The 144,179-nt window shown below is 37.9% G+C and overlaps 4 protein-coding genes across 4 annotated transcripts; 3 read left to right on the forward strand and 1 right to left on the reverse strand.

Annotated features, from left to right (window-relative positions):
* Positions 1 to 24,079: 24,079 nt before the first annotated feature.
* Spta1 (spectrin alpha, erythrocytic 1) lies at positions 24,080 to 96,601 on the forward strand. Its single transcript, XM_005339400.5, has 51 exons — positions 24,080 to 24,319; positions 25,633 to 25,758; positions 27,501 to 27,641; positions 28,419 to 28,565; positions 30,542 to 30,675; positions 31,228 to 31,372; positions 34,678 to 34,832; positions 35,849 to 35,984; positions 36,123 to 36,224; positions 37,617 to 37,754; positions 38,385 to 38,495; positions 40,526 to 40,603; positions 40,744 to 40,899; positions 42,378 to 42,582; positions 44,014 to 44,195; positions 47,430 to 47,673; positions 48,865 to 48,987; positions 52,145 to 52,362; positions 53,241 to 53,333; positions 55,781 to 55,918; positions 58,268 to 58,419; positions 58,949 to 59,135; positions 60,539 to 60,640; positions 61,986 to 62,077; positions 63,875 to 64,019; positions 64,826 to 65,007; positions 67,042 to 67,141; positions 67,252 to 67,449; positions 68,213 to 68,356; positions 68,900 to 69,003; positions 69,704 to 69,866; positions 70,082 to 70,213; positions 70,713 to 70,850; positions 71,034 to 71,138; positions 72,433 to 72,641; positions 73,723 to 73,843; positions 74,477 to 74,598; positions 75,271 to 75,403; positions 80,975 to 81,073; positions 81,736 to 81,898; positions 82,519 to 82,595; positions 85,194 to 85,403; positions 87,792 to 88,088; positions 88,901 to 89,013; positions 90,127 to 90,144; positions 90,979 to 91,030; positions 92,273 to 92,460; positions 93,350 to 93,403; positions 93,789 to 93,935; positions 94,795 to 94,939; positions 95,452 to 96,601. Exons 1-51 carry the CDS (start codon positions 24,080 to 24,082, stop codon positions 95,575 to 95,577), a joined length of 7,230 nt encoding a protein of 2,409 aa, XP_005339457.2. The 3' UTR covers positions 95,578 to 96,601.
* A 5,307-nt stretch (positions 96,602 to 101,908) lies between these two features.
* Or10z1 (olfactory receptor family 10 subfamily Z member 1) lies at positions 101,909 to 102,850 on the reverse strand. Its single transcript, XM_005339401.2, has one exon. The coding sequence runs from the start codon at positions 102,848 to 102,850 to the stop codon at positions 101,909 to 101,911; it is 942 nt and encodes a 313-aa protein (XP_005339458.1).
* A 16,759-nt stretch (positions 102,851 to 119,609) lies between these two features.
* Or10x1 (olfactory receptor family 10 subfamily X member 1) lies at positions 119,610 to 120,548 on the forward strand. Its single transcript, XM_005339425.3, has one exon. It carries the CDS (start codon positions 119,610 to 119,612, stop codon positions 120,546 to 120,548), a length of 939 nt encoding a protein of 312 aa, XP_005339482.2.
* A 12,912-nt stretch (positions 120,549 to 133,460) lies between these two features.
* Positions 133,461 to 134,414, forward strand: Or6p1 (olfactory receptor family 6 subfamily P member 1). The gene has a single exon (XM_005339402.2). The coding sequence runs from the start codon at positions 133,461 to 133,463 to the stop codon at positions 134,412 to 134,414; it is 954 nt and encodes a 317-aa protein (XP_005339459.2).
* Positions 134,415 to 144,179: the final 9,765 nt, after the last annotated feature.

Here is a 144,179-nt window from a genome sequence, read left to right on the forward strand (position 1 = left end):
AAAGGATTACTAAGGCTTATTATGAACAAGTTTATGCTAACAAATTGGAAAATCTAGAAAAGAAGGATAAATTTCTGAACACATGTAAACTACCAAAGTTAGACTGTCAGGACAGAAAAAAACCTGAATAAGTCAACAAGTGATGAGATTGGATTGTGACAGTGGAACACTTCATGCTTTGACTATATCCCTCATTGCTCTAAAACTGTTGTATTTTTCTTTTTTCAGAACTTCCCTTCCCAGACTTTCTCCTCCCTGACCTTTTTCCTCCCTGACCTTCTTCCTCCCTGACCTTCTTCCTCCTGACCCTCTCTGCCCTGATCTTCTCCTCCCTAGTCAGTCCTCCCTAATCTCAGTGTACAGGATTCCTTTGAATCACCACTTTAACCCCACCCCCACCCCCGTTCCCATGATGAAGAGAATCACAGACTCTGGAACAAGAGTCCCAGTGTTGCTCTTTTGCTAACAAAGTAATACAATTTCCTTTTCATTTTTCTCAAAACCTTGTCTTTGTTATTGGATTGATGGGGTGAGGATCAACCTTTCAGGTAGAATTAGTAATGAAAAGTCTTCCAACAAAGAAAAGCTCGAGACTGGATAGCTTCTCTATTAGTTGGGCACGAAATCCCAGGTGGCTCTGGGGAGAATTTGGTGACTGGGTTGATCTTCTCTCTGTCCCCCAGGGAAGACAGTATTTTTTCTTCCTTTATTTTTCATCTATGCCTTGATTGTGATTGAAACCTGATGAACTCCTTTGCTGTTCCTCTGGTTGGACATTTCACAGTTCCATGTCTGTATGTTCTATTTTTTTTCTCTCTCTTTCACTGGCCACCTCTTGCAGATTTGTACTTCTCCTTTCACTTGGAAACAGTAAACACAGCTGGTGAACTGTCATGGCTCTTGACAGGTCTGTTGCCAACTGCAACCCACTCTGACCATCAAGACCCCTCACTGTGTGCTCAGCTCTCAGCAGGCTCTTGTACCTTTGACCTCATAGTCCTTCTATCTCAGACTGTGTGGGTTTCTACCCTATCTTTCTATGACCCTAACCCCATCATCAGATCTACCATTTCCTTCCTTTATTGGCTTCAGACTGTTAGAGATGCCTCTGAGATCCTATTGCAAGGTGGGATCTGTGCTCTCAAGCAATCCAATAACTGCCCACATTGCTGTCTCCCTGCTGATGTTCAGCACTGCAGTCCTCAGGTGTCTCAGGTTCTCTGCTACTTATGTGTCATTCTGGGACACCGCTATTGCTCATTCTCTGTCTCTGATCCCTTTCTCAATCCCATTATTTGGAACCTGAGAAATAAGGGCATAAAAGATGGAATTAACAAGCTCTTTTGCTCTTTAATGTATCAGGCAGATAATTTAGGCCAAAGTTCTCTTGACCCTAATGAAAACCCTTCCCAACATATTGATCTTAAAAAAGAGTAGGAGTTAAAATACAATTAATCCAACTCTCTTCCCCAATGAGCTGAGAAATGGCCTCAGAAAGTCCTCTGAGGGTTTATATAGATCACAAAAATAACAATTCCATGCCTTACACTCTAGGATCAGTGAAATATTTTCTGTCCCCCTAATTTTGTTTGTTTTTATTGTATTATTTATTTATTTATTTATTTATTTATTTATTTATTTATTTATTTTTGGTACTGGAGATTGAACCCAGAGGCACTTAACCACTGAGCCACATCCCCAACCCTTTTTAATAATTTATTTAGAGACAGGGTTTCATTAAGTTGTTTAGAGCCTTGCTAAATTGGCTTTGAACTCTCAGTCTTTCTCCCTCAGCCTCCCAAGCTGCTGACATTGCAGGCATGTGCCACTGTGCTTTATTTTATTCTTAATACTAGAGAGAAGTATGGTATATAACCCAGGCACTGAGATGATAGGCTATATTTGGTGTTGGGTTAACTACTGTACAAACAACAATAGAGTAGGTCATATCTTTACCTTTGAAAATTTACTATTCTGTATAGAATCTATGCAAAAGATGTGTAAGACATAATAAACATAAGAGTAACATATACAATCAAATTCATTAACTATTTAATCCATCAATCTAAAATTGTTCTGTTCCTTTTCCCTTCTATTGCAGAGCTCATCTGAATGATTTTACATTAGTTTTAATATGATAAATACATGATTTTCTTCTTCTTTTTTGTTTTTGAGACAGTCTCACTAAGTTTCACAGGATGGCCTTGAACTTGAATCCTCCTTCCTTAGCCTTCCCAGTAATTAGCATGATAGTCCTGTGCCACCATGCCTGGCAATTTTATAACCCATATTTCTGTATACTCAAAAATATATTCTGACTCTCTTACAAGCCACACAGTATTTATAACCACTAGTTTAATCATAGTGTCATGTCTCATTGATTGGATATACAAATTACCTCTCTACTTTGAACCTTTATGTTGTTTTCTGCTTACCATCATTCTTATAAATATTGCAAGAATCATGTTCTTACATAAAGATCTTTGGATGAGAATTGTTTCAAGATAAATTTCAGGAAATCGATTTGTTCAATTTATTAATATGTTTATAGCTCTTGATAAAAATATTTTTTTCATAAATACTCATACAAATAATACATTAATTTAACACTTCCAACACAATTTCAATAGTATGACAACTGGCATAGAGATTAAATGAAGAACTGTAGTTGTGGTGTGAAGCACATCAATTCTTTTCACAGGCACCTTAAAGTTGTAGCATTTCTATAACAAGAAATTGTGATAAATTGAGTTAGAGGTCTTAGTTCTTCATATCCCTGTGACAGATTTATAGATCCACAAGCTTGCAATGAAAAGACTCATGGTAGGTCTTGTGTATTTTCAGGACTCACTATATGGGACGGCCTTTTGTCTCCTTACTTGGCTATTGGGATGTCAATGGACATTTGAAAAATTGAATATGTCCTTTTGTATTTGGGTTTGTCCCCTGATAGTTGGTTCCTTTTCAGCCTTGAACCTGTGAAGTCAGTGCCCCAGACAGTCATTCCATGGTTCACAGAGTGAAAGACACAAGGAACTGATGTGAATTCCACCTGCTGAAAGGACAGTGCCTGGGGACAGAACCCAGAGTGCAGAGCCTGCAGTTCAGCTGAGCTCCTTCCAATGCAGCTGACCTACAGGAGCACAAAGCTCAATGATTGTCATTTCTGTGCCCGTGTCCTTGTGTAACACACTTGATGAATTATGACATTCTGCTGTATATGGGCTCCACTGACCTTATAGCATCCTAAGATTATAGACATTTTAGTTAGCTCTTACTACCTGATTCTTCAGGTAAGGGTAAAAAAAAATCTCTGAAAACAATGTGTATATATCAAACATGCATACATATTGAAAAGACTATAGAATTCTCTACTTTTCTTATCCCTGATGCTTGCCATATGCACATAAACAAAATGCTCAGTTCAGCATAGCACAACATTCAGATTATTCTATGTAATATTGTTGTGTTAGGTAAATTGGTGAGTTGTCTTTACCAAAAATCATAATTTTTTTATTGCATATACATTTAGATTTCAGCAGGGGGTAGGTAGTGGTGAAAAAATCATTAGACTTAAAAATATTTGTTTAAAGACATAAGAAAATATAGAAAATTTGAAAGTAGATTATCAAGCAATATTGCTACACAATTTTAAAAATGATAAATTGAAAAGACTAAGAACTGCATAGAGAGATGCTAAGCTCTTTATTAAGACCAATTGCAAGACAGAGTATGAAATCAAATTAGTATACCTGAGCGCTGACTGGAAGATACACTGTGTCATGGTCTGGATATGAGGCGTCTTCCCAAAGCTCATGTGTGAGACAATGGAAGAAGGTTTAGAGGAGAAATGATGAGGTTGTAAAGTGGTTACCCAATCCGTGTTTTAACCCCCTGATAGGGATTAACTGAGTGGTAACTGAAGTAGTAGGGTGTGGCTGGAGGAGGCGGGAATTGGGGCTTGGCTTGGGTAAGTATTTGTATCTGGCAAGTAGAGTCCCTCTCCCTGCATCTTGATCACCTTGCTGTGAGCTGCTTCCCTTTGCCACACTCTTCCTCCGTGTTCAGCCACATCTCCAGCCCTGAGAAATGGAACTGGCCTTCTATGAATTTAAAACTCTGAAACCATGAGCCCTCAAATAAACTCTTCCTCCTCCATAATTGTGCTGGGTGGGTCTTTAAGTCACAGCAGTGAAAAAGCTGGGTAAAACACCCTGGTAGAGTCATTCTCAAGGAAAATCTGCAGAAACTAAAGTGAACTCAGGAGTATCCTCTTTCCCAGTAATCCTGTTCCAAGAAATGTTTAAAAGACATTTTTGTTTGTAAGTTGACATGCGTTAAGATACTATTTGAGGTTGGAGCAATCAAGGGCCTATTGTAGGGAAAGTATGTAGTCAAATGCCGGGTGAAACTTTCAGAGCATCATAAAAGTGTTTGATCCTGTGACACTAATGAATGCAAAGAAATAAATAATTCCAGATGGATGCAGGGATATCCTGTGGTTTCTGGGATAATTTGATGATTGCCTTTATTCCATGTTTGAGCCCCAATGAAAATTCCAAAAGAATCATTCATCAGTTAGTGGTCAAGTGAGCTAAGACCATTCCTACCTCACATGAATGTAAAACATGATTTAAAGTAATTAATAACTCTTTTCTGTTCCAACACATTGTGAACATTAAGTTGAAGTTGCCAACATGAACAAGTGAGTTTTTTTAAAAAAAAATTTCTATCAGTTACTATATGAAATGATACTCAAGAAAAAAAATGTGATAGTTTTTTAAAATTGACATTTGGGCTATTTTCTATAAAGGAACTAGAATTTCTGAGGAAGAGTGTATTCCATATTAGAGGGCAAAAGATATTCAAGGAGAAAATGGAAAGACTATCATGTAGCCTTAAAACAAGATTAATTTCAAAATTTCTGGAGTAAAATATAAAAGCGTAAATAGGAACTTTAAAAGAATTGTCAATTAGGGATGGGGCTGGGGCTCATTGGTAGAACTCTTGCCTCGCCTGTGTGAAGCACCAGGTTCAATTCTCAACACCATGTATAAATAAGTAAATAAAGTAGATGTTCATCAACAACTAATGAAAATATTTTTTAAAAATTGTCAATTAAGTATAACCTTATAAAACCCAGGTAGTTATAAAGAAACAAAAAAAGCAATTCAGTTACTTTTTCTCTTTAAATAATTAATTTATGTGTTTTCAACTTATTCAGAAAAAATTGATTCTTGGAAGTCAGCTATGTGAAAACTGATAGCAGAATGGAATTGATCTTGATAGGATTGGCATACAACACTGTTAATTTGCTTCAGTCTTTGGGAGACCTCTCTGCCTATCATTTGTTTTTTCCCCTGGAAAATTCTCTGACCTTTAAGCACATGGAAGCAAAACAGGAGAAAATCAACATTATCATCTAAAATATCAGCCTTAGACTTCAATATGAAATCAGTAGGCAGAACTTGCAATTGTGTTTCCTAAATTAAAAAAAGTCAAGTGGGACCAAGTAGTACGCCTGGCTCCCTTCCTCCACTGCTGCATCTATGTGGAACTCCTCACTCTACAGTATCAAGATTGCCAAAATCTGTATCTTGTGTTTTCAGGATTTTGATGCATTGAAAAGTCAGTCCAACTAGAAGTACCCGGAAAGGGAAGAAAAAAAAAAAACAGAAAAGAGAAAAGTAATTTTATTCCAATGCATAGAGTTCCCAAGCTATCTCATTTGGGATTGGTTTGGAGTTCCATGGGATTGGGGCTCTCCTAATTACCAGCCTGAGCTGTTTTCCTAATTGGAGCCATTACCAAGAGAGCCTATATACCCATTCTAGCATTCTACATATGTTCAGAAACAGATATACATATACAGAGAGAGGGAGAGACAGACAGACAGACAGATAGACAGACAGACTATACAGGGTGAGTCTGATCTATGAAGAAAATTCAGTTTCTTTCAGGGTATAAACACATCAGGCTAGGGAAAGAGAGAGACTTCACACTATATTTATTCTAACCCTGAGCCCAAGAGCAGCAAGGTTAGTGAATTAATTAAATTTGGGGAATGGGAGATATCCAGAGAGAGAACAACTTACCTACTTAACAAGGGAGAGCTTCACTGAGCCTGTAGATATGGTAGGTAGCCTTTGAGAAGGTTTTGAGAAGTGGGGAAAGAGTGTTACAAGGGAAGTTAGGACACGGTGAGGCTTTGATTATTAAATTTCTCCAGCAGTGGGTGAGATGCAAGTAAGACCAAGCTGTTAGGATTGCTTTGAGATCTCAGGTGAGCATTCTGATTGTTCCTGAAAAGTTTCAGGAATGAATGGTCCAAGAATCAGATGAGATTTTCAGTTGCCTGTTGGGCAGTTAGTGTCCCTGGTATCTGCACTAGAGTTATCTTTATTGAATTTTTGGATACATATAGAGAAGGTTTCAGTAGGCAGTGTTTAATACTTTTTCTTTTAAATTACAATTTTCATTGTCCTTTTTTTGCCCTAGTGGTATTTATTAATATTATTATTGACTATGGGGATTGAACCCAGGGGAGCTTTGCCACTGAGCCACGTCCCCATCCCTGTTTTGTATTTTATTTAGACACAGGGTCTCAGTGGTTTGCTTAGTGCCTTCCTTTTGCTGATGTTGGCTTTGACATCATGGTCTCCTGCCTCAGTCTCCTGAGCCACGTGGAAGACAGGTGTGTGCCACCGCACCCAGCTGTATTGCATATATTAAATTAAAAAGTCTGTTGAATGAATAAATAAGCATCACCATGCTACATTTTGATTGTTCCAGCAATTGATCTATTGCATTGGACAACAGTTCTTTTTTTCAAGCTCCTTCCTCCCTTGGCTTTGAGGATTCTCCTTTATGTTAATCTGTTTCCTTCCTTCCTTCCTTCTTTCCTTCCTTCCTTCCTTCCTTCCTTCCTTCCTTCCTTCCTTCCTTCCTTCCTTCCTTCCTTTCTTTTTTTAAAATTATACGTGTTTCATAAAGACCAATGCCTCAGTTTGGATGGGTAAAACTTACAATAGTGCAAATGCTGGGATTTTTAGCTGTCCACAGCCCACCAACACAAACTCTCTAGTTGTTGGCCTCATTTCCTTGCTTCTGTGGCACAGTCCTTCCCTGAGCCTCACCACTGAATCGTGGATACCTGAAAGCTGGATGGAAAGACAGAAGTAAAGGAGAAGGTCATAGTTTTAAAAAGATCAGTGCTATCTACTAATGAGCTGGAATGGAGCAGAGACAGAAAATCAGAGAGCAGCTGTAGGTCTTGTGTGAAAGAGAGATACACAGAAGGAAGGCTTCAGAGAACACTTAGTTTAAAAAAAATGAGGGAAATCAAGAAACACTGCTGAGTTCATATGGCACATTTTAATGTTCTGCAAAAGACACCAGAGGGCTGGGGTTGTGGCTCAGTGGTAGAGCACTTCCCTGGCACTTGTGAGGTCCTGGGTTCGATTCTCAGCACCACATATAAATAAATAAAATAAAAGCCCATTGACAACTAAAAAATGTTTCAAAAAAGACATGAGAAATGATATTACTTTACAGAGTGGGTAACTGTTCTAAATTTACTAGTATCCTTACAGAGTTACTACGCATGACTCCCGTCCACATCCCACCTGGGCTGTGGAAATGGGGTTCCCTTCAGTGGAATGGGTTGGCTGCAGAATAAAAGCTAAGAAAAGTAGACCAACAAACCAAGCACAGGACACAGAAAATATTTTCAGGAAGTGGGGGCAGGATGGGCTAGCAGGTCACACAGATTGAGCTTCCACAATACAATGGGCGAAAAGGAGCCATGCTTGCTTTATTTATATCAGAGAACATCAAAGTTTTTCCATAGAATATTTTTCACCAAAAAAGGTAGTAGGTGGGCTGTTCAGTGGATTACGCCCATCTCCAGAGCTACTGTGAGGGATCTACCTGGAAGAGCAGAGATAAAGGTCATGTGCACGGGGCAATCTATTGCATGGGGGAGCCACGGATAGTTCTCAATGCAAACCTAAAATCTCCCTGGCTGCCATTTCCAGTGAAGACCCTCAAGTAATTCATGGTGGTTCCCTGCACATGACCATCCATTGTGTGAAAGGACAATTCTCCTCTCTGTTCTGTTTTTTTTTTTTTGTATATATAATCCCTCCTAGATGTGACCATACCCCTAAATAAATATGCTAAATTATGAAGTTTGTGGTAGGTTGACAATAATGTTACCTTGAAATTATGTCCTCAGTCAGTGCATAGGATTAAGAAAACACATGTCCTGACTTGTAAAGAGCAAATGATGCTAACACATTCTTTGTTGACTTCACATATATTTATTTTCCCCTAATGTATATTGCTTTTATTAACCAAATTTTACTTGTAATAATAAAATAACCGTATGAATTCACATAATTACAATTGTATTTATTAATAGTAATGCACATGTCCATGTTTTGGGAAATCTTCATATTGAAGGCATTGTATTTGTAACAATATTTTGTAATAGATATCATTATCATTTCTGCTGTTACTTATTTATTTATTTTTAGTGATTCTGGGGATTGAACTTGGGGCCTGAAGCACGCTAGGCAAATGTTCTATTGCAGAGCTGCATGCCCAGTCCCTCACTTCTGTTTTGAAAGGGAAGAAACTGTGGCTTATCAGGGTTAAATGATACATCTAAGGGTTACCCAAACCTTCATTCCTGAAGGGTCAGGGCCATTAGTAGTTCTGCCTGAATTGGACTGTAGTTTTCCATACACTGTAATCATAGGGTGTGGTGACACTAGGAGACACTCCTAAAGACCTCCTGTGTTGCACACATGCTCCTTCCTTACTCTATAAAATAACAGAGCAAACCACCCTAGGTCGTCTGAATCAGCCACCAGGCCAGCCCTGTAACTTCCTTCTTTGTGCATTAACACAGGCATGAGGAGTCCCAAGGTGCCCAGGTGGCACTTCACTCCCAGTTAGTGAAATCCGTGCTGAGTCTCCCGGAGGAAGCATTATTCCCATTGGAACCAAAGCTCTTGTACAGCAGAGCATAAAGTACTAGGAGTAGAAAGCAAAACTTTCATGAGTGGCTTGGACGTACCCTAGCAATATCTGATGATCAGCAAAGAGGATTTACAGGAGAGGACAGTGCTGTCCTGCTGTGCCTTCTTATTATATCAGTCCTTTGAATTCACATTATTAAGGATTTTGCAATCTGTTCTCTCGTTGTGCTTCTCATAACATCAAACAATTATGCTTATTATAAGTTATTATATTTTTGAGACATATGCAGAATTCCCATGACTATATACATCTCCAAATGTATAGTCACTTTTTCTAGAAAATCACTATAAGCTTTATGTATGCATTTTATCACCACTTTTAATTCCATTTCTTAAAGCCTGAAGAATAAAGAAATTAAGAAGGAAATAAGAATGTTATGTACTATACATAGTGGAATATTACTCAGCCTTAAAAAAGAATAAAATGATGGCATTTGCAGGTAAATGGATGGACCTGGAAAGTATCCTGCTAAGTGAAATAAGTCAAACCCCCCCAAACCAAAAAAAAAAAATGTTTTCTCTGGTAAGCAGAGCTGATCATAATGGGGGTGGGCAGAATGAAGGGACTTTGAATTGTGCAGAGGAGAGTAAGGAGAGGTTATTGAGTGAGGGGATGATAAGGACAGGAGAATGAGATGGACATCATTACCCTGTATACATGTATGATTACACTACTGGTATAACTCTGCACCATGTTCAGCCAGAGGAAGGAGAAGTTGTCCTCCATTTGTATGAAATATGTCAAAATGCATTCTACTGTCATGCCTAACTAATTAGAATAAATTTAAAAAAATTAAAAATTAAAAAAGAATGCTATGTACACAAAATATTTTCATGTCTAAAATTTGGATGACCTACTTTACTCTCTCTCTCTCTCTCTCTCTCTCTCTCTCTCTTTCTGTTTTTTGGTATGGGGGATTGCACCCAGGGGCACACTTTACCACTGAGATACATCCCCAGGTGGCTTTATTTTTTATTGTGAGACAGATTTCCCTAAGTTGTTGATGGTCTTACTAAGTTGCTGAGCCTGGCCTCAAACTTATGATTCTCTGGCCTCAGCCTCCTGATTTGTTCAGATGAGAGGTGTGTGCCACTGTGCTTGGCATTGTATAGATGACTCATATGTGAACTTGAGGATCATATGTGGAAAGTCCCTCATAACCGATAAAACGGTAATCCTGAAGGTTACTTTTTATGTTCCCTGTTAACTCTCTGCTATCAGTCTTGGAATATCAGAAATCTTATGAATCTAGGAAACCATTAATCATTGAGCAGTTTTTATTTTTCAGGCAATATGGTTAAGTTTTAAGTAAAAACATAAACTTGGTCCTTTGTCCTGTAAAATCTTCCATTGAAAAACTGTAGAGAGGCTCATGAAAGTACCATGTAAAAAAGAATCACAACAAAATCCGTAATAGAGGAAGTAGTAATTGTGCTTGGTGAATCAAGAAAATCTTCAAAGAGAAATAATGTTTGCATTGAGTCTTCAAAAGTATTTAGTATATGTTGATCTTTAGATATCTATCTCCATGTAATTTAGGAAGAGTTCTTGGCACAAACCAACGGCAGACAATGAGCCACTTGTAAGGAATGCTTCGCTTTCACTCATTCCCAATAATAGAAAGAGAGAACCTTTCTGGGAGGGATAAAAGACTCTTCCTATTTAGTGTTTTCTCTTGTTCCTAATGTAACCAGAAGCTGAAGTGTTGTCTTATGTGGGACATGGCTTTAGCTCTGGAGAACTGAAAAAAAAAGTTTTAGAGATTGTTAAGTCTCTTGCATTTAAATGTTTTAATTAAATTTTTAATTTCAGTAACCAATTTCAGCTCTTAATGAGTTGGGCAATAATTCAGAGTATTGTGACCAGGTCATAACTAACATCTTTTGGCAATGCAAATAAGATGTGGTATTTACCTATTATTATTATCCATTATTCATGCACAGAACAATATAATGATAAAATATTACAAACAGAATATCTTATAGATAAGGAAAATATGCTTTGGGGCAGGTAAGGTGTAAATATTGCTTACAATAAAACTTTTCATATTTGCAATACATAAAGTTTATTTTTTTATTCACTTATTACCTTAGGAATGATTTTCCAATATCTTTATTGACAATTAAAAAAGGATGGTTTTGGCTGAGGATGGGGCTTGGTGACAGAGCATAGCTAAGCCCTGGATTCAATCCCCAGCACTGAAAAATAAATGGAGGTATTATTACATATATTATCATATTATCATGATGTCTTGATATTGATGGTATGAAAATGGTTAAAGAAATCAGAAAATCTTTTTGTTTGGTTTGTTTTTGAAGAATTGTTACCATCATTTCCTGTATTTTAATATCCTTGATTCCTTGTGTTCCTACCTAAGTGGATCTTGTAACAAAAGAGCACATCTCTGGGTCAATTGCTTAAAAAGGTATAAAACAGCACAAATTCTCTCCAAAGTTCCTTAAAAATGTCCCTTAGTGTCCTAAAATTCTGAAAATAACTGATCAAAGTGTCTTCTCGGTTTAGGAAGAGCTCTTTATCCCTCTCTCTCTATTACTGGCCATGAAAGACAGAGAAGCATTTCTTAAAAGTGGCCCATTGTCTGTCCTTTGAGCCCCAAACTCTCTCATTCAGAATTCAGGTAGAAGTTGCCATAGTTACAACTACAGACTACTCACCATGTGTTATCTGTCTTAAAAATCATTTATAACCACATTTACTGTTTACTAGTAAAACATCAAGTTTACAAAAGTATAAACATTAACTGTGGAAGAAGACAAGCTATTGTAATATTAATCATAATATTTAAAGTAAAAACTTAATCTTCATGGGAATACTTAGGAGAGAAAAACTTAATCCAGGAGAATCACTTACAGGCATGTATTAGCGTGCTCAGTCTGCCATAATAAAATGCCACCGTTTATGGGGGTTTAAACAACTGAAATTTGTTTTCTTTCAGTTGTGCAGGTGGGTGATTCTAAGATCAAGGTGCAGATCAAGGTGCCAAGCTGATTGAGTTCCTGGTGGGGCTCTGTTTCTGGCTTGCAGATGGCCACCTTCTCAGTATTACCTGGTGGGAGGGAGCTTCTGTCTTCCTCTCATAAGAGTACGTACCTTTGGGATTCCAACCCACTTTTATGAACACATTTAATTAAGTTTAATTATGAGCAACACCTACTCCCCAGCTCAATCTCCTGTACAGAGACACTGATTAAGGTTTCAGCTTGTGAATTTTGTGGGGCCAGGGCACACATTTTAAGTCTGTCATTGTATGTGTATGTGCAGGGTGGTGGTTGTAATATTTGAGCTGGATCTTGATTTCTTCTTTTTCTGAGCCGAAGAAACACTGTTATAGAGGAACAGAGGTGAAGTATATAAATTCTTCTTTTTATTGGCTCTTTATAGTTTTACATGACAGAATCCATTTTGACATAATTATACAAGCATGGGCTGTCTCTTGTTCTAATTCAGACCCCACAACTTCTCCTTTCCCTTCCCTCTCCCTACCTTGTATTTCCTTCTCTCTCTGGATCTTTCTGCTATCTACCCATGGTTATTTTTAAAATTAATTTCTAGTGGATTACACAATGGAGAGATTCACTGTGTTTAACCATATGTATACATAGGCAAGACATAGCAGATTCATAAATTTTCTTAAAACAGAAGAGAAATGTTAGGGGAACATTTTCTGCTTATTATGAAAGTGTGTCTGTGGTTAGCAGAGGCAATTGACCCTTAAGGTGAACCTCATGGTGTGCTGGCTAGGGAAAATAGAGCCATTATGTACTGGAAATGCTGGCTCTATTCTAGTGATTCATTTCATCTTAGGATGCTGCATGGGACACGGAATATAGCAAGCATGCCACAGATAATAATTCATAAAATCATAAAATATATAATAAATGAATGTATTGGGTATCTAATTAACTTCCAAATGTAGATGTCCAGGAGGCCCAATTCTTCTTTTTTTATCTGAGAAGATGACAATTAAAAATCAAACAGCACTGACTGAATGTTATTCACTGGCTAAATGTTATTCATTTTCAGAAATGTTAACTTATAACTTTCTTGCTTTTTGTCCTCTTGTTCCTCATTTAGGTGGTCATCATCATTAGCAAACTTATTATACTCTTAGTCATCAAACTAGATGGCTTCCTGCTTGCACACCCGCATGTATTTCTTCTTCATTATCCTCTCCTTCCTAGATATCTGGATACCAAGACCATCTTCTCCAAGCTGCTCTCCAATCTAGCTAATGAGCAAGAAACCAACTCCCTCGCTGGTTGCTTCTTGCATGTGTATTTGTTTCCTGTAAGGAAAATAAAAAGAGAAACAGAGACAAGATGCAGAAGCAGGAGAGGCCATACTGCCAAGTTTCATTTATATCAATAGATTACTTTAAGTCATCAGTGCCATAACTACTCTATTGTTTGGTGTTCCCTTATTCTCAGGAGTTGAGTGTCTCGGATCAAGGTCCAGTCTGATAAGAGTCTAGCACAGGGCCTCTTCACAAAGGACATTACCATAACAACTGGATATGGCATCTGTATTAGTTATAATACTTGCTCCTAGGAGACACTGCGGGGCATTCTAAGGGTGGGAAACCGAGTGCCTGTTAGCTCCCAGGAGTTTGCTTACGGGAGGAACGCTTCCCTCTATATTTCCACAGTTAGAATCCCTATAGTTTCCTCTTTGGGTCTCACTGAGGTTTGTTTGTTCACTGTACATGACTATCAAGGGCTCACGACATCTATAACCCCATCTGCTTCCTCTCAATTTTGAGCCAGAGCTCTCTGTTCTCCACTGACTCTAGGTTGTTGTTTTGGGGGCTTATGCACACCACCCCCCGATATCTTTTGGATATCCGTACTGCCACTTTGTGAGCCAAATCAAATTCAGAATATCTCCCGTGACTTTGATCCCATTGCAAATTTGACACGTATGGACACCGGCACAGCATTGTCCATCAAGGCTGTGGAGATGATAGTGGTCATGCCATGGCTTTGGCTTGCATGTGGGTCACTGCGGTAATTTTTTTTCTTTCTTTTGAAAAAATTTTTTTCTTACGTACATGACAATAGTGGAGTGCATTACATTCATAATTATCCACAGCACTGCTGGTGGGACTGCAAATTAGTGCAGCCAATTTGGAAAACAGTATGGAGATTCCTTGGAAAGATGGGAATGGAACCCCATCTGACCCAGCTATTCCTCTCCTTAGTCTATACCCAAAGGATCTAAAAACAGCATACTAGAGGGACACAGCCACATCAATGTTTATAGCAGCACAATTCACAATAGCTAAACTGTGGAGCCAACCTAGATGTCCTTCAGTAGATGAAGGGATAAAAAAAATGTGGCATTTATTTACTGCAGTAATTCTAACCATTCTACTTACGCTTTCACCTTGCTATTTATTTATTTTTTTTTTTTTGAGAGAGAGAATTTTTTTAATATTTATTTTTTAGTTTTCGGCGGACATAACATCTTTGTTTGTATGTGGTGCTGAGGATTGAACCTGGGCCGCACGCATGCCAGGCGAGCACGCTACCACTTGAGCCACATCCCCAGCCCCTCACCTTGCTATTTTAGAAATATTGTCTATGGAAATATTTTTAAAATAGCAACCGCCAACTACTCCTGTTTTTGGGACACAGCCTTGCATTTGCATTTGTTGTCACCATTCTTCAACTCAGTTATCTACAATCTAAGGAATAAAGAGAGAAAGGAAGCCATAAAGAGCATGTGCCAATCGTATGAATTCTACTGAAGAAAGCAAAATCCACACCGAGTGATTAATCAAGTCCATCGATGCAACTATCTTTATTAATGTTCTCAGCTATGCTTATGTGTTCTGTGCAGACAGAGTAAATTGAATATTTAGCCATTCCTTTTTAAATATATTTTGCTTATGTTTTTTTACATACCTTTATTTATTTATTTTTATGTGGTGCTTAGGATTGAACCCAGGGCCTCGCACATGCTGGGCAAGCGTTCTACCACTGAGCCTCAACCCCAAATATTTAGCCATTCTTTCTGTCTCTAGGAGCTTAATGAATGTTCTCAGATGTTGATTAACCATAGAATTCAAAGACAGTGAGATCAGGTACTTCATTCATTATTTTTCAAACACAGAGGGAGTCACATAAAATTCTCTCTGCTCTGGCATCGTCTCTAACCTATTAAAACAGAAATATACTCACTGTTCTCTGTTTCTGTAATACATTGCTTGCCCCTATACTTAGCATGATTTAATCCTCTTATGTTACAATTTACATGGCCCATGTGTCCCTCTAACTTATAAGCTACTTTAAAATAGATATCGTGTTTTATCTGTGTGTATTCCCAATGTTTCATAGAACATTAAATACAGAAATACTTGAAAATTGTTTGCTGAAAGAATAGATGAAAAAAAAAAAAATATATATATATATATATATATATATATATATATATATATATATTTGGTCCTGGGGATTTTACCACTGAGTCATATCCCCAAACCTTTTTATGTTTTATTTTGAGATAGGCTCTGACTAATTTGTTTAGGATCTCACTGAGTTGCTGAGGCTGGCCTCCAGCTTGGAATCCACCTGCCTCAGCCTCCAGAGTTGCTGGAATAGAGGCATGGGACACTGAACCTGGCTAGTCTTTATTTCTTGAAGCTATAGAAAAGAAAAAGAGCTCAGACTATTATCACATGCAACAGAGAATGGCAGGGGACTGGAAAGAATGAGTGAAGACAAGTGTATTTGCATATAAATATAGTTTTTGATAGTAAGATGAATCTACAGAAAAGATAATCCACTCAAACTTCCATGGCTGACATATGTAAGTAGGATATTTCTTAGTATCCTTGGAACTTGGTCTCTTAAAAATAGTAATTAAATGTCATAGTTCAGTCCTGGCTTGGAAAGGAATATTTGTTTAGTTCCAGCACTGGATTCTATTTCCTTCCTGCTCACCTCTGCTCTAAAGAGAAACTATTTGAGTTCTTATTTTCCTGAATGGGACCATGTCACTGAATATGCTGGATTTATAAGCTTTGGAAGATTTAGGCTTAAATGATTTTCTTTAGTGTCTCTATATTCAGAGACAACTGTTAGTGGATAAGAACATCAAGCAATTTTTCTTAATATTTGGTACTGATAGATTATAAATCATTCTTCAATTGGAAAAATACTTGGCTTTTTGGAAGTTATCCCATACCAGATCTCTGCCATTTACATTCAGATTTTAAAATTTGATCATGAAATATAAAACTTGATGTAGTTAAAATGTATGCCATTGACATTATTTATTTCAGTTAGCAATAATATTTCTTTTACTATGTGGACTTAAATGTAAAGTGCTTTTTCATCTGCTACCCAAATTGAGTCACATATCAATTACCTGCCATAGGTAGATTAGTCATTACTCTGTTCACTAATGGCTTAATAAAATGTAAGTAAAATTTTCAATAGCCATTTGATTATAAAATGGTGAAACTGAGCATAAAAATTAGGTGGTTCAGCTTCAAGCCCACATACTTTCCATAATCCTAAACTGTCTTCCAGTTTTGACTGTATAGTTCATTGTATAAGAAAAAATATACCCTAGTGTTTGGGATTTTCTTAATCCAATCCAGTTCTACTGAGCATTTAATGATCAGTTGGTTATTGTAAATTTAAATTTTATCAAGAATATAATGGGCTTAGTAATGATTAATCTGCCTATTATAGAGAATTGAAACTTTCCATTTTTTAGATAATATTTGTACTGTCCTGAATCATTTAGCAATCAAAAACTGGATAAATTTTAAAATAACAACTATTTCTGGAGAAAGAAAGAAAGATTAATAATGACTTCTATTAGATGGTGGAAAATTAGTTTAACATTAAAGGTAACACAAAAGTCTTTGTTGGTACAAGAATCAAGGAAGTTAGACTCCAAAAATTTCACAGTAAATGAAGGCATAAATTTAGGAGTGTCTGAGCCCAGGAGAAGATCAAACACATCACTTTGTTGTATTGCCTGAGCAGGGGCTGATACAAGCTGGTCAGGGCAGATTATGATACAGTGAGAAGTACAGATCTGCTCAGAGCTGATAACCATGGCCAAGTACAACGACCCTACAGACCAGCCCCACCCTTTTAAAATTGTACACAGGACTCCCATTTTAAAAACTAGTTTTCTCTTAAAACTTTCTGCATTTTCTGACTTCTAAATAAGTTGAACAGAAAATAATTTCATTTGATAGTCAAAAGATCTTTTTGCAGCTGTCTTCTCTTAATATTTTATAACTCCAATTCCTCTAAATTTATTTGTTCTTCAATTTTATTTGTAAATGTATGTGGCCTTGCAAATTTGTAAAGCAATAATAATAATAATAATAATAATAATAATAATAATAATAATAATAATAAATAGTAATAACAACAACAACAACAAAAGAATTGCCTCCTCTTACTGTCTCTTTAAATTAAGCTGTCTGGGACCAACTCCAATGTCTCCTCTAACCTCTCAAAAGTTTTTTGTCCATTGTATTGCACACAATTTTATAGATTTTTTGTACTTTTGTGTCTCCCTGAAATCTGCCATATATTCTTTACCTGAGTTGAGTCTCATCAGGATTTCTATGTGATCAGAGCTGATGAGCATTCTCCTTCTCTTTTCATATCTTTTATTAGTGCATTAGAGTTGCACATGATGATGGGTTTGTGGTTACATATTTGTACATGCACACAACAGAACAATATAGTTTGATATCACTCCCCAGCACTCCTCTCTTTCTTCTCTATCCCCTACACCCCCCCCCCCCGCCCCTTTCCCCTACTGATCTCCCTTGGATTTTTATGAGATCTGACCCCATCTTTCTTTTCCTTTTTCCTATCTAACTTCCACTTGTGGAAGAAAACATGTGTCTCTTGACCTTCCAAGTTTGACTTATTTTGCTTCACACAATGATCTCTAGTTTTATCCTGACAATAACATAACTTCTTTTTTTTTATGGCTGAATTAAACTCCATGGTGTATGCATACCATGTTTTCTTTTCCCATTCATCCATTGATGGATACCTGATCTGTTCCATGGTTTGGCTCTTGTGAACTGTGGTGTTCTAAATATGGGTATGCAAGTATCGTTGAAGTACGATGATTTTAGATACTGGGAAGTGGTAAAGCTGGGTCTTAGGGTGGTTCAGGGTCTAGTCTTTTGAGGAAACTCCATGTTGATCTCCACAGTCGTTGTACTAATTACAGTGCCACAAACAATGTAAAAATGTTCCTTTTTCTCCACACCCTCTCCAGCACTCATTATTATCTGTATTCTCGAAGACTGCCACTTTGACTAAGGTGAGGTGAAATCTCAGTGTAGTTGTGATTTGCACTTCCCTAATTGCTTAGTGAAATTAAACACTTTTTTTCATATAAATATAGTTTTTGATAGTAAGATGTGGCCATCTGTATTTCTTGTTTTGAGAAGTGTCTATTTCCTCACTTATTAATTGGGTTATTTGGTTTTTTAACGTAAAGTGTTTTGAGTTCTTTACATTTTCTAGATACCAATCCTCTGTCAGAAATGTAGCTAGCAAAGATTTTCTCCTACTCTATAGGCTCATTCTTGATATTCTTGATAGTATCAGATGATTGCAGATGTGTGGATTTGTCTCTGAGTCTTCTCTTCTGTATCAGTGGTCTATATATCTGTTTTTATGCCAGTACCATGCCATTATTTGGGTTATATGGACTTATGAGCATTCTTGGAAAGTGATATAAGTACAAGGAGAAGGTCAGTGGTCTAAGTGTTAAACCACTAAGACATAAGATTTTCTCATCCTGTCCCCCATCCATCCCAAGGACATGTCTTGATACTGTATTAATAATAATAGTCAACAATGTTTAGAGACTGGAGAATCTATATCATATTCAAGAGAATAGAAATACAGGGTAGATTGAATTTAAAGTCAACAGGAGCCAGAGTAACAGCCAAAGAGCCATCAGCAACTTTTACAATGAATCTCTCCGGGCTATAATGACGGAAGCCTGAAGAACTCATCTGCTTTCATAAATCAAACTTATTCCCTGAATGTTTTGTGTGGACTTCAACATTGCGACTTTTTTCTAAGGACTGTGGTTCTTATCCACATTTAAAAATTTTTAGCCCAAACAATGTGAAATCTGCCCATTTAAAAAAAAATTAAGTGTACCATACTGTACTCTAAATGTACAAAACCTTGTAAGGGCTTTTATTCAATAATTATTAACATGATATTGCATAAAGGCCCTTACAAGGTTGGACAGCAGATCTTCAGCTAGTTTGCATATATGAAACTTTATATCCATTGACTAGCAACATCTCATCTTCTCTTCCACTAACCCCTGACAATAACCATTCTACTCTCTGCTTCTATTACTTAAACTATTTTATATACTTTCATAACTTGTATCATTTGTCCTTCTGTGATTAGTGTAAGTTCCTCATGTTTCATCCATATTGTCCTATATGACAGAATTTCCTTCTTTTTTTAAAGAAAATATTCCACTGTATGTCTATATGTATGTACTTACGTTTTGCAATGCTGGGGGAATAAACACAGTCCTCAGGCATGCTAACACTGAGATCTTTATTTTTTTATTGTTTCTTTCTAGTTTTAAATGACAGTAGAATTAATTTTGACATAATTATAAAAGCATGGAATATAATTTGTTATAATTCAGTTCCCAGTACTTCCCCTTTTCCTCCCTTCCTCCCTCTACTCTATTAATATTTCTGCATTTAGTTTTTTTTTTTTAATTAGTGTCTTGTGGATGTTTGAGACAGAATCTCACTAAGTTGTGGAGGCTGTCCTCAAACATGCAATCCTCCTTCCTTAGCCTCCTGAGTCACTGATATTATAGGCATGTACATCATGCTTGGCTTGCCATGTCTTTATAGACCACACTTTTTTATCTATTAATCTATCATGGACATTTTGGTTATTTTCATATTGTATCTGTGGTACATAGTGTTGCAATATATACTGGAGTGCAAATATCTCTTAAAGATTTCTATTATTTTGGATATATACCCAGAAATGGAATTGCTGTATCATAAGGTAGTTTGATTTTTATTTTTAGCAACTTTAATACTGGCTGCACCGATTTATATTTCCACCAACAGTGTAAAAAGATTCCAATTTCTCCACATCTTTGGCAAAACTTCTCTTTTTTTCTCTCTCTCTCTCTGACAATAGCCATACCCACAAGTATGAGGTGATCTTCATTGTGGTTTTCATTTATATTCCTCAATAGTTAGTGATATTGAACACCTTTCATGTATCTCTTGGCCATTTGTATCTCTTTGGAGAAATGTCTATTCAAGTCCCTGGCTCAGTGCTGTAGATTAAACCCAGGGCCGAGCGCTACCTAGACAAGCATTCTACCTCTGAGCTCCATCCCCAGACCTGTTTTTATGTTTGTTTGTTTTGTTTCTTTTTATTATTGTTGTTTGCCTTTGAGCTGAAGGACTCCTTATATGTTTTGGATAGTTAAACTTTTTATCTAATAGATAAGATCATTTTCCTCGTTATCTTGCAGGTTGCCCTTTAATTTGCTGGTGGATTCCTTTGTAGAAGTTTTCAGTTAGATCTAGTCCCACTTGTCTTCCTTTGCCTTGGTTTCTTATGCTGGTATCCCTATATCCATGATATTATCGCCAAGGCCAATTTCATGGATTCTTCCTCCATGTTTTCTTCTTGAGGATAATATGATTTATTCCATTCAAATCATATTTGACACTAAAGGTGGAAACAAAAGTTTAGCAAATGTGTTGGATCACATGTTTTAGGGAACCTCAGTCTGGAGTTGGCGTGAGGAGAGGAAATTACATTTATGTTTATTATATTATAAATTAAATTAAATTATATTAATCCAAGAGATAAGAACAAACATCCATTGCATATCTACTATGTATATTGGTGTGATTCATTTACATTAGTTTCTAATTTTTAGAAGATCCTGTAAAGCAGGTATTATCATTCCCACTTTTATATGATAAAGTAGTCTCTGTGTCAAGTCTCATTCTGTTGTTATTTGGCTTATGAATACTCACATAAGAAATCAAATTCATGACTACTTTCTGCTTTCCTTTATTTTCAGTTAAACTTCTCTTAGTATATCAGCATTTCTGGTTTCTTTCCCCTGTTTCTTTCATCTCACTAAAAGTGCCAAACATATAATAATAACCTTTTGGCCAAAGATACAGGATGGCCCAGTTAATAGGACTGACCACCATGAAATAAAAATAAAATTGTGTCTTCAACATATGTTTTTGTGAAAAATCACATGTTCTCATACAATAGAGTACTTATCTTGCACGATAGCCCCCAAATCAGCTCAAATTGGACTATAGATCTAAACATAAGCTCTTAAACAAAACTGCTAGAAGAAAACACGTGGAAAAACTTCATGCCATTGGTCTTGGCAGTGATTTTGGGGATGTGAGAACAAAAGCTTAAGCAACAAAAGCAAAGGGAATGAGGTTTGACTTAGAAGGTTCCACTACTTTGTAAGGAGATTTAAAGCCACCTTGCATTTTTTTTTTAATTGCTTATTTGCTCCACTTTAGTAAGTTAGACTAAAAGAACTATGCCTTTGAAAAGAGCTTCTTCCTCCATGGAGAATATCGGGCATGCTAAGTGAAGTAAGCCAATCCCAAAGAACAGAAGGCTGAATGTTTTATCTGATAAGTGGATGCTTATCCATAATGGGGGAGGGGTGGGAAAAAAAGGAGGAACTGTGATTAAGCAAAAGGAAGGGAGGGGAAGGAAGGAGCCAAGGGGGCAGGAAAGATGGTGGAATGAGATGGACATCATCACCCTAGGTGCAGGTATGATGGCACATATGGTGCGATGCTACATTGTGTACAATCAGAGAAATGAAAGGTTGTGCTGCAACTGTGTATAATGAATCAGAATGCATTCTGCTGTCATATATGCCTACTTAGAATAAATAAATTAATTAATTCCCCCTTTAATAAATAATAAATAAATTTCCCCTTTACTTTTCATTAAAAGCAGTATGTAAAATAATTTTGGCTTTTATCTCATATATTAGAAGTCAGTCCTGTTTTCAAGTGTTCTGTGAGGCACAGTTTGTCAAATGTAGGATCCTAATTGTTGTTTCACAAAATGCAAAATGAACACATTCATATACTCACCTGTTTTTCCTTCTATTTAAATGATCAATTTCAAAAACCCAGTCTATGTGGTCACAGAGAAAACCGTCTCCCTATTTTCAAAAATGAACTTCCAGGAAAAAGTCAAAATAATCTGTTGACTTAAAGGCTGCTAAATGCCTGATGAAGTTGTTGAGTTGTAGAAATACATCAGAACAAGAATCTATGTGTATGACTCCGGCTCTTAGCTCTGCCCTACAGAGTCAAGAATGAGCAATCCCGAATCCCTTCCCGAGCCATGATTCTCAGACATTATCAAACTTAAAACTAGTCAATGAAACAAAACACAATCCCAGCACAGCCTTTGTCTTATGTCTATGACTGTCTTCCTACTTTTTCATCTGGAAATTTTGCTTGAACTTTTCCCCTTTAAGTCCTATTGAGACACTGAGTACCATAGACTCCCAAAACTGATGAGTCACAACATTGTATCTGTGAAAGTTAGCAGCTGCCTCAGCTGGTTATGTCTCCTGAAGATAATGTTGATTGTCTCTGCAGGCCACATTTTTTTTTTTTTTTGCCACATTTGTAACGTTTCTGACATCCCTGTTTGAATGAGAGTAGACAGTTCCATGTGAATTCTGTCTCTCTCTCTCTTTCAAACATTTTATCTTGCCAAGTTCTGGATCTTCAGGAAAAATGGAACACTCTCCAATGGAAACCGTGAGTACAGAATTCAATTCTCAGCACAATTTGTCACTAATATTATTAAGAAATCTGTCTGCTTTGAATTTTCTATACTATCTTTAACAGGGTCATTAAGAATTGTTCTTACTCTCTCTCCTTTCTTTGAATGTTTCACTTTAAATAATAACCTAGGACTTATGCCCATAGAGCAACAACTTATTATGTCAATTCACATAGAGAAAAAACAGGTAACATGAAAAAAATAATAAAGATTTGAGTCTCCATGCAATTTTATAGCTGCAATAGTAATTGTGATCTGCAAAGAAGCAATTATATTTAGAAAGACTAATGAGAGAATGAAATTTAAAGCCTAAGTTGAATGTTCTGATTAAGGTAAGCTAGGGAACAGTATTTATGTCAACATGAGTGAAAGTGGTCCCTATGGAAATTTTGCTGAATATTGTCACATAGGTTGGATCCCTTTAAAGGAGAGGGTTATTTTATGTTGTTTGTACAAGATTTTACATCCCAAAAAACAATTACTGAAATACTAATAATTAGAAATGATAAGTGGGTAAAAGACAGGTTGAAGTTAAACTTTGAATGTTTTTGAATAAAGCAAAGAAAAAGAATAAGTAACACTTGACCTACATTTTCAAGTATGAAGAAACAAAAAAAATTCCAATATTGTATATAATTCATTAAGTTAATTGCAAATAATTTCTAAAGATTTAATCAATTAAGTTTAGAATGCTTAGCACTTGCCAGTGAGTGACTTTTTTTTTGCTCTTAGAGGCCATAAAATTTCATTGCTTTTCTATCCATCTGAAATTCCATGATTTTGCTCATTGGACTTGCTCCCTAGCTCACTTTCATTCTATCTACAGAAAAAGAAATCTTGGTACACATTTATGGGAAAAATTGAGAGAGTGTTTTGGATGAAAAGGATTCTGTGGTTTAAAATTATATAAATAAACTGCAGTGCTTCAAACAATAAGGATTTATAAGCTTAAAGATATCTAAACATAGATCCAGCATGAGTAAATAAAAGCCTTGGATATATAAGAAGGACAGCATGCTAAAGAAATAAAAACTAGCAACAGATAAAAGCATTTTTATTTATTTATTTTTAATTTTAATTGATGCATAATAATTTTCCAAGTTCACTGCATGCATTGCAATAGTCTAATCATGTAGGGGCTTTTTAACTTACAGATGTTGGAGAGCAGTGGGCCAAAGGTTTTGGAGACAGCAGAAGAAATCCAGCAGCGGCGTCAGGAGGTGCTGAATCGGTATGAGAGGTTCAAGGAACGGGTTGCTGAGAGGGGCCAGAAACTCGAAGAGTCCTACTACTACCAGGTTTTCAGGCGAGATGCAGATGACCTGGAGAAGTGGATCAAGGAGAAACTCAAGATTGCAGGGGAAAAAAGTTATGAAGATCCCACAAACATACAGGTACTTCAGCTCCACAGATTTCCCCACAGCAGACCCTAGGCTCCCGATGGAGGGAAATAGGTCTTTCATTCCATGATTGTTGAGGTGCAGGTGGGAGTGCAATCTGGTTCCATTTAGAGACAAAACCAGAGTAAGTAAGACCATGGAGTGGGAAGTTCAAAAATTGAATTAAAGGAAAATCTAAAGATGCATTTCCCATTATAAATTTGGAGAGATGAGGCTGAGAAAAGAAAAATCAAACACAAAAAAATGGCAGTCTGTCAGTTGTTTAAAGTAGAAATGTTTCTATGCTCAGAACTCACATTCTTGTGATTTAAGTGTCTAGCTGGTTAATAGTAGTGGATTGATGTAATAGAAAGATTAGATTACCTGTTAAGGACCGTAATTAAGTCTCTAAAGGACATACGTTTTTAACTTCTTAACCTTCAGGATCTTATTTACAAAGGGAACTCATTCAAGATAGAATTTGAAATTAAACCATGGACAAAAGAGCTCAAGGAATCTCTGACGTACCATGGGATTTCAATATTTTGTGACATTAAGGACAGAATCGTGATAAGAAATCATGAATGCTTCTAAAGCATTTGCTTTCCATTCTCTTCAGAATCACGATTTTTCTTAGTATTCCTCCAAACTGCTACTTATGGCTCTTGTTAAATTCAAGTCAAAAGTCCCAGGAGAAGAAGTTAGGTGGAGACTTCCACACCTATCTATTGATGTGGTATTATATTACAATACGTGCCATCATCTTGATCAGAAGAGGGTAATTCTCATGTTGACAGGACGCGGAGTACCTGTAAAAAAATCAAAACATGTATAGCTAAATGGATCAGTTCACACATGACAGCAAGAACAGTCCAGGATGCATGTTTAAAAATCCATTATTATGACTGGCCTCTTCTTCATTCTGCTTTCCTCTCAGTGGAACTTAGCTATTCCTAGCTTTCTTTGAAGGAGATGTGTCATGTCTTTTAATTCTCATAGGACTCTATGAAGCCTTTAAAATAATAGGAATTTGCTAAAGATTCCCCAAAGTCAGTGAGGACAGAAAAGGACCGACCCTCTCCATGGAGAGATCGTAGAGAGATGTGGACCCTGGGACCCTTTGAAAACCTATGTTTAGGGGCATTACCCAAAGTGACTATTTCTTCTAGAATAGGACAATTGCAACTATGGCCATGGCTTGTCATCGAATCCAGGATAAGGAGCAAGTAATTCTGTCTGAAAGTAAGAGGAGAAGAATGAAGTTCACTTTATGGCCAGGGAGACCATGCTTCATTATCTAGAAACTAACTCTGATTTCCAAACTTCAGGGGAAATATGAGAAGCACCAATCTGTTGTCACAGAAGTGCAAGCAAAATCCAGAGTCCTTCCTGAACTGGAAGAAATCAGAAAACTCCGATTTACTGAAGATCACTTTGCCCATGAGGACACCAAGGTAGATGTATGGTAGGGGTCTCACGGAGAAGTTTCTCATGGTTAAATTTGTTATTAGGGTTTTAACTGATTATACCAGATATAAACCTTGATGTAGCTGGCTAAGAATAAGGGCGTCTGCCTCTGGTGTTCTATTGAGATTGAGGGAGAAGAAGTAATGGGGGTGTCCTTGTGTTCCTTGGAGTAGGAAGAGAACTGTGATTGGTAGATGTCATCAGATGGTACTACATTCCTCTTTATGCCACTGTAGGATTATTGGTTCAAGATCAAGACCATTTCAACCTGTTCCACGTTTTTCAGATAACTCATAGCTTTTCCCAATGACTTTTCTATTTCTTCCTCAACTTCAGTCTCCTTGGCTCCTAAACTCTTTGAACAAGTGATGGTCTCCCCTTTGAATCTACTTTGAAATCTTTCCTCTTTGTCTGTGAAAGTTCTTTCTTTTCCCACCCCATGCCTCACGACTAATATTATACATTTTCAAACTCTCCTTCACTTTTATACAAAACCTCTAAAGTTCCATCTTCAGAAAATATTCCTAGAACTAAAGATAACACTTTCTAACTTAACCTGTGCACTCTAGATATTTGCATTAATATAGCCATTTATGATCTTTAATTTTATTAGCGAACATTTTACTGTTTACATACTTTTAAATTGTCAAAAACTTATATTACATGTTTTCAAATTGGGGATTGTCTTTTGGATGTGGCATAAAATTCTATGCCTGGAATCCCAGTAATTTGAAAGACCGAGGCAATAGGATCACAAGTTTGAGGCCAGCCTCAGCAACTTAGGGAGATCCTGTCTCAATAGAAAGGACCAGGGATGTGGTTCAAGGGTAAAGCACTGCACTGGTTTAGTCCCAATACAAAAAGAAAAAAAAATCTAGTCTATTTTACTATCAATAAAATATGATAAGGGAATATAGTCTTTAACCAGAAAAGAGTCTTATTAGAAAGAACTCACAATGAAAATTTCAAAATTTATGTAAAATAGAAACAATTTTGTATCATTCGGTAACTAATATTCTACATTGATTTGAGAAATGATAAAAACATCTACTACCTGTCAAAATCATTAGGGCTATTAGAGAAATGCAGTCCACATGCTACCTTGAGCAACATAGGAGCTGAAAAAATATAATTCTTGAAGGTATGACAAAGATGGCAACTTCAGTTGTATAAGAAATGTGTTACATGATGTTCTGAGCTAAAGTGCCAATCAAAACACTCTATATGGTCTCAAATTATATAGCCGCCAAATACTCTTACTGTTTTGGTGCTACTGATTTCCAGTAACTCAGCAAAATTGTAGCTTTTCTACTTTCTGTCAAACACTCCGTGCTGTTTCTTCTCTAGCATTACCACAATTATTTGCTATTCTTAGAACATTTTCTACCTATCATCTACCTGTCAAAAATCTTTCTGATGCCTAAGGTTCAGTTCAAATAAGCACTGTACCATGCATCTGTCTTCCTGTTCATTTTTCTGTCATCATTCCACCTTAAAACCCCAAGGCGTGTTTGCAAAAATTTCTCCCATGCAAGATTACATTTGGTTTAGTGTAAGAGCTGTTTTCATATGCATCCTATTTCTTTCTTTAGATATTTGTTGACCAATTAATGCATGAATGAATGGGAAGAGGAATCATTAATCCAGCTCTTTTTTCTGCACAAGTCTCTGAGTCAGTACCTGCTCCAAATCCTCTGTGCCTAAATGATTCTGCCTCTGTCCCACAAAGGCCCATCTGGAAGAACTCTCCAACCTGTGGGAACTGCTGATGGAGTTGATGCAGGAGAAAGGCAACCGGCTGTTGCAGATCCTCAAGTTCCAACAATACTTACAGGAGTGTGAAGATATCTTGGAATGGATTGGAGACAAGGTAAAGGACAGAATGCATACAGGGCCTCCCTTCCTTCTGTCCCAGGAACTTCATAGCAGCTCCCTGCAGACTGCTCACAAAGAACTCAGAGTGTTTGCTCTTGGCATTCATTCCACGGGAGGATGGGGGATTCTGGCAAAGATTGAGAGATATTTTGGAGATTGCCATTGTAGGGCATAAGCTTAAACCTATGGATCCAGATATGGAGAAGACAAGACTTACATGAAGAATACCACTTGAAATATGATCTGGGCTTATCCCTGTTCTACCTCCTGGGATCTTTAACTTCTGTTCATACTCTGGGGCTTGACTGAGAGTATTTCCAGCTCTTTCTCTAATCTCCTCTCAGTTCTTATATCCAGGGGTTTTATTTTTCTAAATGCTTAGGGAATGTTCTCATATTTAAGATTGAATATGTACACAAACGTGTACCTAGTGCAATGTGTTGTAAGATATTTAGTATTTACAAAAGGGTGTTGGAGTAGAATCAGAATGAATTGACTCCTCACCTTCCAAAAACATAACAGGGTACTTCCAGAGGCTTGGGCCAACAGTGCACCTGATCTTACTGAAGATTTCTTTCAGAGATCCCTGTCCCCTTGGCCAAGGTGCCCATTCAAGAAGCACACTCTGGTTTCTGGCTTTTCCTGGGGTTGAGGGCTGTTTTCCCAGGTACCCCCAGGATCTGCATCTCAGAATGCAGAGGTTTTATTCTTTTGACCTGCAGAAACTCCTAAATGTTTATTAGTGGGTCAGTAAACTTTTCTGTATCTACAGGAGGCTATAGTGACATCCGCAGAGCTGGGTGAGGACTGGGAGAGAACAGAAATTTTGCATAAGAAGTTTGAAGAGTTCCAGAAAGAACTGGAAGCTCGACAGGAGAGAGTGGACAGAGTGAACCAGTATGCCGACGAGTGTGCTGCGGTAAGATGGGAGTGAGAGTCCTTTCAGGGAAAGGATTCTGGCCTCCAAGAATTTCTGGCCACAAATAGGTGGCTAGGAGGGCAATCAAACATGGTGAGAAAACAGAGGGTAGCATATTCCTGTAGTAACATGACCTGCACACTTTCCTCTCCCATTTGAATCCATCTACCCCTGGCCAGTTTATGGAAATGTATCTGTGTGAATATGTGTGTATGTGTGTCTCTGTGTGTAAAGGAGTTAAGTCTATAAGGAGCAATGAATTTACTGCTGTATTATGCAGTACATTAATTACACATATTTATAGAGCAGTCTTTGTTCATGAAAAGAAGCAAGAATAAATCAGCAGGGAATACAAAATTTATGTGTGCTTATACACCCACACACACACATACACACACACAAACACACGTGATTAGACACAACATGCTATATTATACAATGATATTGTACATGAGTTTTAGGGGGTGGAAAGGAGAACAGAGTTAGTTTTACTATCATTTATAAAGAAATGCCTGAAATAAATTTTTAGTCTCTGAGTAAGCAAAGTGTCAGTGTGGGAATAAGTGATCTTAGTATATACAAAGACACTGTGTGTGTGTGTCTGCATAGAATCAGCCTTCCCAGTTTTCTTCTTTCTCTTTCCAGAAGAATAGAGAGAGGAAAGCCAGGATTTCATCTAATACACACACACACACACACACACACACACGCGCGCGCGCGCACATAATCTCTTAACAGTTGGCTATATTGTGCTTATCCACTTCCAGTTTCATGACGATCACAACCCATAGTAGGAATGTTCATAGCTCTTTATTAACAAGAATTCAGAAGAATGGATTCTGAAGAAGGAAAACCAGCTAATGTTTCCTAATTTTTTTTCCAGGCCACGTGGCCAATACTCTGCGTTTTCCCTCTCTATCATTTTTTTTTCCTCTTGTCATACAAGTTTCCCATTTGTCTATTACTTCTTAAAAAACCAACACGAAATCTAAAACAACAAACGTGTCTTTTGTTCATGAGTCCATTGGCCGGATAGTTGAGCTGCTGGACTGGGCCATTCTCCTGATCTCTCCTGGTCCTTTCGTGTGATTGAAGTTATTTGGTGGCCCCACTCAGTGGTGAAGGGCCCAAGATGGTTTCCACCCTGTTTTTAGGCTCTGGCCAGGAAGATTTTCTCAATGTGGTCTCTCATTCTTCAGGAGAATGCCAGTGTCCCAAGAGAACAAATGGTTTCTAGAGACCTAGCTGCTGGAACTCATAGAAAATTACTTGTACCATATTCTCTTGGTAAGCAGGTTAAAGGTTGACCCTAAGCCAAGGTGTGAGGAAACAAACTCCGTCTTAGAAGGAGAAGTGACAAAACAGCATGATCCCCATTTTTTTTTCCAGTCTACCACCGAAAAGATGACTCCAATACAATTAGAGTGGATCTTCTGCTCCTTGGCATGGGTCTATACGATATAGCAGATGGGACCATACATTTTAGAAGGAGGATGTAGAAACTATGTATGAAGAAACTTGGGAATGGGAATGGAATGGGAAAGAAATGGGGCAGGAGGAGTTGGGGACTTGGGCATATAAGAACTCATCAAAATTGAATCATGACCACAAAACAGTTAAGAACCAAAGTCCTAGGATTTTGGAAAATTGTCATACCACACAAAGGGGATTTTCTTCTCCTTGGTTTCTAGTTTACAGGGGATTTGGCAGGCATCAAAATTGTGGAGCTCTGAAAATAACATCACGACTGGGCAGTCTAGTCCAGCATTGTAGGCAAAGGATATAAAGTCTGGCAGGTTGGTTTTGTGGATCAGGTTAGAGTCAGGGAGCAGGGCTCTGGTGAAGTTCAGTGTCTACTTGTGGTGGTCATTCTCTACTTCTGACAAAGTACAAACGGTATGAAAAAAAAATGTGTTTAAATGACATTTGATGTGACTTCATCTTTGCATAACTCCAGTGCTGATTTCCTTCCACAGGAGAGCCATCCTCAGCTGCCTTTGATAAAGACAAAGCAGGATGAAGTGAACGCGGCCTGGCAGCGTCTCTGTGATCTGGCTCTCCGGCGACGTGAAAACCTGTATAGTGCTGCGGATCTCCAGAGATTCAAAAGGTATGGATCTGGTCACTTCCTTCTAGAAGACTATTAAATAGCGGCATGCCATTTGGCCTCTGTCTACTCCTCTTAGCAATTAGTGATCAATAACTCAAACCAAAGTGCATCATGTGCTTGCCTTTCGGACAGCAAAGGAATTGAGACTGTGATCCAGTCTACAGCCAATGCTGTGGTGGGGGGAGACCAAAACAATAACCTCAGAAATAAGAGTACTTGCATATTAGTGATGGAAGCTCTGCAGAAAAGTGATTAAGAATTAGATGGGGGTGGAAGGTGGATTTGGGAAGAAAGAAAGTTCTCATGAATAGCTGATTCAGATATGGGAAGCATCTCTGGATGCTCAACCATCAGGAGGCATAGTTTCTTAACATCTCAATGGAAACAAATAACAAGAAAAAATATTTTAAATTACTTTCTGCTAGTATGCAGGACAGTAGGTAATTGCTACCTGGGAGAATGAGGCTGGTGCATGCTCCATGCTCTGTTGCTCTCTTTGTCTTGCAATGCCTGCCATCTTGTTTTGTTGGAGCTCATGTTAATGTCTCCTAGGGATATGACTGAAGCCATGCAGTGGATCAAGGAGAAGGAGCCTCTAGTCACCTCTGAGGACTATGGCAAAGATCTTGTTAGTTCTGAGGCCCTGTTTCACAATCATAAGGGACTTGAGAGAAACCTTGCTGTCATGGACGACAAGGTAAGACACTGTTGAAGGAATGGCTGACCCCTGCAATTAGAAACTGTATTTGATAGACCTCTTGCCTAACTCCATGCCTTCAAAGGACACCCTACATCCACTATTTTCGACAAAGGAGAAATTATGTGACATTTGAATATTTTTCTTTATTCTAATTCTTGTTTATCCAAGTTCATGGGATACTGAATAGTCTTTAATTTTATTCAAATTATTTTTACTTAAATATACTTATATATGATTTATATTCTGTTGTCTTCTGTTATATATTTCAGAATATAAAAATAAAATGGTATCTTTGAGGATATTTCTCTAGTCTCTCTCAGTAAACTACCCTATGGCGAGAATCATCTGTCCACATTTTCTTCTGTTTCAGTTGAATCCTGCTTCTTTCTGTTCTTCACTCAGTATATCAGGGAAGCATTTTCTTCTTTTCATTCTATGATGAACACTGAGACTCTTGAGGTAAATCTACCTTTAGATTTCCTCCTGTGAGCTGAAAAGCCCCAGTTCCTATATCTAGAAGACTAGACACATGCATACTAGAACTTGGAGGAAGCCTACCTCCTTGAATGTTTCTTGTCCTTTATTTCCTCCCTTTATCATGTTAGCCACAACTTAAGCCAATTACTACTGAGTGTCCACAGAGCAATCAACCCACAGAAAGATCCACACTGCTGTTCTTTCATTGTAACTCTGTCCCTGTGACCAGTTTTTACAAATATCCACCATGCATCTTCTTTCATTCTCTCTCATTTGTTTTCTTGTTTTTGTTCTTTTTTAAAATAATAGTAAATAATTAAATCCTAGGATTTGATGAATAGTGATAAAAAAAATGCCAGACCGTGCAAAATACCTGATTATATTTGAGTATGATGAAAGAATTAATGGTAACATGTGGAAAGTCACCTGCATCTACATTTTGACATAGTAATCTGTTCTTCAGGAATTGTGATTAAAGTGGTATAGTATTACTGGGATTTCCTTTGCCTTGTTGGCAGAAGTGTTTTTGTGACTCCCACAGTAAAATTTAGGGAGACAATATAAAGGAATAAATGCAGAAAACTTGCTGCCTCAATTTCATTGATTGACATTGTTCTGTTCGGTTTTCTATATCTACATGGTTCAATTTGGGTGGATCATATGTGTCTTAGAAATTTGTCAATATTATCTAGATTTTTTAGTGTATTAGAATATAAAATTTCAAAATAGTTTCTAAAGATAGTCTGGAATTCAGAAGTGCCTCTCTCTCTCTCTCTCTCTCTCTCTCTCTCTCTCTCTCTCTCTCTCTCTCTCTCTTTTTAAATCAATCTTGCTTATCATTTCAAAGAACTGATTATTTGTTGCATCAATCATTTTACTGTGTTTCATTCTCAATTTCATTAATTTCAGCTCTGATCCTCATCATTTCCTGTCTTTGATGGATTTTTGGCACTTTTTAGGTCTTTTTATAGGGTCTTGAGGCATAACATTATCAATTATTTATTTGGGATCTTTCTTTTTTTCTAAGTAGGGACTTAATGCCCTAAACTTTCTTCTTACAATTACCTTCCTATTGTCCCAGAGATTTTAATTGTTGTATCACTATTCTCATTTTAAGAACTTTTAAATTTCTTTCCTGATTTACTCCTCATTTAAAGGTGCCTTGTTTTATTTCCAGGTGTTAAAATAATTTCTGTTTTTTATCTTGCTGATTTCTAATTTCCATGATGATCTGATAGGATGCAAGGAATTATTTCCATTTTTGTAATTTCTAAGTAGTGTGTTTTGCTCTAAAACAAGATCTATTTAGAGAAAGTTTCATGTGCTGCCAAGAACAAAATGAATTCAACTGCCAATGGATGAAACATTAATTTGGGCTTGTAGTCTGCTTTGATCTGGGAGTAGCCTTTCTGCTTGCTTTTGGTCTTCATTTGCATGGTATATCTATTTCCATTCTCTCATCTTCAACCTATGGATGTCTTTGCCTATTAGGTGAGTCTCTTATAAGGAAAATGTGGCTGAGTCTTGCTTTAAAAAACAATTCTGTATTTTGATGGAACAGTTTAGACCATTTACATTCAGTATTATTAAGAGATACGATTTATTTCTTGCCATTTTGATTTTTTTCTAATGCTTAATTCACACTTGATTTTTCTTTAATTCATTATTATTACTAGTAATATTCATCTGTATGTTGGCTTTGATTTTTATTTGTCATTTCTTCTGCATGAAATGTTGAGTATGTGCTGTAGTGTAGGCTTAGTGGTTATGAATTCTTCTAGTTTCTGCTTATCATGGAAGGTTTTTATTTCAACTTCAATTCTGAAGAATGGTTTCAGTGGCTATATTAATTTTGGTTGGCAACTGCTTTTAGTCAGAGCTTATTATATATTATTCCATATCTTCTTGGATTTTAGGATCCAGGTTGAGAAAATTCTTTTTGGCTTACCTCTAAATGTGACCTGCTGTTCTTTTCTTATGACTTTTAAGATCCTCTCCCTATTTTGCTTGTTAGACATTTTAATTATAATCTGTCATGGAGAGGATCTTTTTTGATCTTGCCTACTCGGGGTTCTAAATGCCTCTTTTATTAAATTTCCCTCATTCCTGAGGCTTGGAAAATTTCTGGAAATTAGTTTATTTCAAAGGTTATCCATTCCTTTAGTTTTCATTTTGATGTCTTCATTTATGCCAGCCTTCTTTAAAATAGCATAGAAAATTGTGAGTATCTGCAAGTGTGGGTCCTATAACCAAGGCTGTCTGTGGGTGGAGTGTGGTACAGAAGTCCCCACCATGGCCGATGCAGATCGCCAGAGCACTGTTCTTGTGACTGGGATAGAAAGTCAGTTGGCCTGCCTATATCTGAGCTCCTACTGTCTGCAGTTGTGAATTGTGGGTGCCCACTTCTTTTCACTAGAACTTCTTTGGAAGGATGCTACCTAAGCACTTGGAGGTTGTCTGCAAGTGTGGGGCCTGCAGGTGCAGGTTCTCTGGGGGTCAACTGGGACACAGACCCCTTCACCACAGTTGGTTCAGTTTACAGTGGTTTTGCCCATCACAGGGGTGGGAGTAGGAAGTCATGGACCTGACTTTGCTGGAGGCTCTCTGCTCAGCTGCTTCCTTTCTAGGCTGTGGAGGGCTTGAGTGTTGCAGCCTAGATCCACTCCACCCTCTTCTATAATCTCTTAATACCCCAATTCACATATATCAACATAAATATACTTGTAAATTATCATTACTCATATGATCAGTTACACTTGTGCCATGACACTTCGCCAGGAGTCAGAATGCTTGATCTCCTACGAGGTTTCATTCTCATTCCAAAGGTAAAGGAGTTATGTGCCAAAGCAGACAAGCTGATGGTTTCCCATCCTTCGGATGAACCTGAGATCCAGCAGATGAAGAAGGATCTGGTCTCCAACTGGCAGCACATCCGTGACTTGGCTACTGCCAGATATGCAAAACTGCAGGCTTCTTATGGGTGAGATATTCCCTCTTTCCTATTGCTCTGTTTATCTCCGCAGGTGTCAAGTGTAATGTCCAAAGAAGAAAATAGTGAGGGTCTCAGCTCTCCTGTCTATTTAGAGGGGGCAAATAAAGTTTTAATTTGTGATGTAATACTCAGCATAACACCTCCACCAACCTGCACCCTGGACTTCACCTGCGTGTATTATCGCAAGGTATTGTAAAGTGGCCCATAGAGCTGGAAAGGCAGATGATATGACTTTCCAAAATTCTGGCTCCTGCTGCAGAACTGGAATAAATTTCCAAGCTAAAGAGCATAGAAATAACTCCCAAATCATTTCCTGAACTACAGGTTAAAAGCTAACAAAAAACAGGGTCACCAGGCACTGTTTTAGTAATTTTGTTGATTTTTATGGTTAGTAGTTAAATTACCAGAAGATAGTACTTATCTTATTGATATGGCTGCAAATCAAAAATTTTTGAATGGGTAACCATTGTTTCAGTTTTTTGAATTATTTTTATTGCTACAGTATAATCACACACAACAGTGGGATTCTCGTTGTTAACGTGTTCACATGTGCACACAATATAACAATAGAATTCATTCCCTACTACCTACCCTGAAGTTTTTTTTTTGTTGTTTTTTATTAATAGTATTAAATGTGAGCTAAGATAAACGGAATCCCATCTCAATCCTGGCCCCTCTCCCACATGGTGCTTTCTGTTATTTAGATGATATCTATTTATATATTGGTTGCATTGCATTTTATTCAAGTACTGCTGGGGTTCTGTGACCTCATGGTGGTAGAGATTTAATGACTGTGCATTGCAATCCCCATGATACCTAGGAATAGTGAGCCTGCTGTGAAGGACTTTACAGCACGAAAGGATTGCTGACTGCAAACCACAGGAAGTCCATGAGGGAGAGGGAAGGGAAGGATGAGGTTGAGGAACATCTCACCCATCTGAACTCAGTCAAAGTCCTCTCACTTTCATTTTTCTCCTTCCTCTCTTACCTCACCTTTTCCACAGGTACCAGCGGTTCTTATCTGACTACGATGAGCTCTCAGGCTGGATGAAGGAGAAGACTGCTCTGATCAACGCCGATGAGCTGCCCGCAGACGTGGCTGCTGGGGAAGCCCTGCTGGACAGGCATCTGCAGCATAAGGTAGACAGGAAAGGTCTACCCAGTCAAAGGAGGAAGGAAGAGTTTGCATCATCACCAAGAATGCCGGGAGGTTTTCGGCTGTGTTTGAGACATTTTTGTTTGTTTGTTTGTTTGTTTGTTTGTTTTGTGTGGCCACAGCACGAGATTGATTCTTATGATGACCGATTTGAAAATGCTGAAATGACGGGTTGGGAGCTCTTGGATGGCAACCATGAAGCCTCTGATGAAATTCAGGAAAAGGTAACCCAGTTGAACAGGCTTTGTGAGACCTTCTTGCATATGCTTTCCCTAAACTGTGTCACCTGACAGCATGATGAGTGGTTGCTTGCCTTTGAGTCTATTTCATTCACTCTCTGACTTCTCCCTAACTTAAAACCTCATACTATTTAGACTCTTCTATACGCTGCTTCACTTTATCACATCCTCCTCCTCATATCTAGATTGTAAATTCAATGAGGTCTGTACCTTCTTAAAATTCAGGTCCCCTGTCGTGCCTAGCTTGGTGTCTGCCATATGGCTGCTATCTGTACCTTTTCCTCTTTTCTTTTTATAATCTCAAATCATGTTGATTTTCCTACATCCTGTATACCTGGAAATTTTCAACACAGAAGTCCGAGGAAAGCAGATTTGCCATCATTTTAACATTCCAGAACACAGGGAATTGTCTTAACCCCCTCACCCAGAGATTTTGATCCAGTCACAGAATCCAAACAGTCCTCGAGGTGACAGTCACAATAAGATTTGCATGCCTCTTTTTATCCTACTAGACTCCAGCCTCCAGCTCTGTGTGATGGGTAAGGTTGAAATAAAGATATTTTCAATTTCCCCAGAACTCTGTGGTAAAATTATAATATGGATTTTATTCTTTGGCACAACCCTAAATCCATGAAAACCTAGCCATTATCCTGAGATTCTGAAAATGTGTGCTGCTTTTTTGATGAAATTTATAGCAGCAACTATAATAAACTAGAATTTCTTGGGCAGATGGTTGGTCAGAAACAAAGACTATTTTTTCTGTGTTTGAAAATGTGTTCTTTTCTTTTTTCTTGGATTGTTCTTATTTCTTTTTCAGTGTAAAAGGCCAACTCCTCAGTCTGACATTTTAAGTGCTTTGTGAAATTCAACTTCATGAACTATCTAGCGATTAATCTACCTATTACATTGTCTTCTACAGCACATTCTATAACCTAATTGTTAGTATCTTAATAATATCCACCTATTCCCAGTGTTATGTCCTCCTACTACTACCCCTCCTACTACTATCCTAATAATATCCACTTATTCCCAGTGTTATGTCCTCCTGATACTACCCCTCTGTTCTGTTATTTAAATCTCCATTTTGTACAATACTTCTCATACTTTTTTCCTACATTTACTCCCTAATTAATCCAATCTGAATTAATCTTTTCTTCCTTCTTTACATATACAGTACATTTAATCTCTCTTGTGGCATTTATCCCAGTTTCTCTAGACCACAACTATTTGCTTAGATGTTGGATTGTAATCTAATCCCATTTTCTATTCATTTTTGTAACATTCAAAAGGGTTTGCATTGATAAGCTTCGTAGTAGATATAAGATAAAATAAATTAATTAAATGTTCTTCTGATACATTATCTTCTCCTTTCCAAAGATGACAACACTTAAAAACAACTGGATTGCCCTGAGGGAGCTGTGGTTCAAGCGTCAACAACAATACCAGCAATGCCTGGACTTTCATCTCTTCTGCCGGGACCGTGAGCAAGTGGACAGTTGGATGAACAGACAAGAGGTAACTGGAAGGTTCCAGTCAATCTTAAACCACTTCTTGCACCCTTCATTTACCACCATGGCTGTGATTAACATCTCACAGCCACTGCTTTGGGCCACTGCTTTGGGCTCGAACTTGTACTGGGGAACTGAAGGGTGACCCATGACAAAAAGTAAATAGAAGCCCCCTACAATCCTCTCATGGGCAAATGCATAGAAAAATATTTAAAGACAGCACACAGGCTTGAGCACAACTGAATATAAGGTTTAAGGAATGTCAAATCGTTAAGGGGTCTGGTAGAAAAAATTGTAATGAGTCAAGCAATGTTAATCAGATAAGATTTCTTGGAAAAGGTAAGTGGTGCTTTGGAGACAGTTTTCTTCAATTGAGATGATGCCTAGATTGGTGGAGTGAATTCCATGTGGATAGACCCAGTGAGAGAGGGTCTGTCTATCCTCTGTTGAAAATTGAAATCATTAGGAAGGATGTGGACAGCTCCTGCTATGTGAGGTTAATTCCTACATACCTTCCTGATTTGCACTAAATCCCACCTTGCGCTCCAACTCCCTTTGCTTTCTTCCTTAGATAGGCTAAGAGGAGTATTTTTCACCAGTGAGGATATGTTGGGATGTTTCTTTCTGTCTTCTACAGGAATTCCTGAAAAATGAAGAGCTGGGAAACTCTGTGGGCAGTGTAAACGCCCTTCTGCAGAAGCACGACGACTTTGAGGAAGCCTTTACTGCCCAAGAAGAGAAGATCACAGTAAGAAATGGGCCCTGACTGAGGCATTGGCTTCCTGATGGAATACAACACTTTATCCAACAGGTGTCCCTAGGTGGAATCACTCCTGTAATGCTCAGGCACAGCATGAGGATGACTCTTCATAAATTTCCATCCTAAGTTGAGAGCATCATGTGAAGCGATATAAGCCAAACGTAGAAAGTCAAAGGTCCTTTGATGTCTCTCATCTGGAAGCTGGGGAGGAAAAGGGGGAAAAGAGTTGAGGGGAGGGACTCTCATGAAAATAGAAGGGAGATCAGTAGAACTGAGGAAAGATAAGAGGAGAAGCAGGGAGAGAAAGGGAAGGTATTGAGGAAAAAAACCTGATCGTATCATACATATTGTTATTTTTGTGCAAGTATAAATTCCACTGTTATGTACAATTAGCAAAAAGTAAAGAAAAAAAAAGTTGCCACCCCTTGTTTTGTTTTAGCAATATTTACTCATGTCTTTAAAACTCCTTAATTAAATTTTATAAACGTGATTTTTTTTATGTAGTTTGAAAACTAAAACTTATTCAGGGTTTTTCTTTAGATAAAAGGAAAAAACATCCAGGAAAAATAATCATAAATTTTTTTTTCTAACACATTTCTTCCCTGAAAAACATATTTAGAAAGATTTTTAAGATGGTAGGCAATTATTTCTTCTGATGAAGTGGATGATGGCTCTTATTTTTTTCTGCAGCATAAATAAAAACTATTGGATCCATATTTAATATAAGATTATCACTTAAACATTTGAATTTTTTTTGTTTCTCCCTTCTAGTAATATCTTACTATAATTTTCTTTTGTAATATCTAGATATCTAAGTAATATCTGTTCTTTTCCTTTATGGTATATTTATGCTTTCTACTGTGTTTTCGTCTTTGTGTTTCTCATCTAATACTATGATTGAGATATTTGGTGAACCATTGGTAATAACATTTCAGAAAACTGATCAATATATAAGGAATATATAATCTCTCTTTCTCTCGGTCTCTCTCTCTCTCTCTCTCTCTCTCTCTCTCTCTCTCTCTCTCTGTCTCTCTCTCTCACACACACACACACACACACACACACACCATTGCCACCACCAGCATCAAAAATGACAGTCAAATTCTAAGTCTTCCCTTTTTTAAATGAATGGATTACTTTTTATTTATTTTATTTAAATTTTTGTTTTCAATTAAAAATATTAGTGCATTATAGTTATACATAATGTTGGAGTTCATTTTGACATAGTTACATAAGCCTGGACTATAATGTGCTCTGATCATCCCCAGTACTTCCCCTTTCCCTATTTTCCTCCCTCTCCCTATTTCCTTGCCTAATCAATTTGATGATTAATACGGCCCCTTCTTAATCCATATGCTTATCTGTTGATTCTCAAAAGCCAATAGTATATAATAATTTTTATAGTGTTACCATTTGCTTTATGTTATTTTTCCAATTCTAATCAATTAATCCATTTAAAATACAGCAATTTGGGGAGTATGTATGAATAAGGGTAAAAATTCACTCTTACAATTTCTGACTCCCCTCCCCTATATAGCTGGAGATATATATTATAGGTTAATGAATGGAGTTGGGGGTATGAAGACTCAGAAAGAGAGAGATTATATAGATACTGGCCACTGGGTGTGGTTTTATATAAATAGCCATTTTTTTTCTATTTGAATAGATCAAATATTTACCTTTTAGTGACATCTGCATTCATTCATTTGCTGTAGCCTGGATTGAAAAAAAATATTGTGGTGCACGTGTATGAATATGTAACAACAAATGCCACTATTCTGTGTAATAAAATTCTGTATAATTATAATAAAAAATGTGGCACAGAGAAGCTAATTGACCTGATTAAGTGTATTTTGAAATACAATTTATAACAGAAATAAGAACTAGGACCTAGATCTTCTGACTCTCAAACTGGTTGTCCTCCCACATTGCTGTTTCATTTTCATACAGTGACTCAAACTGACTGCTGGCTCAGTGGTCTCTGAAGAGAAAAAAATCACTCTATATTTTTTTTCCAGACCTTAGACAATACTGCAAACAAATTGATTGACAATGACCATTATGATTCGGAGAACATTGCTGCTATCCGTGATGGAGTAAGTCCAACGGCACAAAACTTCTAACTGCCTGTGCACTGGGATGGGGACAGTTGGGTCCTGGTGGCCAGGGTGGGCGGTGAATCTCAGGCATCCATATTTGGCTTTGCTGACAGTAAGTTTACTCACGGTTTCTGCAGTTGTTGAGCCGGCGGGACGCCCTACGAGACAAGGCTGCCGCTCGTCGTAAAATGCTGCAGGATTCATATGATCTGCAGCAACTCTATCAGGACTCAGATGACCTGAAAAACTGGATTAACAAGAAGAAAAAGTTGGCAGATGATGAAGATTACAAGGTAGGCAGGGTTTCCAGGTCCTGGATATCCTCACGAGCAGTTGTCTTCATGGAATTACAGTCTTGGGGCTGAACAGATGGATGATGATCTCCATTTATCGATGAGGTAACAAGATTTGGGGAAAAAGGTATTGACTCTCCCCTAAGGAGAGTCTGTGTAACCTCCTTATAGTAGAAAAATATTATGAATGAATCCCAGTGATACATTTCAAATTAAAAGAAAAATACCATCAACCCAAAAGGAACCCAAGAGTTTGACCTAATGTAGACTTATTCCGTTTTGCCAGTGAGAAGGAACAAGCACTTCTTCTATACAAGAGACCTAGGATCCCATTGGAAAAGGCCCCAAGTTACCTAATTACTTAGAAGGTGACTTAACATGAAGTGTTGAATCACGAACTCTAGAGAAAGTGAACCTGGGCTTGAATTCTTGCCCTTTACTGTTGAAGTTTGTGTGACTATAGAGATTTGCTAAATGATCTGTGGCCATGGATTTTTCTTCCTTGGGGTTGTAGCAAACACATATTTTATGCTCACAGAAGTTATATAATATAAACTATTATGCACACACATGTCTTTGCATACTATTTGTAAACCTTCACATTTACAGTCACGGCTAGAATTAGCATCTCAATTTCTAGTCCGGTATCTACTGACAATAGTTATTTTTCCAGATATCATTTGATCTTAAGTAGTTACCTGTGATCTTATGATCCTATCTATCTATTATCTATCTATCTATCTATCTATCTATCTATCTATCTATCTATCTATCTATCTATCTATCTATCTATATCAGTGGTTCAACCACTGAGCCACATCCCCAGCTCATTGTTAAATTTTTTATTTTGAGATTCACTAAGTTGCTTAAGGCCTCACTAAGTTGTGGAGGCTGGTTTTGAACTTGCTATCTTCCTGCCTCAGCCTCCTGATATCTAATATGACCCTTCAAAATGTTATATATGGGTTCTAATATTCTATTGGTTCTTGTATCTTGGTGGAACTATAAATCTTGCTTATATCTATCATTCTGTGAAACCAGGAAGGAAGTAAGTAAGTGTTTGCATTCCAAATGACTCCCATGTGTTCAGAATAAACAGATCTTTATATATATATATATATCAAGTAAATGGAGGGCTTAAGGGCTTATGTACTATGAGAGGAATGGAAAGTAATTTTATCTTTCATGATAGCTCTGATTGATTGTTACTGCTTGCATGGGGTGTCACATTCAAAGTGATCTTCAGGCCCTCTGCAAAGCTAGTAGAACTAAATGCTGTATTGGTTAGCCATTCTTCCATGTGTGTAGAAGGAGGGATTGATTGCATGAGTCCAAGCACTGGGCAAGGACTCTTCTCCCTTGTGGTGTCTTCTTAGTACAGTTAGATTTACATGGAGAGCAACTCCTTGTCCTCAAAATTTCTGCCCCTCATTCTCCAGACCATGATTTTTGTCATTTGTTTTGACATCTTCTCTCAGGATACACAGAACTTGAAGAGCAGGGTTCAAAAGCAGCAGGATTTTGAAAAGGAATTGGCCAATAATGAAATCATACTCAAAGACCTGGAGAAAAAAGGCCAAAAAATGATTGAAGAGGATCACTACGCCTCTGATAACGTGGCTGCTCGTCTGAAGGAAGTCACCAGTCTCTGGAAGGAGCTGATGGAGATGACCACTCAGAAAGGTGAGAAGCAGAGGCTTTGGTGGGAGGCTGCTTCCTACACTCTGAACCCTACCACGTTCACCTTCATGAGCATGAATTCACCGGGCAACCTCTATGAGTAGGGACGCTACCCATTTCCTTCTCTACGTCTTCCTTTTGTTAGTCAATGGTTTAAAATACAAGCTAAATTTTTCCCTCTGTGCACCAACAATATTTTGTTTTCTTCACACATGTGGGTTTTTTTAAAGCCAAAATACTTGTGTTTTCTTCATTTTCCCCCCTGTGTTTTCTCTTTTCTTGAGTAAATATTCATGAACCATGAGTTCAGTATTGGCTTTGTATCTGAATCTAGTGTACTTAAATTAGGTTGTATGCTTTGGTTCTATAAACTAGACAGAATGTTAGAACCCATTTGTAACATTTTGAGTGGTTCATATTAGACATTAACATTGACATTAAGAGATTATACATGAACAGATTATTGATATCACATGTGATTTTCCTATAGTATTTTATTTTTTTTAGGGTCTGGTCACTTATTGCTTTTTTCTCCTGTCTAAAATTGATCAGGCTATTCTCTAAGCAATTTTAAAAAAAATTCTCACATGTATTCCTGAATAGTCTTACTGATATTTTACCTTACTCTTACTTTGGAGAATTAATCAGTTACCAATAATTAACATGAATAGTAAGTTTTCTCTATCACTGCCTCCATTGTTATGAACATCATCTGTAGATATTACTCCATCCTGGTTACACAAGAGATATGTTACATGATTTGTTTCTTTGGCTGTCATCTCATTTTTGGTTAGGACAAAGAATCCAACCTGGTTATACCAATAAGACATCATTGCCAGCCTCATTTAGCAGTTGTTTACTAAGATGACATTTAGTAATTGCTTCACAGAAATAATGCAAATAATTGATATACAAGCATAGATAAAAATTTAATCTAAGAATACTGTGAATAATCAAGACATTTTTGGGAGAAAAAAATATGGGGCATGGTTTGTGATGAAGGACAGGCATTAAGAGAGGGCGTAGCAAAGTTCAAAGAAACTTCAAAATTTCAAACTGAACCAACCCCACATTTTATGTTTGTCACAGAAAGTATGACATTTGGGTTTGAATCTCTAAAAGAAAATTCTTAATAGACTAGTAAATGACAAATGAAAATATCTAGGAAGGTTAAAATCTGACACAGAATAATGATATTTCACCAGGGGTTATTACTTATTGTTTATCTTTGTTTTGAGAATATTACAATATGTAAAACCAAACACCATCAGAATTCTCCAAATTTAAGGTGACTTTTTATATAACGACATGTAAAAGGGTTATCCTGTTTTTCTCTTTGGAATATCAAAATTGTCCTTTAAGTTGAGGGAAGGTGTATCATAGTGTATAAAGGAACAAAGTTCTTAGTAGCTCAAGCCTAACGTCTTCTCCCAGGGACCCAGTTGCATGAAGCTAACCAGCAGCTACAATTTGAAAATAATGCAGAAGACTTGAAGCACTGGCTGGAGGAGGTGGAGGGGCAAGTTGCCTCTGAGGATTATGGGAAAGGCCTCGCTGATGTTCAGAATCTACTCAGGAAACATGGCCTCCTGGAGTCCGCTGTGGTCGCTCGTCAGGTTTGTTGTTAGCTCTTTGGCCAACTGCAGGCAATTGGTGTCTATCCTCTGACTGCATTCATTATTATTATTGTTAAGTAATAAATAACTATTTATTAAGTGATTATTATTAACAATTATTATTACTACTAAGAAAACAAGGAACCAAAGGTAAATTGAAATTGTAGTTATTCAGCTGCCTTTTCCCATTATGCCTCCAATCCAGTCATTCTCCTGAGTCATTCGTCTTTCTTTATTAACTTTTCTAAACATAACACAGTTCACTTAATCAGGAAGCCTAAATATCTTAGACAACCTGTCACTTACTAGTTGTATGATCTTTGGTAGGTCATTTCATCTTCTCTTGCTTCTGTATCCACACTTATAAAATAAGGGTTCGGGATAAAATTTGGCTCAAATTTCTCATTTCTGATATTCTATTCTTCAAATTTGAAAGTATAGTCAATCTTATCAATCTTTTGTAGTTAATAAAATTAAAATCCATACTTGTAAACTGACTTTCCCAGCATCACTGAGAAAATGAACAAGGATAGGACTATTCTACAGATATCTAAGTTCCTAATTTCAGGGTTATTGGCCCTAACATCCCACTAGACTGATATTTAAAAGAAATTTATCTAGTTAGTTTCCATAACATTTATATTGTGAGTTTTGGAAGAAGTCAGTAAAAATTCACTTACAACTAATTCAATTTCTTATCCTAGGAATCTTAGCTTTCATTTGAAAATGATTCCGCTATTCCCTAAGTCACATAAATCTGTACTCCTATAATACACTTCTTAAAATTCTGCTCTTTGTGACTTAAATAGGGAAACACAGAAAAACCTAAAGAAAACAGGAAAAAAAACTCAGTCATTTATATAGCTCTAGGGATGGCTCAATAGGCTTTCAATAAGGTAAAAGGGTAGAGAGAGGAAAACCACACAAAGATGATATTTTAGTCAGCTTTTCTTTATTGGTTCCAGAAGACCTGACAAGAACAAGATAGAGGAGGAAAAGTTTATTTTGACTTACAGTTTCAAGTGTTCAGTCCATGGTTGGCAACTCCATAGCTCTGGGCCCAAGGTGAGACAGAGCATCATGGTGGAAGGGCATGGCAGAGGAAAGCATCCCAGGACAGACAAAAGGAAGCAAAGAGAGCTTTGCTCACCAGAGGAAAAATGTAAACTTCAAAGATATGCCCCCAGTGACTTAGCTCCTCCAGCTGTACCCTACCTGCTCAGAGTTACCTCTAGTTAATCCATACTAGAGAATCAAACCATTATTAAGGCCAAAGGTTTCATAATCTAATCATTTCACCTCTAAAAATCCCTACATTGTCTTGAACATGAGCTTTTGGGGATACTTCAGACCTAAACTATATCAGATGAATTTGAAATTTGCATAGTCGGAGAGAGTTTGAAACAGATTTTTTTCATGGAGGGAAGAAAAGATTTGTTTAAAAATTTATTTGTTTAAATTACATGAAAAAGAACAACTTGAAAATGATAAATATCATGTGTAAACACTTGAGAAATAGGTATCTGTCACACTATTTGGGAAAAATAAGAGTAGCCAATCACTAGGAATTGGTTCTCCTAGTAGAGGCTAAATACATTTTATTTATTCACTTATTTGTACAGTACTGATGATTGAATCCAGGGCTTCACACATTCTAGGCAAGTGCTCAACCACTGAACTATATTCCCAGCTCTGCAAAGTTGATTTTAGATATAGATTGTTATGGATGGAAAATGTCTTCAGTGTTTCCTATAGGAGAGTAAGTTCAGATCAAGACAGGTGAACAAACTTTCCCAGGATCAAATTTCAATTAACTGTCATCCAGGAATAGAAACTAGGCCTTCTGTCTCCCTGAGGGTATTCTACAATACATTAGAGATTTTTCAGAGTGTAATGGATCCCTAGTCGTAATGATGATGATGTTCGAAATCCACTGTATTATACTATTATGTTGTCCAAAGTATCCCAAGAAAATGTGGAAAATTAGCTAGTGAGAGATTTTAATTTTAAATCTTTATGGATCCTTTAATTTTTTACAGAATAGTGAGTTTGGATTTTAAGAAACAATTGATAGTCAATGTTTTGTTCCAAATTAAAGAGAGATATCAGTCCTTGGATAGGCTGATCATTGGATGATAAAACAGAATGTTTAAAAAAAATGCCTCATCTTCCTCTTTTCTCAAAGAACTTGTATGCAAAAAGCTTCCCTCCCCCTCAACAACAACAAAAATAAACAAAAGAAGTAAATAAGCAACTGTACCATTTGTATACAAGGCCAGCTATAGCTCATCTCAGTAACAAACATGAAATTAATCTCTCATGTCTGTTTTAACCCACATGCATATAGCTAGAATTTTATGTTCAGGAGGATCAGTCCCAGTTCTGTTTCTGTATCCATCCTTTCTCAGAAATGGCCCAAATGGGGACAACTAGGTTGCTGTCAAGGCCAGTGCAGATGCATTAGTTTTGGTGGGGTTCTGATCTTTGCTTTGGAACACTATATTCCATTTTATAGACTTTGTTCTTCTTATGTAACAAACTGAAGCCTCGGAAGTTCTCATTTTTAATTGGAAGATGTAGCTCATTTCAAAGGGAGAGAAAGCGTGGAAGGGAAACACAGAAAAAAAAATCTTCCTACTTCTTTCCTTGGGTCTCCAATTCATCAATACTCAGAATTAAAACATTACAATTTCAATTTGTAGGATTTCTTTGGAGCATTTTGTCCTTCTGAATGTGGTGTGACAACTATTGTCCTTCTTTTTCTCTCATTTTTTATTAGTGCATTATAGTTATATATAATATTGTGGTTTATTTGGACATGAAATATAATTTGATCCAATTTTATCTCCAGTACATCTCCTTTCTCTTCCCTCTGTCTTCCCCCTCCCCCATTCAATTTCCTCTACTCTACTTGTCTTCCTTCCACTTATTTATAGTTTTTTTTAATTACTACATTATGGTTATGCATAACGGTGAAATTCATTGTAGTATATTCATAGATGTACGTAGGATGATTTTGTCAATTTCAGTCCACCAGTCCCCCCTTTTCCCATCTCTCTCATGAAAGAGGTCTTAGCTTCATGAGGTGATGCTCTGTTTTGCTTGGATTTAATTGGACGTCTTAACCTGCCACATTTGGAGAACTGTCCCGCGGCCCCCTCTTATCACATCGAAATTCAGTTCCTTCTTCCTAAAGGCTGGTACGTCCTGATGCACTCTCTGTTTCTCCCTCAGGATCAGGTGGACACCCTCACAGATTTGGCTACACATTTTGAAGAAATAGGCCATCCTGATTCGGGGGACATGCGGGCCAGGCAGGAGTCCTTGGTGTCCCGATTTGAAGCTCTGAAAGAGCCACTGGCCACCCGGAAGAAGAAGCTGCTTGACCTACTCCGTCTGCAGCAGATTTGCAGAGACACAGAGGATGAGGAGGCCTGGATCCAAGAGACTGAGCCTTCAGCAGCATCCACCCAGCTCGGTTCGTACAGCCTGAGCAGTCTGAGCCTGGGGAAGAGGACCAAGGGCTGCAGATGGAGAGATCCGGGAGGGAGCAGGGTTGGAGTGGAAAGTTTACCCTCGGCTCCAGTCACCTCCAGATCCATGATCATTTGTCCAGACCTCCATCTAGATAATGCCAAAACATTCACCCCCTGAAACTGGACATGAACAATGCTGTGAATTCAGCAGTTCCGGGAAGATCTAGAGCACTCAGCTTTTCACAGGTTGTGAATGTTCTTGACGGACAAGTCATGGCTAATGTTTCGAGGTATCAAGTTAGGTTTTGTCTAGGTTATGCGTAGCATAAAAATTTTGAAACTACAAGAACCCACTATGATGATGTAAAAGGTCAAGTTAGCAGACAGAGTGCAATTGTCTTGTCTTTTGTAAGGTATGAGTTCACAAGTAACTACACCAGGATTCTTTTTTCTTTCTTTTTTTTATTATTGTTGGTTGTTCAAAACATTACATAGTTCTTGACATATCATATTTCACACTTTGATTCAAGTGGGTTATGAACTCCCATTTTTACCCCGTATACAGATTGCAGAATCACATCAGTTACACTTCCATTGATTTACATATTGCCATACTAGTGTCTGTTGTATTCTGCTGCCTTTCCTATCCTCTACTATCCTCCCTCCCCTCCCCTCCCCTCATCTCCCCTCTTCTCTCTCTACCCCCTCTACTGTAATTCATTTCTCCCCCTTGTATTATTTTTCCCTTTCCCCTCACTTCCTCTTGTATGTAATTTTGTATAACCCACCAGGATTCTTAAAGTACAGAAAAAACAGTATACAAATAAAGGGTGACTTTGTACATACATGTTGGAAAGATCTGTGAGGGGCTAGACAATAGAAAGATTAGTCTAGGAAAACTTCGTAGAACAGAAGAGCTTGAGGCTAATTATAAAAGCACAGAGTTCCTGGAGAGGTATTTTGAATAGGAAGCATGGGAAAGAAAGTTTGGAGGGGAGAGAAGTAAAGAATGTTTAGGAAACAAGGGAAAGTGAAACAGGCAGGAGGGACTGGGGATCTCAAAAGATGGAGGAAATTCACAGTAATTGTATTTGTTGTGAAATGTTAATGTCAGGAAACAGGTGAGTCACTTTTTATAAATTCCTTTCATATGCTAGGATAATCCCCAATTTTAATTTTGTTTTTCCCTATAGGCAAGGACTTAGTTGCAGCCAAAAATCTTCTGAACAGGCACCAAGTCATCTTGGCAGACATTGCCATCCATGAGCCACGCATCCAAGTGATAACAGAGCGGGGAAACAAAATGGTACAGGAAGGTATGCATGATTCATATGGAGTTGGCTAAAATATCACTGGACCAGACCCGTGGAAAGAGGCTTATACAGTCTTAGAGCTTCAATGAAATTTTAAAATAACTGATTCATTTTCCCACTCGATGCAGAAATTCCTTTTAGAAATTTCTGACAGATGATATACAGCTTTGTTTGCATATTTCCAGTATTAGAAATCTCCCAACCTCATCCTCTGATCCCCATTCTTTTTGTAAAGCCAAAATTATTAAAATAGCCCTAATCCTCAATATGCTTCTCTGTAAAAGTTACAGAACTCAAGAACCTAAGTTACAAAATCTGTTATGTTAAGACCTTTTCCCAAGTACTAGCTTCCAGTCCTGTGAAGATTTAGGTTCCCAATGTCTTATTATCTTAATGGTAAACAGTGACATTTCTTTGAACTTTTCACTTTATATAGTTTTTAATGACTCTCCTCATTCTGTTTTTTTCATATTCAGAAACATCTGCTATTGAAATATGATGTTCATACTTGAACATCATAGGCCAGGTAGAGTATAAGTAATGCAGATTAAACTAAGATTTTCCCTTTGCTGCTTGAAGAATCCATTTCTGCCACCCAGTGTCTGGTTTTCAAAAGTATAGGTTAAAAGAAACTTTGCTAAGACAAATTCAGATCCCAAATGAGTGATTAAAATTGACAAATTTTGGGTTTGGGGTTTGTATGTTACTATAGAAACTCACCTTTTATTTCTCTAAATATCTGATTGTAATTGGAAACTAATTTTTTTCTTCTGTCAGTTTGTTTTATGTATGCATGTATTTTGAAGCTCTGTTATCATATATATTTAGGATCATTCTGCCTTTTGATTAATTTAAATCTTTACATTATGAAATGTTCATCTTTATTCCTGGTGATGTTCCTGATTCTGAAATTGACTTAATGTGTTTTTAATAAAGACACTTGAGATGCCTTTTGATTAGTTTAGGATGGTATCTGTTTCTTGATCTCTTTGCTTAGTTAGGCCTGGCGTATTCTGTATAATCTGTCATTCTCTCCATTTTAATCCAAGTGTTTACAACATATACACTTCACAGTTAGCATAATGGCTGTGTTTAAATCTAGCATCTTGCCATCATTTTCCTCTTTGCCCATCAGTTTCTGTCCTCCTGGAATTATTTCTGTATTTATTATGAATTCACTTTAATCCCCATTTTGGAGTAGGTACAGTTCTGTTTTATGTGAGGATGTGTTTATTGTAGTAGTGCAGATATTTTCTAGTTGTGGTTTGTGGTGCTGGGGATACTTTCAGAGAGTGCACGTTGTCAGGATACTTTGGAATAATGCTGTTATTTTTTTCTTACATGTCTTCTTTTATTGGCATATATGAAGTTTCCAGAGCATATGCAAGATATGCATGGATATCATTGCCCAAATATCTACTAGAATACATGTTTGTATATTTTTGAGTCTCAACATTTTCTATTTTGATTTCTCATATGGTAACTTTCAATAAGTAGGAGTGTGATCAAAAGTGGTTTAGTGTCCTCAATAATTTTTAAAGTTGTTCATTCTAAGAGAAAATATTTGAGAGTCATTGCTCTAGGATTTAAAATATAGATCTTTAAATTATGATAGCCTCATTTCAAATCGTATCACATTATTTCATGTGTAATACAAGACCCTTCAATGGATACTCCTTTTCCCCATTTATCCTTGGTGCTCCTGGTATCACACATTTTAAATTTATTTATGTTATAAATACCACATTGCTTTTCATTATTTTGCTTGGATATGCCACTAGCTTTGTATAAGATTCAAAAGTGAAAAAAAAATTACTAATGTATTTGTCGTTTCCAGTGTACCTCAGTCTTTGTATAGGTAAATATTTCATGTGTATCATTTTCTTTTGCTTTATGAGCTTGTAGTGCAGGTCTGCTAACTATGAAATCTCTTGGCTTTTGTTCATCTGCACATATTTATTTTGCTGTCCTTTTGGAACATATTTTCACCACATGACATTCTTGGCTAACAGTTTCTTTCTTTCAGAGCCTCTTTAAAGAAGCTGCCACACTGTCTTCTGACTTGTGGTTTCTGATGAGATAAATCTGCTGTCATCATTATCTCTGTTTCTCTGTATGTGATGGCCCCCTTTCCCCCCGACTCTTTTAAGTTTTTCTCTTTCTCACTGGTTTTCATCAGTTGGGTTATTTTGTAAATTCATTTGGTTTTCTTTGTTTCCTTGGCTTGGAAGGGAACATTGAGCTTCTCAGGTCTGCTTTGTTGGGGTTCTTGCAGGACAGACTTTATCTTACGACTAATGCACAGATTAGTCTAATACTAAGATAGTACCCTTCTAAAGATTCAACTCGTGTGTTACAATATCTTTTCACTTTGCTGTCTTATAGTTTAATTACTTCCTGCATTATGTGAGCTCTAGGAGTTGTTTGGTTTTTAAGTCATTCTTTCCCTACCCTTTAGGAAAGTCCTTTCCCATGTGTGCAAAAAAGTAATCAGTCAGACACTTGAGGGACTTTTCTTCATGATTCCAAAGCTCCATCTCTGTGCAGCACCCTTCTCTTTAGTGCTATGCCTCACAAATTCTAATTGTCTTGTCTTTTACACACTCCTATTTCTGCCTCCTCAATTCAGTATGACTATGAGTTTCCATTTTAGCTCTCCTACCACTCCAGCCCCCAAACTGCTGAGGGCATAACCTACAGCAATGGTAAGATCTATCTTCGTTCTTTCATTTCTTTACACCTTACATGAAAATCATTGTATATAATACATTTTTCCTGTTTTCTGATTGTTTAAGGTGGAAGTGCAATTCCTATAATAAATTCCTATGGACAGAAATAGAAGTCTGTTGATTTTTCTGTGCAGACTAGAGAAGACACACTTTTGATACTCTGAGTAAAAACTACACATGGGTGTTTTCTTTTCAGATCTGCATTAGTCAGCCTATACCAACCCATTTACTACCACGTATACACACTTGTTAGACTTAGCTGTTCATCTCACTGTGGACTTTCCATTTTCCAGAGAACTTATGAAAAGTGTGACATTGACTAAATTCAGCACCCTTCTCAGTCCTCCCTTTATTTCCCCATTATGGAAAAGACTAGAGTATGGAAGACATTCATGAGGGTATTCCTCACCTTTTCTATAAATACTCCACAGGACACTTTGCTGCAGAAGATGTCAGCTCTAGGGTTGACAGTTTGAACAAGAATATGGAATCTCTCAATGCTCGAGCTAAGAGAAGGCAGAATGATCTTGAGGCCAATGTCCAGTTCCAACAGTATCTGGCTGACCTGCATGAAGCAGAAGCATGGATCAGAGAGAAGGAGCCTATTGTGGACAACACTAACTATGGAGCTGATGAAGAAGCTGCTGGGGTGAGGCAGGGGTGGGGTGAACGCTGTCTAGTGAATACTCACCAAATGCTACCAAATGACTAATGTAGGGTTTTTTCATATTATGGGTCAAACAAAGGTTCTGCTTGATTATTTGGGCTTTCCAGAATGATCACCTTTGGCTTTCATCTGCTGAGATACTCTCAGAGTTATCAGGGATCCCAAAAGACGTACCACAATTTTCTAATGCTCTAGAGATTTATAGATTTTTTTGGAGAATATCTAAACCCAAAAGGTGTGACCAAAGATCTATACTTATCTTGGTCCTATTCTGAAACCGCTCATAACTAAAATTGAACTTTCATAAAGCAACCATGGTTTTCTGATATAGGCATCTTTATTTCTTTATTTAAATATAAAAGTCATACGGGCATATGGGGCAAAAAGAACCTCAAAGATCATAATAACTCTTTATATCCATTTTGTTTATTGTCCTACAGGAAGTCAATATAGTGTTTTACAAACCTAAGCCCTAGAACTAATTGAAATGCGAGTTTAAAGTTATGCTGATGCTTATCCTACAAGGTAACATAATTATTGTCACTGTCTTTCAGCTGTGATGTGTAGGTTAATACATGTGCAAATTTAGAAGGCCAGAAATTTAAATAACTAAGTGCACATAGTGCAGATGGAACACACGAAAATATATGTAGCAAATATATTGAAATTATTATTTATTAATTCCCGTTTTCTTGAGTCTTGCAAATTTAGGATTAAAAAGAATCCACAATAGAAAGTGGCTCTTCCCAAGATTTAAGGCTGTCAGTGTAATTCAAAACAACAGAAGTAAAGGCATCTTCCTGATGTGGTTAGTGTTCCTGCTACCTTTGTTCTGATGATCTTCTCATCAATAAATACAGGCTCTCCTCAAGAAGCATGAAGCCTTCTTGGTGGATCTCAATGCATTTGACAATAGTATGCAAGCGCTACGGGATCAGGCAGAAGCCTGCCAGGTAAGAAGGACTTCGTGACGGCAAGAAGCATGTTCCTCACCACAGAAGCAAAGGGATTTTCTTATCACTGATCTTACTTCCTACAACCCTCTTGGGGTTGCAAACAAAATAAAAAAAATTCTATAATCCCGTTAGGCAGGAAATGTAACATCTACAGAGGTTTAGTCCAAAAGAAGCTTTCCATAAACTTTATTTATTATGTGTTCATTGATATCTGGTTTTGACTTTCCTCATTCCTCCTTTTAATATTATTCCTTTCCTTCCTCCCTCCCTCTCTCTCTTCCTTTCTTCTTTGTTTGCCTCTGCTCCTTTTTATCTTCCTCCTTAACTCTTTTCTTTCCTTTATTAGTTTTTTTGTAACGATGCTTATTAGATGTCTATCATCTGCAAGTATGAACAAAAAGTAATACTGCCTTGCAAGAAATTTACACTTCATTAGGAGGCCAGAAATTTAAATAATTAAGTGCACATAGTGCAAATGGAACACACACACACACACACACACACACACACACAGTCCCAAAGAAAGGAATCTTCTGTTTTCCGAAACAGGAGTGCTGGAAGATAGAAATTTTTTTGTAGCTGAGATGAGCCATTTTATCTGATATTTTTGTTTGTTTGTTTGTTTTATGAAATGGGAGGTTTTCTATGCAGACAAGAAGGAAAAGAACTTTTCCTTTATGGCGATATAGTCTTAAAGTTATTTAAGTTATTTATTAGTGCATTATAGTTATACATAATTGGGTTCGTTTTGACACATTCATTAATACATAGAACATAATTTGCTCCATTTCAATCCCCAGTACTAACTTTTCTCCTCCCCTCTGCCCTTCCTGATCCCTTTCCTCTACTCTATTATCCTTCCTTTCATTAATTATTTTTAAATTGGTGCCTTATAGTTATAAGGTGGAATTCCCTGTGATATACTCATACATGGCACATAACATAATTTGGTCAATTTCATTTTGAAGTTCCTCTTCTTTCCAATCCCTCCTCCCTCCCGCTTAACCCCCTTCCCTCTATTTCACTATTCTTCTTTCTATTTTCACGCGATCCCTTTAAAAAAAAATCCTTATTTTACTCTCACTTCTCCTTATGAGAGAAAATATTTGACCTTTGGCTTTCTGGGTCTGGCTTATTTCATTGAGCATGATGTTCTCCCGTTCTATCCATTGACCAGCAAATGTCATAATTCGATTCTTTTCATAGCTAAGTCCAACTCCAATGTGTGTATATACCATATTTCTGAGTCTTTCTTTAGTGAATTTTTTAAACTGGTGAATTATGACTACACATACTAGTGGAATTCATCGCAACATATTTGCATATGCATATGACACAATCTGGTGAGTTTTGTTTCTCAGTACCTCACCTTTCCTTTCCTTCTTCCTTCCCTGGTTCCCTTTCTCCTCTACTCATCTCCTGTCTGATTTCATAAGATCCTTCCCCCACTTTTTTCCCCTTTTTTATCTTTAGCTTTCACATAGGAGAAAAAAACATATAGCCCTCAGATTCCATCCATTTTCCTGCTAATGACATTGAGTTCATAACCCATGAGAGTGGATGCACTGAGGAGTGAAATAATTATATAAGTGTATTTGGGAAACGGAGATTGGCTGAGGATGTGTGAACAGGGAGGGTGGAGGTGAAAGGGAGTGTTGTGAAGGGTGATGAATTCCAATCAAGTCAATGATAGAATCAGTGTCTCCTCTGGGTACTGGAGAAAAACAAGGAGACACACTTCTTACATTCAAAGAATCTCTTCTAATGAGAGGCTTGGGATTCACACACTGGGACCAGATACAAGACAGATTCAGCACACCAGGTCAACAGACAGATGACAGGAAGTGGGACTTTAACTTTGTCACACAATTTTCTAAAATGTCAATGTGTATAATCCGTTGGGGCCTTCTTGTCTCTCTACTGTTTAAATTGGTGCCTGATAAAATGGAGTAAATTATGTCCTATGCATTAATGAACCCCATTATGTATAACTATAATGCACTAATAACCAGATAATCATGTTTTTGCCACTCAAGTTAGATATAAAATAGTGGAATGCATTGTGATACACTGGCATAGGCAGGTAACATAATTTGGTCCGTTTTGTCGCCCAGTACCTCCTCTTTCCTTCCCATCCCCCTTCCTGATCCTCTACTGGTCTACTCAAGGAGCACATTAGGAACCGTGGCTTAAAACATATTCCTGAGACTAAATGTTTTTCTTGTTCACTCTGAGTTCGTATTCCCCAACCTGCTGGTCTCCTGGTAAGTGTGACAGTATTTCTGGGGACCACGTATTTTAACCTCTGGCAGCCACCTAAGAGGTTCCAGACTTTCCCCTCCTGTGAGGCCCCAGGGAGTGCCCATCACTGGGAGGTTCCACAGGGAGATGCTTCCAAGGCACGACTGACATCTGTCCCCCGCCCCCCACCCTTTTATCCTCAGCAACAACAGGCTGCACCCGTGGAGGATGCTGCTCAAGAATCAAGGGTTCTGGCTTTATTCGACTTCCAGGCCCGCAGCCATCGAGAGGTCTCCATGAAGAAGAACGATGTGCTAACTCTGCTCAGTTCCATCAACAAGGTGACTCGTCCTAACCTTATTTCCATCAGTGAAGTGGCTTTTTCATAGCCGTTCTCCTCACCTTGCCAGATAACCAGGCAATCGTATTTTTACCACTCCATTTTTTTTTTTTTTTCAGTCCTGGGGATTAAACCCAGTGCCTTGCGCCTGCTAAGCAGAAGCTCTACCACTGTGCTACACTCTCATTCCTTTTTCTTTTTAATATTGAGCCCAGGTTCACCTTGAACTTGTGATCCTTCTGCCTTAGCCTCCTGAGTCATTCGGATTACAGGTTTACACCAACATGTCCAGCCTCAACATTTATATATATATATATATATGTATATATATATATATATATATTAGTTGTTGATAGTCCTTTATTTTATTCATTTATTTATATGTGGTGCTGAGACTCAAACCCAGTGCTAGGCAAGCACTCTGTCACTTAGCCCCAGCCCCAGCTTCAACATTTTTAATCACTTTGTTTTTTAACTGATTTATAACTTACCAAGAAGCATACTTTCTTCCGATATCGTAAATCATCCTCTAAAGCCTTGTGGGATTTTAATCCTCATCTTATCATCATGAAAGAAATGAAGAATCAAAGAAGTTAATAATTAACATACAGATATTTAAGGCGGCAATTCCTAAATGGATGATATTATAGGACTAACTTCTCCCTTCCTTCCCACCTCTTTGCTTGTTCCCCCTCTGTGCCAGCGTTCCTAGTGATGGACAGCAACATGTAGGGTCAGGAGAGGCCTGATAACAGAGAGGTCTTTGCCGCAGTCTGGCTGGGCACAATTCAGGAGCCACTTGTCAAAAGAAACTAACTTTATTTTTAGAACTACAAATGCCAAACAAAACAGCTCCTCAGGATAAAACCCTCAGAGCCCAACTGCCACCACCGGCTTCCCACAAGCCTCTCCCCCCCACACCAGCCTCACCACCTCCCAATATCCTCCTGCTCTTGAGGCCCATTGGCTGGGTCACGTGGGCAGAGCCAAAGAAGTCCCCAAATGAGCAGCTCCATTGTCTGAAAGGGCAGGGAAACAGGCCAATGAACATCACCGCAGAGGAGCCAATCAGCTAGATGTTGCTGGGGCCGCTGTGAGCCAATCATCAGCCTGCAGCTAGAAGTTTGCTGGCAGCTGGAAGTTTGCTGGGGCCCCTTTGGCTGTGGCTCTCAAAAGGTCTTTTGCCAGGTGTGGTTGCATGCGCCTGTGATTCCCAGTTTGAGGCCAGAGTGAGCAACACAGGAAAACCTGTAAGAAAAAAAGAAGGAAAGAAGGAAGGAAGGAAAGAGATTTTAAGATATTAGTTCATGTACTGGCAGTTCAAAATTTTCAGGGTAGGTTGGCAGAAAAGAATAAAGTAAAAAAGGGAAGGAAGGAAGAAAAAGGGGGAAAGGAAGGAAGGAAGGAAATGATTTTTTTTATTAACTTGTTTTCTTTAGACTTTATGACCATAAAGACAACAGTAAAATATTGGGCTGGGATCTTAAATGTATTTCTCATCAGCAGTCAAGTAATTCTTATATTCTAATATCTGACTAAGTTTCAAAAGGTCTCGATAAGAAGAGAATTTGGCATATTGTTATTCTGAATGTTTTTGGCGATACAAAACACTGCTTTATCTAAAACACTGCGTGCTTAGGCCAGGGCTGTGGCTCAGTGGCAGAGTGCTTGCCTAGCATGCGTGAGGAGCTGGGTTGGATCCTTAGCCCCACATAAAAGTAAACAAATAAAATAAAGATATGTTGTCCATCTACAACTACAAAAAAAAATTAAAAACAAAAAACCACTGAGTGCCAGCCCACCCACCCCCTTTTCTGTTTGCCTAGACCTCTTTATTTCACCATGTTTTTCTCGGAGAAAACTAACTTCAGAGAAGTTAGTATGATACCACTAACAAAAAAATAAAAGAAAAAAAAATTTACATTAATGAATCTCAGGGCAATTGACAATTATTAGAACCTCTGGAAGTGGGATAGGGAAAAGAAATTTTGATGCAATATTATCTACACATGATCCACCCCCAAGAAACTTTGTTGGATTCCTGGTGAACAAAAATGCACCATCATTTGAAGAGCTAGGTTTGATTTTTGAAACTCTTCCTATAGTTTAGGGTCTGACATAAAATACCATATTATTTTATTTCAGGGGCTTACCTCTGCAATTCCTGAAATTCCACAGTAACTTTCTTTGTGGTCTGTGGAAATCACATGTCCACTTATAAGTGATGGTTAGCCTCTCTTGGCCACCAGCTTGTGCCTGTACCTAAAGACTTGGTTATGAGAGTCCAATCTCTCTTGTCTGTGGGTTTCCCAAGAACTGAAAAAGGAGTGGGAATCTGTTCTCCCTTCAGGACTGGTGGAAGGTTGAAGCTGATGATCACCAGGGCTTTGTCCCAGCAAACCATGTCAGAAAACTGGCCTCTGATGAGCTCCCCATGGTCCCAAAGCGGCGGCGAGAAGAGCCAGGCAGCATTGCCCAGCGGCAGGAGCAGATCGAGGAACTGTGAGTTCTGGATGCTGGAGAAATGGACCATGTTTGGCAAAATAGTGCCTATTGAATGAAGGCACTCCTCTCATGATTTTGCATCTGTTAGATTAGAGATACAAATTAAAAGATTTCAAGAACAGGAAAGAAACTTAGGATCCTTCAAACACTTAAGTTTTTATATGAAGAAAGGGATCCCCCAAACCATTCATTCCTTTAAGGTTGGTAAAATGTCTTCTGACATCCAATGTGGACTTTTTTTTAATAGTTTAATATCTAGGCAGCACGTAAGAATTTCACTTTGATAGAAGAGGAAGGGATGTTGCCAGCCATACTTTCAGGTCCCTAACATTTTCATTGTTATTAAATGAAAATGTTTATCTCTCTGCTCCTAATGCTTTATTTTGTGCCATCTTTATTTCACCCACTCCTTTACTGATCTTTTGATTTTATTCTTCCTTTCCTTTTTGTCTCTTTCACTCTCTACTCCTCTGTATCTTTTCCACCTTTTATTCCATTCTCTCATCTCCATAACTTCTCCACCCAGGTACCGCTCTCTCTGTGATCGGGCAGAAGAACGCAGACGTCGCCTACTACAACGTTATAATGAATTTCTTCTGGCCTATGAGGCAGGGGACATGCTGGAGTGGATTCAAGAGAAAAAAGCAGAAAACACTGGAGTGGAACTTGATGACGTTTGGGAGCTGCAGAAAAAGTTTGATGAATTCCAAAGGGTAAGAAAGAGGAGCTATCACTGGGTGTGGTGGTACACACCTATAATCCCAGTGGCTCAGGAGGCTGAGGCAGGAGGATCCTGAGTTCAAAACCAGCCTCAGCAACAGTGAGGTGCTAAGCAACTAAGTGAGATCCTGTGTCTAAATAAAATACAAAATATGGCTGGGGATGTGGCTCAGTGGTTGGTGACCCTGAGTTCAATCTCTGGTATCTTATTACTTGACTGCTAATGAGAAATATATTTAAAATCCCAGCCCAATATTTTACCAATGTCTTTATGGTCATAAAGTCTAAAGAAAACCAAGTTGATAAAAATAAAAACATTATTTCCTTCCTTCCTCCCTTCCCACCTTCTTCCCCCATCCCTCAAAAAAAGGAAAGAAAGAAGAGTGTCTTTCTCTAGACACCTTTTGAGACTTATCATCATTTCTTTTTATTCTATGTCTCCTCCTACATGACTCTTTAATTGATTTAATATTTATTAAATGCTCTCTGCAGTGCTACTGAGAACTCCACAATTTAGATCTTCCCCAGTTTATTGTAGTTGTTAGTCACTGGTTAGGAAATAAAGAAGAAGAAACTAGCTACTCTAACTTTCAAGCCCGCAGTCTCTGCCACTCCCAAATCCTCTTGGGTGTGCCAATCTCCCAGAATTCCTCAAAACTTGCCTTATATCATAGTGCATTCTTCATGCCCAGGGTGAAATGGGGTGTTAAGATGGGACTGTGTGTAGAGTCTAATCATGGGACAGAGATTGGGGTGGGAAGAGAAGAACAACCTGAGTTTACAGTGAGAACATTTCTGAGTATTTACCTAGCTAAAATCTTGTGATCACCTTTTTTCCTCTTATTTTTATTCCATTATCTTACCTAGCACTGAATATAAATTTCTTCCTTCCTTCCTTTTTCTTATGATATTTCTCATTGTGTGCATGTGTGTGTGTATATGTGTGTGTGCATGCATATAGATAGTACGTGTGCTCCTTTGTGATGATTTTTATAATATCCTTTAATATAGAAAAATCATAACTCAGTCAATGAAATTCTATAAAGACGGAGGTATTTATAAGGATAGAAAATAATATTACACAACTCAGGTACAGATACCTCTGACAGCAAAATTCAATATAGGGGAAGATTTTGAGAAATCTAAGAAGATGGATATGCTTCATACTTCCGATGAATAATAGTTCTCTTGGCAAGGTTTGATAGTTACGGGGTGTCAGGGAGTTTAAGAGTATTTTCTCAGTGGCAGCTGAGAAGAAAGCAGCTTGTGTGATGTAAGTGAGGTTGCCTATATGTTTTAATAATACTTAGCCAAATGGATATGAAGATGGACAGACAGATATGGAATATTTTTGAGAAGAGGATTGACACTGTTTTGGACAAATTTTTTCATCCAGGATTTAAAGACCAATGAGCCTCGGCGAAGGGACATCAACAAGGTGGCTGATGATCTGCTGTGGGAGAAACTTCTGACACCAGAAGGAGCTCACATTCGGCAGGTAACTGAGACTTGGCCTCGGTGTCATCATTTTATTCTAATAGTAAAATGGTCAACGGATCAGTTAGGATATGCAGGAGTGGACAGCAGTGTGAAACTGACTAAAGTAATAGTCCAAGGAGTTCAGCCACTTTTGTTGTCTAAATGAACTTAACTAGAGAATGTTTGTTTACTATCATTTACTGAGTGTCCTCTGTTTTCTCACATCGGTACTGTCTTGGTGAGGGGAGGAAGACAAAAGTATTGGGACCAGAAATTGAGATTTAGTTTCAAGAAGCAGTTTTAGGAAGTTTAGAGACTATTGCATTGGGCATCAGGAAAACTGAGCTTAAAGGCTGGCCCTATCCCTGTCTGACTACATGTTCTTGGGCAACTCATTTCATTTCTGAGATCTTCAGTGTCCACATCTGAAAAGCAAGAGTGTCAGATAGCAAAATCTCTAAACTTTCTTTTAATTTTCTGTGCTATGTTTCATAAAGTTGAACATAAAGTTTTGCCTTCCATCGCTATCTCAAAAAAACTTTTAAATTAAAATTTTGAAATACATACACTTGAACTGATAGGAAATCCTTCAATGATAACAATCGCTTCCCTTTTATTACCACCCACATAAGAGATCCATTGCTCAAATACATGAATGCAAAGAAAGTGCAGATAAAGAAGCTGTGACATAGGGAAGAGAATAATCAAGAAAGTTTCCTGGAAGAGTTGGGTTCTCATAAACATAATGAAGAAGGAGAAGAGAAGGAATAGAGATGAGAGAGAGAAAATTCTTCATCTGGTCTGTGTCTTGACCTATGACTGCATAAAAGACTAATGAAATTTAATAGAAAGTCCAGTCTGTGAGTTGTTATAAACTAGTAAAGAACTCCCTTCTTCATCCCATGGTGATTGTCATGGATAAGAGGAAAAAGTAATATGCATGAAAATAATATGTGTACCCTCTACAGAAAGTAAGGCTCTTTGACCACTAGGTCTATTCAATTCAGAATGCAGAAAGGTATTATGCTTGCCCCAGAGAACTGTAGCAGATTCTAAATACCAAGGCAACACATTTTACTCATTTTTCAGAGATTATATATAATATGGTCTAGTGATAGCAAGCATCAATTATGGCTCTAGGGTTGATGAGTCCAACTGGGAATCATCAGTTTGGAAGAAAAGAAATCCCTTTCTCTGCTGCACCAGCATAAGACCAAGCTCAGCCTGTCTGAGAAAAAAGCAAAGCAAGGCGATTTCTGAAGGAGATAACATGAAAGCAATGATTTAAATCCAGCTAGTCATAGACACCATTGAGCTATCCGAACCAACTCCTTGTCCAAAGTCTGATGTGGTTCTTCTTTTAGGAATTGAACACACGCTGGGATTCCTTGCAGAGGCTTGCAGATGAACAGCAGCAGCTGCTAGGCAGTGCACATGCTGTGGAGATGTTTCACAGGTAAGAATTAATTCTAAAATGCAGTGCTACTCTAGAAAACACTCACATAACTCACAAGTCCAGTAACGATGTGTGCTAGTCAGCTTTTCATTGCTGTGGCAAAAATATCTGGCAAGAACAACTAGAAGAGGAGAAGTTTGTTTGACTTCACAGAGGATTCTGCTTATGGTTGGCCATCTCCATTTCTCTGGGTCTGAGGGGAGGCAGAACATCAGCGGGCTGGGAGGAGGAAAGTACTTAGCTCACAGCAGCAAGGAAGCAGGAAAAAAGAGAGGAAGGGACCAGTCTAGTCGCCCAGCCCATGCCCCTAGTGATCCTTTCCTGTAAGCCATGCCCTACCTACTTACAGTTACCAACCAGTAGTCCATTCAGATGATTAGTCCATCACGTGGATCAATGCACAGATGAAGTCAAAACTATAGTATTTATCTTTTCCCTTCTGAACACTAATGCATTGACTAATATATGAGTTTTTTTGGGGGGGACATTTCAGATCTAAACCATAACACGATGGTAATGATACCTATTCGTGTAACCCTTTTTTTCTGAGCTAGAGACAGTTTGCAAATAGGAATCTGGCTTTTTTAGAAATAGATTCCTCACTTGGCACATTAAATACTCCAAGACAACCTACTTCAATTTATTTTTTTGTGTATTGAATGTATTATTATTTTAATTTTCGTGGTACTAAGTATTGAATCCAGGGGTGTTTTTACATTAAGCTACTCCCCTAGACCCAAAGATTTTTGTTAACTTTTTTTTAATATTTATTTTTTAGGTGTAGATTTACACAACACAATGCCTTTATTCTTATATGGTGCTGAGGATCGAACCTGGGTCCTGCTGGTGCTAGGCGAGTCTACTTCTGAGCCATAATCCCAGTCTTTTTTTTTTTTTTTTAACTTTTGAGACAGGATCTTCCTAAATTCTCAGACTGGCCTGGGACTTGCAAACCTCCTGCCTCAGCCTCCAGAGTAACTGGGATTATAGGCATGTACCACCATGCCTAGCTCCAACTTTAGTATTGGGCCCTGGCACATAATATTTTATGAATGCTTTCATGATAGTGCATGGATTTGAAGTATAAACAAATGGTATAAATAATTATGGTCCTAGACTAGAAGCAGACAGTAAAGGACAACAGACCATCACATTGACTTTGTTCATTGAATACATTCTTGCCTTTGGTTACAAATCCATACTTGTACTAAGAAATATAACCACACATACAAGAAGTAAACAAATGAACAAAACATAAACCAAATACCTTCCTATGTGTGTTAAAGATGCAAGGAAGGGGAAAGCAGAGATTCAGGTGGGTAGGGTTGTTTAGAATAGCTGAAAAGAGAAAGCATGAGTATAATTGTTAAATACTTGGCTCTGAGTTAGACCTCTTGGTTCAAATGTAGACTTCACCATCTGGCATTGGTATTATTCTGGTAAACAGAGGTGGTGGTGGTGGTGATGGTAATGGCAGTGGGAGAGGTGATGTGATGTTGGTAGTAAAGGTGGTGGTGGAAGTAGTAGTTATGGTGGTGTTAGTGGAGGAGGTAGAGGTGGTGAGGGTGGTGGTGGTATTGATAGTGATAGTGATTGTGACGGTGGTAAAGGTAGCAGTTGCGATGATAGTGGAAATGGTGGAGGTGGTGATGGAGGTGTTGGTGCTGGTGGTACTGGTGATGGAGGTGGAGGTGTTAGATTTGGTAACATGGCAGTAGTGACTTCCTTCTGAGCCTGGTCAGTTTCTCTTTGGTACACGTCATTATTCCTAAAGTCTCTTATTCTCTTGTGGACCAGAGATATAGATGACACAAAGGAACAGATTGAGAAGAAGTGCCAGGCCCTCAGGGCTGCTGACCCTGGCTCCGACCTGATCAGTGTTCAGGCGCTTCAGCGACAACACGAGAGCTTTGAGAGAGACCTCATCCCTCTGGGGGAAAAGGTGAGCTGTGTGCTTCTGAGCTTTCTCAGCACCTTCCTCTTTGCTTTTATAACCATATCAATGCCCCCTATTTTGCTTTCTTTTCCAGTCTTAGGCTTTAGTTTCTTTATCTTGCACGATACTTGTTCTTGCACTCTGTCCCCAAAGCAAGACCACTAAAAAGACATACCTCCAAGACCATGAACATCAAGAAAAATGCATTGAACTGCCACCATCTGAGTATTTAATGTCCTCTTGCCTGTTTAGTGGGTATCAAGTCATCAGAAGTTGAGGCAATTAGTTACAGGACAGTGGCCTAAGAGAAATAGCAACTATGCATACCCAGGATGGATAGGGCTATGCCTGAGCTTTGTGCGTGTTTTCTCAGTCAGGAGTTGAATAAGGTTACTCCTACTCCAAAACACAAAAGAAGAGTAGAGCTTTCCAGATACACTGGAGGCAACACGAAGCTTGGCCTTATTATACAGAGCAAAAAGAAGAAGAGAAAATATCTATATTGGAAATATCCTCATTTAAAGAATAAGGACCCTTTGGTACCCTGGTTTTGCTACTAGCCAGAAGAGTCATTTAACCATCTTTCTCCAAAACTTGTTACTTTTAAAAGAAAAAATGGTAAGGTCAATTTTGAGTACTTCAGAAAGTTATCATGTAAACTAAGAGGTTGATATTATCTTATGAAGTAGTAAGATGTGATGCTACATTGCTGGCATCTACTTGGGGAGATTAAGACCAGGACTCAGGACTCTTATTTGCTAAGAATCAGGTTCTACAACAGTGTGATTGCCAGAGCTCTTGCACCTCTCCAGGTGACCATACTGGGAGAGACAGCAGAGCGGCTCAGTGAATCCCACCCAGATGCCATTGAGGACCTGCAGAGACGGCGAGCAGAGCTGAACGAGGCCTGGAATGTCCTACAGGTGCTTACAGAAGATCGTAAAGAGAACCTGAATGAGGCCCAGAAATTCTACCTGTTCCTCAGCAAGGCCAGGTAAAGTTCAGAAGGTGGATTTTCACCCTGTGGGTGAGCAATGTTCATATCTGGTCCTAAGTAGAGCATGGAGGAACACTCTGGGTAGAGGTGCCATCCACCCATGGGTTTGGAAGGTACCACGCTGTCCAAATGTTGCCTCTGGTGAGGCACAAAAATGTTAAATTCAGTACTTCAGGCCATAAAAGATTGATGTTTGAAGAAATGTGAGGTCATATAGGCCAACTAATGAGCTTCTGCAAAGTATATGGCACAAACGAGGAGCTATATATCATGAGATGAAGATCAAGGGGGCTTTCTTACCACTGGAGAGACAGAGAAGAATGTGGAAGAATGTGTAATGGTGAAACATTACAAACCACACATCCTAGCAAATAGTTCAGAGACAGAGGGAACAGATGAGATTCCCTGCACTCTAGAGGAGGTAGCGTTTGATTACATATCAGTCAGGATTTTGGTAAAAGAGAATGCTATCCCATACAGATGGGAATGGACAAAACTGTGAGGGTAAGAAAGGCTGGGGAAACTGGAGAATACGGTTTTTTTTTTTATTATTGGGGGTGTTAAGCACAAGTAGCAAAAGAAAAATTTAGAAACATTGGAATCAAATTCTAGAGAATTTTCATTGTTGTGCTACAGTCAGAATATTTTCACAATATGAAATTCCCCTTGCAAATGTACACTATGTGGGATGACTCTGCCCCATTGTTTCAACCTGCTTGGAGGAGTCTTTGGAATTGAAGGTCCAGACAGCAGCTACTCACAAGGTAGTGCTTTTGAAGAAGAAAAGGAAACAAATGAGCAAGATGATTATAGTTGCTTTTGGTAACTCCTCCCCCACTTTAGCACCTCTGGAAAACTGTAATTTTTCACCCAGTGTAATTAAATAACATCTATACTCATTATTTAAGATCATTTATTGCCGTATATATTACTAAGATTCCAGAATAAGTGATGGCCCCTTCTTACAAATTTTTATTCCTTGATATTGCACAATCATAGGCATGTTCTCAGCTTCTGAGAAACACTAACACCTCATTTTATCCCTTTATAATAATTTATATTTCATTTTTAATAGCTATAAGTGTGTATGATCCATTTGCTTACCCTACCCCCAATAGAAATAAAGTATGATCTCCTAGAAGGTAAATATATATCTTTTTCAAAATATTTGGTACTTAGTAAGCAATAAATAAAACTTAGATGTTTGGATACATGAAAAAAAATATTGTATAAAGAAACAAAAGACCTCTCTTTCCTAGATTTAAGGATTAATATTTAGCAAATAAGACTAATATATTCTTTATGGGATTATTATTTTGATATCATGATAACTTTTAAATCAATGAATGGTTGACATTTTCTCTCTGGAAGAATAAATCCTAGCTTGCTTTGTCTAAATTCTTGACTACTAAAACAATAAGAAATAAATCTTGATTTAATCAGTAATGTAGGAAATGTATGACATGTATATATGCTTATGTGTGTATATATATGTGTGCTGAGCAGAAGCATGTATTAGATTTTTTTGGGAAAAAGAAAACATGCACCTCCCCCAAGACTCCATAAGCTGTATCTTTAAAGCCCAGAAAACTGTTGAAGGAACAGGAATCAACAGCAGTGATGGAATACATTCTGTCCAGAACTCCAGAGGTCTGAGCTCTGGTCCAGATGATAGGTAGAAAATGTTCTAAGAACATAGTCCACATGTCTGGTTTTAATTGCACCACATTAGCAAATTGCTTACCTTCTCCATGCTGACTTCCTTATCTCCAATATGGAAATAAAAGAGTTCTCATAATTCTCTACAGGATGATTTCAGGAACTAAAAGAAATAATATGTAAGACAAGATTTTCAAGTGCAAGGAAATGCTATCATTAACACAATGAGAACACCAAACATGATACGACATGGAAGCATAGAAAGACGTAGAAAATGTTATTCTGGAAATATTTTCTAAAAAGTTATTGGACAGATAGCCCTGTAGAATGTGGCAAGGTCTTTTGTCCATCCCAATATACCTGTTTCTCTAGGGACCTTGAAAATTGGATGAGTGCCATTGGCGGCATGGTGTCATCACTGGAGCTAGCGGAGGACTTAACGGGCACAGAGATCTTGATAGAGCGACACCAGGTATGGCTAAAAACCCACAACCACTGATCACTTGACCTGATGACCTTGCTTCATTTAAAACAATTTCAAAAGGATTAGCTTCACCGGTCTACTTCCCCATTTTCCAACAGGAGCATCATGGCGAGATGGAGGCTGAGGCCTCCACTTTCCAGGACTTAGAAAATTTTGGCACAGAACTTATAGACAGTGTGCACCGTAATAGAGCTGAGATTGAAAATAAACTTCAAGACATTCAACTAAAGAGAGAAGATTTGGAGAAGTCTTGGGAAAAACGCAAGAAGATGCTAGACCAATGCCTGAAATTGCAGGTACAGCAGGTTTCCAGTAGTGAAGCCCTGCTCTGTTCCTTGTAAGCAGTTATATCTGGATATCACAGTCACTCAGTACACAGACTTCCCATGTTGTAGACACAAGGGCCTCTCTTGATTAGGTAACATTATGTTCCATAGTCTGATTATTGTTTTATTCTCTGCTCTTATCCCTGTTAGAAGAGATAAAGAAGAAAGTGATCAGTCCTGGACATGACAGGAAATGATTGTCATTTATTGATTAATGAAGGGGTTGATGGATTTTCATTGAGAATCTACTGTGTGCAGGCCCCAGTGTCACAAAGATTAGTAAATTAATGTTTCTGTTTTTAAGTAGTAAAATTAGACATGCAGTACAGATTATTCTAATATAGGACATCATTTCGTAAAACAAAATTCTTGAAGGCTTTGAGGGTAGGGAGGAAGGAATGATTACAGCTTTGGAGGGAAGAGTATGGGAATGTCACAGGCCAACTCTATGGGTAATGTTCAGCAGAGTCTTAAAGAAAATAACCAGTCAGTATCTTCCAGTTGTACGATATGGGTGTTATAGCTTGTATGAACACATAAAGGAAAGAGTAGAAAATTCAAGAAAGAGTAGAAAATTCAATATAGCTAAGATTCATTGTATGAATGTTTCCTAAAAGAACATAAATACTCCCTGCAGGATCCTTGCTGTTTATGTCATAGGAGAGGGGTAAGACCATTTCCTCTGTCCACCCAGAATAAACATTTAATACACCTCTAATTTCATCCTCCGTAGTTGTTCCGAGGTAAATGTGAGCAGGTTGAGAGCTGGATGACGGTGCGTGAGAATTCCCTGAGGTCGGATGACAGAGATTCCTTACAAAGCCTACAGGCCTTGATGAAGAAACGTGATGATTTGGAGAAAGCAATCACTGCTCAGGTAAAAACAGGGAATGTAAATATTCCAATGATAATGGTTGTAGGCATAACAGAAATCTTATACATTTGTCTGGTATCATGACTCACGAGCATTTTGACTCACGTTTACTTCTTACAGACAAGTTGGAGGCAGGCAAGGTGGATCGACGCGAGGCACTGTCTTATCTGAGTCCTATGTGTAATTGAACTTTAAGTCTGCCATCCTGACACCCAAATTTGAGGATTCAAATTGACTTTGCGTTCTTAGTACCTATTTCAACATCCTGCCCCATGAAGGACTCACCCTAGACAACAGTCATGAGGAATGACTGTTCTTTAGGGAGATCCTTACCACACAGCCAGCTCACCTCAGTAGGATTGTGAGATGTTTTTCCTCCTGTTGAGTTAAAATACACCTTCCTATAGACCTTCTTATAAGACATTTAGCTTTGGAGCTGTCTCCTGAAGGCAAAAAGGTTATTACTGTTCTTCCTTAGGAGGGAGTCTGAGATTATACCCAAAGTCTAATCTTCAGGCACCTGGTCTCTTATTTTCCTTTATTCAGGAAGAGAAAATTAATGACCTAAAAGATTTTGCTGATCAGCTCATAGATGATGACCACTATGCGAAGGAAGAGATTAACACTCGGCTCCAACAAGTGCTAAGCAGGTCAGTCCCGAGGCTACTGGAAGATGTAGCAAAGTGACCTCTTTGCTAGCATTGTGACGGGGAAGACACTCTGAGATTTTGTCCTTTCTAGATGCCTTAAACTATCTTGACATCTTGGAAGCTGTCTGTGTTACCTTTTCATCACTGTGACTAAAATACCTGACAAGAATAACTTAGACAAAGAAAAACGTTTATTTGGGGGTTCATGGTTTCAGAGATTCTCAGTGCATGGTTGGCTGACTGTACCGCTCTAGGCCTGAGGTGAGGCAGAACATCATAGCAGAACAGTGTGGTGAAGGAAAGCTACTTAGAGAACTATAAAGCAAAGAGAGGGAGAGGAGCTAGGGACAAGATATAGTCCCAGGTCACATTCTCAGGCACCTATTTCCTTCAGCCACACCCCACCTGCCTACACTTACCACCCAGGAGTCCATTCAGATTATAAATCCATTAAATGGAAACTGGTCATTTCACTTCTGAACGTTGCTGCATTGCCTAACACATGGGCTTTTCAGAGGGCATTAAAGATGCAAGTGATAACATTGTCTGATCTAGACTCATGGGATGAAAGACATGGAAATTTACACTAGAAATTACCTGATTTAACCACTGCATTTTGTATCTGAAAAGAGTCAAACAGTAGGAAAGGAAAAAGAACAGGTTGCCAAATGGAAAAAAATCATCTGACCCCCTCCCACAGATGGGATGCTCTCAAAGCCCTACTGATGGCTGAACGGACAAAACTTGGAGACTATGCTGATCTGAAAAAATTCCACCATGACCTTGAGGAGCTGGAGGAATGGATCAGTGAGATGATGCCCATAGCCTGTGATGAATCCTACAAAGACCCCACCAACATTCAGGCAAGTTCAAAATAGGAATCTTGGAAAATTTTATCCGTCTCACTCACATTGTTGGCTGAATGAGCACCCCCACATACTGAGTCTAACAGGAAGCAAGTCCTTTAAAATCACCAATATCTTGGATGTGATAGAAATATTAACTCTTCCTTTTATACCTGATTTTTAAAAAATCTCACTTACCGACATGAAAGGATAAGTTTTTGCTTTGCCTTCAGAGGAAATACCTGAAGCACCAGACCTTTGAAAATGAGGTCCGGGGTCGAACTGAGCAGGTGGAAGGAGTCATCGACCTGGGCAACTCCCTGGTTGAGCGGAAGGCATGTGATGGCAACGAAGAGACCGTGGAGGTAAAGGTTCTGCTTGGGATGAACTTTGGGCTGCAAAGGCACATGCATAAAAATCTTTTACTCTTTATTGTTCTATGGGTAGGGATCCAGCATGTGCTCTGTGGTCACTCCTCCTCCCTCTAGACAAGAAAGGAAGAAAGCAGTAATGCTCAGACCACCTCTCCCATCATACTGAGCTCCTGGAACTCCAAGAGAGCTTTCAACTGAATTCCCAAGTCTTCTCATGCTTGCTTTGCATTCTCTATCCCTCTGCTGAGAATTTTTTTTTTTTTTTTTTTTTTTGCATTTGGATGCCAGTCATTGCAATCAGTACAGGATCTTTGTTTCAAATGTTTCCTGTCATCCAAAACGTCTTGTTTTTCCACATTGAGCATAACTACTTTGAAATGTATGACATTCAATTGTCAGCCAATTTTGGCTAATCCCGACATAAAGAAACTCCCTACATAATCCTCTCGAGTTGTCACAGTGCTCAGAATCCTCCCTTTCTTTGAGTTAGGAGCAACTGAAATTGCTAAAGGAACATTGGGACAGCCTCCTTGAGAGAACCATTGACAAAGGAGAGAAACTCAATGAGGCTAGTCGCCAGCAGAGGTTCAACACAAGTGTCCGGGATTTCGAATTCTGGCTCTCAGAGGTAATTGCACCTGGAGGTGGTGGGAGCATGGTAGTTTCAAGAACACTTGTTAAATAAAAGAATTTATATGTGAATGGTTTTCTTGAGCCTTCTTGGGAAAAGACTGTAGACTAGATGCTAAATTTTATTCTCCTTAAACACGGTTTCATCTATCAGCTTTATTACTTATTATTTTGTCTCCAGGCAGAGACACTTCTGGCCATGAAAGATCAGGCCAAGGACTTGGCTTCTGCAGAAAACCTGCTCAAGAAGCATCAGCTGTTGGAAAAAGAGATGTCGGCTCGAGAGGTGAGTAGTACTGAAACCCTTTGGATAGGATGAAACATTTCTTATTTTCCTCCCTTATTTTCTAAGAGACCATTTGAGAATGTAGCCTTGCAAAACTGAGCAGGATGGCTCAGCCATCATTCATTTTTACCAGGTCAGATCTATGGGCTACAGAGCCACTGTGACAGTCACTGTCAATTATCACTGAACTGCAGACTCTAAAACTCCAGCAAGTGGATCTTAAAAGCTGCCTTGTTTATCTTTTCACTAGTTTATATACATGCATCAGTAAAAAGACAAGCAAGACAGCTTTTAAGATCCACTTCCTGGAGTTTTTCCATGGCTATACATTTGATCTGGCCTTTGAAAGAAAATGCAACTTTATTTTACGGAATTAGAGAGGAGAGAGAAGAACAAAAATCATTTGGAACATGTACAATGAATTTGAAATACATATACACTCTAGAAAACCTGTGAAGAATTCCATTTGCCACCTAATATCAACCAAAAATTTGCCCTGTGAACAGTGACCAGGTGCACATTTCAGACAGACATTTATGGTGTCATTTTTATTTAGTAGTAAAGGATATGAAGAAAGGACAAGAAGTCAAAGGCTTTCTAGATTAAAGTCTTCAGTCCTTGGTGGTACCTCCTGTTGTATAACTAGGAGGCTGTGTTAGGATGGGAAGGGTCTGGGTGTATTCTGTGGGCAAACTAAGATTTCTACCAATACAGTTGTTCCCGTACAGTATTTTGAACAATGAATCAGTGCTCTAAAGGAAGATAGTCCTGTATGGTGAGATTGTTCCCCAAGGTCTTATTTTCTAGCTATGGATACAGGTGAAAAGCAGAAGGAAGAACCAGGAGACACAGAATAAATGTACAGTTTGAGTAATAGAGTCATGCTGTCTGTATCGCTCTGTGATCTAGCTCTTATTCAATCTGAACATAGACAAATATGTGTAAAACAGATAATAGTATAGAACATCAGTTTCACTACCTTTTTTTTTATGTGTGTATGGCATTGGGGATTGAGCACAGGGGGTGCTCTGTCTACGACTGAGCTCTATCCCAAGTCCCTTTTGATTTTTATTATAAGACAGGGTCCCACTAAGTTGCTGAGCCTGGCCTCAAACTTGCAGTCCTTCTGCTTTAACCCCCTGAATTGCTGGGATTACAGGCATAAGTTACCTGCCCAACTTGATTCAAACTACTTTTTAAAAGCAATCTATTTGACCTGGTCTTTGAGCCAGGACCAGGGATGGTTAAAGTCTGGGGTCTATACAATACCATTCACTGAGCTGGGGTTTTCTAGGAGGCACTCAAGGACCTGAACAACTTGGCTGAGGATCTGCTCTCCAGCGGAACATTCAACATCGAGCAGATTGTGGAGAAAAGGGACAGTATCAACTCGCGCTTTGAAAATGTCCAGAACTTGGCAAGTGCCCATCATGAGAAACTGAAAGAGGCCTATGCCTTGTTCCTGTTCTTCCAAGAACTAGATGATGAGGAGTCCTGGATCGAGTACGTTTCCCCAGTCCAACTCACAATGTGTGGATGATCCAAGAGATGGGACTAGAGAACCACCCAATGAAATTTCAGTGTAACATTTGTATGGCATGTTAATCATGTTTGTCTCTGCTTAAAGTCAATATTGGTCTTATTTTTTTCCCCAAATTCCCTTACTGGATTTAGACAGGAGAAGTGTGGAGGGAGTGGTGAGCAATTCACATACATGTAGGGAACCAAATTTTGAAGCCATATATGTTTGCTCTGTATAGTTCATAGAACGTGTAATACTCACTGAGCTGAGTATTTATAGATTATTCAGCTAAGATCATTGACTCTATTCAGTCTATATCCAGTGTTACCTAGTAACACTGAACTGGACATAAAACAGAGAATGCGATACACTATCTACCATGGTTTCATTACTAATTCTACTTTTCTTGTAAAAAAATATGACTGGGGAACTCTTAGAAAATTAAAAGATTCTGCCCACATTACGGTTGCATCTTGCTTCTATTCTGCAGATCTGCTTATTCTTATGAGTAATGAATGAATTAGATGGAAACAGTACATAGGGCAGCAAAGAGGATACCTTAAAATAGCATCGTCTTATTTATTAATATCTTGTATTTCATGATGATGTTCTAATATTTTATACTTGGAGCCATTTAAATTTCATGACCCCTATAATACCAACTCTTCAAAAACTATTCTAGCTAAGTTTTTTATTGAAATTGATAGATGAAAATAATAAAAGCCATAGAGGTCATACACATTTTCACTCCCCGACCCCCACAAGAGTAGCATTAGTGTATGTTCTTAAGCAAAGAAAATATACAAAGGTAGACAGGCAAAATGATTCACGGGTAGACTTTTTACAGGTGCGTCCACGGTGGGCATCAGTATTTTAGTTTGTACTAGAACCATCAATTGTTTATGCTGAAAACATCAGCCACTGCTTACCTTTTGGCTATTAGCATTAGAATATTCCAGAATTCACCACCTCCCTGCCCATATACACTTAGAAAACTATTGCTCTTGAGTGACCTTGGATGTCTAAACTTCAATTTTTTTTTTCTTTCTTCCTTGGTTTCAGGGAGAAACTGGCACGAGTCAGCTCCCAGGACTATGGGAGGGATCTGCAGGGCGTTCAGAACTTACTGAAGAAGCACAAACGTCTGGAGGGGGAGCTGGTGGCACATGAACCTGCCATCCAGGTGGGCACAGAATGATCAGACCTGAAGAGAGAAGATGATCTAATAGCTAGCTGTCTCTCATGGTGAAGTCAAATATGTGGGTGCTGCAAAATAGGAATGCAGAATTTGTTCCAAGGTCACAGAGAGTTGGTAATACAGTTCACAGGTGTTCTTTTTTTGACCACATCTTCTCTGAATAGAAGGATTCTAGACAGGAGGTTGTGCTGTCCCCTGGAAGGAGCATTTTCAGCAGTGTTGGGAAGTCAGTGACAATCGGGATGCAGGTTGGGACATCTGGTAAAGCTGTATGATGGCCTTATGGGAAGAAGGATACTCTGGGTCTGACCTGGCAGCAGAGTCCACGTGTGACTATAAAGCTCATGTGCTGTATAAGCATAATGCAAGCACCAAGGTATTTGCCAAAATACTGGGAAACGTTTAGCAGGGCAGACCTTGCTGCAGTTCCCTTCACGCTCCCAGGGTTTCTAGGACTACCCCAACTGTCCAAAGTCATGGAGCCAGTCAGGCATGAAGACAGTTCTAGGAGGTTACAAATGATCCAAAGGGTAGGAAGGCCTGGGTACTTTTCCAGGGACTGTGGCTGAATGGGGAGAGATTGTGGAGTGATGGGAAGTGGATGGGTGTGTCCTTCAGAATGTGCTGGATATGGCTGAGAAGCTGGGAGACAAGGATGCTGTGGGCCAAGAGGAAATCCAGGAGCGGCTGGCTCAGTTTGTGCAACACTGGGAGAAACTCAAAGAGTTGGCCAAGGACCGGTGAGTGGGAGGCCCAGTTATCTTCCTGTGGGCTTCATTTGTCAGGCAGCTGTTGGGAGGAGGCTTTGACCACCCTGCCTGACGGCCTAGCTTACAAGTCCCTGCTCAAAACCCAACTCTGCCGTGAAGCTGTGCACCATTTACCCTAGACAGAAATGATCACTACCTCTGTTCTGAAAACACCTTTCTTCCTGCCCTGACATGCAGCTGTCTTTTATCACTCATTTCTTACAAGTGTCGTCCTTCACAGCAGGTTATCAGCACAGCTTCCAACTATAATCCCATCCTGTTGGTCAGAGGTAAACATTTCTTCCTGTGGAAAAAGGGAGCGTCTAGCTTTGTAGTTCCTGAATCATAGACTGTGGATAGTCTTTGACGGTGAAGTCTTAGCATTTTAGTTCTGGGGGCCATAAGGTTTCCTTTCTTTAGCAGATTTCCTAGAAAGTAGGTGATGACTCAGAATGGACATTTAGGGCAAGAGTCTCCTCTGTTTCACAGGAGATCTGCCCCACTGATCAGCAGGCCCCCAGCAGACTGTGACCTGGTCCAGGTTGACCATGGCTAACTTGTGGAGTGGGAGCAGGTCTGCTTGGATGAGACTGGGCCCCCAGGCTGTCATCCCACTGCTAACCATTCCTTCTTCTCCTTGTCTGGCTAACTGCCCCGTCACAGAGGGCTTCGGTTGGAAGAGTCCCTACAATTCCTGCAGTTCATGGAGAACGCGGAGGAAGAGGAAACCTGGATGAGCGAGAAGGCGGCCCTGGTGGCCCGAGGGGATTCTGGAGACACACTGGCTGCTACTAAGGTCGGGAACAAGCAGAATGGATGGGTTTTCTCTCTCTAAATGGGGTCTTTAAATAGCCAATGTCTTCACCTATAACATTAGAAACTTTTCCTGGTGAGAGAAGGAGAAGAGGGGATTATGGATAATTCTGCCAATTTTAAAGTATAAAGATGTGAATATCTGAAGGTATCAGTGAATTGTCCAAAGTTATGGAACCAATCAGGCATGAAAACAGTACTCAAATCTTAATCTGTAATCTCTGGTCTAGAAATCAAAAAGACTTTATGGCTAAATGCTGCTTCTGATAGTTTGGATTCTTTACAGGGCATAAATTTTCTAAAGATTTCCTAAAACCATAATGTTACACTAATTTGAAAAAAAAGTTTTCCCTTATGCCTGGAAATTTGGTCATAAATTTCAGAATATATCATTTTTAGGAGACAAAGAATTTTAATGTATCTTCTAGAAATAAACAGTTCTAGTTAAGAGATGCCACTTTATTTCATTTATTTTTATTATTTTTTAAATTTGTTCTAATTAGTTATACATGATAGCAGAATGCATTTTGATGCATTGTACACAAATGGAGCACAACTTTTCATTTCTCTGGTTGTATATGATACAGAGTTGCACCACATGTTCAGTCACACAGGTACCTAGGATAATGATGTTAATCTCATTCCACCATCTTCCCTACCTCCCATGCCTCCTCCTCTTCCTCCTTCCTCTATACCCAATCAAAGTTCCTCCATTCTCTCCATGCCCCACCTGATGAGACGCCATTTTAAATACAGGGCTGGCTTTCCCAATTAAGAAATAAAGTTTACAGTGTGATCTTGAGTTAATGTAGATTTGACAGCTTTTGAGAGAGTGATTATAAAACAATAATGTTCTAGGAACCTTGAGAACTGTACTTTCTAAAAATTGGGAATTTACCCAAAACTCTATGTGGAGATTAATTTATTTCTCTATAATGACATAAGGAAAACTTAGGTTTGCCAAAGAAAGCTTAAAATCCAAACAGCATATAGTTCAAATTATCAATTCCTGTGGTTTGAAAATGTTTTAGAAAGTGTTCATGCACATCCCTAGACTTGTTGAAGCACTTTAAGGTTTCACATCAAATACTCCAAAGTATTTTCTTTTCAAAAAATTAAGCCCTTTGATTTTGAGAATTATACATTCACGTACATTTTTAAAAAAATAATGCAGAGCTGGGAGCAGTAGCACAATGCCTGTTATCCCAGCAGCTCAGGAGGCTGAGACAGGAGGACCACAGGTTCAAAGTCAGCCTCAGCAACTGGCGAGGCACTAAGCAACTCAGTGAGACCCTGTCTCTAAATAAAATACAAAATTGGGCTGGGGATGTGGCTCAGTGGTTGAGTGACCTTGAGTTCAATCCCTAGTACAAATAATAATAATAATGATGATGATGATCTAGAGAGATCCTATGTATCCTTTACCAAGTTTCCTCCAATGATAATGTCAAGAAAAAGTATAACCAGAATATTGCCACTGCCAAGATTCAGAACATTACTATCACCACAAATATCTCTCTGGTTGCTCTTCTATGGCCACACCCACTTCCTTCCTAACCCTGTCCCATTCCTACCAACTGGAAACCATTAATCTGTTCTATAGTTCTAAAAATTTTTTGTCATTTCAAGGCTGTTATGTGAATGAAATAAGACTATATGTCACTTTTGAAGATTGGCTTTTTCACTCTGCATAAAATGCAGGTGATTAATTCAGCTTTTTATATTACAACAATAGCTCATTCCTTTTTAGTGCTGTATAGTGTCATGGTATGAGCATACACAGTTCAATCACTCACCTGTTGAAGGACATTTGGGTCATTTCTACTTTCTAGCTACTTTGGGGAAAAAACTATTATAAATATTCATATACAGATTTCCAAGCAAATATGATGCTGCATTTTTTGGGGACAAATGCTTAGGAGTCTAATTGCTGTATTATAATCATCTATTAATTTATTTTTTAAAGCCAAACTGTTTTCCAAAGCAGTGTACTGTTTTACAGCCTCATCACCAATTGCACTAGTGATGAAGTTTCTTCATATCTTTGCTAACATTTTGTGTTTTTGCTATTTTATTTTATTTTCACCTATCGGAGAAAACATTCAGCCTTTGACTTTCTGAGCCTGCCTTGTTTCACTCTTTTTATTCTATTTGTTTACCTCACATAAGTACAATCAAGCTATATTTCTGTTTGAAACTGACTTATTTTACTTGACATAATGTCACGTTTTATTTCTGTTGTCACACATTGCATAACGTCCTTCTTTTATAAAGCTGAGCAGTAATCCCATTGTATGTATAGACCACACTTGATTTATCCATTCATCTGTGAATGGACTCTGGCTGTTTTGACATCTCAGCCATTTTGAATAGTGCTGCATTGAACATAGGAATGCTCATATTTTGTCAAGCTCCTGATTTCAATTCCTTTAGATAAATGCCCAGAATCAGGATTTCTAGATCATGTGGTAGTTCTGTTTTCAATTTATTGAGGACCGTTCACACTGTATTTTTCATAGCAACTGCACCATTATAAATGGGGATTATAATGGGTACCAGGGGCCCAATTTCTCCAATCCATCACTAACACTTGCCATCTTTTGATTTTGTTTTTGCTAATAAACAGCCTGACAGGTATGAGATGATTTCGCATTGGGATTTAACTTATATTTTTTTTAGTGATTAGTAACAGTGACTATTTTTTCATGTACCAGTGGGCCATTCATGTCTTCTTTAGCAAAAATTTTACTCAAGTTCTTAGCTCATTTTTGATCAAGTTATTATTTGTTCATTTATTTATTTACTTTTTATTTATTTACTTATTTATAGTAATGAGTTTGAACAGTTCTTTTTATTTTAATTAGGTGAGCAGTTCTTTATACATTCTGAATGTATACAAAGGGTGTGCATGAATTAGCTCTTATTCTGTAGGTTACCATTTCACTCTGTTGATTGTTTGCTCTGCTGTGCACAGAATTTTAGTTTGATGAAGCTCCACTTATTTACTTTGGTTTTTGTTGCCTGTGAGTTTAGTGTCATATCTAGGCAATCATTGCCAAAACCAATGCTCTGAAACTTTTTGCTCTTTTTCTTCCAGGAGTTTTATAGTTTCAGGTCTTAGCTGAAGTCTTTAGTCCACTTTGAGTTTATTTTGAGGTATTATGTAAAATAAGGGCCTATAAGCCCTTTAATAAACTTTAATAAATGGTTTTTCTATAACCATTTATTAAAGAGAAAGTCTTTTCTCCATTGTGCATTTTTGACACTTTTCAGTTGATGGTATGTGCATGGATTCATTTAGGTGATATCGCTTCTGTTCTGTTCTGGTCTGTGTCTTTCTTTATGCCATGCCATACTGTTATTTATAGCTTCATAATATGTTTTGAAATCATGAAGAGTATTCCCTCCAGCTTTTTATTCTTTGTTATCACTGGTTTGGGTATCTATGATTTTTTCTGGTTCCATTATGAGTTTTTAGAATTGATTTGTTCTATTTCTATATAAAAGTGCGGTTAGAATTGTGGTAAGAATTATATTGAATTAGTGGATTGTTTTGGGTAGTATGGACATTTTAACAACATTAAGTCCTTCTAATCTATGAACATGAGATACATCTCCATTTGTTCATATTTTTCTTAATTTCTTACATCAATGTTATGTAATTTTTAGCATTTAAGTTTTTCACCTCCTTGGTTAAACTTATTTTCAAGTAAGATTGTCACCTTTCTTTTGTTTTCAGATAATTCATTGTTAGTATTTAGAAATATAACTGAATTTTGTATATTGATTATTATCCTGTAACTTTCCTGGTTGGTTTATTAATTCTAACAGTTTTATATGGAATTTCTCTCTCTCTCTCTCTCTCTCTCTCTCTCTCTCTATATATATATATATATATATATATATATATATATATATAATCACATTATTTGCAAATAGAGACAATGTACACCTTATTTTCTCATTTAGATGCCTTTTCTTTTTCTTTTCTTTTCTTTTCTTTTCTTTTCTTTTCTTTTCTTTTCTTCTTTTCTTTCCTAATTGCTCTGGCTAGAACTCCCAATACTGGGTTGAATGGACTTAGGAAAATTGCATCTTTACCTCGTTCCTGATCTTAGAGAAAAAGCTTTCAGTTTTTCACCATTGAGTATGATATTAGCTGTGGGATTTTTGTATGTGAAATTTATCATTTTGAGGTACTCTTTCTGTTTCTAGTTTGTTGAGAACTTTTATTGTAAAAGGGTACTGTTGTTCTGCCAATGGGTGTATCACAGATATTTATTTGCCTGTTGAACCATCCTTGCCTGCTAGGAATAAATCCCACTTACTTATGGTATATAATCCTTTTAATGTATTGTTCGATTTAGTTTCCTATTGTTTTTTTGAGGATTTTTGTATTATATTCATCAAGAACATTAGCTTATATTTTTCATCTCCTGTGAGTTCTCTGACTATGATATCAAGGTAATGCTAGTTTCATAAAGACATTTGGAAATGTTCCCAGTCTTCAATTTTCTTAAGTTTGATAAGGATTAGCATTAGTTCTTTAAGTGCTTGGCTGAATTCATCAGTGAAGCCATCTGGTCCAGGGATTTACTCTGAGGTTTCTGATTTCTGATTCAATCTCTGTACTATTTATCAGAGTTTTCTGACTTTCTGTTTCTTCATGACTTAGTCTTGGTAGGTTGTATGTTTCTAAGAATCCATCCCTCCAGACTCCATTTACAGCTTCTGGGGGAAAAAAGGAACATAAAATATAATGCAGCCCATCTTGTTTTAAAAGGAGTGACCATCTGATAGCAATGCTTAAGATCATTGTGCATTGAAAAGGTTTTGTTTTCAAATGGTGATTTTGAAAAAGTATATCTGTCATAGAAATTCTGTTCTTCCTTTAGCCTGGTTTACTATGGTGTTTAAGATAAAATATGAACGAGATGCTATATGACAAGAGGAATGCAAAAAGGCAGCAGTGGTGGTGGTAACGAGGACTGGAATAGATATTTCTTAGGAACATACAGCAAAAGATGGAAAAGCAGTGCTTTTCATGCCTTATTCTCTTCTCTTTCCACTCTGCCAGCTGAACAGATGCCATGTTTCCACTGGGCAGTTGGACACACAGAAGGTTTGCAGTGACATGCAAAGACCGTTTCCTTAACCCTCTTTGCACCACTTTTTGGATAAGTTCTTAGTTTAGGTATCCTAAACTTATTATTATTCTGATAGATGCAACATTTCATAGAATTGTATAAATCTCAGTACAGAGACATCTTTATATATTATCCTCATTTTAAAAATCAGAAAAAGGTAAAGGTCACATGATAAGTTAGAAACGGTGTCAGTTACATTCCAAGTTCTATTTTCCAAGAAGACTACCTTCAACAGAAGACTCTTGAGAGGAATTTTGTACAGTTTTTCCAGAGAGTATAGACACTCATCCAGTCTGTCCATTAACCTGAATCAATCCTGGTGAATAATATTACAATGAGCCTGAATGTGGGTCGAGACAGGTTTTTCAGCCTGGATATTCTGATTTTCACTGATTTCATTTATGCAGAACATTCTAAAGAAGCATGAAGCTTTGACTAATGACTTTACTATCCATGAGACCCGAGTACAAAATGTGTGTGCACAAGGAGAAGATATCCTGAGTAAGGTGAGCTCACCCAGGGACTCCATGTCTAATTTTTATTTTGAGAAAGAAAGTACCCCAAACATAGTCATGAGTAATGCTGAAATCATACACAGAACTTTAGCAACCTCTTCTATGCTTTTGTTGTTTTTTTGTTCCCAAACAACTAATTAGCTACTCAGTGGCTGTTTTCTGGAATTTTGTTCTTCAAGTTCTTATATGTATACCTTTGACCTTTCCTTAAATCCTTTGTTGACACTTTTGCTGTGCTACTAAGATCTTGTCACTGGCTTTGGCCCTAGAGTATTTTAAGAATACAGAGGAACAGAAACATACATATACTTCTTTGTAAGTAGAGAATTATTCTTTTGCTTACATATTACTTTTATAAAACCTCATTGATCTGAGTGCTATGTGACTCTATACCTTCTAGAAGCTCACGTCAACTAAGAAAATGACACTTATGTATACAAACACGACAAGTTCCTCAAATACTAGAGTGGAAATAACCTTCTTGGGAATGGGTGAATAATGGGATGATTACACTAGACTTAGAAGACAGTAGTTATATACTTGGAATAAAAGGGATGAGAATTTTTAATAGTGCTCATGAATTCACATTTCTAGCCTGGGCACTCATTAGTATATGTGTCTGTTTCCCTCTCCCCTCCACCTTGGTGTTGCAGGAAGAAATTCAGAATAAGGAGAAAATTTCTGCCAAGATCCAAGTCCTGAGCGAAAAGGTACCTTCTCTGGCGAATGCAATAGAAGCTTGGAAGTTGCAACTGGAAGATAATCATGCCTTCCAGCAATTTAACTGGAAGGCTGACGTGGTGGAGTCCTGGATAGGTATGTGTCAAGGCTGGGATCCCTTAGATTTAAGAAATCCTGATACATTTCATTTTAGTGTAGTCTCTGGGTATTTTTCTTTCATCACTAAAAAAACAAAAGGTACTCCCTTTATTACCCACACTTATCCATTCTGGACACAGTTATACTCATGCGTATACACACACACACACACACACACACACACACACACACACACACACATACACACACAGCTAGAGGAACTGATAATTCCAGAGAACCCTTTTTTTTTTTTTTGAGGGGGATGTATGATTTCAAAAAGGTAGAATCATCACAAAATATTCTAGGAAATAATCTATAATGTATGATTGATACACTTATAATTTATATCCAGTTTTCAATTTTCCTTTTGTTCTATGAAACACTCAAAAGTTTTCTTAACCCTAGATCTGTTTGTCATTTTTATCCTTCATCAGTTTAGAAACACCAACCATTTTACCCCCCAGTCCCCGCCCATCGCATGAACCACATCCTTGGAGAATCAGGAGTTTTTCATGTTATCTGTGGATAAAAAAAAAAAAAAAAAATCATTCTTTCAAAAAAGGATTCGTTGACGACCAACATATGTTCTCTTTTTATTCATTTTCTTTCCTTTTTAGCTGAGAAGGAAATGAGCCTGAAGACCAAGATCAACGGGGAGGACCTCACTGCCTTCCTCACTCTCCTGGCAAAGCAGGTGAGACCAGGCTGCCATGTTGACAGGTGCCAGGGAGCCTTAAACCCACATCTCACAGAAACTCAGTCCTCTGCAGTGACTTCATTTCCAGGATCTGTGGCTGCATTGTCTGTAGCATCTGTAGTGTGTCCCCTTTTTCCTTCTCAGTATTGGTAACTTGCCACCTCTCTCTGTTTCCCCCGACCTCTCTCACATACTAGCTTTGTGGCCTTGGTATTCATCATCTTGCAGAGAATCAACTTTTGGCTTTTTAATTTTTTTTTTCTCTGTTTACTGGTGCATTCTATTGCACGAATGACTGTACTAGTCCATTTTTGGTTATAATGCAGGTTAATTTCATCAAGAGGGGAAGTTTATTTAATTCAAAGTTTGAGGATGGAAGTCCAAACAGCATAATGAGGGCCCTCGTAGAAACATGTGCAAAAAGAAGTCACGTCTTCATGCATGTGTTTTGTATAATGATGAGGGTCTCCTTCCACCATCCTTGCTATTCCCCTTCTCTCTCCCTTTCTCTCCCACCCCTCTTCCCTATCTAGAGGTAATCTTCCTCTCCTGCTCTCCCTCCCTACCCCACTTTGAGTCACCCCCCCCTTATATCAGAGAAAACATATGGCATTTGTTTTTTGCCGTGAACAGACTTTATATACAGAGTTATGAAAAACTGTGCTGTGAATGGATAATTATGAATTAATACACTCCACTATTGTCATGTATGAAATAAATAAATAAATAAAGAAGTCACAGCTAGAGACAAGAAGCCAGAGAGAGTCAGGGGTTCCACAGTACCTGCTGAGGGTGCACTTCCAATTGACCTACATACCTGCGTAACTCACCCCACCCGCTAAAGGTCCTACACTCATCACATTGAGGACTAAGCTTCCAACACATAAGACTTTGGGGGAAGTATATGTGTTTAAGCCATATCCAATCTAGGGCAATATCTTTTTATCTCTTTTTCATTTTCTTGTAGATCAACTTGATGCTCTTGTTGTTGTTTTTCTTTTTCTAAAATTTCTTGAGATGGTAAAAAAATTAACCATTCTTCTTTTCTCATGGAGGCACATGAATGTAAGTATATAAATTTCCCCTAAGCAAGGATTTAGCTGTATTCCACAAATTTTGTCATTTTCATTATCTTTCAGTTAAACTTTTCTGCTACATCTAATTAAGTTTCTTTTTTAACCTATTCATTATTTAATTTGTAAACACTGGGAAGTTTTAAAAATACGTTGTTATTTTTATATATTTTTGTCTAGGTTAAAAGTTTAGGTGGAATCATGAAATCATCTTATGTGCTGATACTTTTGAAATACTTATGAAATGCTCCTCTTTCTAGTCCATAACAGTTCTTGACTTAAACACTTCTATTCAGATAGTAATATATTACACTAATTTTCTTTTTTTAATGTTTGCAGTGTATATCTATTTCTATCCTTTGGATATTTTTAAAGTTTTATATAATAATATATTAGATGTGTCTCTTGTAAATATCATGCTTTTGGGTATTACTTTACTTTTTCTAACGTGATAATTTTTATTGAAAAAATGAGTTTATTTATAGTTTATTTACATTTGTGAATTAAAGAAATTATTTCACAAGTTTTGGTTTAAAGAGGTAATTTAACGACCCTTCTCCATCCAGTCTCCTCAATTTTTGATCAGGTATTAAAGTGATTCCAAACATAGTTTCAGCATTTATTTCATTTTTATTTGTTGAGGGTTTGAACACATTGCTCTTACTCCTCAGGCCTTTTAGAAGTTTTAACTAAAGTCCTATAATCAGGGCTTCTCTGTCTTGATGGATCCTGAAGTCAGCCTTGTAACACTACCAAAAATTCTACTTGGCGTTTTAGACCCTTAGCTATTTCTGTTTGGCTTCTAGGACGTGTTTCCTAAGCAGTTTAGGAATTTAAAATGCCTTGAGAGGGAAGGGAGGCCAATATTGAACCAACTTTTCTACAGTTTTATTTTTATGTCCCCTCCAATCTTTTGTTCCCCAGATTTTTTTTTTTATTTTTATTTTTTTTACTTTTATCCAGGTGTTAAAATTGTTCTCAAAGGGAGATTTGGTCTAACACAAGCCAACATGTAAAGCTAGAAATTAAATTCCTGAATTTTTTGATGTTGGTATCAACAGCTCCACAAAATAATAAATTTGTGTAACTGCCACCTGTATGAGGTCTTTTTTTAGTTTGTGCACTTCCAAGGTCTTTAGTAGGACACTGCTACTAATTAGAACAGAGTGTATAGTAAGAGATGTAAGAGAGCCTGGGAAAGTGTGCATGCTATAGAAAGGTTTAATTTCGATGGGGAAAATTTGGAATATAATATTATGATCCAATATTCCCTTAATATTAGTTTTTATAACTAGTCTAACATCGGATTATGAAGTCTACATACAGTGGGACATAGCCAAAATTCCAAATCCAAGTGTTCCCTGAAGCCTTTAAGTCATGTTTGCTGTTTCTTGGCCAGCACCCTAATTCTTGCCTTGTCTTCATCTTTTAAGTGATAAAAGTCTGAGGAAGCCAGATGTGAATGACCTCCTGGAACCCATATGTTTTTCCTGCTGATTGCCTCTCTATTGATCTTTCTCAGGACACACTGGATGCCAGTCTTCAGAGCTTCCAACAAGAGCAACTTGCTGAGATCACTGAGCTGAAGGACCAACTGGTAGCTGCTCAGCACAGCCAGAGCAAAGCCATTGAGGAGCGCCATGATGCCTTGCAAAGGCGCTGGGAGCAGTTGCTGGAAGCCTCTGCAGCCCACAGAGAGAAATTGCTGGAAAAGCAGCTGCCTCTGCAGAAAGTAAGGAAAAGGATGAGGCATGGTTAGGTCTCAGCCATATGGACATTAACCATGGAATTTAGAAATAGACACTGGAAACCCTGTTTGGAAAATCTAAAGACAAATTAGGGCATTGAAAGAGATCAAGAAGATATTCTGGTTGAATGAAAATGAGTCCTTTTTTTCCTTAGATCAAAAGGTGGGCTTTTAAAAATGGATTGATGGGTTATACAACCAACTTGAGACGGAAGTCAGAAACACGTAGTTAATAGAAGAGGTGGTTGGAACAGAAGGGTAGAAGGTCTTCGCCGCATACTTAGAACTAAAACTGGCAGGGAGGAGTGAAGGCTGACCTTGTAGTTTTATCTAACTCAAATAAAGGGAGTACAGGATAGTAGCCATAAAACATGTTCTCAACTCATATTGACATTTCCTAGGTCAGGTGACATTTCTTTTGAAACTTGCTTCCCCGTTTAAGAAAAAGGACAATATTGCCAACCTCTCCTGACTTCCTCTGTCATTACTACTAAAATAGATGATGGATCTGAAAATGAAATAGAAACCACTAACTTCTATATGGATATAAGTGATTAATTTTTTTTCCAGTGGTGGCTACTAAGGCATTGTGTATATATTATAAAGTATATCAATAATAAAAGAGGGTCAAGGAAATTTTTGAGCATCCCCAGACTCGAAGAAGCATTGTACTTGGCAATAAGTTAAGGCAGGGAGTTCGAGAAATTGAGAAACAAACACACACATGAAAGTCAGTCTGGACCCTTAGTTAATTTCTACTCTGCTTAAGTGTTAGGTAGCAGTTAGACATAATCAGTCAGTCAGGGGTTGAAAAAACATAGTACAGAGCAAACCAGTCAATCAACAGCTCTGCCTTAGTGGAGTTGTACAGGCTGACAAAGATAGCTCTTTCAGGACCCTTGCCTAACCCCAGCTTTATAAACTATTCCTCCTTCTACAGGAGAAAGTATAGATAAATTCAGGAGGTAAGAATCAAGGGTGAGTGTATGCATTAAAAGGGCCTGATGGCTACAACATCCTAAGCAAGATCACTCTCAATACAGACCTTAGATTTGCAAACTTGGAAAACAGGACAATTGAGACCAACCTATACTGACAATAAATTCTGTAAACCCAAGTTCTAACTAGAATCTGTCAGCTGGGCCAAGATAACCAAGACTTGCCATTAGGCTGCTAATCAATATAGTATTAATCCAGAGCTTGAAGGTGATACTTGAGTGGATATTTCTAACAACTCTGTCCTCATACCTCAATAAAACTGAGCTCACAAAAAAAGGTGTTGTCACTCAGGATGGCCCTTCTTCTCCCTTTGGGGGTACCTTTATTTTTAACAGACTTTGCTGATTTTACTATATTTTATGCCTTTCTTGAAATTCTCTGCTGCAAGAATACAAGAACCCAGAACACAATGCAAATCTCTGTTAATAAAAGAACATAGGACCTACAGAAACAAATCTTAAATGAAAAAATAAATAAATCAATTAACAATATATATTGTTGAAGTAAGTTCACAAGATAAGAAGTAATGGTTATAATACCTTTATCCCTTTCAACTCCATTTAGGTGAATTTTCTTTAAGTCTTGTGGTGGGTAGGAGAGGAAACCCAATTTCATATTTTCTCAAGATAGATCTCCTTAGAAATACAATCTGCTGACCCAAAATCTAGGTTGCATTTTAAGTCTAAAACTATTTTTGATCACCTGCCGTTTGTAAAAATCTGTGCTTCTTTGGAAAGACTCTTTTAGTAATTCAGTCTTTCAAGAGCTTGGGCAACTTGAGACAATACGTAGATCCATGCTAAGGATGTAGGTCAAGTGTAGGAAATGTTTTAAAGCCGTGGTTTGAGAAGCTTCCCAAGTGAGATTAGATTTGAACAAGGGTTACTGGGAAGCTAGGAAAATGACTTAGTATGCTTAGAACTGTCAGCAGGATGTGGTCTGCAGAAACTTGGAGGGAAAAAAGAGGAGGTGGATAAAGAATAAAAGAGTTGCCTGATTTGTAGTAATTTTTCCCTGTATTTGTTCATCATCCATTTCTGCGTGTCTTGTGTGCACCAGATAAAACCTGAGCTCATGCTACCATAAGGAATGCAGTTGTAAACTACCTTGCCACTCTCTTAAGAGGTGAAATAACTTTCAGAGTCATTCAGGTTTTCATTTGTAAATGATGAAAGACTTGACTAGTTTCACACAGTAAGAAAATTCTAAGCTGTTCCTCTCCTGTCCGTTCATCTGATCACATGGTCCCTCCTGTAGTTCATCCCTTTGAGAGTGCCGGCTCTCAGAAGACAGTCATTATTTTTATCCACCATCTCCTCTTCTGCTGAGAAGCTTTATCAGGAGGGATGAGTCTGTCTGGTTCTTCCTCTGCAGGCTGAGGAGCTCTTCATGGAATTCGCACACAAGGCTTCAGCTTTCAACAACTGGTGTGAGAACGTGGAAGAGGACCTGTCGCAGCCTGTGCACTGCGTGTCGCTGCAGGAGGTCCGGCAGCTGCAGAAGGAGCACGAAGCCTTCCTGGCCTCGCTGGCTGGGGCTCAGGAAGACTTCAACTGTTTGGTGGCACTAGACAAGCAGATTAAGGCCTTAAATGTGCCTTCTAGCCCTTACACCTGGCTGACGGTGGAGGTGCTGGAAAGGATCTGGAAGCAACTACCTGACATGATCAAGGTAACTTGAGGCAAAAGAGTGATTTTGCCTGCAGTGAGCATGACCACTAAATTTGTCATCCACTTTGGTGTCTTACAAGACAAAAAGAAACATTGTTAGTACTTAAACTGAGAAAGGAGTCACAAACTAACACTAAGAAACATTGGGCAATAGTTTAGTGTTAGTTTGTGACAAAGGAGTCACAAACTAACACTAAGAAACATTGGGCATATGTGTGTGCATATGTATGTATTCATAAGTCCTATCTCTCCCCCATCCAAGGCATCCTCTACTTTATACATACCACCCAAACTGATTTTTATGAGTTTGTTTTTAATTTTTGTTATCTATGATGATGGGCATTATTGAAACTATGAAAAGTGAAAAAAATAAAAGGCTAACCAATAAGAACTCACCCCATCACCATTTTTAATGGCAACTCTTATTATTATCTTCCCATTTAAAGATGATTATCTGGTCTTTTAAATTTAATTTTACCCCCCTCCACACACACACACACACACACACACACACACACACACACACACATATCAAAAAAAGAAAAAAGATTGAGAAGAGGGGAAGTTTGCTGTTATGAATCATTTACTTGTTACTAGATATTCCTGTAAGTACTTACGTGGAGCGGCACAAGCCTTTTCTACATTTTGGAGATGGGAGGAGGTGGGGTAAGAAGAAATAGGAACATATAGACATGTGCCTGTGGAAGATAGGTTAGATTTTGGAGAGGGATGTCCAACTAAGCTGACAAACTGGTTCTCTAACGGCAAAGGCAGGTTTTTCATGTGAGTCTTACTGTCTGGTTTGGGTTTTAGGAGCGAGAGCAGGAGCTACAAAAAGAAGAGGCAAGACAAGTCAAGAACTTTGAGATGTGCCAAGAGTTTGAGCAGAATGCTAGTGCCTTCCTTCAGTGGATCCAGGAGACCAGGTGTGCTGGGCTCCCTCCAACCCCACACCCCGAAGCCACACACATTATTTGATGACATGCATTCTGAAGGGGAGTGGAGAGATTTCCATGGCATGTACTATGTCCCCAAATCACATACTGACTGTGCTATAATTTTGGATTTGATTGCTTTAATCCTTATAGCTTCAAAAAATAAGAATTTCATCCTGCCACCATATTCACCCTTCTTTATTCTCTCCTTAATATTCAAAGTTTCCTCCTGTTGCCTATAATTGCAGTCCAAAATAATAACAATCCTTATGTTTACATGACACATTGCACTTTACAAATTGCTTCCTATCTCTGATCTTAACTTTCAGAGCAACATTGAAAAACGCAAGGAACAAATATTGTTACTTCTAAGTGTGTGAAGATATTCACCTAATAAATTCACTTGCTTAAGGTCACATATGTACTTATCGGCACAACAAGAAGCTCATATGTACTTATTGGCACCTACCATGAAGCTCTTATTTTGCCTGCCCCCTAGAGTTTTAATGAAAATCAAATGAGCTAATAAGCCTAAAGTGTTCTATACATGAAGATAATATTTATCACATCTCCTCTGGAAATGACCTGGAAAAGTGAAAATCTAAAGGATACAGTTGTTAGAACAAATGGTCCAAGTTGGTAGAATGTATGTATTGGGTAGGTCAGAATTGTGGAGTTTTGATGTTTAAATGAGTGGCTGGAGAAGCCATAACATATGCTGCTTCTATATACTCATTGGTAAGGAAAATGAGATGAACAAAAAGAATTCTTGCATCATGTCTAAAAATACATAGGAAATAGCACATTCTCCTCTGTCTCTGGTTCGGTTCCCTTATCAGGCCCTGGCAGTGTGTGCTCAGCACTAAACATCTGCTCTTTACATCTGTGCTCTCTATCCTAAAGCAAGGAGCTTCAACGAAAAGCTTAGAGTTTCTCAGGGTCGGGGAGACTTTGGAAACAGAGTGGAAAGCTTCATATTTTATGGCAACAAATGACCTAGAATGTTTCGTAGATCTGAAGGAACAAGATGATTGAAATGATCCATGTTAACATATGATCTCTCTTTTCTCTCTTCCAATTCATGTTCCGGTCCTTCGAATCCAGGGCTTATTTTCTGGATGGGTCAGTATTTCATGCTATCATGTTTGTTTTCTTATATTATTCTGGAAGAATTAAGAATAAGAATTATTTTCTTATATTATTCTGGAAAATAAGGAGATCTTAGAACTGAGGCATCATGATCCCATTACATTATGATAATGCATAAATAAAAATGTGGGATGAGAAAGAAGCTAATTTATTTTATTCTACCCCTATATTCCAGTAGATGGAGCCTTGTTGACATTGTTTAAGTGTGCAGAGTCAGCCCAATATTTACCGGATCTGCATCTGTGGTTTCAACCAAATGTAGATTGAAAATATTCGTGAAAACTATTGTCTGTACTGAACATTTACAATATTTTTCTTATTATCACCTAAACAGTATGATATATCAACTATTTGCTTAATAATTACATCATAATTAGGAATTACGGGTAATCTAGAGATGATTTAAAGTTCATGGGAGGTGAGGGGGGGTTATATGAAAATATGTGCCATTTTATAAAAGGGACTTGAATAGCCACAATTTGGGTATTCATAGGGATCCTGGAACCAATCCCCATGGGTACCAAGGGATGACTGTATGTAATAATAGAACTAGAAATACACATGCAAGTCTTTCCTACGCAGAGAAGAAATAACTAGGCAGTCCTGTGTCCTTCTCATCAATCTGAACGATTGCCACAAACAGAAGGTTTGGTTTGAAAATTTAGTTTTGTGAAACTTCATTTTATAGAAGCCTTATAACTTGGGAGAAGTAGAGGCAGAGATGTGTAGGCGCTTCAAGTTGTTACATCTGCGTGAAATATTGTCCTCTGATATTATGACTAATGTATTCCTTTGATTCTTAATTAGATCATTACTCAAAGAAACAGGAACTCTAGAAGCCCAATTGGATGCAAATAAAGTAAGTAATGATTGTTTATTCGCTGAAGACATTGCCAGAATTTAAAAAAGAACTCAAGAGAAATCACTTAACAGCAACATGGTGATGTTTTTAGGTAAATATCACCATAAATCCCAAAGCTAAGGATGCAGTCCCACCTCTTGCCATCAAGTGGCACTCTAACCACAGGCCACCACACTGTAGATATGGACCTCAGTTTTGCATTTATACAATGAGCTAATATCTCTATTACAGAGTTGCTGTAACAATTAAGTAAGGGAGCAGATAGAAAGGTTCCTAGCTTACAGCCTGGAACATCAGTGAATCTGTGCTCTTACTTAATGTGGTAAAATGTTATAACTGAATCTAGATCATCTCCCAACAATTGAGTGAAACAATGGGCATAGAATAGTGTTTCTCCATCTTATTTTCAATTGCCTTTTCCCAAGAGGAAAATAAAATAAATACATTTAATTAAATTTAATTTCTTCATAACAACAGAAGAGTAAGGTGTCAACTAGAGTTGATATTTGGAGGACCCCCAAGCCTTATAACATCTAACTTTTCTCTCACAACCCTCACCATCATCATATCCAATTCATTCCTCCTCTCCTTGGGGGACAATATTCCCTCAATGAGAAATCATAGGCAATTTGCAGAAATTTGCCGTATAATGTGCTTGGGTATCAGCAGCAACCCATGCACATCTGCAGGATGATGAAAGGGTCCAGGATTGAACACTTAGAGCTCAGCCACAATCAATAATGCAGATAATTCACATGCAATCACTGGGAGTTGATGATGCATGAGTCCCAGAAATTCTGCTCTTCTTTATTTCCAAGATATGGCTATTAACCCTAAACTTCATATTTTAAAGAATAGAAGGGGGACTGGTAAGGTAGGAGAAGGGTATTAGGGGAAGGCAGGAGGAGGGGACAAGGGAACGAATGGGGAATTAAATTGATCAAATCTAAGTGCATGTATGAATATGCCCCAGTGAAAACAACTAGACTAGTATAATTATTATGCACCAATAAAAACATTTAAAAGAGAATACCAGAATGATAGGCATCATCTCACCTAAACATCCCACTACTCCAGAAACGAGGACTACATTGTGAAGTGATTTTCATAAAAGAGAAGCAGGTTCCTGAAAATAATTCCTGAGCAATTCAGTGAAACTCAAGTTCCTCAGTCTCTTCACTTCTGTCTCCAGCTGTGGAGCTGGAAGTCTGACTGACTACCTCTCTTCTCTTTATCCAGAGGAAGCAGAAGGAGATCCAGGCCATGAAGCGTCAGTTGACCAAGATCGAGGACCTGGGAGACAACATGGAAGAGGCTCTGATCCTCGACATCAAATACAGCACCATTGGTCTGGCCCAGCAGTGGGACCAGCTCCACGAGCTGGGGATGCGAATGCAGCACAATCTGGAGCAACAGATCCAAGCCAAGTATGGAGGGTCGACAGCCAGGGCAGGGACGGTGCAGGAACTGAACCAAGGGCTGGGGATGGGGTACTAGATTGAAGAGCTGCTTCAGGAGTACTGCACTCACCTCCACAGCCAGTGCTCTTTCTCATTTCCACAGAGGGACTATTTCACTTTACACTGGGATCTATAACGAAATAAGACACATGCCTTTTCCCGAGTCTGCCCATTATCTACCTTGACAAGTGACTCCATTCAATTTTTGGAGTCCCTTCACCATCTTGTGTGATCTATTCAGAAAACATTCTCTTTAGCAAAATGTCATTCAAAATATAATATCTAGAATGGGAGAAATATTCAGGTATGGCCTAATAGAGCAGAACAGTAAAAATGTTTTTTAAAGATAAATTATCTCAAAGCAGCTTTTTTAGGCCTCCATAAATTTTTGGCAGTTTTTTTTTTTTAATCTATATCAGGAATTGGCAAGGAATCCTGTAAAGGCCTTGTTATAAATGCTTTCGTCTTTGTGAGTCCAGTGGTTTCAGTTGTAGCATTTCAGCTTGGCTGATGTAGTTGCAAGGTAGCCATATATCATTCATACAGGAATGAACATGTTCCAGCAAAATTTTATTTATGGGCACTAAAGTTTGAATTCTATATAAATTTCAGGTTTCATCAAATGCTCTCTTTTTTGGATTATTTTCAACTGTATGAAATATGGAAACCCCATTCTTGACACATGGACTGTAAAAACAGAGGGCAGGCTGGATTTGGCCCCTGGAGCACAGTTTGTCAAACTCTGAGCTAGATGACTCAAATAGTGAATGTTTCTTAAAACTCCTCTCTCTTCCATGTGGGATGTCTTTTGCTGCTCTTGTTTTATTTAATGGATTAATTTCTGCTTTCCTTTCAGGGATACCATAGGTGTGAGTGAGGAGACTCTAAAGGAGTTTAGCACCACCTATAAGTGAGTAGAACTTCCTAGTTGACTGGTGCTTTGTTTCCCAGTCCATTCAGAATTAGTTGAAAACTAACTAATCCTTTTTTTTCCCCTCTGACTTGATGAGATCTTAAATGAAGATCTAAATATGTTAATTTGCTTCAGCTACAGCTTTTAAAATGAAATGCCTATAAGATTCTTGGACTAAATACATTTCATTTATGCTCAATTCTTTATGATTTTCCTTCTATTCATTAGGTTAAAAAAATACAGAGATACAGATAGGCTCTCTATTCTCTCAAGACCTATGACATGTCTAAAAACTTGTAGCTAATGCAACAAGAAAGACCTGTTCCTTTTTGTTTTAGTCCTGGTTCTCTCTTGAGCTTGATAACATGTTTTTATTCTTTAGACACTTTGATGAGAATTTGACAGGGCGCTTGACTCACAAAGAATTCAGGTCCTGCCTGCGAGGACTCAATTATTACTTGCCCATGGTGGAGGAGGATGAACCAGAGCCTAAGTTTGAGAAGTTCCTGGATGCTGTGGATCCAGGAAGGTAAGAGGAGGACCAAGAGTCAGATCCAGGCAGGGATTGGGGCTTGGACGGTGTTTTAATCAGGCTTTTCACTGTTGCAACTAAAAGGTCTGATCAGAACAACTGTAAAGGAGGAAAAGTTTATTTGAGGGCTCTTGGTTTCAGAGGTCTTAGTTCATAGAAGGCTGGCTCCATTCCTTGGGACCTGAGATAGGGCAGAGGAGGAAGAGTGTGGCAGAGGGATGTGGTTCATATGATGATCAGGAAGCAGAGAGAGAGAGAGAGAGAGAACCAACCATAAATGAATTGGGCACCTCTTGATTTTCTTTCATGAATAACTGAGAAGTAAATGGCATTAATTCCAACTCAGTCCCTCATTCTGCAATTTTCCCAATTCATGTTGTATGTTTGATTTATGAATTTCAGCTATTTCAAAGGATGGAACTTGAGAGAAGATTCCTTTCACATATATGAGATATTAAGGAATGTTAGATGATTCAAGAGCTAACACTTGAGGGTAGAGGTGTGTGTATTATGAGAGTGGTGTAGTCAAAGACAGAATAAGTTACTGTTTGGGACCAATGCTTTCTAATACAGAAGACCAAAGAAGACAAGCCATTCTTTAAATATGTGGGACTGGTGCTGATGGGAAATTCCAAAACTGTGTAAAGAGACCAACCCATGCAGAACAGAGTCTAGAGCTTATCAATATTTATTTGTCTGTAATGTGGGTAGATTATCAAGACGAAGAGAGCTTATTTAAGGAGGAACTTGGAGAACAGAGATGCTCTCTGTCTTCTGAACACTGAATAGCATGGAAGAGAGCCTGCCTTCTTCTCTGACTTGGGAAGGTCCCTCTTCTCCTCCATTTCTCCTACAGGAAAGGCTATGTCTCACTGGAGGAGTATACATCATTCCTGATTGACAAGGAGTCGGAGAACATCAAGACCAGTGATGAGATAGAGAATGCTTTCCAATCCCTGGCAGAGGGCAAGGCCTATATTACCAAAGAGGACTTGAAGCAGGTCAGATTCCAGTTCTTTCATGATCTGGATTATGGTCATCTCAGTCTTGGTAGACTTACTTTGAAAACCCCACCCACCTACCTTCCACATTTTCTTTTCCCTCAGACTTCCTTTTTCACAATATGTCATTTGTTTGGTTACTTCATTTGGTCTTAATGAAGCTCAAAAACCTACAGTGCTTCTCTGATGACTAACAGAGTCAATCCAAAACCTACAGCTCAGCTTTTAATGCTAATTCATTTCCCTTGTGTTTAACAAGTCAAATTTAGGCAATGAGAGTGAACAGTGATAATGAGTTAGCTCTTTCCTTGAAGAAAGAGCCACGCTGGAAATCTGAGGTGGTCTTTTTCATTACAAATCATGAATTTATGAATAAAAGTTGTGATAAGAGCGGAGCTTGTTCCTCCCTCCAAAAGCTCTCCACCTCCTACACTTAGAGCATACAAAATGCCTCAGGGAACCAGCCATTTCAAGTCTCTGTAACGCTGTTTTTCTATTTTTATGTTTTTTAGGCCTTAACCCCAGAACAGGTGTCATTCTGTACCATACATATGCAGCAGTATATGGACCCACGGGGTCGAAGTCAGCCTGCTGGCTATGATTATGTTGGCTTCACCAATTCCTACTTTGGCAATTGATGAGCAGATTGTTGAGGATCATGGAAAACCTCGGTTTGGGGGAAAGTATTGGGAAATGAAGGAAACAGGGAGGGTGGAGGGTGAAAAGATGTGTGTGTGTGTGTGTGTGTGTGTGTGTGTGTGTGTGTGTGTGTGTGCGCGCGCGCGCTACATTTATTGCAGGATTTAAAAAATATATCAAGCTTGTGGGCATGGGTGAGAAGTTAACAGAGTTGGAGGAGAGGAAGCTATGGGCTTATTTTGGAGGCAACTAGTCACTGCTGAGGAGTGCCAGGCTTTATTTTTTGCTTGTTAGGTTTCTGTATACCTTTATCATTTTCTTGTGTTTAAATTAGAAAATAAAGTATGTTTTTAAAGGGAGAAATGAAATAAAATGTTTCTGGCCCAATTGAGCTTGTGCATTACTTAGCTAATTGTACTGTAAAGAATGGCTATAGTAATTTGCCAAGGTCTTTTGCCAAATGGCAAGGTAATTTGCCATTTCTTTTTAGCTTTAGAAGTTCTTTAAATTCTTACATTTGAAAATGAAGATATTTGATTTTCTGGGGAACTGCAATATTTTTGTCTGTAAAATGGAACCATATGGAGATCAGCATGGAGAACTTTTTTTCTTTTAACTTGTTCCTTTTTCATACTTTATCATTATAGTAGATGTTATCATTATGAGAAGGACAAAATTCCAGCATAGCAGGGCTCCCCTCCTTGTTTTCCAATTGCCTGAATTTCTTCGTAAGTTTTAATGTAGTAAAAAGAACATTTGTGTTATTTTTTTTAAATAATCTTCAATTAAAAAGTCAATGGAGTTTTAATAAAATTACAAATTATAGAAAAAAAAAGAGGCAGTGTTCTCACCAGGAATTTTCAAGACAGATTTGTTCTGAAGAAGTTCAAATGCTTATATTCTGGCCTGATTTGTAAAAAGGTGATGGTGTCATTTGGTTATGAGAATTCTTAGGTCTTTTTTTTGCTTCGAATAAAAGTCCTAATATCCCACATAAATAGCCCTCACTTCTCAATACATGCACACTGCCACTTGATTACCATCTTGTCTCAATCCGTTTCTCTGCATGGGAATTAATCCTTTCTTCAACCAGGGAAAAATTCTGGTTAACACTAAAAAGTTATCTTTTCTGCTACTAAGTAAATAAGTATTAAATAATTATTTCACTGACTTTTGTATGAACAATCAAATAATATGTCATGGAGTATAACAATAAGAAAGCATTTTGCATATGAATGCCTACAAATATCTAAATTAATTATAAGTAGCTAAAAATTTTATAGTTGAAAAGAGTATAGTCCAGTAAGCCACCCAAAATCAGTTTTGTGTAGTATCACACAAGTATGGAAAGTCTAAGACCATGCATTAAAATAATTAAAGAAAAAGGTAATCATGGTTTTACCCCCTGCCCCAAGACAGGAAAACAAGGCTACAGTCTTATGCATGCTAGGCAAGCACCTGAACAGCGAGGTCTCTCCCCAGCCCTCCTGCCAAGAATTTTTAAGACCTAAATCAGATTTTAGGCATGTGATGGATGAAAAAGTGTTCTTTACAGCCAAAGACAACTTGTGCCATCTTATAAAAGAGATTGAGTAATATGTATATGAAATATTTATCTGATACAATATTTGTCTGAAGAAGCAATGAAAATGCTTTAAAATAAAAGGGTCAGACCTACATACAGTTTCTTCTGAAATCAGATCTGTGCAAAAAAGTGTAATAGAAATCCATATAATGAAATTAAACCCCTATCTCTCACCATGCACAAAACTCAACTCAAAGTGGATCAAGGACCTAGGAATTAAACCAGAGGCACTGTACCTATTAGAAGAAAAAGTAGGCCCAAATCTCCATCATGTGGGATTAGGCCCTGACTTCCTTAATAAGACTCCTACAGCACAAGAATTAAAATCAAGAATTAATAAATGGGATGGATTCAAACTAAAAAGCTGCTTCTCAGCAAAAGAAACAATCAGTGAGATGAAGTGAAATTTGGAAACAAATTTGTACCTCATCCACATTAGATAGAGCACTAATCTCTAGGATATATAAAGAGCTCAAAATCTTAACAAAAAATAAATAACTCAATCAATAAATGGGCCAAGGACCTGAACAGACACTTCTCAGAAGAAGATATACAATCAATCAACAAATATACGAAAAAAACATTCAACATCTCAAGCAATTAGAGAAATGCAAATCAAAACTACTTTAAGATTTCATCTCACTCCAGTCAGAAAGGCAACTATTAAGAATACAAACAACAATAAGGATGTGGTGAAATAGGTACACTCATACATTATTGCTGGTGGGACTGCAAGTTGGTGCAGCCAATGTGAAAAGCAGCATGGAAAATCCTTAGAAAAACGGGCATGGAACCACCATTTGACTCAACTATCCCACTCCTCTGTCTATACCCAAAGGACTTAAAAACATCATGCTACAGGGACCCAGCCATATCAATGTTTATAGCAGCACAATTCACAATAGTTAAACTGTGGAAGCAACCTGATGTCCTTCAGTAGATGAATGAATAAAGAAAATGTGGTATATATTCACAATGGAATATTATTCAGTATTAAAAGGGAATAAAATTGTGGCATTTGCAGGTAAATGGATGGAGTTGGAGGATACAATGCTAAGTAAAGTTAGCCAATCCTAAAAATCAAATGCCGAATGTTTTCTGTGATATGAGGATGCTGATCCTTAATAGGGGTAGGGGGGTGGAGCATGGGAGGAATAGAGGAACTTTAGACAGGGCAAAGGGGAGGGAGAGGAAGGGAGGGGGCTTGGGGGTAGAAAAAGACAGTGGAATGAGATGGACATCATTACCCTAAGTACATGTATGAAGACAAGAATGGTATGACTCTACTTTGTGTACAACCAGAGATATGAAAAACTATGTTCTATACGTGTAATATTAATTGTAATGAATTCTGATGTTATATATAACAAATTAAAATAAAAAATAAAATTGAAAAAGTATAAGTTTTTAATCAGTATACATGATTTAGTAGGAAAATATAAATATTCATTGTATATTATAACAATTAGAATTTATATCAAATATCCTTCTTAATCTCAAAGTTCTCCTAATTAATATTCATCTTTTTTTTTTTTTTACCTTCTGTTTACTTACTTTAAACTGTAATTTTGGGCCCTAGATCTCTGCCTGCAGACTTGAATTTTTTCTTTCTTAATACCTAGTGCTTGGTTGGCTCTCCAAAATTGTATTATTTCTATATGAATATCCCTTTTATTTCTTATGAATCTTTCGGATTCCATCCATCAATTCTTGTTTCCATACTCTGCCTACATATAGCTTACTCTTTCCCAGCATTTCATCCTCTCATGTCTCTGGGATCTAGATCCATCTTCCTGTCTTCTCCAGTCAGGCGCAGTGCTCGGCGATAGCACTCTATCCAGCTCTGTTGTGATATATGAAATTCTGAACACAGCTGTCTCTGGCTTATACCAATGCCAACTGGTAAAAAGATAAGGCCCTCTAAGGTGATACTGGCTAGAAACTTCAAATAATAAGAGATGGTTGTATTGTGTACATAATGTGTAGCAGGCCTTATTCTAAATATTTTATATTAATCTTCCCCCAAAATCCCTATAAAATGAATATTGTTATCATTCCGTTTTGCAATTGAGAAAATGGAGACACAAAATGTTAAGAAATTTTTCCTAGGTCACGCAGCTGAGAGGCATCAAGACTGCTCTCTCTCTCTCTCTGTGTGTGTGTGTGTGTGTGTGTGTGTGTGTGTGTGTGTGTCTAGAAGGAATGTTTGCCCTTTTAAAGCACATGGTCAAATTCTTAATTAAGAGAGGCAATTTTCATAGCCTACTTCTGTTGTTTCCTACCCAAATCAATTTTGTCAAGTTCTATAGACATGGACCTCAGAAATATCTAACAAACCCTCCAAGTGACTCCTAACCCTTCCATACTTTTGCCTGCTTCATTTGGAAGTTAGAAATACCTTTAAATATTGCTTAGTGATTCTTGGAGCACCCTTACTCACCACTGGCCAGTGGACATTTAGGGACTGTCATGCTGGGTTATTGATAGGTTATGGAAATAAATGTTCTCAAGTCCCTCAGAGCAATGAGGTAAGATCCATCCTACACTGAAAAGGTCTCTAGGGTAGCTGGCCCCTCTCCGCAAATGCCAACCTTTCTGCTATCGAAATAACTCACCTACTTCTCTCTATCTTGCTCTTTTCTCTAAGATGTTGGTCCCTTCTCCCAAATTTAATTTTCATCAAATTCTAATTACAAATGTGTTTTTTCTGAAAACATAAAAAACTATGGATTCCAATTGGAAAAAAAAAATCACAGACTAAATTCTTCCTTGATTTCTGAAGTCATCCCTCATTTCTCTCTCCTGGCTAAATCCTGTGGATCTGGATCCCACTGTTTCAAAATCTCTTATGATTGTAGTTTTCTTCAATTTCTGACGTCACAGTCCCTGTTCAGGCCTCTGCCTCTCTGGAGGATGATGGAAATGGAGTGATTCCTGGTCCCCTGGCCTCTGGTTTCTCCCTGATGAAATCCATCATCCTCCCTGCCACTGGGTTCATCTCAAAACTCATCACCGATGCCACTTCACTATCTATCGGCTCCCAGGTTTATCGTGTTCTGCCTCCCAGTTCCCAAAGGATCTGAAGCCAGGTATTCAAATTGCTGCCCACCCCCAACAAATGAGTCCTAACCTGAGCGAACTTCACAGTAATTTGTGAAACATTTTCAGCTTCCTGGACAACTCACCCTCCTCTGGACCAGGTCTGTGTTGTCTGACCCCCCAACCTGTGGCTATTCTGTTCGTCCTTCTGTGAATGTCCCGTCCTACCTTAGACATGAAGCCTTCTCTGGTCTTCCCCCTCCAGAATAAAATTTCCCTGAACAAAAATCCAACATCACTTTCCATGACACATTCATAACAGCAACTGAAATTTATTAGACGACCACTAAGGCTAAATTCTTTACATTCATGATCCCCTTTAATCACCAAAACAAAACTATGAAGTTACAACCATTTTTTCAGATGAAGGCTTTGAAACTGAGGGAAGCTTAAGCAACTTATCCAGGGTTATACGGTCACCTAGGTTGAAAGGCTTACGTTCAGGCTCCCACCAGACGGCTTTAGGAATTCACTACTGTGGGGATAAGTGCATGGAGTGCTGCATACCTGGCACCCATTAAGGATGTCTGAGCGGCAGGCCACTCCCCTGTGCTAGGCGTGTGAGCAGCAAACCGCTTACCCCATAGGCACAGCCCTGGGCATGGGGCCATGCGTGGCAGTCCCTGCACTTGCTCCATGGCCCACTCCTCGACTGGTCGCTGCAAAGACAGGTAGTAGAAATTGTATTGGTGGCTGCCTGTAACCTGCTTAGCTACTGCCTGAGTATATATACATGGTGACTGTGCAGTAAAATCAGACCTGCTTCCTGCTTGGTCTCCGGAGGTCTTGATTGGCGACTCTGTAACCACACTCTCCTCTACCCTGTTCCGTGGACCTCCTCGCTGGATGGAAGAGCCCACAGACACTACATTTTCACTTATCCCTATCACTTGTCTGGCAGTGTGTGTGGAACATTGTAAGTGGAAGTCTGGATAGGTAGAATAGATAGCTCTACAACAGATTCAAAAGATAATACCCTAGTCAGGGAGAAAGGACCATCCTTGATACCACAGAGCAACAGCACTTACCAAGGAGAATAGGAAATAAATACATTTTCTGAAATAGAATCTTCCCATCTTACATAAACAATTAAAATGAAGGAAGTGAACTAATAATAAGTCAGAGATAGAAAGCTCTACTATATAATAAAATAAAAGATACCCAGTGAGAGGGGGAATAACCTTTCTCTGCATTTTAGGAAGGTATCATTCTGTCATACTGCTTTTCACTGAATTCCAAACATTGGAAGAGCATTAGAGGTCAAATAGTCTAATCATGGTATGATTTTGTAAAACTCTATAGTGACCCTGCTAGGGTTTCTGCCAGCCAATGCCCTGAACTTGAATACTCCAAATTTATTGTCATGATCTTAATGAATGAAGAAAAGCCTTAATTCTTAGTGGGTTTCAGTAACTCAAGGGGCATCTATGAGGCTGAATGTGAAAATTCATATTTTGTGCTCACTCTGAGTTGAACACAGAGAGCAGAGTCAGAAGCCCTCCCTCTGCTTTCTCAAGTAGCCTTGGAGCAAAGACCCGCAGGATGGGCTCTTCCAGTGGCTGCTGAGTAGGACACCTTGGCCTGAGGTCTGGAAAATCTGCCTGTTGGTCTGTGACACAGAGGAGAGTGTCCCTTTGAGCCAGTCTTCATCCTTTACCCAGTAGGCTCCCTTGGAAAGCAGTCCTCACCGCTGTCTGCACAGCCCGGTTCCTTAGACTATAAACAATAGGATTGAGGAGAGGGGTCACCACCGTATAGGTGACAGCAATAAGCTGATCCCGCTCAAGAGAGTAGCTGGCTTTCGGCCTCAAGTACATGAAAGAGGCGCAGCCGTAGTGAATGATGACCACCGTGAGGTGTGAAGCGCAGGTGGAGAAAGCTTTCTTCCGTCCTTCGGCAGAGGGGATCCTCAGGATGGCTGCCAGGATATAGGCATAGGAGACGGTGAGGAAGAAGAAGGAGGCCAACAGGACCAGCAGGCTGAGCAGGAGGATCCCCAGCTCGCTCAGGGCTGTATCTCCACAGGCCAGGCTCAGCACGGGGGGCGTGTCGCAGAAAAAGTGCTGAATCTCATGGGAGCTGCAGAAGGACAGGTGGAAAATGACCAGCGTCATTCCCAGCCCAAAGAGGTACCCACTGAGGAAGGAGGCACCAATGAGCTGAGCACAGAGGGTAGGGTGCATGCGGCTGGCATAGTGCAGCGGGGTACAGATGGCCACGTATCTGTCAAAGCCCATGACGGCCAGAAGGAAGCAGTCGCTACAGGCCCATGAGGCGGAGAAGAACATCTGTGCAGCACAGCCCACATAGGAGATGGACTGGCCCCCCACAACCAGGCCAGAGAGCATCCGAGGGATGATGCCCAGAGTGTAGCAGGTCTCAGAGAAAGACAGGAAGGAAAGGAAGAGATACATGGGGGTGTGCAGATGGCTATCCAGCCTGATGAGGACAATGATAAAGACATTGCTGGTCAGGGTGACAAGATACAGACAGAGGAATAAGGTAAAGAGCAGGAGTTGCAGTTCACCAAAGCTGGAGAATCCGAGGAAAACAAAGCCCCTCCAGAAAGTCCCATTGTGTAGCACCATTCTGGGGGATATTCCTGATCAGCTTGCCGACTGCTTACACCTTGATAGCAGATGCCTAGTTCCATCAAAAGGCAGCTGATATGGATTTGCTTTTCTTTGTGTCACCTGAAAAGAAAGGCCTGATTTAGACTGCAGTCGAGTTTCAGCAAGGTGTTTGTTATATTAGGCACAAACATGTATGAATCCATTCTTTCATGCATACATGTACATATGCCTGCAAACAGACACACAGTCAAAACGAACATTCATGTGCACACACACACTTGCACACAAATACATATATGACTGCATATGTGTAGGCACATATAAAGCACTCACACATAGTTATGCACATTTTACACATTCAGAAGTATGTGTTATTATATAATGAACATGTCTACAAATACATCAGGCTTTCCACTACATGATAAATGCATATGTATTTGAGTACATGCAAATATGAAGATACACGTGCCACGTGTATATTCATGTGCCCTTCTTTAGACACACACACACACACACACACACACACTGCTTATTACAATGTAGAGGTGAGCAGCTTAATAGATATTATCTTATAGATCAGGCAACAAAAGTCAAGAAAGGTGATGTTAATGAACAGACAATTTACAGAAGAAGAAATACAAATGGTCAACAAATAAATGAAAAATGTTCAACATCACTAGCAATTAGAGAAATGCAAGTTAAAACTGTACTTTCATTTTACTCCAGTCCCAATTATCAAGAACACAAGTAACAATGAATGTTTGCAAGGACTCAGGGAATAAAGTACATTTATACATTGTGGGCAGGACTGCAAATTGGTGCAAGCACTCTGGAAAGCATCATGGAGATTCCTCAGAAAACTTGGAATGGAACCACCATTTGATTCAATTATCCCACTCTTTGGCTTATACCCAATGGATTTAAAATAAGCATAATATAGTGATGGGGCCACATCAATGTTCACAGCAGCTTAATTCACAATAGCTAAGCTATGGAACAAACTATCCATTCAATAAATGAATGGATAAGGAAAATGTGGAACATATATAGAATGAAATATTAGCTATAAAGAAAAATGAAATTATGGCATTTGTAGGTAAATGGATGGAACTGGATGCTATCATAGTAAGTGAAATAAGTCAATCCCCCCAAACCAAAGACTGAATGTTCTCTCTGATATGCAGGAGCTAACTCACAATAAACTTGGGGGAGGAAGGGGTAAAGACTCACCAGACTGGACAGGGAGAAACCAGGAGAAGGGAGGGGGATGGGAATGGGAAAGACAGTAGAATGAGTTGGACATAAATGAATACACAACTAGTGTAACTCCACATCATGTATGACCACCAGAATGGGAAGTCATGTCCATGTATGTATGGTATGTCAAAATACATTCTACTGTCATTTATAACTAAAATGAACAAATTTAAAAAAGAAAGATGAAGTTAATTTCTTGAAGTCACACAGAATCAATTCTAGTGAACAAGTATGGTTAGTAGCTAACCTAATATTATTCTCCTCTTACAATGATTTCTCTCCTCAGACTCTGTGGGAGCCCAGTACTAATGCAGATTAAGAGATATCTTACTCAACTTAAATATCTGTGTCTCTACAGCCACTGCTCATGTCATTTCATCCTTTCTAATCCCTTGGGCAGAGTAGGGGAGGCTCCTTTTTCATGTTAAGACTATGTGAGTGCTGAAAGAAGAATGGGGCCGATGGCTGGTTGTGCATCAAGCATCCCTTAGCCCAAAGACCATCCATTAGGCTCTGCGCCTCCCTGCCAAAGCATGGGAGAGCTCTGACTAGGGAAGATGCTCCACTCACCCAGGAGGCTCACAGTGAGAGCAAGTCCTACTTTTCGACAGCCACGAGCTAGCCAGCCTGTTCTGAGGTCCATTCCATAAACACCTATTCTGAGCACAACAATGTCTCCAAATGATACCAGAAAACCTCATTCCACATTTCCAGCCCCAGGTGATGAACCATATTTGCTTCCATCCAAACAACTTATCTCTCTAAGGATTCCCAGTCCCAATGGGTGCTGTTTCAGGAAGCAGGTCTAATTTTGTTTTTTTTTATTATGCGTTGGGAACATCCTTTTGGGGAAAGCAGAAAAGGGAATATGAACAAGGAGGTGCTAAAAAGATCATGATTAAAGCAACAATTTGTACATCTATTGTGTGCTAAATATGATATTATTTGGACATGATAAACCTCTTAAAACCTAACAACCTAGTGAGCTAGTTACATTTTATAGATGAACAAATTGAGTCCAAAATAGAGTTGAAGCAACCAACCCAAGATCACAGAGCTCAGGATTTGTGTTTTTAGATGCATGCCATAAAAGTGGAATAAAAACAGGAATTCGCTCTCCCCCTGCACCATCTCAAGATGTTGATATGGCTATTTCATTAGTATCTGGTTTCAAAGTCATTCTGAAGACTATCCTGATCTCTTTCAAGGTTATATTCCCCTTTATTCTTATCTGTCTACTTTTTTAAGATGCTTTTTTCTTAAAAGTAACTTTGCCTTCTTTTCATTCTCTTTCCCTTTTTCTTTCTCCTATGCTCCCGCGATATCTGCACCTAAATTTCTAATCTACTTTATCCCCCCTCGGATTGTCTTGAAACCTCAAAACAACCCCTGCAATCGGCCTACATTAATCACTTTGCCTGACTTATCACTATCAAAGGGCGTGTTTCTCCAATATTTGCACCTGCAATCTACATCTCTACTCACTCACTGATTCAACAGGAACAGTAATAATGATTGGTAACATGAATCCATACCAGACATTGAGCAACTTCATTATGTGGATTTAACATTCGCAACATTGAGGGATTATTATCATTTTCTTCATTATTTTCAGACAGATAACTGAGACATAAAAAATTTAAATATCCTATGATAACAAAGCTAATTGGTGACAAGTAGACCCAAGAATTTTTCTCCTAGCTACCATACTATTCCTGGTTCCTTCATCATATACAGAATCAAAATATGAGCAAGATGTGGTCAGGAGTGGAGGCCCACGCCTATATTCTCAGTAACTTGGCAAGTTGGGACAGCCTGATCTCAAATTCATGCCCAGCCTGGACAACTTAGAAAGATGCTGCTTCAAAATTAAAATAATAAATAGATTAAAAGAAATGGGGAAATATCTAATGATAGAGCCCCTGGGTTCAATCCCCTGTAGTCCCCAACACCAAAAAAAAAGAAAGAAAGATAAGTGAGATTCAGAAACAAGTATTAATCCTAGGTTTATACTTATTTTTCTTGCACCATTTTTAGTTGTTGGTCTAGGGATTACAGCATGAACTTTTAGCAAAATCTACTTGAACTTCACTTTTAACATAATCTACTTGAACTTAATATTGAATACTTTCCATCAAAATACAGAAAATTTACAACGGCATAGTCCCATTTATATGAATCTACATATTGTTATATTTTAAAACCATCATATATCACTATAAAGAAATTAAGAAAATATTCTGTGTATGCATATTCTTTTATATTTAATCAACATTTACCATTTTCAGTGCTCTTCTTCATTTTTTTTATATCCAAGGTACCATGGGTTCTAATTTCCTTCAGTTTGAAGGACTGGCTTTATTATCTCGTATAGTGCAGATTTGCTGAAACACAATGTCTACATTTTGATTTATTTGGAAAATATCTTCATTTTTTTCTTTAATTGCAAAATATAGTTGGCTTTTTAGGTTTTTAGCTGTAATTTTATTTATTTTTAATTAGTTTTGCTGGAAATAAAAATCTGGGTCAACATGTGTTTTCCTTTCATCTTTTAATATGTCCTTTTCAATTTCTCCATCATCCAAATTTCTGATGCAAATGTTGCCATGAATTTTATAATTATTTCACTCTATGGTATGTGTCATTTTTCTCTTGCTTCAATAGTTTCTCTTTACTATCAGCAATTTGACTATAATGTACATGGGCATACCTTATGTTGCTCTCTTATTTCTGGTTTGTTGAATATATTGGATTAATTGTTTAGCATTTTTTCACCAAAATGGGATGTTTATAGCTGTTATTTCTTCAAATATTTTTCTCTTTTTTTTCTTTGTTTTCCTTCCTGAAATTTTAATTGTACAAATATGGACCTTGATGCTGTCTCAAAAATTAAAATAATTTGTCCATTTCATCTTTGTTTTTCTCTCTAGATTTTTCAGATTATACGATTGTTATTGATTTAGCTTTAAATTCACTTATTCTTTCTTCTATCATATTCAATGTTTTGTTGAGCTCATTTCCTGAAACTTTTAGTTCAGTTATTATACCCCTATATTTTATTTTTTGTGTTGCTGAGGACTGAACCCAAGGAATCTCCATAGTGCTTTCCCTATTGGCTGCACTAATTTGCAGTCCCACCATCAATGTATGAGTGTGCCTTTTCCCCACATCCTCGCCAACACTTATGGTTGTTTGTATGCATAACAGCTGCCATTCTGACTGGAGTGAGACGAAATCTTACAGTGGTTTTGATTTGCATTTCTCTAATTGCTAGTGGTGGTGAACATTTTTTCATATATTTCCTGATTGATTGTACATCATCTTCTGAGAAGTGTCTCTTCGGGTCCTTAGCCCATTTATTGATTGGGTTATTTGTGCTTTTGGTGTCTAGCTTTTTGAGTTCTTTATATACCCAGTGATTAGAGCTCTATATGATGTGTGAGAGGTAAAGATTTGCTCCCAAGACACAGGCTCTCTGTTTACCTCACAGATTGTTTCTTTTGCTGAGAACAAGTTTTTCTTTCACTGCACTCCCTGTGAGATCAGAACTTTAGACACAGACCATATTCAGATTTGGCATTTCAGCTCTCTCTGTAGCTGCCTCATTTACAGAATCTCCCCCTTTAAAATTCCCAGCATTGCTTCTGCTTCAAACTTTTTTTTTTTAATGTTAGGTATGGTATGCTAAGGACCATTCCTAGGCAAAAAAAAATTTAAATTCCACAGTTCTTAACTAATGTTATAAAATAGTATTATTTTAAAATTAACTGCATCTCAAATTTTTGACTGACTTTGATCCTTTTTCAATGACTTCAAATAGGTGTTTTTAATGTTTTTGTCCATGATTCATTCATTCATTCATTCATTTTATTTTATTTTTTTCCCTATGGAAAGAAACACTGAATTCCTTCACATCATCAACGGCCTTTTTTTTTAAATCTATGCTCAACACCTCAATTTGCCCTATTTCTGCTTCAATATCTCTCCCTCAACCCATATATTAATCCAAGATCTAATGTTAAATGGGCCAAGAGTTTATCAATCTGGTTGCAGTGATTGTTACAAGTAGTGGAGAGATGAATGAAGCTGAGCTAATCAATTTCTCTCTCTCTCTCTCTCTCTTGCTCTCTCTCTCTCTGTCTTTAAACATACTCATAGTCAAATAATAATACATGAGTTTAGAAAGAAAATATTCTACTTTAAAAATAAAAAATATTGTTAATATTTATGAAATGCACTCCATATTGTTCAAAGACAAATTTATAGTTTTAAATTCTCATATTCAGAAAGATGAAGAATTAAAACAATGAATGATGATTAAGAGAAAAAGTAAGCCTACTCAAAAATTAAGGAGAACAAAAATATAATAAATATATAAATAATAAACAATAAGGAAAAAAAATTAACAATTCCAAAATCTAGGTCTTGAAGTTGTTAGGGAAATTGATAAATTCTTATTAAGACTGATCAGAATAAAGAGGGAAGAATTAAAAAAAAGGAGAAGGAATATTAATTCAGGTTACATAGGCAATTAGAATAAGAACATTATGAACAGGTTAGTGTCAACTTTAGAGAACTTAAAAAATATTCTTTTAAAAGAACTCCAAAGGTTGCAAAAATATAGAGAAAAACTGAACACCCCACCTTTTGTTGTTGTTGTTGGAGGGGGGAGTACCAGGGATTGAACTCAGGGGTGATCAACCACTGAGCCACACCCCCAGCCCTATTTTGTATCTTATTTAGAGACAGGTCTCACTGAGTTGCTTCTACCTCACTCTTGATGAGGTTGGCTGTGGATTCGTGATCCTCCTGCCTCAGCTTCCTGAGCCACTGGCATTACAAGCATGCACCACTGTGCCCTGCCCAAAATATGTTTTTAAAAATAGACAAAAGTATTCAGAAAGAAAAACAAGTTCATTTTATTATCTACAATGGGATTTAATTCACTTTTGTGGTCGAATAGTATCCTCTTGTTTATATATACACTACATTTTCTTTATCCATTCATTGTGATGGACACCTGGGCTGATTCATTATTTAACTACTGTGAATAGTGCTGCAATTTGTGGCAAAATAGATGAAAATGGACAACATTATATCAAGTGAAATGAGCCAGACACAGAAGAATAAATCCTGAATGTTCTCTCCATATGTGAAAGCTATAAACTTTGACCTCACAAAAGTGAGTAAAATAGTGATTAATAGATGCTGGGAAAGGTGGGGGAGTGGGGAGAGGAGGGAGGTTAGATATGGGTACCAAAACACCATGAGATAGGAAGAATAAATTCTAGGGTTCTACTGCACAGGAGTGTTACTTGAGTTTACAACAATCTTGTATATATTTTATGAAGACTAGCAAAGGGGAAGTTAAACTCCAAACATGAAGAAATGACGAGGAGACGAAAATACTAATTATCCTGATTTTATCACAAAACATTCTATAGATGTACTGAATTATCACATATTTCCTTTAAATATGTTCAGATCATTTTATTGGTCAATTCTATCCAATACTTAAGGTAAACAATGAACAATGCTAAACAAATTCTTTCAGGGAATAAAATGTTGGAGAACAATTCATTTGTCATTTTATGAGCCCAAAATGACAATACAACTGACACCTGACAAGTGTATTACAAGAAAACAAAATTACAGACCACTATAACACTTCAACATGGTTTTGAATGTCCCTAAAGATATATTAGAAAATACATTGCAACAAAACATAAAAAGATTAATATTCCATGAAAAGGGCGTCTTATTCCAAGGATGCAAGACTGATTTTCTAACTGAAATTTATTAGCATAATTTACTACATTAATAAAATAAATGATAAAACATTAATTTATTCACCTCAACATTTGTCAAAAACAATTATAAAAATCAGTATTCATTCGTGGGTGAATCTGTTTCTATGACACGCCTAAAGCTAATATCATATTTTCCTGTAAAAACTTAAATTTTTTCCCCTAAGATGTCCACTCTTACCAACTACATACAGCATTGTACTGGAGGTTCAAACCAGCACAATAACGTAAGAGAAAGACATAAAAAATATTTATGTGAAAGGAATGACAAGACTTTATTCATTTTCAGATACTCTCACTGCATACCTAGATATTCTAACTAAATATACACAAAGGGCCACTCAAAATGATAAATGCATTAGTTCTATTAAAATCTTAAGTTATTTATGATAGATCAAATGAATTATTTTAAATTATTAATAAAGGATAAGAAATATTTTTTATTAGAGCACTGTAATTACATATAGTATTTAGATTCATTTTGACAGAATCATGCATGCAAGGAATTTGATTTCAAACCCCATTACTCCTCTCCCTCCTTCCCCATTCTTTCTCTTCTACTTTACTAAATTTTCTTTCTTCTACATATACATAAAGGTGAAATTCCTATAGTGGCTTTGTATATAAACACAACATGATTGTGTTAAATTCATTCCATTTTCCTTCCCCTCTCCATCCCTTTCTCCTTCATTCTCAGTCTCCTACTCCACTGATCTTCTCCAACTGCCTTCTTTCCCCTTAATTTTCTGTAGCTTCCACGTATGAGAGAAAATATCTGACCCTTGATTTTTTGAGTCTGGCTTATTTTTTTAGCATGATTTTTTTTTCTATTTCCATCCATTTACTGGCAAATACCATTATTTCATTTTTCTTCATGGCTGTGTAAAACGCCATTGTGTGATTATACCACATTGTCCATTCATTTGTTGAAGGGTACCTGAGTTGATTCCATAATCTGGCTACTGTGAATTGTGCTGCTATAAACACTGAAGTGTCTGTATTCCTATAGTTTGCTGACTTTAGATCTTTTGTATAAACACCAAGGAGTCATGTAGCTGGGTCATGTGGTGGTTTTATTCCTAGTGTTTTGTGGAATCTCCACACTATCTTCCAGAGTGGTTGTACTAATTTTCAGTCCCACCAACAACGTAAGACTGTACCTTTGCCCCACATTCTGGTCAACATTTATTATTACTTGTATTCTTGATAATTGCCATTTTGACTGGAATAAGATGAAATTTTAGTGTAGTTTTGATTTGTGTTTCCCTAATTGCTAGAGATGCTGAACATTTTTTCATAAATTTCTTGGTCACTTATGTTTCTTCTTTGAGAAGTTTCTGTTTAGTTCTTTTGCCTATTTATTTTTAAATGTCAATTTTAATGAGATTGAAAATGAAACAATTAAAATTAAACGTAACTAAAGTGGAGAAGTGCTCTATAATTAATGCTATAAGTTTAGAACAAAGGGCAAAAATTTTAAAAATCCTTAAATGGAGATGTATGCAAATTTATGAATTAAAATACTCAATATGGTAAGTATTCAAGTTTCCCAAATTACCTGTCTAGTTAATGCATTTTCAATTTAAAAAAATACCAGCAGGCTTTGTTATAGAAATTGATAAACTAACTTTAAATTTCATAAGGAAATATGAAGTCTTAAGAATCTTTGAGAAAGAAACGTGGAGGATTTAAGCCCCTGATTTCAAAAGTTCTATAAAGCAATCATAACAAAAACAGCATCTACTGGCATACTGTGGAAAAATAGAATCCAGAAATAGTCACATGTAGAGTTAATTAGACATCAGCAAAGGTGTTGGTGAAATTTAGTGAAGGAAAGAAAATCTTTCAGGCAAAGGATACTGAAACAACTGCATTTGGGAATAATAACTTGATCACTGCTTAATTTTATGTACATATAGAAAAGGAAGCACAGACCTAAATGTAAAAGCAAAAACATACAGCAACCAAAATAAAACATAAGGGAATATCTTCATTGTCCTGAAAAGATCTTTAGCAAAGCATCAAAGTAGAATAAATTAATAAATCAAGGTATGAAAAATTAAAAAAAAAACTTACCAAAGAGCAAAATGGCAAAGAAAAATGAAACAGCCATCCTGTAAGAAAGAATGCCGGTTTCTATTAATGTACACAGACTTAGTATGTGTATTTCCACATCAAGATTTGTAGGGATGTCTTAGCATTTAATTTATAATAAGAAGAAATTAGAAAATGTCCAAATGTCCAAAAGCAGATCGATAAAGTTGTAGACTACTCATAAAATGAAATAATAACTAGCAATAAAGAACAAGAAACACATACTAATAAAAACATAAAAAATGAAATCATACATGCATAAATATCAGAAGTATTATGTTGAGCAACAGGAGAAACAATAATACAGTCCCATTTATGAGTTCACAGAACAAGAAAATTTTGTGATGGTTATAGAAATTATCTTATTGATTTTGGGGGGATTTGTTTAGAAAAACCCACAAAGGAACTTTCTAGACCCTACATTTTGTGTGATAAAAATTTTCTAGACCTCACAGTCAGATTTGGTGACCTATAAATTAAGCAAACTCACTGAATGCTGCACTCCTTGTTTATGCATTCTACTCTCTGTAAATAATACCTCGATTTTAAAATAGATTTATGTGATAATGTAAATTGCACATAATAAAGCTTGACAAATCTTCTTAGATAATGGTTTTACATTGAAGAGAGAATGAAAATATATTTGGAGTTTAGAGACATTGTAAAATTACCTTGGCTTACGATGCTTCTTAAAAATGAAATGTGATGTTCATTTTTGGGGTGAGACATATATTTCTCTGTTTTTATTCCTATCATAAACAAAACTCTTATTTCCATTTTATGGTGAATATGTGTTTAAATTAAATAAAATACTAGATACTCTAGTTCTTAAAATAAGACAGATTGAGATGAGGAACCTGCATATTATATCCTCAGTTGTTTCTCATCTATGTGTTGGTAATTTTTTCTGATATTAAAAACTTGAGTGATGGTCAGAGTTAGGTCATTCATAACTGCTATTTGAAGAATTAAATGATATAAAACTGAAGATGTTGATTTAACTGAGAATTTTTTTTCTTTCTGTTGACTGCTCATGCTTTAATAGAGTCCTGATAATATATATGACTCATCAGCTGCTAAAGTTGTTTATGTTTCTGTAAAACATTTCCTTGGGGCTGGGGTTGTGGCTCAGTGGTAGAGCACTTGCCTAGAATGCATGAAGCACTGGGTTCTCAGCACCATGTATAAACAAATAAATAAAGGTCTATCAATAACTAATAAAAATTTTAAAAAGTTGCCTTTTGGAATCCCTGTTTTCTGCTGAAAAATCTGCTATCATTCAAATTGTTTTACCCTTATAGATAAAATATCATTTTTCTCTTGCTGATTTCAAGGTTTTTTTCATTATCTTTCAATGTTTTCAGGAATTTGTCTATGATGTGTATTGGTGGGGATTTCTTTTTATCCTGTTTGGTGTTCACTCAGGAAAGAAGTAGAAAATCTCCACAAAGAAATAGAAAATATAAGGAAAAACTAAGTGTTTTTAGTTTCTGACTTTCCAATGTTGCTGACATCATCAGCTACAGATTAAGATATCTGCTGCAACAAGAAAATCCAGAGAATTCATAAATGTAATTTCCTTTTACTTGCAAATTTTCAGACTTCTCTTGACTTTTCTCCACATTCATAGATTATTTTTAATACATGCTTTTTATGTAATGTCTATAGTTTTGGGTTGTACTAATTGGTAGAAATGGGGAAAATACTTTTACTCCATCTTCTTAGAAGTAGAAGTCATATTGCCATCAGTTAGGTCTTATGACAGTCTTATAAATGGAATGAGTAACATCTGTACTTTCAAAGTTTTCAGTTAGGTAAACAGAGAAATAATTAGTTAAAGCATGTAATAGGCTAAAAGATTTCATTAAAAACTCAATGGCCAAAGCTGATTGAGAACAATAATATTTTGGTTTATATTTCTGAAAATATAAAGTTAAACAAAGATTTTGCAATAGATGGATAATTATAATTAACAGTCATTTGATAAAAATCAGAAAACTTAAACTTTTCAGACACTGAAAATTTGAATATTTTTTGGGGGGGGGCAGGGATACTGGGGATTGAACACATAGGCACTTGACCATTGAGCCACATCCCCAACCTCTTTTGTATTTTAGTCAGAGACAGATTTCATTGAGTTACTTAGCACCTCACTTTTGCTGAGGCTGTCTTTGAACTTGAGATCCTCCTGACTCAGCTTCCTTAGCTGCTGGGATTATAGGTGTGCACTTCTGTGCCTGGCCTGAAAATTTGAATCTTATTGAAATTCAATGACTACATTTACAAGCCAAGTAGATTCAATTTTGTTTTTGGGAAAGCAGAAAAAGAAACAAGTAAAATTATTTTCTAAGAAATAATTAAAAATATTTTTGATGATAGACCTATAGGCTATAAACATTAGTACACAACTTGAAAGAAATTCAAAGAATTGAGTGGCCACTATTATAAATAAACAAATGCTCTTTCAGTATTTTTCTATATTTCTGTGAAAAAAAGTTTTTAGTGTTCCTATGTATAAACTAAAATACTTTGCAAGAAAACTGACCCTTAATTGTTTTGTTTTATCCAAAATAAATATGACTCATGGATAGATAAGGTAATTTGTTAAAGTAATATTTTTATTCAATAACAGTTTTACATTAAAATTTTAATTGATGGACATCTAGGCTGCTTCTGTAATTTGACTATTGTGAATTATGATGCTAATAGTAAACATGAGTGTGCATGTATTATTATAGAATGATGACTTAAATTCTTTAGGATAAATACTGAGGAGTAGTATAGCTGGATCATATGGTGGTTCCATTTTTAGTCTTTAGAGGAACTGATACTGATTTTCATAGAAGTGGTATTACTTTACCATCCCACCAACAGTGTAAAAGTGTTCCTTTTTCCTCTACAACCTCTCCAGCATTTATTATTATTTGTATCTTTGATGACTAAAATTCTGACTGATGTGTGGCAAAAACTTAATGTAGTTTTGATTTGTATCTCCCTAATTGCTAAAGATGCTGAGCCTGGGGGTTATTTTGGCCATTTTTATTTTTATTTTTTTGGCTATTTTTATTTATTTTTTGGCCATTTTATTTCTTTCTTTGAGAGGTGTCTGTTTAGTTCACTTTCTCCTTTATTAATTGGGTCATTTGCTTTTATGGTGTTAAGATTTTGAGTTCTTTATATATTCTGGATATTAATCCTCTGTCAAAAGAGTGAGTAGAAAAGATTTTCTCCCATTCTGTGGGCTCTTCACATTTTTGTTTGCTGTGCACAAGCCTTTTAATTTGATATCACCCATTATTGGCATTATTTCCTCAGTTTTAAGTGTCTGTTGTGATTTAGATATTAGGTGTTCTCCAAAAGCTCCTATGTGAGACAATGCAAGAACATTCAGAGGTGAAATGATTGGGTTACTAGATCCTCACCCAGTCTGTAAATTCATCCCCTAATAGGGATTGACAGAGTGGTCAATGGAGCAGGTAGGGTGTGGCTGGAGGAGGTGGGCATTAAGGATGTGCCTTTGGGTTATATATTTTGTCCTTGGTCACTATATATTTGAACTTACTACACTGCCACAAGATATTACCAGAAACTGGCATTCCAACTCTACTATTTTCAAAAGTTCTTCCAAACACCCCTCCACGGATCACCCTGGTCCAGTGGTTCTCAATTTTTCTTGTCTGATCATTGTTAAGTGCTCAGCACACTAAGGTGTATTTCATTTTTCATGGGCACCATTTTGCTTCCCCCACAAAGACATAAACCCTTTGAAATAAAACTCCATTCCTTATATTTTTCTGAGTATTCCCACAATAATTAGTGTAGTCTTTAACACACCACACACCGTTGGTCCTTAAATATCCAGGAAGGGAGTCAGTGATTAGAGAAAGTGCGTTACTAGTGAGTGGTGTCAAAGAAAATCAGAGCCAGACAGTAACTAAAATAGCAAAATGGGTTTTATTTATGAAATATTTTAATAGAGAGGAAAACATCTCAGTTTAATAGTGGGCTTAATTCTGGATATGGTACTCAGGGATGCTTTACCACTGAGCTATATCCCCAGTCCTCATTTTTTTTTTTTTTATTTTTGAGACAAGGCCTTGCTGAGTTGCTGAGGGTCAAGGGTCTGTCTTGCTGAGGCTGGCTTCAAACTTGCACTCTCCCTGCTTCAGCTTCCTGAGTCACTAGAAATTGTGGACATGTAGTACCACTCCTGCCTGGGGCTAAATTTTTGATACAATATAGGACAGTGAGGACTTATGATCATGACACAGAGTTGGGTAATATCAGGATAAAACATTATTAACAGGAAACATTGGGAATCCAACAGGATTCTTGCTGAAGGCAGCCTGGGATAATTAGACATCCATCACCTGGGGAATGGCAGCGAAAGAGGAATTTGCTCAGATATTGAGGATTCTCAAATGTCAAGGGTGGGATTCTTCTAAACTGAACTTGCTATAGGGGGCCAATACAGGCCCAGGAAGTGTGGACATGGAAGCCCAGGGTCATTTGAGAAGTAGGCTTAGAGGAGCCTGTCTGAAGTTTGGTCAAGGAGAGCAATTTTTTTTTCCAGTGAGAAAGTGAATAGAATGAACATCAGGATCCCAATTTCATTTGGTCTTCCTGCCAAAACATAAATTCCAAAGTAGCAGAAAACCTTGTTTATGGGCAGGATGAACTCTGCAAGGTTTAAATCCCCAGAGATTTCCAGAAGCATTTTGTAAGTCATGCATCATACAAAGCCCTGCACATAATGAGGGCAAATTACAAAGTTAGGTGGAAAAGTTTTTGCTCCCTCTGATGAAAGAGAAGAGTAGTCTCCTGGGATCTCCTAACCAGAACCAACCCTCTAGAGCTAAAGGAACTTAAGCTCTGATAATAATCAGACAGGATCTCTAAACCCATAGAAAGGAAGTCTCTACCCATTCTATTTTAGTGGGTGGTTAGGACTGATCACTGCACAAATGGCCAAGCCCCATGCCTCATATCGAAAGGATTTTATAGAACCATAAAATCCTGAAGCTTTTACAAATTCTGAATCCTCTCTCACTTCCCAGCTGGGAAAATTCAAATTCAGCAGGTGCAGTGATTTTCCTAAGGTCACTAAACAAGCAGTGATAAAAGTAAGAATTCAGACTCAGGCCAGCACTTTTCATACGAAGTCAATTTCTCCTTTCTGAGTGGAAAAGGAAACATGCTTCCATTCTCACTGTGGAGGAATTTGTCATTTGGAGGAATATAACTGTGATGGTGACTTGGTGTTGGAGGTCAAGAAAATACACAAGGTAGGAAACTGTTTCAGGTGGATTGACTCTCTTCTGGTCTTAATCAATTGTGATCACTAAAAGAAAGAAAAGGAAAGATCTGTCTTAGAATTTGTATTGACGATTGTTTGCATTCTCAAAACACTGCTGAATTTATTGATGGCTTTGAAAACAACCACCACAACCTGGTTGTGTAGGAAGGGGTAGTTTATGCTGTGTGAAATCAGACTGTTTTCACATAGTGTGTTAGAGAGATCGTGGGTTTTGTTCCAAGGACTTCAGAGATTAAAACAGCCCTTCGTTTTGCCAATATGTTCTATTTTTCCTTTGATACACTTAATCTTTTAGTTCTAGAGTCCACAAAATCGCCTCTCTGGTAGACCTGCTATCTACAGTGGAGCACGCTTAAAAGCTGTGGTGGGTGAAGTTTTCTATGGATGCGATGAGTTTTTCACAACAATTGAGGAAAAACAGAAGGGACCTGTTGGGACCTAATATATCCGGGAGGGAAAGGATAGTTTTGAAAAAGCCCAGAATGCTGCAGAAACCTGATTATCAGGGAAAGTGCAACAATAAACTGCAAGTGATCTGGAAATGAGGAAGACTCAGATTAAATTTGGATGCTAAGGAGGTTTATGCTAAAAGGCCTCAGGAGGAATCCCAAGGTTCTACAATATACCTTTAGGCAAGAGAAGAGAAAAATAATATGACCCCCCTCCGAGATGATTACACAGATACTCACAGACAAGAGGGTGGGGCTACCACGGGAGAAAGGGAGACTGGAAGGAGAAGTCCTAGATAGGAGGTAAGGAAAAATTAGGTCATGTGATTCATGCATGCCTATGACAGCGTCTAGACAGGTCTGAGAGAACAAGAGAATCAAAGGAACTTATAAGATACTGTTCATGGGGTTGTGGATCATCCCTGGAACCATTTATAATTTACACCATTTCCCACACAGCTTAGCTGTCAGTGATCAGTGGGATTCTGCCACGAGAATAGTTAATCTTAGCCAAAACTAAACCTAACTGGAGTGGAAAGTTTGTTCATCCACATATTCAAAGTTACATTGCAGAATAACAAAGAAAACCAGAAACTGTGCATAGATTAAACACTTTTGAAGATTATTACCTCATCCATCCAACATTTACTGAGAATTATTATCTTCTTAAACTGTCTTATCACCTTGAGAAATACAGAAAAAAATATATAGTTTGGCCTCTTTCTTCAAGGAGAAAGCACACAATAAATGGAAAAGAATATTCAATCAAAGACAAAGTAGCTTGATTTTAGCCACGAACATGACTAAGGAAAACAATTACAGCTGCCCCCACACACTTTCACAGTTGTCCTAGGTACTTCATATTTATGGTATGAAAAGAAAAAATCAATAAACATTTGAAAGAATTTGGAAAAAAAAAGATATAGACTCTATAAATACTAGTTATTAAATATACTGTCCTGTGGGGAAGGTAAAACAGTAGCTCAATGTAATACAAAGCTGGATGTGTAAAATATTAAGACAACTTGTTGCAGAAGTCAGAGGAGGACGAGAGTAAATCATGTGTAAACTCTTGAAGAGCTCATACAATGACAAATAGCCTTTATCAGGTTTGGATGTTGATCTTGGCATTGAGGAAATGGACAAAATCTCATTTGCCACCTGTTCCACATTTGCATAATGAGTCTGATTAGTAACACCATCACATGCTCTAATTAATCACGGTTAATCCTAAGAGTCTGATGTGTCCTAACTGCCTTCCTTCTTTCTCCTCAGAGTAGCAGTAAGGGAGCATGTTCTTTCATTTATTTTAATACTGAAGGGATTAAATATCTTCAGAAAGGTATTAATGCCTGAGTTTCTCCAGCAATTATAAGCCATCATCCAGATTTAGTCCTCAAAAGACTAGAAAAATCAATTCTTAATCTTTCCTCAGTAGATATCAATAAACCATGTGTTATGTGGAAGTTGCTGTGTTGGATCTTGACTCTAGTAACCACTCGGTGTTTTTTTCCAGTGTTAAAAATCTTACCAAATGTGGCTCTCCCAATGAACTTCATTGGAACTATTGTTTCCCTTATTATACTACTAGCAAATAAAATTATCTTAAAATAAGTCAGAGTATGCCTTGGTCGCATAAAAAGTGCTGAACAATTAGTTGCTGAGTAAAAGAATGAATGCAGAGAGGAAAACACATCATCTATATATGCATGGTTTTGCTAAATAAAAAAGCAGTTGGTTACGGTAGCTCTGATGATTTGCTTGATTCACATTATTACAGTTTTCATCTGCGGATATCAAAGAAGAATGGAGAATTGAATGCTTATTTTTTTTCCAATTTCAGACAAACAATGAAGTTCAATCAGACAGTCCTGAAGGAATTCATCCTGGTTGGCTTTTCTGCTTACCCGAATGTTCAGGCCTTCCTCTTTGTGATCTTCTTTTGCCTCTACCTCTTCACCCTGGCGGGTAATCTGACCATCATGGGACTAACTTGGGGGGACAGATTCCTCCACACCCCTATGTACCTCTTCCTGAGTGCACTCTCCTTCTCCGAGACCTGCTACACCTTGGCCATCATCCCCAAGATGCTGGCAGATCTGCTGTCCAAGAGCAGAGCCATTTCAGTGACAGGTTGCGGCTTGCAAATGTGTTTCTTTTTGGGCCTTGGGGGTACGAACTGCATCATCCTCACTCTGATGGGGTACGACCGCTTCCTGGCCATCTGCAACCCTCTCAGATATCCCCTGCTGATGACCAATGTTGCATGTGCACAACTGGTGGCCTCCGCTTGGGCCGGAGGCTTCTTGGTCTCCCTGATAGAGACTGTCCTGATATTCAGGGGTTCTTTCTGCTCACCAAACCTCATCAGACACTTCTTCTGCCACATGCGGGCAGTGGTGAGGCTGACCTGTAGAGACAGCGACCTCACGGAATTCATCATCACTGTGATCTCAGTGTCCGGCCTGCTGGGCACTTTCCTGCTTCTCCTCCTGACCTACGTGTTCATCCTGTCCACCGTCCTCAGAATCCCCTCGGCTGAGGGCAAGCAGAAAGCCTTTTCCACCTGTGCCTCCCACCTCACCGTGGTCATTGTCCACTTTGGTTTCGCATCTATTGTTTACCTGAAGCCAGAAGCCTCGGGGGGAGACGACACGCTCATGGCTGTCCCTTACACGGTCATTACTCCTTTCCTCAGCCCCATCATATTCAGCCTCAGGAACAAGGACATGAAGCAGGCTTTTAGAAAGGTCATGAGAAAGACAGACGCCTTGAAAAAGTATCCTTGACCATTGCTGCTGATTTCAAGTATGGCGTAATGTCCCCCAGAAGATACCAGGACATTGACTAAGTGACCTCCAGACCAAGTCCCAGAGGAACCTATACCTTTTGCCTCCTTTTCAGCAATTGGGATATGGAAAACCAGTGATTGAGAATGGAACCTACACCATGTCAGGCCCTCTGTTGTAAAGGAAATTATCAGTCCCTCTACTTTCCACTATCAGAGGAAGAACGCCTCTGTCCACAAAAGGATTCTGGCAGTCAATTTCTGGGTGTCTTGCAGCATTCATAAGTGAGAAAAGAAAGGATACAAAAGGAAAAACACAACTTCTGCATTGAGCGATTTCTTCAATATCTGAAAATGTAAACGTTGAATTTTTCTGGGGGAAATTGTAATGCATTGTATTGCACTTTCCAGGAGATAAATCATTTTTGTCGAGAGATATATACAAACCATCAACTGGCTACTTGTACCTATCTGGATGTTTGCGTGCATACACAGACAACAGATATACACACATGCACACACACACATGCACACACACACAGACACACATATACATGTTTGTTAAGTGTTCATGCTCCACTGATTACTAAGCATTTTTAAGAACACCCTGATCATGTCTGGGGCCTTCCAATGCCTCCTTCTGTGTATATGGGAAATCTTGAAGCATGTTTCATCTGAGCAAACAAGACACAAATGCCTGCAAGTTCAATGAAATAGGGCACCAGGGATGTGAGAAATGTGTCTGCATTTTCTCCAGCAATATTCAAAAGCAACTGTTAATGAGCTTTGTCATGATATTGAGTTATTTCATAAAGTATTTGGAAATGATTTTATCAAGGTATAAGATGTGTAAAAGGGGAAACCAGAAGATTACAGCATCAATTTTTCATGTTACCAGAAACCAAAACAGAAATGTTGTGAAGTTTAAATCACAGAATAGTGAGTGATTGTACTGAAAATTGAGACATAAATGCTTAGTGAATTTACCAAATCCTTTATCAGTTATGCTGTTAACCAACACTGTGGTTTTTATGAAAGTTATAAATTTTGTGCTGGGACTTGGTATAAATAAAATTTGAATGAGAACTATTGGAGTAATTTTCAACTCTACTGTATAACAGGATTGTTATGAAGATCAATAAGATAATAGATGAAAATAGCTAAGTATATCAGCTGATTAAGTTTACCTCCTACTGTGACTCTCTTTCCTTACCTCGGATATTTTTCATGACACAAATGCAGCCAGAATTTATGCTATAGATCTATCTGTAGTCACTGCTTGCAGTAGCAAGAATGTTTCTTTTCCTCGGGCCTCACTCCTGACAATGTGTTATTCAATCTGGGGAAGATACAATCTTGAAAACAAATTATAACAATTTACTGTCTCATGGTGGGGACAAAGAATGTTAAGTCTAGGCTCAAAATGGGAGGATGTTATCCTAAGTGAAATAAGTCAGACATAAAAACACAAATATTGCATATTCTTTCTCATATATGGAAGCTAACGAAATCTATCTCAATGTAGAATTGTGATTACTAGAGTTTGGGAAAGGAGAAAGGGAGGAGGAATAGAGAGAGGTTGGTAAGAGGTACTCAAACCAGTTGGAAGGGTTGGGGCAGTAGCTCAGTGGGAGACCAGCTCCCTAGCATGCACAAGGCCATGGGTTTGACCTCTAGCACCTCAAAAAATAAAATACAATAAAAGTAAAACTCATATGGAAGAAGTTCACGTGTTCTGCAGAACTTTGTGGGTAACTACACAACAACATGCTATATATTTTATGAATAACTGTAAGAGAAGAGCTCAAAGGTTCCCAGCATATAGTAATCAAAGAGATGGAGGTATTGCCTGCCCATATTTTATCAAGATACACTGTGCACATGTACTAAGATAAATACCCCATAAATATATAAAATGATTTTATCTCCCTAAAAAAATGTTTAAGGAGATGAAAACGTTAACTCTCCTGATTTGATCATTATATATTTTATATATATGTTGAATTACCACACTGCACCCTATAAAATGTATGATTAAAATTATAATACATAAATAAGTGAAGTCTAGACTTGGGCTTCTGAACCTGAATTTAGGTGAATTAACCTGTTTTTGCTTGGTGTATTGACTGTGGGCAGGGATTGTTAATTACCTACTTAATATCCATGGATAAGCTAGAAATAATTACATGGAAAGTGGAAATACCCAAAGAATTACTCACATATGGGGACTTGACAAATACAGAATTACAAAACACTGAGAAAAAAATGAGACTTTTAGTAGCAGGTGCTAATAAAATAACATCTCCACATGGGGGAAATTGCAACAAAGCAATTTCTTACTCTTAAAAACTAAACTCAAAAGGCAAAACGATAACTTTTTTTAAAAAGACAGTCTAGCCAGGTGTGGTGATGCATGTCTACAATCCCAGCTCCCTGGAAGGTGAGTCAGGAGGGAGGGTCACAGGTTAGAGGCCAGCCTGGGCAGTTTAGTGAGACCCTGTATCAAAATTAAAAAAAAATAAAATAAAATAAGACAGCTAAAGTGAGAATTGCCAAATGCATTGTCATCCCAGTGGGACTGTGGGCATACCCAAGTTTTTATTTTCTAAGAAACAACATCAGAAACTTCAGGAATGTGGAAAAATTAAAACTTACCTAATATAACTCAGTCATTCAATAAATAAATAGCAAGGGATAAAATCAAGACTGGGGGTGTCTTGCAGTGGGGCTGGGCAGAGTATCTACAGTAGGTTATATAAAATATCCAGTTACTAACAAAAAATTTATGTTATACTAAGAGGAAAGTAAGACTCATTTCTAGAAAAATCCAAGAGACAGAAATTACCTGTGAGAGTGGCTAGAAGTTCTGTTCAAAAGGCAAAGCACTTCAAAGTAGTCATTATAAATACATTACAAATCCTTTCAAAGATCTGAAGCAAACCACGATTGCATAAATAAATGAAGGTATCATGAAAATGTCACATCTGACACAGAACACCAATAAATCATAAATGAGTTACAGATAAGAAGTAAAAATGATGAATTAGAATCAAATGGAAAACTCACGAGTTGAAAGTACAACCACAAAAATAAAAAAGCAATGCACAGCAGGCACTCAATAATAGATCTGAACTAGTAGAATACAGAAATAGTAAACCTGAGATTGCTTCCTGTCTTGCTCTGTGACCTCTTTCACATACGTGCTGTCATTAAAATGTCATCCAGCAGGTAGTGATGTAGCCAGAGGCCTTCACCAAAGACCAAACATATGGAACCACCTGATCTTGGACTTTTAGCTTCCCAAACAGTAGCTACATAAATCTATTTTCTTTATCAAGTGCCCAGGATATTACTGAAGTCCCAACAGCATGCCAACTCTGCGCTGCTCATCACTGTGCTATGTGAAAGAAAAATAAAATTCTATCATGCTAAGCCACTAAATTTTTGGAGTCTTGATAGTTCAGATTGTAGATGTATTGCTAAAATAATTAAATGAGATGTTTATACAGTTCTTAGGAAAGTTTCCAGTATAATATATTGGGCCCTCCAGATCTGCAGATTCTGTGTCCATGGATTCAATCCATCTTGGATTGAAAATTTTCATAAAGATATCAAAATGAGGGGCTGGGGTGGTGGCTAAGTAGTAAAGTACCTACCTAGCATGTGTGAGCCACTGGGTTTGATTCTCAGCACCTCATATAAATATATAAAATAAAGGTCCATTGACAACTAATATATATATATATATATATATATATATATATATATATATATTAAAGAGAGAGAGAGAGAGAGAATTTTTAATATTTATTTTTTAGTTCTTGGCGGACACAACAACTTTGTTTGTATGTGGTGCTGACGATAGATCCCGGCCCGCACGCATGCCAGGCGAGCGTGCTACTGCTTGAGCCACATCCCCAGCCCAACTAAAATATATATATATCTCAAAATGACAAAGACATAACAGCAATTCTCCAACTCTTCATGGTATCATCTAATCTTTTGAAAACTGCTTAAAGACCTGTATGCTTAACAATGGGGACAGGCTCTGATCAATGCATCATTAGGCTATTTTGATGTATGGGAACTTCGTGGAATGTATTTTCTTATGCAAACCTAGTTGATACGGGTCGATCACTCAACCCATCCTCTTAATAGGTAAAATATGAGAGGTGTGAGTTTGCTACCTGCATAACACAGCAGATTGTTTACAGTAAATTCCTATCTTTCTTTTTTCCACATGTAGGAGTACATTCTAAAGTACTAAAACACGAGGGCTGAGGATGTAGCTCATGGACGAAGTCCTGGACTTAATTTTCAGCATTACTGAATGTACAGTGTATTGCACTGCTACAAACATTGGGATACTATAGTTGTTGATTTCATGCAACCAGTGTAGGTGACCAACAGATGAGTGGATCAAGAAAATGTGGTGCCTATACACAGTGGAGTTTTACTTAGCTCTAAAGAAGGATGAAATTATGTCATTAGAAGGTAAATGGATGGAACTGGAAAACATCATGCTAAGTGAAATAAGCCAGTCCCCAAAAGTCAAGAGTTGAATATTGTCTTCCACATGTAGACATGTGGAGTCCAGTGGATCTTTCCATGTGATGTGGTACAAAGCTCTAATGTCAGTAACTTCAGAGGCTGAGGCAGGAGAAGTGCAAGTTTGAGGCCAGCCTCAGCAACGTAGCAAGACACTAAACAACTTAGCAAGAGCCTGACTCAAAATAAAAAATAAAAAAACAAATAAAAAGGCCTGAAGACGCGTCTAAGTGGTTTAGGGCCTCTGGGTTCAATCCCTGTTTTTTTTTTTTTTTTTTTTTTTTAAGAATAAACCAAAAAAAAAACACACACACACAAAAGAAAGAAGAAAAAAAAGACTAGTAGAGTAAAGAAATTGAAGGGAAGAAAGGCGAAGGAAAGGGGAGGTACTGGTGAATTAAATTGACCAAATTATACTACGTGCTTATGTGACTACCTCACAATGAATCCCACTTTTATTTATTTATTTATTTATTATTATTATTTTTTTGATACTCGGATTGAACTAAGGGGCACTCAACCACTGAGCCACATCCCCAGCCCTATTTTGTATTTTATCTAGATACAGGGTCTCCCTGAGTTGCTTAGCGCCTTGCCATTGCTGAGGCTGGCTTTGAACTGTCCATCCCCCTGTCTCAGCCTTCCGAGCTGCTGGGATGATAGGCGTGCACCATTGAGCCTGGCTCACTTATGTGTACAACTTTAAAAAAATGAAAAAGGCCAATGGAGTAGAGGAAGGAAATTGGCAGAGGGAGGAACCAATGGGAAAGGGAGGCATTGAGGAATTACATGGACTCAAGCAGGTGCATGTACAAATGCATCACAACGGGTCCCACTATTGCCTGCAATTACAATGCACTGGTACAAACACAAAAGTAAAGGGAAAATTGTGGTATAGTAAATACATAGCCATTAGCATAGTTATGCAATATCATCATTGCAAAATGTTCAAATATATGTAGACTCTCACTCTAAGATAATGAAAAAGTATAGTATAATTAAAAAGTCAATTAATAATTAACACGTTTATATACTGTACATTTTCATATTTTATAGAACTAGCCATGCAGTCAGTTTTTTTTACACCGACATCACATGCCTGTTGTATCGTGGTATGTTCTCACTAGGTGATAGGATTTCTTTCAACTTTATTATGATCTGATATTATGATGCTGATAGAAATGTCCTTCTGTGGCACACAGCTGTATTTGTGACTCTATTATTCTGTGCTAACAATAATTTTGTATTATTGCTAAGAGGAGACAGCAAGGACTTTGAATGTGCTCCTTCCCTAGTACTGTATCTTAGACAGGTCACTCCGAATATCCCTGGAGGGAGCCACTTCTTTTGTGATGGCTGCAGTAGAACAAGAAGCAAGCAGTGTCCTGTCAGTGTTTTCCTGTCAAGGGAATTAAAACTGTGGGAGAAAGAAGACATCATGGCTTTCAGAAATAGGCTCACATCTGAGTCAGGGATCAGTAAGCTGCAATGACTCTTCTGTCCATTCCAAATATCTGGGGTATTCCCTGTGTGCATTCCTAGCCTTGTTTTATTTGTGAAGGGATGAGAAAAACAAACAAACAAACAGGTGAGCAGGAAAAGGTGTTTCCTTGGTGGAGCTCCCAGACACAGGGAAGGGGGACACAGCCTGTCCCCCCCACACGTAAGCACAGACAGGGATATGACACAGAGATAGACGCCTTCTTAAGAAATGTAACAGTGTCAGAAACCACTTGTCTACCACTCTCTCACTTCACTGTTTTATTGCCTCAGTCAAATTTTAGTCTTGCGTTATCATTTCTGTCCACCTCTTCAGCATCTCTGAAAAGAGAGTTGGGGAACCACTACGTGGTTGGCATTCGGACAGGACTGGGCTCCCAGCCTGCACTTTTAGTGTATCACTTGTGCCCCAGAACAAATGTTCCCTCAGGTGACTTGGACACAGTCTTGTGTGGGGGGGGGGGGGCGGGTCACTGTGACAATAGGTCCTCAGGGGCTATGTCCCTGATGAGGGACAGTTCTAATGATAAAGGCTGGTTTCCGCTGCCCCTGTTGGCTTCAGGACCCATCTGCTCGACCTCTGTCCTGTCAAGTCACAAATGACTCAGAGACCATCATGAAGTATCTGCTTCCTTGAAACGAACCTGAGGCCGACCATGCCTGCCCAGAAGGAAGAGGTCACCAGCCATCGACAAGTACCCTAAGACGGGGAGAGAGAGTGACAGTGGAGGACGGCAGGCAAGGGACTTGGGAAGGCTCAGTGGGAAGAGCTGCCCTAATCTAGGATGGACACACACCCTCAGATCCTCCAGCATTCCCTGTGGTTTTCGGGTGCCTCTTAATCTTGGAAATCTCATAAGTTTCCTCAGATGTTTAATGTGCTTCAAACCTGAAAAACCTTCATGATCTAGACATCTCACGGTGAGTACCTGGCTATGGTAATCTTATAAGCATCAGTTATGATTCTGGAGAGGGTGCCTTTGAAATACACTTGAGATGTTCACAGGTATAAGGGATGTTTTCATTTTTGTTCTTTTTAATGAACATGCACTCATCTGTTCGGGATAGAGTATGACATTTCCGTACAGGTTTATAATGGGTGATGATCAAATTAGGGCGACTCATCTTTCCACCTCATTGTGTCTTTGGGTTTGGAGTCTTTAAGCTTCTCACTGATAGTTCTTCCTAACAGATAATAGGTTATCGTAAACTGTGGTCTCTCCCTGTTGTGTCGAACGTTGGAACTTATTATTTCTGTCTAACTGTGTTTAGGTCCCCCTTATCCACCCCCCCCCCTCTGTCTTTCTTTTCCTTTACACTTTCTAGCCTCTACTCATCTCTCTTGTCCTTTTTTCCACTTTGGGATCCACTTTTTTAGTTCCTACCTATGAAAGAAAACTTAAGGTACTTGCCTTTCTGTGTCTGGTTCATTTTACTTAATGCAATGTCCTTCAGAAACACACGTCTTGCTGCAATTGACAGGATCTCACTCTTTTGTAAAGAGCTAAATGATATCCCATGGAATACACCTACTATATTTTCTTCGTCCTTTCATCTTTTGATGGGCCCCTAAGTTGATTTCAAATCTTGGTGGATTGTGACTAGAACTACAACAAACATGGGTGTGCAGGTATCTCTTTGATATGATGATTGCATTTTCTTTGACTGCTTACTCAGAAGTGAGATACCTGGATCATATTGTAGACATATTTTGTTTGTTTGTTTTCCCTATAATGACTGTGCTAATTCACATGCCCACCAACAGTGTTAAGAGTTCCCTTTTTCTCTGCATCCTTGACAACATTTATTGTTTTTGCTTTTTTTTTTAATAATAGCCATCTGATTGGTCCCAGATGATACTCCTTATGGTTTTGATTTGCATTTCATAAGAGATATTTTTAAGTGAAAATATGGTAAAATTTTGGCGATCTATAATGGTGTTGGACAAGGCAGGAATTATTTATGGGAAGGGGAAACCCAGAAAATAAAGGGCTGTAGCAAGAGAGGCAGGAGTCAATCTTAAACAAACGAATTTATTTTTACATAAATGAGCCCATCTGGCTATGCCCAAGACATATACTTCTTTCCATAGTACTGAATAGTTTAAAGGTTAAGTTTGCCGTAATAACTCCATGATAATCTGCATTTATCCAGGTTTGAAGATTTTCTAAATGTGTTACCTTGAGGAAAAAAAAAAAACCACTCATCTTTGTTTCAATTACAAATAAAGGTGATTTAGACCCATTGGGCTGTTGTGAGGATTAAGTGAACGTATGGAAAGCACTCAGTGTTTGTCACACAATCATGCATTTTATTATACCTTCTTTACATACCTTGTGGACACAGACGGAGAGTATAATTAGAACTCCAGACAGTTCTCAATAGTCAATTCAGTGGGCATTGAGTGTCTTCCATTTGTGATGATCCAAGGGAGAATTCAAGGAAAAAATATAAAAAAACAAAAGTGTTTTGAAGGTCAAAAAGAGGATGTGATGATGTGTAAGGCTGTGCCCATGTGTCTCTTATGAAGGTCTGTGCAGCTTCCCGGGGAGCACCCCAGGAGGCCAGGCTATGGAGTGTTAAAGCTTCATTCATATAACATCCAGGAATTCAGAGCACTTTGCTGGTGTCAATAGCCAAATAACTGATCCAAATGACGTTTGCATGGTTTCAGGCCCACACATCTACAAAATCACCCATGTTTTCTAAAATAATAAATCTATTTATTTCATTTTGTAAGCAAATAATCTTCACCCAAATTTTCTATTTGATTGTCACTGTTTAATGATGTAGGAATAGCAGATTTCAACAATAGCAGCACTATGTGACAGATTAACAGGTTACACCTTCTAGAAACAAGACAAAACATTACATTCCCAAATTTCTCAATGATTACCTAATTTACTTAAATCATCTGATAACTATATATTGGTCACACATCATGAATAAAGGACTGAACTTCAAGTAGGATAGATAAATAAGAGTTTCTGCTCTCAAGTAGGAAAAGTGCAGGTAAATACATTATTACCTAAAAGATCAGAGTCAGGGTCACAGTAATAGATGCGAGGGACCTGTTGGATAAAATCTTCACAGAGACACTCATGTTTATTGCAATTATTCATGTGTAAAAGACAAAAGTTAAAAAGAAAAAAAACAGTGTGACACCTTGAAAAATTCTGTTGTGCTGGAAGGTTAAATCAGAGGGATGAGCAATAGGTGTTAGGCAAGTTGACCACAAAAGGACCATTCAGAGTAGGTAGAAGGTGGATTGTGCAGTCCCATTAGTTTCCTTTTAGTCCCAAGAGGACCTATGTATGAGTTGAGACCTGCTGTTGATTCTGAGAGGAAGTGCAATGGGAGAAATTCTCAAGCTCTTCCCCATTAATTACTTTTAGGAATATTATTTGTAAAACGAGTAAGGTGCATTTAAAGAGATCATCATTGGGTTGATGTGTGAATTTTAGGCTCTGCTGTCTTGTGTTGCCCTAGTGGTAGAATCCTGCCCTGATATCATGAAAATCTTGAAGTGCTAACAGAGGAGAAAGGTGGTTTCTAGACTGATGAGAGGGGAGAGGCACAGCCCAGAAATTAGAATAATCAGGTAAAGAAAGAAGCATTAAACACAAGTCCAGTGCACACCATGCACTGATATGCTCCGTGCTGTAGGAAGACTCTGGATAGTTAACCAGAAGTAGTTCATGTAGGAGGCCCTTGTCCAAAAGGGAGGGCAGGTTCGAAGCAGGGTACAGAAAAAGTGAAGAGATGTAACTGAAAGAGATTAGAGACCAACATTTTCTTGGCTGGAGAAAAATCTTTGGCAATAGCAAGCCAATGTGAATAATAAACAGGATTCCACTTTGAACAACTGAGTTAAAAACCAGTGACAATGATAACATGAAGGATTACAGACCAGTGGACAGGAAATTAGAGTTACAGGAACCTCTAGGCACAGAGTCTCCATTTACAGGCTTGCCTTGAAGGCGACAGATAATTTAACCCACTGGGGGCTGCAGAGCAAGGTTGGCCTTAAACAAACTTGTGAAGCAGACAGGGAGTTTCCTAACCTGCTTCCTATTCTCACTCCATTCTCCAGTAATGTCCTTTTTCTTGTCCTTTAGGATTGAACCTGGTCAATTTGAAATTTTAACTGTATCTTATGCTGTACTTTAACTAGAATAGAACCCCAGATTGCATTTAAGTTCAATTATCTGAATCTATACTATAAATATCTGAATAAAGGAGATTATTTAAGATTCTACAACATGAGACTGAAATTCATGCGACTCATGTGTTCTAGGAAATGTTCTTTTTGCTGAGAATAGTAAGTTAGTATCAGCAACAATGTCAGTGCTGAAAAAATGAAGGACAGATAAAGGGATAACACATCCTACTGCAAGTGAGCGGTTTCCAATTCATTTCTTTCAACACAATTGAATTGGCTAAGTGAGTCATCCACTAATAAATTATTGAGTACTATAAAATTTTTGCACATAACTAACAGAAAGTTCAAATAATATTATCTTATTTCTATAACAGAGCTACGTTTATTCCCAGAGTGACAAGGACATCAATGTCATTTATCTATATGAACTAGTTTTCTCAGTGTTTATATCTCCAAAGTGAAACGATAAAATGAAATTGATGCGAAAACTTTCCCATTGGTGGTAATAAATAGTCTTGAATCCACATAAGAATTGAAAAGAGAAAGCTCAATCCACATTATTAGAAGATGGTTTTCCAATAAATTTTTAATATTGTGTCTAATATAGTTTTTCAAAATATATCATCTATTTTTGTTGTTTTGGCTGGATGTATGCTAATTATATAATCTCTAGAGGAAAATAATTTACAAAGCACTTACAATTTTTAGAGTTCAGGAAAGAAAATATAGACAGATATAGAGAAATCCATAAAAGACTTGCAATTATAGAAGACATTACATTACATTGTGTCGAGGATGAGACAAATGATGTAAAACTTCTCATATTTTAAAGACATTTATTTGCATAATTTTTGAAATAAGTCTTAGTGGGTATTATAGCCTTGATATAAAAAAGTGATATAGTAGTTTCATTTAGAAAGGTCAATATTACCAATGCAGTGGAATTAGAGTCCCTTTAACTATATAAATGTCTGATTAAAAGAAGTCATCAAGCTGGCATGTTATTTTAAATTTTATTTATTTATTTATTGCAATAGGAATTGAACCCTAGTAGGGTGTTCTACTACTAAGCTATACCCCCAGTTCTTTTACTTTTTATTTTAATACAGGGTCTTGCTAGTTGCTGAAGCTGGCCTTGAACTTGCCATCCTCCTGTCTTAGCCTCCTGAGTTGCTTGCAATTACAGGCATATGCCCAGCCCTTTAAAAGTTTCTTAAAAGGGAAAAATGTAAAGGGCTAAGTCTTGACAAAATTGGGAATAAATGATGATATCTCACATAGGACCCTAGCTCAAGTCAGATTTGCAGTTTTTCCAGAGTTTTCCGTTTTACCTGGAGTAAAACTGAGTTTTTCAGGTCATAGGCAAGATTGAGAGGAGATTGGAAAGGCAGAGCAGAATGATTAGGAGGAAGAGGACCACCTCATTTCTTTTGCAGCATTGCCAATTTCCTGTGGCTGCTGGAACAAACTGATGCATTAGGCTTAAAACCACAGAGCTTTACTCTCATAGTACTGAAGAACAGGAGTCTGAAATCTGTATCACTTGGCTGGATTCAAGGTGTTGGCAGGCTTGTGCTTCCTGTGGTTCTGAGGGTGAATTCCTGCTTTGTCTCTTCCAGCTTCTGATGGCTGCGGCCATTCCTCACCTATGGCCAAGTCATTCCAACCTCTACGCCCTGCAATCTCTTCTTATCCTCTGCATGTCTATTTCAATACTTTCTCTTTTAAGGGCCCTTTGGTTGCATTTAAGGACCATCTGGATAATCCAGGATGATCTTCCCATTCCAACATTCTTAATTTAATCGCATCTGCAAAGTCCTTATACTATCTACGAATTCCAGGACTTGGGACACACATACGTTTTTGGTATTTGTTTTTCTATCCAGGGTCTCACTATGTTGCCCAGTCTTCTCCCAAACTCCTGGGCTCAAGCAATCCTCCTGCCTCAGCCTCGTGAGGTAGCCGAGACTACAGGAACCACCAGAGTACACAGCCTGTGGGATATTTTTTTAAACCTATCACACAGGCCCAGAAATTATATAGAGTTTAATTCTGGCACAGAGAATGCACTGACAAAACAGTTGTAAAATGATTGCAGAAAAAAGTACTCTTTTCGGAAACAGAGCTTCCTAATCGCTATACTGGATTGTTTCTCCTGCTGTGAATGAACCCTTTTCAAACCAACTTTTTTTCTGCTGTGTTGCCTTCCTGACAGCTCAAAAATTCTCCTTGAGCCACTACTTGACCTTAATTTCCCGTGAGAAAATGAAGCCCTCCGTCGCCAGTTTGCTGTCACTCTTTCTTTGATATATTTGCTCTTTCCACAAATATGGAGTAAAGATGCTACAGGGCTTAAAAGTTTGAGGAAGGGAAAAGAGAGCATTAAAACAACAACAACAACAACAACAAATCAAGAATCAAAACACCAAGGCTGGTCCTGAAATCTCTCGGTAAGCATTCATCCAATACTAAGCACAGTGAAAATTGCTAGTTATTAAGTACAGTCCTCAACCCTGAGGACCTTTGCCTGGAAATGGAAGATAAAACAGCAAAAGAAAGGGAAAAATGATATAATAATAATAATCGATGGTATATTGTACCACTGACCTTCTTCGGTGGGGAGACAGTAATGGCTTGATCCACGTATCTTTCAACCTTTTTCTCTTCCTGTTACCTTCTCAGACACTCAAGTGGACGGAGGTCATGGGGAATTTGAGTGGAGGCCACGTGGAAGAGTTTGTCTTGGTGGGCTTCCCCACATCTCCACCCCTCCAGCTGCTCCTGTTTGTCTTCTTTTTGGCCATTTACCTGTTGACGCTGCTGGAGAACGTGCTCATCATCTCCACCATCCGGCTCACCCCGAGCCTTCATCGCCCCATGTACTTCTTTCTTGGTCACCTCTCCTTCCTGGAGCTATGGTACATCAACGTTACCATTCCCCGGCTCTTGGGAGCCTTTCTTACCCAGGATGGAAGAGTCTCCTACGTGGGTTGCATGACTCAGCTCTACTTCTTCATTGCTCTGGCCTGCACAGAGTGTGTCCTGCTGGCCTTCATGGCCTATGACCGCTACCTGGCCATCTGTGATCCCCTCCGCTACCCGAGTCTCATGCCTTCCAGCTTGGCCACGCGACTGGCGGCTGCCTCTTGGGGAAGTGGGTTTTTCAGCTCCATGATGAAGCTGCTGTTCATTTCCCGACTGTACTACTGTGGACCCAACGTCATCAACCACTTTTTCTGTGATATCTCCCCACTGCTGAACCTCACCTGCTCTGACAAGGAGCAAGCAGAGCTGGTGGACTTCTTGCTGGCTTTGGTGATGATTCTGCTCCCTCTGGTGGCTGTGATTTCATCCTATGTGGCCATCATCGCGGCCGTCCTGAGAATCCCAACTACCCAGGGACGTCACAGGGCTTTCTCCACTTGCACCTCTCACCTGGCAGTGGTCATCATCTACTATTCCTCCACTCTCTTCACCTACGCACGGCCCCGAGCCATGTACACCTTCAACTACAACAAAGTCATTTCCGTGCTCTACACTGTCATCGTCCCATTTCTCAACCCAGCCATCTACTGCTTGAGGAACAAGGAGGTGAAGGAGGCCTTCCAAAAGTCAGTCCTGGGCAGATGTCACCATCCAAGGGATGTTCCAGACTGATGTGTGGCAGACGGAGATGGGAGAATAGGAACAGAGTGTTCATAGGACCTCACCAAGGAATCAGAAGATGTGCTAGAAAGGAATATAAATGTCAATCGTCGACCATTTCTCTAAATACTGTCTAGGAATCTCCTCAAAAGCCATTGATTTTGGACAGGAGTTTCCAAATTAAGCCTGGTTTAGCTTAGTTCCTAGGAACTTCTGTTTAGCAAACGGTTTGAGTTTTCCTACAAGTCTATTAACTTTGTAAGTGATGAAGCTGCTGTTTCATATGGGAAAGTAAATTTTGAAGATCATATTATTAAATCCAACTTTTGTGAGGAAATGCAAAATTACATATTCATCCCCAAGAAAAATTTCATGCCATCTGATACATACCCTTTATTTCGACATTCTTGATATCCCACTGAAAGTAAACACCGAGACACACACTGCTTGGCATTAAGTCATATATGCACAATGTATATGGCTAAATACCCTCTTTGTCTTTCTTTGAATCTCAGGGGGGTGTGAAACGGATTAACTGATTGGATGTCGAACAGGTAGTAGCTGAATTGTGTTAGAAAACTTTTAAACAGCTTCTTCTCCAGCATTATAAGTTGCATCTGTTTTAACTAGCTGCTGTCGGCAACCATACTTGTGTAAAATTTTGCCCCTGGGCAAAGGACCATATGAACAGAAAGTGTCTTGATAAGAGAGAATGTTTGAGAACCATAGATAGGATGAGGATATCTCTGTGATGAATGAGATGGGTCAGGTTCATAGCCTAAATTGTAGATATTCTACCAAGATCCCTTGAGTTTTGCAAAGTTGTTTGAATCATTCATAGATATTGTCATATCCAGACTCTAGGCTCATCTACCCAAATTTCAACACGTTGAACCAAATTCAATGGTTACTTAGACATGGCATACATAAAAACTGAAATAAATATGCAATTGAGCAAATTCCAATAAGTGCAGATGATTAGTCAGTCCACAGTTGCTTATTTTCAGCCAGGCTTTGGAAAGAGAAGAAAACCATTTGATTAATAATAATTTTAGATTTTTGTAGTATGTAAAATGAACTAGCCAAAAATAATCTGACACTAAAACAATGTTAGTTGCTTTATTTTCATAAAACCTCTAGTCTTAGAAACTTCTTTGAGTGTGACTCAGTTTACATCATGTATTGTCTTCCTTTCTTGGAGTTATGAAAGGCATGGAGTTTATGATTATGAGTTCAGATCCTAGAAGCAATCAATTTCAGTTTGCTCCTGGCTTTAGCATTAACATATTATATTAACACATAATATGGAGGCGAGGAACTGCACTTCTCCACTCTTCATTTCTTCTTTTTATAATGAAAATAACATCACCTACCTCATGTGCTTATTAGGAATACTAAATAGATAATGTGGGTGTGAGTAAAAGGTTATTAAACTCTTTTCTCTTTGTGAATAAATTTGAAGTAGGTTTAACTTCCCACTTCTGGCGCCTTGGAAATGTTGCTAGACAACATTGTGTATGATACAAGTTACCTGTGGCTAGTAAATGTCCTCTGGACTGGGAGGATAATGCAGACATATATTATAAAAGCCCAGTGAGAATAAAGGTTTCAACTACTTTTATAACTTGGCCTCTTTTGCAGGGAATCCTGGAAGCTATGGATGCCCATGAAACTGTTATAAGAGATACGACTGGCTTTTAGGGGGCGTGAGGATTCCAAGCTAAGGTGGATTCTGCCCTCCTCTGTACAAATTTTATGTGCTCGTAGCTTAGCTGCAATCTCAAAAGACAGGATCTTGCTCATTCCCATTTTCAGGACTCTTTCCCCTTTACAGAAACTACTGAGGCTGCCTTGAGTGGATGTTGTGTTTCCTACCCTGTGATTCTCTAAGTTGATTTGAAGCCGGGCATGGCCTTTGATAGGGTTGTGTTTGTCCAGTGAAGCTTAGGAAGACCTTCCGGGATAGAATGCATTTAGCATCCAATGACTCTCAAGCCCCATCATCATTGTCACTTTGTCATTGTAGTATCATATTCTTTCTATGTGAAGCATCATTGTAACTATTTGAAGACAACCACAAGCTGATTAGAAAGTTACAGTTCTCAAATATATAATTTAATATCGTATTGAGGTGTCATTGGGTGGAGTCAGTAAAGTCCTTCCTCTTAACAAGGATTGAAACACATCAGACATCTCCACTAGAATGTCAAATACCAGTCTTAATGCTTGCCTTAGTCATTTTAGCCTAGTTTTTATGCTTCGTATTCTTCTTCTAGATACTGGCCTACATATTGCTCGAGGACGAGCTGGACAGTGTCATGTGCTATAAATGGTGTTTGTACCACTCTTGTCATGTCATGACATAGCCGTTATGAACTTTTTTTTGGTATCAGGAATTGGACTCAGGGGGTGCTTAACCACTGAGCAACATTCCCAGCCCTTTTAATTTTTTTTTTTTTTTTTTTTTTGAGACAGAGTTGCTTAGGGCCTTGCTAAATTGGTCTCAAACTTTCTATCCTCCTGTCTCAGCCTCCAGAGTTCCTGGGATTACAGGAGTGGGCCACTGTACCCAGCTTCAATTCGGTTTTAAATGTGTACTCAGTGCAGCCAGGGAAAATAAGAGGGTGGAATGCAATCAAACTAAGCATGGATTTGTAAATAAAATCAAACTCTTTTAAAATAGTAGCACTGTCCATCACAATTGACTAAGAATGTACTTGCATTTAAAAAGGAAACATAGATTATTTTATCTTACAAAACACTTCATAGAAATCACAGACGTGGTTATCTGCCTCAGAATTTTAGGACATAAGAGAAGAAATAGATAAGACATGATTTTCAGAAATGATTATAAAGTTACATTTTCCATTACTACTCCTTCCCTGTTACTTAGTTTTTCTGTAAAGCATAAAATATGGGTGTGACTGAATTTTTTCACATGTGAATATCCAATTGTCCTGATACCATTTATTGAAGAGACTATCTTTTCTTCATGTATATTCTTTTTTGTTTGTTTATTATATATATACATATATGATAGCAGAATGCATTACAATTCTTATTATACATATAGAGCACAATTTTTCATATCTCTGGTTGTATACAAAGTATATTCACACCAATTTGAGAGGGAAATGAGTGGTAATGAAGAATGTAACTGATCAAAGTATCTTATGTGCATGTACAAATATATCATAATGAATTCCACTATTATGTGCAATAATAAAACATAAATTTTTAAAAAAGTAAAAAAATATATATAATATTTCTAAAAATAATCAACTCAAAATGAGTTAAAGATTTAACTGTAAGGTCTGAAATTATAAAACTACAGGAAAGAAAACAAGGGGAATGCATTATAATATTGGACTGAGCATTGATTCCATAGGTACAACATTAAAAGCAGAGGCAATAAAATTTTAAAAAAAGTTTTGAAAAGGAATGATTATAAAACACTAACACGAAGAAAAAAATATGAGTTTCTGCACTAAACTTCAACCTATTAAGCTAAAAATTGCTTTGTTTTTCTTCACCAAAGGTAAACATATATTCATACAGAATATTTTCCCCCATAGCCATGCATTTTGTAGTATATATGCACCTTACTTTTACATACTCAACTTAAAAGTGTAGTCTATGAGTTTCCCCTGCCAGCCTGAATGTAGCTCTTAATGAACAATTATTTTCCTTTGTACCATGAAACCATAAAGAACAAACAGAATTCCCTTTCACTTTAAGTACTTGGTAGTCGTAACAAGACCACATTCTATTGGCATCGGTTCTTAGTTCATAATAGCAGCTATGAAGACTTTTAAAAAATAACATCTGGGCTAGTAATTACTTTTGTCCATAAATCTTTCCAGGATAATATTTAATCCACCAGGTTCTTCTGCTCTTCCATATATTCTTCTAAAGTTATACGTTTATTATGTCATATAAATAAAATATTTCCTCTTTGAACAGATAACCATATTGCCTGCTATATACTATATACTGTATTAGAAAACAATGAATTGGTGACCTGAGAACTCTTAGTCCAAGAGTTTTGGAATTGATTGTAAGGGATTCATATTTCCTATGTTCCACCAAAATTTCCAAATTAAATAAACAGAACTTTGATTTAGAAGGTTGCAAACTATAAGCTCCACATCTAGTTTTAATAAAAGACTGGAAAGATGAGACCATCTCTTGATGAAGAAGAGAAGCCAGTTAACACAGGTCACTTAACTAGAAATAGCCTCATTATTTTATTCAAGTATTCAAATATTTGAATAAAATGAAGCTCTAGCTTCAAAGACCATCTTTAGAGCTATTTATCCAAAACTAACCTTTTTGTTAATGTTGGTATGTCCTTTTAAAGATTAAGGACATGATACTTGGAGAAGAAATTTGAGAATTTGTTTCCAGATCTTGGCAAAAAGCAATGAAAACCCACATTTTTATTCAAAGTTCATGTCCATTTTGGATTTCTCCTCTTTGAGATACTTGAATTACATTTTCCTTCTCTATGTCAGGAGGATGGATTAATGTCAATGGCATTAACCCTTATTTCCTATTTACTTGTGTTTTAATAATAGTGGGGGTTGTGGTTCTTGAAATGTACCATCAAATGCTTCAAAGTTGTAAAATGATTACATAACTGTGTGAAAGGACTAGAGAAAAATGAACAGAACAGTTCCCAATGCTTAGGAGGCACTCAGTACATGTTTACTGAACGAATGGTCGGGCTCCTGCAGAATAACACCAAAGAGTAATGAACTAGGCATCTACTTAGAGAAGAAGGAAGCATTATCCCAGTTTTCTGTGGGTGAAACTTCCTTTTGGAATTGTTAATCAAGTTGGAAAATAATGAGGAGAAACCAGAGGTTCCGCCTATAAATATGAACTAGGGCTTGTGTAGCCTAAGGATTTTTTCCTTAAAAAAAAAATTCTGTCATTTAATAGAGTTTAATTTTATACTGGGGCAGGTCATGATCTCTTGACTACACCTTATCTTTCCCAGCTCCAGAAAACTACATGCTTTGACATTGGTCAACATCCTTCAAGGGCATGAATATCAAGTTCCCACAGGTCTTCTTCATGGTCTGCCGTAGTCTTGGTGTGGTTCTGCCCCTGAGATTCCTGGGTGTGAAGGTATTCTAACCCATGAAGCAGCACATACCTAACTAAAGATGTCATTGTCCATTCCCATGTCAGTATGTATATTTTCTATACAGTCTTACTACCTTGTAGTTCCTCTGAACACCTTTGTATGCTTCTGAATGTCTACTATTTATAATATACATGTTCTTACTCCTTTTTGAAAATACAGATATCATCCAAATGCTTATTTATTTTTCACATCTACTGAGTTACTGATGCGTGAGTTAGCTATGCATGTGGAGATGATTCTGGTAAACACAATGTCTAAATGTTGGAAGCTAGTACATGTGTGTATTCACGTACTTCAATCTCCAAAGAGAGATAGCTAAATGTCATTTCTCTTTTCTGAATGGCTTGGGTTATATTAATAATTTTCCCCCAGAGGACCTTATTATTTGTGAGACTCTTTGCTCAGAAAAAAAGACACACACACACACACACACACACACACACACACACACATTTTTTTTTCTCCATTTTCCTCTTCCCTAGAGTCTGCTTGGGAAGGAGGGGCAGTGTAGTTTCAGTCAAAATTCTCTCTTGTGCCTTAGATTCCACTTGGCTTGCTTCTCTTCCTCCAGTATTCCCCCTAGGATGCCCTTGAGCCCTGGAAAGGCCAAATACTTTCCTGAAGGTGGTGTCTCTTGGGAAGTTCCCTGTGGGTGGAAGGGAGTTGGTTCCTGCTCGGAAACTCCAAGGCACACAGAAGCACAAATAGGTCCGTTCAGGACCTCCTTCAAGTTCAGTGGAGACAGACAACTCTCTTAGGCTGAGGGAGATTGCTCTCCTCTTTCCAGTCTATATGATTTCTTCTCCTCTCTCAGGGTAAGGAGGCTATCCCTGACGAGGCAGAGAAAAGTTTTATCACAGAAAATGGTGAGTTGTTAAAAACAAAAACAAACGAAAAAAAAAAACCCTCAGATATTTCTAAAAGGAGATTTGGCCAGTGTTTAATTTCTCATTATTTTGAAGGGAAGCAAGGAAAAATTGAAAATAATTTTTATTTAAATTACTGATGCATCAGGATTTTCATTTCATAGATTTTTGAAAATAATTTGTCGTCTATATGATATGCAGTGTTACAAGGAAGTGTAGGGAGTGAGAGGACACAGTTATAGGTATGTATTAATTTCAATTCAATGGAGATTTCTTTATCACCTATGCGTATAAAGCCATATGAAGAATGTGAGGCATTCAGATATACTGTGTGATTTGAATTCTCGAGCTATTTTAAGATTTTACTATGAGAGCTCACTCTAGATGATATGAGCCTGAATCTGAAAATTACCTAAGAAGGCCTGTTGTACTGAAGATGTCTCAATTTAATGTACCAGCTCAACTCTCTCTCTGTCTTGCAATATGCAGAGCCCAAATCTATTCTGATTTAAGAGACAGAAATAAAAAAAAGTGGCAGAGAGAATAGAATCAACGTGTGATTCTAACAGCACACTAACGAATATGTGTTTGTAAGGAATGCAGTAGAATACAGGTATATGTGTTTTTGTGTTAAATAAGGGCAACCACAGGCAAATGAGATGGCGGTTGCAGAGGTTTTAATGACTTAAAGCTTCTTAGAAGATAAAGGATGATTGCACTGCTACTCATAGTACCAAAGAGGAAGAAGGTAAGACCTGTTTTTCACTGTGAAATAAATTTTAATTTTTTTTTGTGTGTGTGTGTGGGTGCATTTATCCTCAACTAGAAATCTGAGATAAATTGAAAGACTAGTCAAGCTCAAAATGAAACCAATAGAATTTAAGCCACTTTCCCATAAATGGAAAGAGAAATAGTTGAAAAAATAGTCTATAGTTTTGGAAAGTTTTAAAAGGTGTAGAGGATCAGGGATATTGAATATAGATATTTTGCCTAAAGTCCTCGAAACTAACTCAAAGTAGAAACCAAGAAATAGAGAAGAGTTCACTGGCACAAACTTAGGAACTGTTAGGCATTCACTCCTGAAACATAACTGTTCCTAAGAGGTTCTGGGAAAAGGGATGTGGACCAAAATCATGTCCCTGTCAAAGTGAACAAAGTCAACCAAATTATGCTATATCCATGTACAAATGAATAGGCACCAATGAATCTCACATTATATATATCTATGAATACAGCATAGTGAATCCTACTATTATGTATAATTATGATAATTAAAATGCACTAATAAAATTTATAAAGAATAAAGCTGATTTAAAGAAGTAAGCATGTATTGCTTCCTTTTAAAAACATGCCTTGCCATTGAGGATCCTAGAAGGCCAGGAACTGATAGAAGACGAGTTTGCACACAGATTATGATTCTGTCACATCTTTCACTGCCTGGTGGCCTAATTGGGAGACTTCTGAGACCTCGAATTTGGCTACATCATTCTGCACAGAGCTCACATAGTGATTTTTAAAATGTGTGCAGTCTCAGGAGCACTTCATCCACATAAAGATTCTTTTCTGCTCCTAATTTCTCTACAAACAATAAAGCAGATTCCTTCCCAAGCCCATCATGATCCAGGGCTCTTTGCTGATTTCCTGTGGGGACGGCCAGTGTCACCCTGCTGGGGAGTCTGAGGGAGAGCCTCTTGCTCCTCTCCGGTGGAGGGCTCAGGAGACTGAAGCTATTTTATTTCTCAGTTTTCAGAAGGAAACTAAGTCTTAGATCCTACCTGTGTTTTCACAGTTTTGAGATCTTGCTTCCCACTAACTGTCCCAGTTAAACTGGGTCAGGTAATGAGATCATATGGAAGTGGAAGATTCAGTCTCAAGAAGGAGTGATATGATGAGACATGGGTGACGGAAAGGCTAGAGTTTGAATGAGTCTTATCACTGATTTCAAGCAGTGACAGGCCATCCTTTGACAAAGCAATGAGATTTCTCTGTGCAACTCCAGAAAACAGAACCAGGACTCATGGATATAGCAGCTTGGGTTCTAGAAGAGACCCTAACGCATTGATCACAGGTTAATTTTTTCTAAGTAGATATTGAGTTTAATTTTTTCTTTGTAGATATTGAGTTTTGTTTCCCTGGATGCAGAAAAGATTAGCTGAATACTTTGTTCTATGCATCAGTGACCCATAAATTTGGAGAGGAATTATATCTAATGACCTATTTTGTTCCTTAGAACTTCATGGCTCTGTGTTTCTACAGCTGAACATTTCCTTTCTAGTTCTTTAGCTGTGTGTGTGTGTGTGTGTGTGTGTGTGTGTTTGCAATTAATAGAATGCACTATCAATTCTGAAAACTAGTGGAATATACCTTTTTCAAGAAAAATCATGATTGTAACTCTTGTGATTCTATTGAAATTAAGTTAAAATCAAGTTGTCTTGAGCCAACATTATTTAGATCATAGAAAGAATATTAAAATGAATGGAGTCTGGCAGATATCTATGGATTAAAACTGGCCAAGAAGCAACATGTAATCATTAATAAATGGCAACTCAGTCAATATACAGTTGTTTTAACTTTAGGAAAATCATCTAAACATTCTGGTGTTCTCTTATCTGGGAAACAAAAAAAGAAGTTTGAGCTAAACTTCCACTGTTTTAAAACACCATTATTCTGGAATCTTCACCTGACTCTTGACTCTCATTCTGGCACTTTGATTTCTCATTCCTTGGATTTGTATTTCTCTTTATTCAGAGGGTTCTAAAAACCATTTCCAAAGGTACAACTTAAAGCTCAAAATAAAGTACAAAAAAACCCTACATCTAACTCATATATCACCCTCTCTCTTCTCATACATAAACAGGAGTGGGTTATAAAAAAGAAATTTTATACTTTAATTTAAATTCTGTCATTAAGCCATTAGCTGTATACCTTAATATTTACCAAGTGAGCATGATAACATTCATCCCATCCCAATCCCTGATTGTGAGGACCAGATGAAAAAGTGTATGTGCTTTCAGGTAGATGAACCTGTGGCATCCCTGGGCAGGAATGCTGCTGCTGTGTGTCAGTCACACAGCCTCCTCAGGACCCAGTGGTAAAGAGCAGGAAGGCAGGCTGCTCACTGTGTGGGCCCGGCTGTCTTCCACACTCGTCTGCCAGATGCACTGTCTGAGCAGCCTCAGAAGCTGCTAGGATGTGACTCTAAGAAACTGCCGCCCTCACTATGTCCACATTGTGTGCACCTTTTGGTAAAGCACTGTATCTGCTTATTCACTCGTTTTCCCCTTTATTATAAAATACCAATTTTATATAAATATATATATACTTATGCATATATATGTGTGTGTTTATTTTTTATTGTCTATATTTATATATATTTAACAGAATTTTGAGACTCAAAAGTAATTATTCTGCATTTCCAATTGTCCACCTGTTTTACTTGACCACTAGGAGGCTCAGGGTAAGTTCCATGCTCAAATAATACAGCTCCTCAGTAAAATGTTCTTGATATGATATTGCATATTCCCTTTCCTTTATATTTTTGGTACTTTCATTTCGTGTGAATTGATTTGTGGTTCTACACATGGAACTTTTAAACTTCTGTTGGAGGTAGAGGAAGAATGAATGGATGTATATTTCTTGTGACAATATCTCCACTTCATTTACTGATTTTTACTATTAGAATTAAGTGAGATGTTTTTGTTTCCAACTTTGAGGCATGTACCTGACTTTGTAATGTACTGAGAACATGTTGCACTTTTT

The sequence above is a fragment of the Ictidomys tridecemlineatus genome, chromosome 11, assembly GCF_052094955.1.
Source record: "Ictidomys tridecemlineatus isolate mIctTri1 chromosome 11, mIctTri1.hap1, whole genome shotgun sequence".
In the NCBI taxonomy this organism is placed as follows: Eukaryota; Metazoa; Chordata; class Mammalia; order Rodentia; family Sciuridae; genus Ictidomys; species Ictidomys tridecemlineatus.

Excerpts from the sequence above, each read along its gene's own strand:
- Spta1 (XM_005339400.5), top strand. The coding sequence starts at position 24,080 with ATGTTGGAGAGCAGTGGGCCAAAGGTTTTGGAGACAGCAGAAGAAATC. Across the intron at positions 40,604-40,743 it reads TTGCTGCTATCCGTGATGGA|TTGTTGAGCCGGCGGGACGC; the intron begins GTAAGTCCAACG and ends CGGTTTCTGCAG. Across the intron at positions 68,357-68,899 it reads AGAAAGCAATCACTGCTCAG|GAAGAGAAAATTAATGACCT; the intron begins GTAAAAACAGGG and ends TCCTTTATTCAG.
- Or10z1 (XM_005339401.2), bottom strand. The coding sequence starts at position 102,850 with ATGGTGCTACACAATGGGACTTTCTGGAGGGGCTTTGTTTTCCTCGGA.
- Or10x1 (XM_005339425.3), top strand. The coding sequence starts at position 119,610 with ATGAAGTTCAATCAGACAGTCCTGAAGGAATTCATCCTGGTTGGCTTT.
- Or6p1 (XM_005339402.2), top strand. The coding sequence starts at position 133,461 with ATGGGGAATTTGAGTGGAGGCCACGTGGAAGAGTTTGTCTTGGTGGGC.